Here is a 128642-nt window from a genome sequence, read left to right as displayed (position 1 = left end):
CACAGCTTCTCTCTGCCTGCTCACACAGGCGGCCATCTTGGCTCAAAGACCAGGCAGTTTCCCAGCTGACGTTTGTGTGTGAAAGCAGCCTTAAAGCAACATCATGTCACTGCTTTACCTTCAGATAACAGCTTCACAATCACTCTGCTGCTGCTCTGACTTATAGCAGGGTCATCGCCTGTTTCTGCACTAAGTAACTGGGCCGAGCACTGGAGGAGAAATAACACCTTGCCAGGGAAGCTTATAAGTTATACAGTTACAGAGAAAGACAGTTTTAACTGCCTTTCTGTTGTTGGAGCCAGAAATCAAATTAATATAATGTACAGCTTCATGGAGAAAAGGTGCAAAATTAGGTTTTTATCTGCTGGATTTACATTTATGAATGTGGAATTTTGCCAACAGAATGAATAAATGTATAATGAAGTACATATTTTCTTTACTTTGACTTCTATAAAAGCAAAATACCTCGTTCTCCCACAATAAGGCAAAGTCTTTATAAATATGCTGCAGTTTTGCCAAAATGTTCTGGTGTGTCAGCAAAACCAAAAGAGGTGCAAACCAGTTTCTGGGTGGTCTTCACAAACAGACAGTTTGTACTGATGTCTCTTTTAAATGTAACCATGTGATGATTAGCAGGGTGACATCTGCGAGTTATTCTGAACGGCACTTCTTTCACCTTGTTTGCTTTCAGGCATCTGTGAGGAATCACACAAACCTGTTTCCACTCAATGTTGTTTACAGGTCGGTCCCAATAACGCGCAGCATTCGGAGAAGATACAACTTCTTTCTGAAACACGAATGTTCTTATTATTTCCAGGAAGTTTAGAAAAACAGACTTTTCCAGCAGGTGACTGAGCCACAGCGGGAGGGAGACACAAGTGGGTGCAGGTCTGCCAGTATTTCTAAAGTAAAACAACTGCAAATTCTCGTGGCGTAACTGGAATATTACATGTTGATGGAAACTCTCTATGAGAGGAAAGTTGCCCCTCTCCGTTAAATCGCTGGCCCACCAGCACAATCTGATTCTGAACCCGACTCTCAACAAAGAGCGACTTGTTTTTATATAGAACATCTGTTATTCCAGATTAGACGCCTGTGAGGTGGGAAACTGTGCTTATAAATGAGAGACGGCGCTGAAAGGACCTGCTTATGGGAAGTGGACAGTTTCACAGGGAGTTTGTCCACATTGTAATTACGGTTCAAAATAAAGCTCAGACCACCAAAGCCAGAGAATATACAGTGGGGAATAAAACTCCACATTGAGACAGCAGGTTTTTTACAAAGTGCTCAGCCCAATGGATCTTAAAAGTATTGTTTAGTGTGTTAAAGTCCAAAAAGTTGAGCCCACGGATTCATAATTATTCATAACAACACTTTTTTTGATATAACGTGTACGATTTTTCCCGATGAAGTCAAAAAGCATCCTATCAGCATCTTTCCAGATGTGACTGTCCAGCTGTAAAGAGAGAGCTGCGTATGTGAGCCCAGATTTGCCCTCAGCCTTGGTCAGGAGCACTCTGCCTTTTAGAGACAAGTCCCTTTGCAGCCACTCATTCAAGTTGTTCTGAGTGTTTTTAACGATTGGAGAGAAGTTTAAAGGACATCTCGCCTTCCCATCTTTAGCAATAAGAATACCCGAGTATGTAACTTCTTCCTCGATCGTAATGTTGCAAATAGTTTGTATATTTCAATCTTTTAAAGGAACAGTTCACATTTATTTATATTCAGACACAGACCAGAGGCCTCTGAAAACTGCTTCATTACATGAATGGCGACAGGTATCTGACGGCATGTTTTAGAAAGATTGTGGTGTCGTCAGCGAGCTGACTGATGATCTCCCTTCCCGCAGCAGAGATTCCTTGTATACCACTGTTTACAACATGACATGTGAGAGTTTGTGTACAAAGTAGAAACAGATGAGGTGAAATGGGGCGTCCCTGACGAAGGCCCCGCTTCAGATTAAATCCAGGGGAAGTCCCATGTTTCAGTTTAACAGAGCTATTGCCATTAACATATAACGTTTTAATTGCTTTGCAGAAAAACATTTTCTGAGGAGAGAAAAATAAATTGGTGTTGTGTTGCATCAAAGGCCTTATAGAAATCTAAGAAGAGGATGAAGCCATCTTCAGATATCAGGTCAGAGTAGTCAACAATATCTCATACTAGTCTAATATTATTAGAGATGTGCCTGTTCCTCATAAAGCCTGACTGTGTCTCATCCATAACTGTGTCAAGAGTTTCTTTAATTCTCCTGGCAAATATTAACGCCATCATTTTATAATCATTATTTAGCAGACAAATGTCTCCAGTTATCAATAAAAAGCAGGTCTTTTCTAGGTTTGGGAATCAATGTGAGCAGACCTTGAGTGAGACGAGGAGGAAGGGCATCATCGTCTAAACTCTCCGTAAAAACCTGTAGTAAAAACGGGGCGAACTGATCTGAGAGCGCTTTATAAAACTCTGCAGTTAAACCGTCAGTGCCGGGAGATTTATTGTTTCTGAGCAGAGCGATCGAATCAGTCACCTCTGCCATTGTAAGAGGGCGTCACACTAATCTTTATCTGCCAGATCGACCTTCCTCACGTTATTTACTCAGTTCAGAAACCGAGTGGTAACTTCCTCATTATATGTTGAGCTGTATAAATTGATTTCTCGTCTTCAGTAACGACCCCATTAATATTTAAATTATGGATGGAATTGGTTTTGGATCGGTATTTTTGGAGACGAGAAAGTCGGCAGAACTTTGCTCCCCCTCCTCCAGCCATCTCTTCCTGGACCTTCAAGGCTCCTCTGCTTGTTGTCGATACAACTCGTCTCATTTGTTTTGGAGGTCTAATAGAAGCAGCTCATCCTCCTCTGAAACTTCATCGGGGGTCTCTGATAAAAAGAAGGAATTTTACTTTCTCGTCTTCTGCTCTTTTAGCTTCGGCAATAAATGTTCCTGTTTACTGTCTTAAGAACTTTCCCAACTCAAACTTCAGTAGTTCCCAGTCAGTGTTGTTGATTTTTCCCTTTCAGCCTTGTTGTAAAAACGAGTAATTAAATGAATAATTTCAGTCTGAACCTTTTCGTGCTTTACCAGGGAATTGTTTCATTTCCAGTAGCAAGATCTACGGATTGTATTAGATGCATTAAATTGGATGCTTATATGAATCGCTCTATGGTCAGTGAGGGCGCGGCAACGATGTGTACTGTACTTTTTTCTTTATCAATGTTATTGGACAGCAGACAGAAATCAATGCGAGACTGGCTGGATCCTGATCTGTTGCTCCAAGTGAAGGATCTTTCATCAGGGGATTTTTCTCTCCGTACATCCACAATGTTACATTTTCCCATAAGTGTTGTAAGGTTTGTGCTGAGGGGGGAGGGAGGCACCTGTCAACAGCATTATCCAGAGCAATATTACAGCCTCCACCAATTAACAGGAGAGAGTTTGGGGATTTGCTGCCCAAATATAATTCTGTCCTCTATCGAATCAAGTAACTTAAGTGGTCGTGACTTTCTCCCGTCATCTTGTCCTCGTCGTGTCGTCACGTTTCTGTCACAGACTCAACTTCCTGTTTGTGTTCTGACATGTTCTGTTCTGCTTCTTGTTTGGACCTCAGACGAGGCTTCCTCGTGTTCGTCTCCACTCTTCACTCTTTATTCTGTCATATCGTCGTCCTCACTTTCCTGCTTTTGCTTGATTGTCAGAGCACTTTGTGAACTGTGTTTAAAGCTGCTGTATAAATAAAGTGTGTTACAGTAAAACTCATATATTTGTGTGAAGCCTCAGCTTGAAGTATTTCTCAGTACTTTGAGTTTTCTCTGCTCTTTATTCAGCTTTATTCTGCTGGAGTTGGAGGACGTTGCCGCCCTCTGCTGGTGAAAACACAGCACAGCTGTTGTGTATCCAGTGAGCTCATATCACACTGTTCAGTCTGTATAAATCTCAGTCTGTCACATTTCACTGCACATGTTTCACTGTTTGTCGTCCTGGAGTCAAATGAGGGAAATGTTCAGTGTTGTTCTGAGGCGGCACAATCACTGACATCTTTTAAATCAGCAGGAAGTCTTTTATTAATGCTGCCACCAGGCTGCTTCATTTCAACATGTCTCGTCTGTTTGATTATCCTCCATATTGCTCTTTATTTATTGGATTATTTATACACGTCTGCTGTTATTGGCCTCAACTCTGACATGTTTTAATCTCGTTTCAACCTCGTAAAGCCCTTTTTAACTGTGAAAACTGCTGCATGAATAAAGTTGCGTTGCGTTGTGTCCTGTCTACTTATTAGTGTAGAACAACACGCCCCCGTCCGCATAAAAATCATTGGCAAATTCATGCCCTGTCTGCCGCGGTGGTCCGTGTCGCTAAATGACGACGCCTCAGCTCTTCTGCTGTAAATCTGGTTTTCGACATCATTTACCATCATTTATTTCGTCACCGCAGATTCCGTTTAAACCAGTGGAAGTTTACACGCTGGGCCCAGTATTGACAGCATGTAATGTTTTTATCACTTCTTTTGCAATAGGACTATTATACATGAACAAATAACACACTGTATTTGTGTTTTTTCCCCATGAATTGATACTGTAATCACCTGACAGCAAACAGATCTGATCCCTACATGTTTCACTCTCATGTGCAGAAGGACGAAGCCTCAAAAACAGCTGTGCCCACCTGCCAGGCCCCAAATCCCCTCGGGAGGAAGACTTGCATAGAGTGCGTGTGCCCTTTCCACATTAATGAGGAATTAAAAACAACAAGACAAGCTGAAGGACGATCGCTGGGCATCATCTGCAAAGAAACATATAAATTCCAGCAGGACCATCAAGTCGGCCCAGATATCTGTGAGTTTAATCACTCTGATGTAACGAGGGGTCGGCCTCTCACACAGCTACACAATCATCTTATTTGTCAGTCAGTCTTGCTTTTTAGTTCATGTGAAACCAACCTCAGGGCTGCAACAAACCATGATTTGTTATTACTGATCAACATGATTGTTACACTGTCACTTAACATGATGTATGAAATACATAAATATTATGACAATATGCACAAAGCTTAGCTGCTAAGAGCTGAGCAACAAAGGCACCTTAACATCTGTCAAAGCAGTGACGTTGCTGTTGAGTGGTTGCTGATCTGTAAACACAAACGGAATCTGCGGACTTTTTTCTGGTTTTCTGCGGTGATTCAGGAGGAAAATCTGCGGGATTCTGCGGAGTAGTTTCTTTTCCTTTTAAGGATTTAAACAATTATCTAGTACAATAATCCATGTGTTTAGAGCAAAAATAGCAACTTTTAACAGGCAAAATCCTGTATTAAAATTGCCTAATGGGGGTCAACCCAACCGGTCAAGGCAGATGGCCGCCCACCTTGAAGCCTAGTCTGCCTGAGGTTTCTACCCTGTTAAAGGCGAGTTTTTTCTTACCATCCTCACCAAGAGCTTGCTAATGTGGGGGATTGTTGGGTCTCGGTTAAGTATAGAGAGTCTGGTCTTAAACCTGCTCTACTTGTAAAGTGCCTTGAAAAAGGTGCAAAAAAGATCACAATGTTTCTACCAACGTGGTGACCTTTTTTGCACAAATAAATCGGTGGAGCATAAAAACTGTTTGTGCAGACTTCCCTCTTTTTAATCATTGGAAAAGTGTTTTGTCCTGCGCCAGCACTTAAACAGATGTGCATAGTGCTACTTTAAAGGGATAGTTTGGATTTTTTGACATGAAGTTGTATGACATCCTCACCATCAGTGTCGTGCATCAGGCACCATCTTTAGCTTGTAGATAGTTGTTCTTACCTGGGGTCGTGGCACAGCAGCGCTCTTCAAAACATGTTTCTTCCTCTTTCCTGGGCGTGTAGGAACATAATCGTCCTTGCTGAATGTGCACTACACACACGAAGCTTTTTCACCCTTGGCAGTCTCGCTTCAATGTTCAAGCCTATGGCAAGAAGCCAAAGTTGCCTAATAGCAATGTCCGTGACAGGAAAGCGGTGAAATATACACGGCTACTTGGTGTGATCTTTGTTGTTGCAACCCGGATAATCGCAAATCCGCACCATTTTTATATATCCTCTTGTCTAATAATCTCGCTAGTACGCTAGTAGTAGATTAAAGACAGAATTCTGAGAAAAATGTCAGAATTCTGAGAAAAATGTCAGAATTCTGAGAATAAAGTCAGAATTTTGACTTTAAAGTCAGAATTCTGACTTTACTCTCAGAATTCTGACTTTTTTCTCAGAATTCTGTCTTTAATCTCAGAATTCTGACTTTAATCTCAGAATTCTGACTTTAATCTCAGAACTAAAAAAAAAATTTCACATGTGGCCCTCATCCTCTTCCGTACAAATGTTTTACTCTTTTGAACGAATATTGTTTTTTGAAGCAAAACGCTTTATCTTCGTGACCCCGCAAACTAGCTGGAACTACTTTCTTCAGCAACAACAGCGGGACAGACCTCGGCTCACAGGACGCAGTGGGGGAAAAGTCACTGCTGATGCACGACACTGATGGTGAGGATGTCATACAACTTCATGTCAAAAAATCCGAACTATCCCTTTAAATAAAATCCATATATGTAGCTGCCACGCTGACGACATGGAACCCATATGTGAGATTCCAAATGTGGATATAGTGTATCTGACAAACTGTGACCTCACTGGAATGACAACAGCATTTTAGCTGACAATATAAAAGGTAACCACAGTCTCAGAGAACTCAGATTCAATCATTGCTCAATACTCCTGCAGATAGAAAGAAAGCTTTAAGGGCCAGAAAAGCTGCGGAGAACAGGAGAGACCAGGAAAGTGTCACTGAAGAAATGTGCGTGTGTCCCCTGGGTACCTCTGATATGCCTATAGGTGCAGGGGTTGGATTGACAGGGCAACAGCCTGAACTCTGGATGTGAGACTCTAGTTAACCTAAAAGTACCACTAAGTCAAAAAATATAGTCACCATACTGACACCATACAGTCAAAAATGAGATTTTGACATTTTTATTCAATAGAAAACAATTTACTCTCTTAAGAATATTCCATAGAACCTATTCAAATTCGGCTACATAAATGTGTAAAAAAAAATACAGAGATGTAACAGGGAATGGAATCTACAAAAAAAGAGCCTGCCAATAACTCTGAGCATATGTACAGATTAGGATATTTCAATAAATAATGTCATAAATACATAAATAAATAGGTAAATATAGTGCAAATTCTTATTCATATTCAATAGATATCTGAAACAAAAATAATTTTAAAAGGTTTTAAATAACCTAAATATATAATTAAGTTGAACCACAAAACCACAGGTTTGTTTTATGTACATTGGAAAAGAACATCTTAATTTAAGATTAGAACAAGGAAACCTGAATTAATTAATTTGTCCAACAAATAAATCAGGAACAACTGCTAACCCTAAATAAATATTGTGCAAACCATACATAACTTTAAATAATCATTGAACCCCCCTGCAATTCTACTAGTTTATAAAGAACTTACTTTAACAATCAATAAAAGAGAAAGTAACAATTGGCTTACTCATTTAAGCAAAAGTCTGAGTTAACGAGCAAGTAAGCTAGTCAGTCAGTCAGTCGGTCGTTCAGTCAGTCAGTCAGTTAAATGGTTAATCCTGCTGCCGAGTGTTGAATTTTGCAATGAGCATCATTTTAACATTGTTTTCTGTAAGGCTCCGTCTGTACTGTGTAAGCAGCATGGTGTAGTGGGAGAAAAGTCTCTCAACATCCACTGAGGTAGTGGGGAGATGGAGGTACAATGCTGCAAGTGGGGCAAGAGTGGGCATGCTGTCCTCTCTGGTGGCCCACCACTCCACAGGACTGACCTCCTCAGCGTCACTTTTGTCCATGTGGATGTAGCGGTGCCATTCCTCAGCTGACACGCACGTAAGGGCAGGGGCCACCTGGACATAGTCCTGGATGTTTTTTCTCACACCAGCCACCTTTGCTGGGTCAAACACTGGGAGGGCTTTGAAGAGCGCCATGCTGGGGTGTGACGCCATCACATTCTGCAACTTTGCAGAGCAGTCAGCCATGGTCTTCTGGAAGAGCTCAGTGCAGGCAGCACGATCATCCTCATCCAGCTCCCTTAGCTTTTCTGTGGTCCCGGGATGCCAATCCTCAGCTCCTACAGTGCGGCCATAGTCAAACAGCATGAGGAGGTTCTCCAGTTGACCATGAATAGTGGCAGCAGAGGGGTTGGAAGTCTCCTGCAGTTTGGTAATGGTGGTCTTGATCTCAGTGCTGTGCTCAACAATGAAGATTGCATGGGCCTTTAAAGTAGCTTCTTTCTCTTCTAGCAGCACTCTCAGGTCCCGAACAGCCCTAGAGGACAGTGGCAAGGAGGGAATGAATTCACACAATATGTCCAGGTTCTCCGCAAGGTACTGGACAGCCTCAATCCAGGAACCCCATCTGGTCATCACAGCAGACACAGGCATAACAGGAGCCAAGTCCAATGCCTGCATATAGGCCCGCAGCTCTTGTCGACGCTGAGGTGCCTTACAGAACACTCTCTTCACCAGTGTACACGCTCTGTTGAGGTCTTCAAAGGTGTCTGGGAAGACCTGCAGCACCAAATTTAGCAGATGTGCCAGACATGTTACATGTATGGAGTTGGGGAACAGGCCATGAAGCATGGTGTTAAAGGCTTTCTTCATGCAACTTGCCGAGTCGGTGACAAAGGCCCACACATCACTAAAATTGACGCTGTAGTTGTTGAGGCAAGAGATGACTGCCTGGGACACAGTGTTGAAGTTAACTCTGTCGATGAACACTATATCTGCTGCCAGAGGTGGCCTGCCAACAGGTTGCAGAAGAATTGCAAGGACACAGCGGCCACAGGCGTCTGTCGTCTCATCTAATAAAACGTAGATGGGCTTTCCTTCCACCGCACACTTAATGTCCTCCACATACTGAGGGAACAGCTCTGGTAGGTAGTCGGAGCGGAGGTGGGATGGAGCTGGAAGGGATCCGCCCTGCTTGCAGTATTTCTGCAGAAAAGCAGCCAGCTTGGGGGCCTTCTCAAGTGGAATATCGGCTTCAACAAGAGCCTTGGTAAAATCTAGCACAAACTCCTTCCTCTCAGCTGTTGATGGGGTCTCGGAGAGGCAGGCAGCCAGGGTTTGAGTCCTAGATCGTACTAGAAGACAAAGAAAAGAAAAGGAATAATTTAGATTTAGATGTAAGATAAAGTAAATATAAGCTTGTACATTTCTTTATTTAGACGGGACCACGCATATTAAGGAGCAGTATATCTGATGGAATATATACTAAATTTAGTAAAGATGCCAATTTTAGTCCATAGTAAAAAACAAAACAAAAAAACAACAACAAATAAAAGCAGCTTGTTTTAATGGAGAAAGTATGAGCCATACAAAAAAGAAGAGATCACAGCTTGAAGCAACACTGTTGCTGCAAATAACAGAGAAGGCTGCTTTCAATTTCTGACAGCTCTACACTGCATTACTTTTAAATATGAAGCTTTATCCATTTAAACTAAATAAAACAGAGCAACAGCAACTGACATCTTTAAATCACGTTTTATATTGTGTTCATATATTTTATTGAACGCAATTGTGCGTTGAGTGTGTTTTCCTAGAAAACAAGGATGTGCGTATAAAAAATATGCTACAGTTTATTAGTACAAATCTCATAGGCTATTCTCTCTGTACAAAGACAACAAAGACCTTTTTATTTGTGACATTTGATAGACATTTAATAATTTGCATTTGGGCAGTACTATAACAGGCGAAACACTGATCATAGTTTATTCATGGCCACATCAAAGTGAAATTATTAACTCTATCGATTATCCATCTGATTATCTGTCCTGCTGCTAGCGCACAACTTTTTTCAGTGTCTCCACAGACTATTTAAAAGTAAAATGTAAATATGCTCAACAGGTGAGGAGCGTATTCCCTCAGCTGAACATCTGTAGGCGGAGACGCTCAGAGAGAAAGTAAACAGCAGCGGCTCAGCGCTCTCTCCCTCCTGCAAACGCTCCGCTGGACTTTCAAAGTAAAGGTGACGCCAGCTGTAAATGAGTTAAATAGTGAAACAGCGGCGCTTTCATAGCCGATTTTAGGATGAACCTCTGAACAAAACCTGGTCGGGACGACGGTGATCTAGCCGGGTTAAAAGAGAGCCACCTTCATATTACAGTTAAACCCGGCTTTAGGCTCAACATAGCTCGCTAACGCAAAAAACTCGCTTCGAAGTAGCCCTCTGTTGTGACAACCGGAGGTCGTCTAAACACCGTGGCAACACATTTAAATTAATGTAACATGTTTATCAGCTAGTAAGTAGGCTACTTACCCAATCCACTCCTCTTCCTGTTGTTGTGCCTTTACGTTGTTTTCTTTTGTTGTTCCACCTGACACAATATTGATATATATATATGCGGCGGGGGGCGGGAAATGTAAATTTTCAGACAAAGGGGGAGGGCCGAGAGGCGTTCAATTAAACTGCTACACTGCTGTGTTCAAAACTCCGCGGAATTACCGGAGTTTTCGTCGGAGCACCGCGGCCGCAGATTCCGTGCGGGCCTGCTGATCAGTGTCACTCCTGTCATGCCGAGGTGTCACTGCATATATTTTTCTTCTCTGTAATTCTTGCAGGTTTTAAACTAAATGCCCTCGGCTACTGTCCGGTCCTGTTTCTGGGGCATCGGGGCGGCAATGGGCAGATTTCTGCGGACACGATGCATCACATCTCCCAAACTGACGGGGTTGTCCGAGAGATGATGAAGAAAATGGGGAAACTCTATGAGCAGCTACTGAAAAGTGACTTCATCCTTGTCCAGAGTGAACATGTCACACTTTCCTGTCCTATGGTGTCGACTTTCATAGGCTCTGTGTCACTAGATTCAACAGGTGTAAATATACAGGTTGCCCACTGCAACATTCAAACCTTATCCACCCTGAGGCTGTTTAGAAATGACCACTTCTGTTGCAGCCTGTTAATCAATGGCTCTTTCCATCCACCTGTCAATCAAATCATCACAATTTAGCCAGAAACATTTATGCAAATAAAGCCGGTAAAAATGTGTTTCAGTGGATTTTAAGTGAATTAAAACCTGTGCCGAATGATGTCACACGCTGTTTGGCCATTACATCTTTATATCCAATAAATCTGAGACTTTTTCAGGTGTATCCAGTCATTTTTCACACTGAATGGCAAAACAGATTTGTGTTAATGTGACGTTTCCAGCAGCATTTGTTGCGCAGCCTTTTAACCATTAACAGAGAATCTGATGAGGTTGAACACATAAACTTTGTGTTGATACTCATAAAATTAAATCACATTTTACATTTTTCATAAGGTATTTTTCATTTGGTGTTACTGACTTTGCATTAAAATGTTTGGATGGAAACAAAGTTATTGTGGAGACCAAAACAGTGTGATGAGCGTCCCACAGTAATGGCAGTGCCATCAATGATCCATCTCAACACGTTTTAAGTGACGGTAACTACATTTCCATTATGATGATGGTCTGTAATAAATAAACAAGTTGTTAAAGGAGCTTTATACAAAATCAATTCACTGCTAGTTGTCTAAGTTCTGCCCTGAAATCAAGCCAATATCAATATTCTGTTTAAAAAGTGTTTTATTTTATTTGCAATATTTGCAGAGTTGTTGGCTCCACAAGCAGCTTTGGCACCGACTCCTGGATCTCAAGCTGGTCCCTGTAATGGACGACTGTGCCCCCCTGTGGACAGTCAGCCTGGACCAGGACCAGAACCAGAATCTGTTCTTCACCTGAAACCTGTTGATTCACCATCGCTCCCATCTGAGCCTCCCCCATCCTCCCTCATCCTCCCTCTCCTCTCAGCCTCCTCCTCATTCCTCCCACAGAAGTGCCGCTACTCTACACCTAGCTAACAGAAATGCTACTCTACACCTAGCTAACAGTGCCTCTGATCTACACCTAGCTAACAGAAATGCTACTCTACACCTAGCTAACAGTGCCTCTGCTCTACACCTAGCTAACAGAAATGCTACTCTACACCTAGCTAACAGTGCCTCTGCTCTACACCTAGCTAACAGTGTCTCTACTAAACACCTAGCTAACAGTGCCTCTGATCTACACCTAGCTAACAGTGTCTCTACTAAACACCTAGCTAACAGTGCCTCTACTCTGCACCTAGCTAACATTGCCTCTGCTCTGCACCTAGCTAACAGTGCCTCTGTTCTACACCTAGCTAACAGTGTCTCTACTAAACACCTAGCTAACAGTGCCTCTGCTCTACACCTAGCTAACAGTGCATCTGCTCTACACCTAGCTAACAGAAATGCTACTCTACACCTAGCTAACAGTGCCTCTGCTCTACACCTAGCTAACAGTGTCTCTACTAAACACCTCGCTAACAGTGCCTCTGCTCTGCACCTAGCTAACAGTGCCTCTGTTCTACACCTAGCTAACAGTGTCTCTACTCTGCACCTAGCTAACAGTGCATCTGCTCTACACCTAGCTAACAGTGTCTCTACTAAACACCTAGCTAACAGTGCCTCTGATCTACACCTAGCTAACAGTGTCTCTACTAAACACCTAGCTAACAGTGCCTCTACTCTGCACCTAGCTAACAGTGTCTCTACTAAACACCTAGCTAACAGTGCCTCTGTTCTACACCTAGCTAACAGTGTCTCTACTCTGCACGTAGCTAACAGTGCTGGTACTCTACACCTAGCTAACAGTGCATCTGCTCTACACCTAGCTAACAGAAATGCTACTCTACACCTAGCTAACAGTGCCTCTGCTCTACACCTAGCTAACAGTGTCTCTACTAAACACCTCGCTAACAGTGCCTCTGCTCTGCACCTAGCTAACAGTGCCTCTGTTCTACACCTAGCTAACAGTGTCTCTACTCTGCACCTAGCTAACAGTGCATCTGCTCTACACCTAGCTAGCAGTGTCTCTACTTAACACCTAGCTAACAGTGCCTCTGATCTACACCTAGCTAACAGTGCCTCTGATCTACACCTAGCTAACAGTGTCTCTACTAAACACCTAGCTAATAGTGCCTCTACTCTGCACCTAGCTAACAGTGCATCTGCTCTACACCTAGCTAACAGAAATGCTACTCTACACCTAGCTAACAGTGCCTCTGATCTACACCTAGCTAACAGTGTCTCTACTAAACACCTAGCTAACAGTGCCTCTGCTCTACACCTAGCTAACAGAAATGCTACTCTACACCTAGCTAACAGTGCCTCTGCTCTGCACCTAGCTAACAGTGCCTCTGCTCTACACCTAGCTAACAGTGCCTCTGATCTACACCTAGCTAACAGTGTCTCTACTAAACACCTAGCTAACAGTGCCTCTGCTCTACACCTAGCTAACAGAAATGCTACTCTACACCTAGCTAAAAGTGCATCTGCTCTACACCTAGCTAGCAGTGTCTCTACTAAACACTTAGCTAACAGTGCCTCTGATCTACACCTAGCTAACAGTGTCTCTACTAAACACCTAGCTAACAGTGCCTCTACTCTGCACCTAGCTAACAGTGTCTCTACTAAATACCTAGCTAACAGTGCCTCTGTTCTACACCTAGCTAACAGTGCCTCTGTTCTACACCTAGCTAACAGTGTCTCTACTCTGCACCTAGCTAACAGTGCATCTGCTCTACACCTAGCTAACAGTGTCTCTACTAAACACCTAGCTAACAGTGCCTCTGATCTACACCTAGCTAACAGTGTCTCTACTAAACACCTAGCTAACAGTGCCTCTGTTCTACACCTAGCTAACAGTGTCTCTACTAAACACCTAGCTAACAGTGCCTCTACTCTGCACCTAGCTAACAGTACCTCTGCTCTGCACCTAGCTAACAGTGCCTCTGATCTACACCTAGCTAACAGTGTCTCTACTAAACACCTAGCTAACAGTGCCTCTACTCTGCACCTAGCTAACAGTGCCTCTGTTCTACACCTAGCTAACAGTGTCTCTACTAAACACCTAGCTAACAGTGCCTCTGCTCTACACCTAGCTAACAGTGCATCTGCTCTACACCTAGCTAACAGAAATGCTACTCTACACCTAGCTAACAGAGCGTCTGCTCTACACCTAGCTAACATTGCCTCTGCTCTGCACCTAGCTAACAGTGCCTCTGTTCTACACCTAGCTAACAGTGTCTCTACTAAACACCTAGCTAATAGTGCCTCTACTCTGCACCTAGCTAACAGTGCATCTGCTCTACACCTAGCTAACAGAAATGCTACTCTACACCTAGCTAACTGTGCCTCTGATCTACACCTAGCTAACAGTGCCTCTGTTCTACACCTAGCTAACAGTGTCTCTACTCAACACCTAGCTAACAGTGCCTCTGATCTACACCTAGCTAACAGTGCCTCTACTCAACACCTAGCTAACAGTGCCTCTATTCTGCACCTAGCTAACAGTGCATCTGCTCTACACCTAGCTAACAGAAATGCTACTCTACACCTAAATAACAGAAATGCTACTCTACAACTAGCTAACAGTGCCTCTGATCTACACCTAGCTAACAGTGTCTCTACTAAACACCTAGCTAACAGTGCCTCTGATCTACACCTAGCTAACAGTGTCTCTACTAAACACCTAGCTAACAGTGTCTCTACTAAACACCTAGCTAACAGCGCCTCTACTCTGCACCTAGCTAACAGTACCTCTGCTCTGCACCTAGCTAACAGTGCCTCTGATCTACACCTAGCTAACAGTGTCTCTACTAAACACGTAGCTAACAGTGCCTCTACTCTGCACCTAGCTAACAGTGCATCTGCTCTACACGTAGCTAACAGAAATGCTACTCTACACCTAGCTAACAGTGCCTCTGCTCTACACCTAGCTAACAGTGTCTCTACTAAACACCTAGCTAACAGTGCATCTGCTCTACACCTAGCTAACAGAAATGCTACTCTACACCTAGCTAACAGTGCCTCTGCTCTACACCTAGCTAACAGTGTCTCTACTAAACACCTAGCTAACAGTGCATCTGCTCTACACCTAGCTAACAGAAATGCTACTCTACACCTAGCTAACAGTGCCTCTGCTCTACACCTAGCTAACAGTGTCTCTACTAAACACCTAGCTAACAGTGCATCTGCTCTGCACCTAGCTAACAGTGCCTCTGCTCTGCACCTAGCTAACAGTGCCTTTACTCTGCACCTAGCTAACAGTGCATCTGCTCTGCATCTAGCTAACAGTGCATCTGCTCTACACCTAGCTAACAGAAATGCTACTCTACACCTAGCTAACAGAGCGTCTGCTCTACACCTAGCTAACAGTGCCTCTGCTCTACACCTAGCTAACAGTGCCTCTGCTCTACACCTAGCTAACAGTGCCTCTGATCTACACCTAGCTAACAGTGCCTCTACTCAACACCTAGCTAACAGTGCGTCTATTCTGCACCTAGCTAACAGTGCATCTGCTCTACACCTAGCTAACAGTGTCTCTACTAAACACCTAGCTAACAGTGCCTCTGATCTACACCTAGCTAACAGTGTCTCTACTAAACACCTAGCTAACAGTGCCTCTGTTCTACACCTAGCTAACAGTGTCTCTACTAAACACCTAGCTAACAGTGCCTCTACTCTGCACCTAGCTAACAGTACCTCTGCTCTGCACCTAGCTAACAGTGCCTCTGACCTACACCTAGCTAACAGTGTCTCTACTAAACACCTAGCTAACAGTGCCTCTGTTCTACACCTAGCTAACAGTGTCTCTACTAAACACCTAGCTAACAGTGCCTCTACTCTGCACCTAGCTAACAGTGCATCTGCTCTACACCTAGCTAACAGAAATGCTACTCTACACCTAGCTAACAGTGCCTCTGCTCTACACCTAGCTAACAGTGTCTCTACTAAACACCTAGCTAACAGTGCATCTGCTCTACACCTAGCTAACAGAAATGCTACTCTACACCTAGCTAACAGTGCCTCTGCTCTACACCTAGCTAACAGTGTCTCTACTAAACACCTAGCTAACAGTGCCTCTGCTCTGCACCTAGCTAACAGTGCCTTTACTCTGCACATAGCTAACAGTGCATCTGCTCTGCATCTAGCTAACAGTGCATCTGCTCTACACCTAGCTAACAGAAATGCTACTCTACACCTAGCTAACAGAGCGTCTGCTCTACACCTAGCTAACAGTGCCTCTGCTCTACACCTAGCTAACAGTGCCTCTGCTCTGCACCTAGCTAACAGTGCCTCTGTTCTACACCTAGCTAACAGTGTCTCTACTAAACACCTAGCTAATAGTGCCTCTACTCTGCACCTAGCTAACAGTGCATCTGCTCTACACCTAGCTAACATAAATGCTACTCTACACCTAGCTAACTGTGCCTCTACTCTACACCTAGCTAACAGAAATGCTACTCTACACCTAGCTAACAGAGCGTCTGCTCTACACCTAGCTAACATTGCCTCTGCTCTGCACCTAGCTAACAGTGCCTCTGTTCTACACCTAGCTAACATTGCCTCTACTCTGCACCTAGCTAACAGTGCATCTGCTCTACACCTAGCTAACAGAAATGCTACTCTACACCTAGCTAACTGTGCCTCTGATCTACACCTAGCTAACAGTGTCTCTACTAAACACCTAGCTAACAGTGCCTCTGATCTACACCTAGCTAACAGTGTCTCTACTAAACACCTAGCTAACAGTGCCTCTGTTCTACACCTAGCTAACAGTGTCTCTACTAAACACCTAGCTAACAGTGCCTCTACTCTGCACCTAGCTAACAGTGCCTCTGATCTACACCTAGCTAACAGTGTCTCTACTAAACACCTAGCTAACAGTGCCTCTGTTCTACACCTAGCTAACAGTGTCTCTACTAAACACCTAGCTAACAGTGCCTCTACTCTGCACCTAGCTAACAGTGCATCTGCTCTACACCTAGCTAACAGAAATGCTACTCTACACCTAGCTAACAGTGCCTCTGCTCTACACCTAGCTAACAGTGTCTCTACTAAACACCTAGCTAACAGTGTCTCTGCTCTACACCTAGCTAACAGAAATGCTACTCTACACCTAGCTAACAGAAATGCTACTCAACACCTAGCTAACAGTGCCTCTGATCTACACCTAGCTAACAGAAATGCTACTCTACACCTAGCTAACAACGCCTCTACTTTATACATAGTGTAGCTGACGACTGTCAAATACAACAAGTGCAGAACAAAGTGAAGTGATGTCTCAGTTTTAATGTGCAGAACAGAATCATTGATGACGAGGAAACCATCAATCTTTACAATCAGTTTGAATCATTTTGTACAAAGTTCACTGATGAATTTATTACAAGAAGCTGAAAGATTGATGTGACTGTGATCCTGTACAGACTCAACTGTTCAGCACTGACAATGTTTCTGTGACAGGAGGAGACTCTGCAGACTAAACACCACACAGACACACTGAGGAACCAGAACTGGACCCGAAGAACCCAAATCCAGGATAAAGAGGTTCAGTGAATGTGGTGCTGAAGGTGTGGAGGTGGATCAGTGAGTCAGAGGAGACTCTGTAGAAGGACAGAGTGCCAGCAGGACAGTCCACATACACTGCTGCTCTACCAGAGGAGGAGGAGGAGGAGGAGGAGGAGGAGGAGGAGGAGGAGGAGGAGGAGGAGGAGGAGGAGGAGGAGGAGGAAGAGGAGGAGGAGGAGATGTGTGTTCTTCTGTCATTGTGACAGACACAGTAACGACCATTAAAGCACCACAGACTCCAGGACTGATCATTATCTCCAAACCAACAGTCTTCACTGCCTCCTCTCCTGCTGATTCTTCTGTAACTCACTGATATAGAAACAACTCCTCTCCACTCGACCTCCCAGTAACAGCGACCAGTCAGACCAGTTCTACACAGCAGCTGAGGAGACTCAAACCTCTCTGGATGATCAGGATATGACTGATACTCTAACACATATCTCATCTTCCTGTTGTTGTCAGACAGTTTGATGTATCTGTTGACTGTGTTTGTGTCGACTGTGAGCTCACAGGAATCTGATGGAGAGAAAAAGACACAACACAGCTGCAGTTATTAATGTATCATCAGTGTGGTGATGACATCACAGATGTGACTGAGTGATGTCACAGTGTGAAGCTGAATCAAAGTAAAAACACACTCACACTTCCTCAGACCTGGTGTCAACCATCGGACTCCAGCAGGCTCCACCCTGAAAGGAGGAGGGGGGTCAGAGCAGCACATCCTCTTTCAGCATGCAAACATGGACATGACATGACTCATACACAGAAACACAACATGTCCATCAGGCTGCTTCTCCCTGTTTCCCTGAACCTCTTCACCTCTGCCACTCTCCTCACACACTGAGAGTGAGCCACAGGATGTTGGTGTGTGTGAAAGAGGACGACAACATGTGAGGACACACACAAACCTCTGTTTGGATTTATGACTTCATCTTTATGTTATTGGATGTTGCTGCTGTTTCCTGTGGGCTACCTGACGCTTGCTGTCTGATCCAATGTCAGCTTGTGCTTATGTTTGTATATTACAGGACTTTTGGATTTGGATGTCAGAACTTTTGAGGTCAGATTCCTGTTTGAAGCTTCCAGGGCTTTTCTGAATCTCACCTGCACAGTCTGCTTTTTGTTCTCGCTGTGTTTCTGCTGCTTTGTTTCACTGTGCAAAGAAACAAATACAGTTTATACGTAATAAATCATCAGGAAACGTACGAGAGGAGTTTTTACAATATTTCATGTCATAGTAAGAGATCGTCTGAAGTCAAGTCTTTATTTCTGCACAATAGAAACTTGAGCATATCTGTTCTGTTCAAATATATATTACATGTCCTTTTTATTCTCAGTGCACGGCTCAGGCTGCATTCACAATGTCCAGTTATTGTTTTATTTCATTTCCTAAATTCAAAACTGTCTTTATTGGCAGCATGTAACACAAACATGTGGCCAAAGCAAGCGCACCAACATTGAGAAGATAAAGAAGAAGAACATTCTGGTGTAAAGACTAGTACAGTAGATCAAAACACAACAGAGACAGAACTATAACCAAAGCTGACAATAACAGCACAACACTAAATAATAAGTGTCGTCACATATAACATGAACAACTCTCAGCTGACTGTCACTCACTGTCCCTCAGTTTGTGGCAGCAGAACATAGACTGCTGCTGGATCACAGCTCTTTGGGTTCTCCCCTAGTAGGACTGTTCATGTTTCTTCATCTACTGGCTCAACAAACCCTTTGTAATCTATTACATGTTGAACATGTGTTTCTCTAATATGTTGATACTTTTCACATGTTGTGAGGAAGTGCTGCTCTGTTGTTGTTGTGTTTTATTGTACAGGCCTGATCTGTATTTGCCCTTTACATCAGCACATATTACCTCAAACAACAAGGCAGTTACTGAGTTCACTGAGCTTCATGTGAATTGTGCTACTCTGCATACTGATATTATATAATATTGTGTCTCTCACTTCACAAAGAAACAAGTCAACATGGCGACTACGTTGTGAGGAAGGATGCCCCATGACACCACAGCCAGCAGCTGCTCTGACTGATGCTATCCTCAGTATGCTGCTAACACACATGAGGCCACTATCAATGGTGGAGGATGAAGGAGTGCTATGTGCACTTTAGAAAACAAACTGTATTTTACTTTTGCATTCTTCATGTAACAAACATTTTAGAGGTGTGAATCTTCACCGGCCTCACGATTCGATTACGATTCAGCTGTCGACGATTCTCGATGCATCTCAGTGTTCGTCATCCTCGATGATCTGTATCACTGCACACGGCTACTTTTCGTCATTTAAATCCCCCTTTTATTCTGAAAGTCCTTCCAATAATCAGACTACAGCAGGCTACAAAATAAAAGCTGCATCTTTTCAGTAATCAAACAAAACATGTCTCCATCTGCAGCGTCTTTCACGTGTGTCTACAATAATATAGTTTTCACATGGCAGCTTTAAGATGAAACATCTACTGACTCTGCTGCACACACCTCTCTCAGAGTTGGACAGCAGAGTTGACAGCACCTCCTCAGATCTCGGCTGATCAGCTGGGCTGCTGTAACAGTTATTATTTACGGCTGCAGACGTTAGCTTCAGCTGAAAATGGCCGACGTGATTAGTGATTGTTGTGAGGCAGAAGTCTCGTCCAGTTCCTGCGTCACAGCAAGTTCATAAAATCTGACGTGTGTCCCGAGATGTCCGTTTAAAACACACTCTTTTTAATCCCTCTCAGATGATCTCTGCCTCCCTCCAACATCCCTCCTACATCAGTAACGTTAGTCAGAAGTCCTCCCACAGTTCAAAACATGGGAGCAACGTCACAACGTAACTTTATTGTCCAGCTGAGGCCGAACAATCAACAATCAACATGAGCTGCAGACTCTGGATTCTGCTCTGTCTCTGCATCGTGATGCATCTTATAATGGAGACATTTCCACACCTCTAATACATTTATGTTGCTTTTACAGTCTGAAGTTGTTTGAAAGTGAACTGAACAAGACTCAAGAGGAAAATGTGACAGCAATGTTTTATTTTTTAATAAAAAATGAAGATGTGTTGCCTTATTCTCGCCACAGGATCTCCAACAGGATGTACTTGCTCCCAGAGAAATCCTTTGAGCTGGAACTCTAAAAAACCCAACTATAGTCTTCCACCCAAATTCTCTCCAGGACAGAGCAGATGTACTTTTCCACTGTTGTGAGATTATTTTTCCTCTTGTAACACCTTGTATATCTTTGATATGTTTCCACGTCCAGGGTCTGACCTGTAGCCGAGTAGAAATATCTTCACTATACCCAAATTAGTTTGTTGCAATTCTTCCTTTCTCATTATTTTCTCAAGGTAATGTCTAAGTTGCAGAAATCTATAAAAATCCTGATTGGTTAGATCGAATCGATTTTTAAGATCCTGGAATTGTCGCAGCGTGCCCCCTCGTAGAGATCACAGTGTTTTATTAACCCTTTATCGGCCCACTGTTTAAATCTTGCATCCATCCTGTTTGGTAAGAAATCTGAGTCATATCATCCAATCCCATCATACCTGCCCCCCTCCCCCCCCCCCCGTGCTGGTCTTTGGCTTGTTTTCGACCTGACTATCCTGACTATCCTGTGCCAAATCTTAATTGACATTTTTATAATGGGTTTATGTCTTTTAGACAGGCAACCAACCCACTGTCCCCTATGATTGCTTGTGATGGAATATCACTAGATATCTGACATTCTATGTCTTTCCACTCTGCTTTATAAGAAGGGTTGCAAATGTTAACTAAAGTTTTTATCTGCACCGCTTGGTAATAATTTTTAATATTCGGGAGAGAGAGGCCTCCTTTGTCTTTTGCTAGTTGAAGAGTCTTATAGCGAATTCTTGGCCTCTTCCCAGATGAATCGTGATATTAATTTGTCTAATTCTTGAAATTTCTCCTTTGGAAGTTCTGCTGGTGTGTTTTGGAACAGATATAATAATCTGGGTAACACGTTCATTTTTATTGCTTCCGCCCTCTGACCTAATCCTAAAAAGGGGACTAGATTCCATCTGGTCAGATCGGATTTAATTCTGGAAATTAGAGGGTCATGGTTCTCTGATATAATCGTGTTCAAATGTTTAGGAATATTCACACCTAGGTATTTAACTGACTTTGATTCCCAATTGACTTTGAATTCCTCTTTGATGGATTGGCTAGGAGAATAATTAAATGTCAAAATTTGAGATTTGTGGGCTTTTAGTTTATAACCTGATAATAAGCCATATTCCCTCAGGGTTATGAGCCATTCTGGAAGGGAAGCAGATGGATGCCCCAAGTATACTGTATCAAAATATCATCTGCGAACAGGGCAGTTTTGTGTTCTTCTTGAGACACCATGATCCCCTTTATCTTTTCATTCTGTCTTATCCACTGACTCAAGGGCTCTATAAAGATGGCGAATAAGAGCGGGGACACGGGACAACCTTGTCGACATCCCCTTTTTAATTCAAAAATGTTTGATAATCCTCCGTTTATCCGAATTTTAGCTGTTGGCTTACAGTATAAAGCTTGTATTGTCCTGACAAAATCATCGTGGAACTGGAATCTCTCTAGTATCTTATATAAGAAAGACCAATCAACAGAGTCGAAAGCCTTCTCTGCATCTAGCCCCAGCAGGACAGCCTCTAAATTATCTTTGTTTATATGGTTAATTACATGTAATGTCCTCCTAACGTTATCCTGTGTTTGCCTCTGCCTAATGAAACCTGTGTGATCCAACTGTATAATATCTGGAAGTATTATTTCTAAGCGTTTTGCTAGAATTGATGTGAAGAGTTTATAATCCTGGTTCAACAAACTAATTGGGCGGTAATTAGAGCAATCTGTCCCATCTTTCCCTTCTTTTGGTATCACAGTTATAATCGCTTCCCTCCAAGATGGGGGAATTTCTCCTTTCTTAAGGACCCAATTGAAAGTTCTGAGCAACAATGGTGATAAAGAGTCACTAAAAGTCTTATACCATTCCGCTGTAAACCCATCAGAGCCCGGAGACTTATTAGGTTTGAGTCTAGATATTTCCTTTTGGAGTTCTCCTATAGTCACATTGGCCAGTAAAACTGTATTCTGATCTTCTGTAATTGTTGGGAGATTAAGTGATGCAAGCAGGGATTCAGGTGACTTGTCCCCCTTACAGGCCATCCGGGCATATAGGTTTTTGTAATATTTTTCAAAACAACTGTGGATGTCTTGAAACTTATGTTTCATTTGTTTGGTGATTGGGTCTTTAATTTTATGTACTACCCTCTCTGCTTGTTGTTTTCTTAATTTGTATGCCAGAATTTTGGATGATTTACTACCTACTTCATAATACCTCTGTTTCAAAAAGGTTAGTTTTTTCTGAATGTCTGCCTCATAAATTTCTTTGATCTGATTTTTAATTTCCCCAATTTTCTGACTAATGTCCAATTGGATATCTTTTTTATGTCTTTTTTCCAAGTTTTCCAACTCTTTTTCTAGTTTATCCAATTTCTCCTGTCTGAGCCTCTTTTGTAGTGCCAATTTCGCAATGATTTTCCCTCAAAACAGCCTTACCTGCATCCCATACCATAAGGGGGGAAACCTCCCCATTATCATTTTCTGACAGGTATAACTTAATTTCCTCTTGGAGTTCTTCCTTCATTTTTCCCTTAAGTACATTTAGATTAAGTCTCCAGGAAAAAGTATTTTTGCTGTTTTTTAAAATTTAAATCTAGATACACCGCACTGTGGTCCGACAAGTCCATTATCCCAATTTTACATGACCTTACAAAACCTATATCTTTACTGTACATAAAAAAATAATCTATCCTTGAATAAGTTTTATGTGGTGAGGAGTAAAAGGTATAATCTCTAGCTGTGGAATTGAACTCCCTCCATACATCACAAATACCCATCTCTCTTATCATCTTTCTTACCTTTTTGCCTACAGTGTTATTCTGGGTTTGAGTTAATCTTGACACATCCCACTTTGGGTTCAGTCTCAGATTAAAGTCACCACCACAAATCACCATTCCCTGGGCTTTCGTAATCATTAGATCAAAGATTTGTTTATAGAGCCCCCACGTCGCACCTGGAGGTGCATAGACATTTAAGAGAGTGGTTTCTGACCCTTCTAATTTTCCTATAACCATATTATACCTTCCTTCCTTGTCCATGATTTCTGTTACCTTTTCAAAGATTACTCTTTTCGATATCAGTGTTGCCACCCCCCTTCTGTGTCCTGTTTTGTATGACGCTGAGTAAACCTGATTGAAGCCCTGCCTTTTAAGTTTTGCATGCTCCAAATCAGTTAAATGGGTCTCTTGCAGAAATATTATATCTACCATGTCTTTTTTCATTTTACCCAGAATTTTGCTTCTTTTTACCGGGTTAAGTACTCCCTTCACATTGTAAGAAGCCAACCTAAGTGGAACTTTTTGACTTTCCATTGTAAAACATCTTTAGTCTTACTACCCCCCCTCCACTCGAACTTTGTAAAAACATGAATACAAAAAAAACATGAATAGAACAGTTCCAGAAAAAACGAGAACTTTGTACATTTCACCAGCGTCTCAAGTTGAACTTCCTGTTTTGAGGTCTTGTTTGTGACCCTGAAAGAGCTGAGATGTTTTGCCGGCTTGGAGGGAAAGCCTCCATGCGTCTCCAGCTTTGGAGGGCCCTCCTTTAAGTTTTCAAAGTGGTCCATGCTTTTAGCTTAGTCAGATCTCCCCCGATCTTACATATTATATTATTAATGTCATTAAACTAACCCAAACGCCTCCCATGGCAGTTTTTTTTTTTTTTTTTAATTGTTTGTTCCACAGTCACTACTATTATGCCTCCTTACCGTGGAGAATCCGCGCCGAGACAAAACAAGTTCATCGGTCAGTCCGTCTGAAAGTGTCCAGTTTCTTTTTAAAACCATCCCGCGGAGCCTCTGGCTGCTGCTCTCCTCCACCCGGGGACCGGATTTTGCGCCACATCAGGTTCTTGACTCTATCAGCCCAGCTCGCCGGTGGTTTATATATTGACACAGACAGACCTCTCTTCACCATGTCCTTCGTAGCCTCCTCTGCCGAGTTGTATAGGCATGTCTCTCCCTCGTAAAACACCCTCATCCTGGCTGGAAAAGGAGTTTGGAACCAAATATTATTCTCCCTCAGCACCTTCTTCACCTCTGCGTATTCCCGGCGCTTCTTGAAGGTCTCCGGTGCATAGTCGTGATCCATAAACACTTTTTTCTCCTGATACAGAAACCCTTTTTTTTCGCCAAACCTGTTTCAGGATTTCTTCTTTAGTTTTGCTGCTGGAGAACTTGACAACTATGGATTTCGGGGGAGAATCAGCCCGTGGTTTTGGTCCCAGTGCGCGATGCGCACGCTCGATCTTTAGGTCATCGGTGTCCAGTTTTTCCCTCAGTAGATTTTCCACGAATGTTATCATCGATGTGGAGTTGCTCTCCGACCCTTCTTCTATGCCGTGAATTCTTATGTTCTCCCGTCTTGCTCTTCCCTCTTGATCCGTTAGCTTATCTTCCAACTTAGCCTGTAGCTTTAGCAGTTCCCTCGTAGCCTCCTCCAGCCCCTGCACTCTTTCCTCAGTCTCTGAAATTCGCATTTCGGCTTCGTCAACTCTGCTGTTAGTTGCCTTAATGTCCTCTCATATTTCACGGAGAGTCTCTGCATTTTCACGTCGTTTGCAGGTTAGCCATGTCCGCATCCACCTGTAGCTCCCCTGTGTCAGGGTTGCTAGCTGTATCGTCCTCGACGGACTCTTCCTCGGCTGTTTGCGCCCTTTCCTTTGTCGTATATTCTGTGGCGATGCTGATGAAGATGTTTGAAGAAAAGCTCCGCCGACACTGTCTTAGTTGTATAACAAATTTATTACAATAAGTTCAGTATCGTAAACAAGTAACACGTTACTTGGAGAGTCTCCAGCCGAATAATGAAAACTCTCCCGAAGACATGCAGACAGCTCCTTATATACCGAGCTTGTTTTGGTCAAAGACTTAATTACCACACATACTCCACATCAAAGAGGGTCAGATAAGAAGAGAGGCCTCTTCACCTCTGACCCAGGACTTCCATGACTCTGCTAAACTTTAACATTTTATACCTGTTACCTTGAATCATTAACCTCTTACCCCAGGCACTAAACTAGTCTGAAAAAAGAGGTGTAACTTTAGTGTTTGTGCAAAGACTCTCCTGGTCTTCTTCTCATCTTCCTCTCTTCACTTGTAACTCTTGGCTTCGTGCCGTGCTGCCTTTTCTCCTGAACTGAACTGAACAACTGGAGGTGGAGTAAATGAAGCAGACCTCCTGACACTGAACCATCTACACTCGAGATACAGACTCTCACACTGACTGTCTGTGGCTGCAGCAGGACTCTTCATACCTGAGAGTGTCCAGTCTCCAGCCTGGATCCTCCAGTCGAGCAGACAGCAGCTTCACTCCTGAGTCTCCTGGATGATTGTAGCTCAGGTCCAGCTCTCTCAGATGGGAGGGGTTGGAGTCCAGAGCTGAGGCCAGCGAAGTACAGCCTTCCTCTGTGATCAGACAGCCTGACAGCCTGCAGACACACAAAACACACACATCACAGATCAGCTGAGGGTCCTGATGATTCAGTGCACATCTGTGTTTAAGGGTTTAACGTTTATTATATTTATCATCTTAATTTCACTAATTTACTTATCAGCACTAAACCCAGAGTATAACTGAAGATGACGGAAATGCCATTAGTTTTGCAAATATTTGGTCATGAACCAACATATTGTACAGATTAAAATGATGACCTGATAATGGAGGATCACCAAAGTAATTACAGTTCATCCTAAGGGGAGCACGAATGTCAAAAACCTCATGGCAACCCATCCAATGGTTGTTAAGATCAGTAAGTCGGGACCAAAGTGCAGAATAGACTGATAGACCCACATTTTATATATATAAATAGATTAGTGGTTTCATTGGTTTTGTATTGTTACTTTGATGAGTGAAGGATCTGTTAAGTTGTCAGACTGTGAACACTATCAGAACATCACACTCCTGTCCACGCAGGTCGTCTCGCCTGTGTTTTGGCTGTGTTACTACCTCTGTTGGAGGATCAGAGGTGGAATGAAACTGTCCCCCCATTCCACCTTTGCAACTTTCACACCTACAGGAAGCTAAAGCACGCTCACCTCCCTCACCACCTGCTGACCAACTTCTATCGGTCAGCGATAGAAAGCCTCCTGACCTACTGCTGCACGGTGTGGTTCTCCAGCTGCACAACACAGGACAGGAAGGACCTGCAGCGGGTGGTGAGGGCAGCAGAGCGTGTCATCAGGACAACACTACCCCCTCTCAGAGACATTTACACTGGCAGACTCCAAAAGAAAGCCAGCTGTATTGTTAAGGACCCCACTCACCCCGGACATTACCTGTTCTCCCCCATGCCCTCTGGGAAGAGATATAGATCCATCAGATCTAGAACAAACAGACTGAAAAACAGTTTCTTCCCACAGGCAGGGAAATGCACAACCCCCCCTTCACCCCTCACTCTCTAAAGACTTCACACCAGTGCAATAACCCTCCACTACCACCCCCACACACATATTCACTTGTGTACATATTACCTACATACTTGAATCTTGTGTCTATTTATCTTGTTGTATATATTTTATTATTTTTATCTATTTTGTTATACTTGTTGATATTTGATATTTATTTGTCAAACTAAGAGCTGCTATCTATGTTTCGTTGTTTTTGAAACAATGACAATAAACATCTATTTTATTCTGCAGCGAGGTGGAATATCAGCACAAGATTCCCGCCTTGAAAAGGCAGTGTGAATGGGGCTTCAGTCTCTCTCTCTCAACCCAACCAGTTGAGACAGATGGCGGCCCACCACTAAGTCCGGTTCTGCTCGAGATTTCTGCCTGTTAAAAGGCATTTTTCTTTGTGCCACTGTGTCAAGTGATTGTTCATAGGAGAAATGTTGGGTCTTTTAAATAAATTGAATAATATTAAGAGTATGATCAAGACCGGCTCCAATTGTAAAGTTACATGAAATAATGAAATAAAGTAATGAATCCTGACCTGAGAGTTTCAAGGACACGGTGTGAACTCTTCAGTCCAACAGACAGCTGCTTCACTCCTGAATCCTGCAGGTTGTTGTTACTCAGGTCCAGCTCTCTCAGACTAGAGGACTGGGAGCTGAAAACTGAGGACAGAGCTTCACAGCTTCTCTCTGAGAGGTCACAGCTACTCAACCTGGAGCGTGAACAGTAAAAAAGACATTAGGTGATACAGTATTTATAATATCATTGTAGCACATGTGATCTTGCTTTCTGTTTTACTCCAATATGTTGGAGATATGAAAAATCAACAAGACTAAATCTGGACTAAACAGACATGAAACTATAATAAGTGGAATTGTTTCAAAACATAAGAATTGTGATATGAGAGAGAGAATTGAATTCAAACGTTAAAGAAATAAATAATTTGAGACAAATTGAACTATCTGACCTGAGAGTTTCAAGTCTACAGTGTGGACTCTCCAGTCGAACAGACAGCTGCTTCACTCCTGAATCCTGCAGGTTGTTGTTACTCAGGTCCAGCTCTCTCAGACTAGAGGACTGGGAGCTGAAAACTGAGGACAGAGCTTCACAGCTTCTCACTGAGAGGTCACAGCTACTCAACCTGGAGCGTGAACAGTAAAAAAGACATTAGGTGATACAGTATTTATAATATCATTGTAGAACATGTGAACTTGCTTTCTGTTTTACTCTAAACATGTTGGAGATATGAAAAATCAAAATGTCTAAATCTGGATTAAACAGACATGAAACAATAATAAGTGGAATTGTGTCAAAACATAAGAGTTCTGATATGAGAGAGAGAATTGAATACAAACGTTAAAGAAATAACAAATAATTTGAGACAAATTGAACTATCTGACCTGAGAGTTTCAAGTCTACATTGTAGACTCTCCAGTCCAGCTGACAGCTGCTTCACTCCTGAATCCTGCAGGTTGTTGTTAGTCAGGTCCAGCTCTCTCAGACTAGAGGACTGGGAGCTGAGAACTGAGGACAGAGCTTCACAGCTTCTCTCTGAGAGGTCACAGCTACTTATTCTGGGGAGAAAAAAAAGAAGACAGATAACATGGTAAATGTTGAGTTTTGGTGATACAGTATCAGGTTTTCCCAAACTTTTCTTCTGGGGTCCCATTTAAAAAAAAAGTATTTATAAGCCTTTTCATGTCTTTATATTAGGAGGATTATTTATATAGAACAGCTCACAGATATGACAGGAAATGGGGATGAGAGAGGGGGGATGACACGCAGCAAAGGACCAGAGGTCGAACTTGAAACCTGGGCCGCTGCAGTGAGGACAAAGCCTCTGTACATGGGACACATGCTCTACCAACTGAGCTACAGGAGCATCCCAGGGGGTCCCACTTTTAAAAAAATGATAACACTGCGACCCAATTCACAATAGGTCTAATAAACTTGAAAAGAGCAGATCTGTGCAAAAATTAACACTCCAGACTATTTATCCACATCCACTTATATTGTGCTGAATACACCAGCCATTTCAAAGAGATACTTCATTAAATAACTAATGTATTTACCAAAAACATATATGTTACAAATACATTATAAATGAGATCATCTCAATGCAGTTTTCAAAGAGAGACTGAGTGGTCAGGTTTCCTGAAGCTATGAGTTGTAATGTGACATAAACTATGCTGGAATGTGGTTCAATGCTTCTTAGTGTCTAAATATTTTGGCACATGATCACTAAGTCCTACAAGCAAGTGGGTGTTTTAGCTGTGAATCAGTGAAATGATGAACTCAATCAGGATGTGTGTCTAAGTGTGACGCTGTCCATCTCACTGAGATGGAGCAGAGATGGACTGATAGACAGACAGATGGAACATGTCACTTCATAGGGTTTCTTGGCCTGCTGCTTTCTGTGGTTGTAAATAAAACATTGGGCCTAAAGTCCATTTCTCCCCACCATTGTAGCAGTCCACAGGAAGGACCCACCAGAGAAGGACCGTCTCTGTGCTCGAGACCTCCTGATTCACAAATCAAGCACTGGATACCAACAGCTGCCCCCATGTGGCTCAAAGGTGTACTGCAGATAGAAATCTTAAATTAAAGGCTATGAACGAAAGTCTGCAAATATATTTGGCAACTCAAATAAAATCCTCTCTGGGAATGACTGGTATATATAATCTCATGCTCCAGTGCTGTTCAGTTCTAAACATGTTGTCAGCGTGACAATAAATCAAAATTCAATCAAGAATGAAGAGACATCCAGCTATCAAAGTCATATGATGTCAAACATAAATGAGGTTCTCCCTCCTCATTGTTCGTGCTGCGCAGGAGCTGAATTAATGAAAGGTACATTGAAAGAAAACAAGTTTGATGGCAAAAAAATCTACCAGAAATATATAAATGATTTCACAACAAACAGTAACATGATCTGACCTCAAACTTTCCAGATTGCAGTGTGGACTCTCCAGTCCAACAGAGAGCTGCTTCACTCCTGAATCCTGCAGGTTGTTGTTACTCAGGTCCAGCTCTCTCAGACTAGAGGACTGGGAGCTGAGAACTGAGGACAGAGCTTCACAGCTTCTCTCTGAGAGGTCACAGCCACTCAGTCTGGATAAAGAATGATGACCAAACAAGAACATTATTTCTATTTGGGTCAATAACAGCACATTTACTGCATTCTGAAAAAACTTCTTCACACTTACAGAACTTTGTTGGAGGCTTTGACCACTGGCAGCAGCCTCAGAAGAGCCTCCTCTGAAGCAGAGTATTTCTTCAGGTCAAACACGTCCAGATCTTCTTCTGATGACAGTAAGATGAAGACCAGAGCTGACCACTGAGCAGGAGACAGTTTATCTGTGGAGAGACTTCCTGATCTCAGGTACTGTTGGATCTCCTCCACGAGAGAACGGTCGTTCAGTTCATTCAGACAGTGGAACAGATTGATGCTTCTCTCTGCAGGCAGAGTCTCTTCAAACTTATTCTTGATGTAACCGACTGTTTCCTGATTGGTCTGTGAGCTACTTCCTGTCTGTGTCTGCAGACCTTGTAGGAGAGTCTGATTGGTCTGCAGTGAAAGACCCAGGAGGAAGCGGAGGAACAGGTCAAGGTGTCCATTTGGACTCTGTAAGGCCTGGTCCACAGCACTCTGGTAGAAACGTGTCTCTGGAGATTGATTGGCTGCTGTTTTTTCCTCTGACATCAGATTGACTCCAGAGTTGATGAATGTCAGATGGACGTGAAGAGCAGCCAGAAACTCCTGAACACTCAGATGGATGAAGCAGAACACCTTGTCCTGGTACAGTCCTTTCTCCTCTTTAAAGATCTGTGTGAACACTCCTGAGTACACTGAGGCTGCTGTGATATCAATGCCAAACTCTGTCAGGTCTGATTCATAGAAGATCAGGTTGCCGCTCTGCAGCTGCTCAAAAGCCAGTTTTCCCAGAGACTCAATCATCTTCCTGCTTTCTGGAGTCCAGTGTGGATCTGTCTCAGCTCCTCCATCATACTTGACCTTCTTCACTTTGGACTGAACCACCAGGAAGTAGATGTACATCTCAGTCAGGGTCTTGGGCAGCTCTCCTCCCTCTCTGGTCTTCAACACATCCTCCAGAACTGTAGCAGTGATCCAGCAGAAGACTGGGATGTGGCACATGATGTGGAGGCTTCGTGATGTCTTGATGTGGGAGATGATTCTGGTGGCCTGCTCCTCATCTCTGAATCTCTTCCTGAAGTACTCCTCCTTCTGTGGGTCAGTGAACCCTCTGACCTCTGTCACCATGTCAACACACCCAGGAGGGATCTGATTGGCTGCTGCAGGTCGTGTGGTTATCCAGAGGCGAGCAGAGGGAAGCAGGTTTCCCCTGATGAGGTTTGTCAGCAGCACATCCACTGAGGTGGATTTTGTGGCATCAGTCAGGATTTTAGTGTTGTGGAAGTTCAGAGGAAGTCGACACTCATCCAGACCGTCAAAGATGAACACAACCTGGAACTCTTCAAAGCTGCAGATTTCTTTGGTTTCAGTGAAGAAGTGATGAACAAGCTCCACCAAGCTGAACTTTTTCTCTTTCAGCACATTCAGCTCTCTGAAAGTGAATGGAAATGTGAACTGTATGTCCTGGTTGGCTTTGTCTTCAGCCCAGTCCAGAGTGACCTTGTGTGTTAAGACTGTTTTCCCGATGCCAGCCACTCCCTTTGTCATCACTGTTCTGATTGGTTCGTCTCTTCCAGGTGAGGCTTTGAAGATGTCTTCTTGTCTGACTGTTGTTTCTGGTCTGTCTGGTTTCCTGGATGCTGCTTCAATCTGTCTGACCTCATGTTCATCATTGACCTCTGCAGTCCCTCCCTCTGTGATGTAGAGCTCTGTGTAGATCTGATTCAGAAGGGTTGGGTTTCCTGCTTTAGCGATCCCCTCAAACACACACTGGAACTTCTCCTTCAGGTTAGATTTGAGTTTACGCTGACAAACTCCAGAATGACTTCCTGAATAAACACACAACAAACAAGATCATTAAGTTACTTATGAAGAAAATATGACAATTTCCTTCCCCTACAGTTGCACACATAAACACGTTTTCCTCCTTCTGTTGAGACATTATAAATTGACTCATTGATCCATCATGTTAAATCTTTAGAGAAATCCTCTTACTGCTCTGCAGACAGTCAGCCAGCTCCTCCTGCTTCATTCTCCTCAGGAAGTGAAGTGTGATCTTCAGAAATGCCTCTCTGCTGCTCCTCCTCCTCTGCTCTTCATCCTCACCATCCAACACCTCCTCATCCTCCCTCTGACTCTCTAAGCATTCTGGGGAATCTGAACTCAGAACCTTCTGGATCTTCTTCAGCTCGTTCTTCACAAAAGTCACAATGTTCTCCTCCAGCAGCTGGAACAGAATATTATGTGAATGAGAACATTTAACATCATGGAGCCAAACATCAGATCCATGTTGGACAGATTCACCACTGGTCTGTAAAGTGCAGCATGGAGATTGTTGTGAACAGACTGGATGTAAAAGTAGTTGTTGTTCATGTACAGACCATAAATATGGAGTCCAGGTGTGTTTGATGCTGCTGGGCAGACGGACCTCTGGGAACCTCTGAGCTCTCCTGGTCGACTCTGTGGAGGAATCATGAAGAATCAGCCACATTATGTCTGTCCACTCAGAGACAAACACAAGCTGAAGGTCCTTTGAGTTAAAGTGTTGATGACATCATTGAATCAGATGGTTTCCCCTGACATCAAAGTGTCGGTCGTACTGCTGATCCCACTGTGAACCAACAGTCAGTCAGTTCACTGGGTTGGTTCAGCAGCTTGTCTGGTTTAGTCCCTCCAGCTCTTGACCCCTATAATACTGTGGACAGCAACACACAGCTAACACAAGCTAGTTGGATGCTAACTGTCCAGTGCAAATTGGTGAAGAGTCACAATAAACTTGTATTCAGTTGAGATTCCAACATTGGAGAATGAAAAAATGATTCATTATTTATTTATTTGTTTATGAATCTGATAACAAAAAACAAACACAGGTTTCTTTTTTGTACTTCTGATTTAATGCTCACATCAAAAGCAGGTCATTAAACAACGGACCCGGGCCAAACTTGATTTTGATGTTTAATTTGTCTGATTTGTGTGACTCTAAAGTTATTCATCAACTTGTTCGTGTGTTGTTTTGGGTGATTATTGACACAATGGCTGAACTTGAACCTACCGATATGTACTGAATGAAATAATTCTGGCATGTTTTTCTGAAATACTGAGATACCCCAACACCCTGTGAGGAGAAACTAGAAGACAGAAAAATGGCGAAGAATTTTTGGGCCCCAGTGCATCACGTGACGATCTAGTCACACGGCTTTGCCACTACTAAAAATGGCTTCAAGGCCTGGCGCTCTTCCTGGGGCTTGATCTCGATGATGGTCAGCTGTCTTCTTTGCAGAGGAAGTTCCGGTCAAGCCAACAGTGTTAAATACTCCACTTCTTCTTTGGTTTTTACCAGTGGACTATAAAACCACACCGCCAAAGCTGAAGTAAATTGCTGATGCCAGAGCTGATGCATGCTGCATGATGCGTGACGCGTGATGGTTGATGCATAATGCATGATCTATTTCTGATTTATCTTCCTGGGCGGGTCTCAATTTACCTGGGCGGGCCGCCCAAGTAGAGCCCAAGTGTGGGAAACACTGAATAGCCTGTGCTTAAAGTCCATGAAGCCTGTGATGGCTCAGTTCAGTCTTTCAAAAATTTTGCAGTACTCCTTCAGCTCTTCCAAAGAGTTTGTGTCTGCTGGGTCCATTGTTGGTTGGTTCATACTGTCACAATGGCATGACTTTCCACTTCCAGCACCAAAACAGAGTGGCAGCCCGACACACCAGCTCCCCTCTCCCCTTTCTTACCGTCATTTTTTTTGTTTTTTCCCTATTTTACTATTATTAACTTTAGTACCACAGTTTAGGGAGATTGGTTTAAGTACTTTAACCAGTTTTAAGTCAGTGGACAGTACCGGGAGTTCAGTGTGTCCCGCCTGACAAAGACATGGCCGAACAGGAAAATACCAGACTGTTCAATGCAATTAGCTTCACAGAGACAAACAGAGCAGCAAGGTGTGTCTGGTGGAAGGCTTGCTGTCTTTGTTAACTCCAAATGGTGTAACGCAGTAGATGTTACTACGAAGGCGAAAATCTGCATTCCTGATGGTGAACTGTCAGCTGTTGGCCTGAGACCATGCGATGTTGCCACTGTGTTTGGCAGGTGTTTGAATGGAAAGTCTGTGAACTTCACATCAACTACAGCAGCTGATTTAACAGTTGAGGGCACTTTAAGAAAAGACAGGAGGAGTCGGCTGCTAACACAAACTGTCAGAGACTGAGACTGAGCTCAGATCAACTGAATCAAAGTGAGAATAAACCTACAAATTGTTTTTACACTGAAGTTGTGGCTCACAGAGCTGATGGACACACTCCACCTTGAGATGATCCGGTTCTTCATTCAGGACAAACTAAAGGAAAACTGAGAAAACTTGGCATCTTGCAAACCTGCAACATCTTGCAGTCCTGGGTGGGTTGTTGTAAGTCGGGATGTGGGTCTCTGTTTTTCCTTGTATTTATTTATATTTGTATTTTTTGTTCATGTCCTTTTTGATATGTTGTTTACATAAAAAAGAAGCACTGTAATAACAGTTTTGTGTCTTGATATTTTGAAGTGAAGCTTCATAATAAAACTATTTGAAACACAAAGTGTTTTAACTGCATGTTTCACAAACAAACACTTTATGAAGTAAAAATTGGAGGTCCGACAGATTAATCAGGTGATTATAGCCGATCTGAAAATAATCATTATTGGGCAGAAGTTGACCTTTAGATGCCTTTAACACTAAATATTGTAAAACAGTAAAATGTTCTGCCTTCAGTTCATATCTTTGTCTCAAGTGTTGAACTATATTTAACAGATCAAAAAAGAAATTACTTGTTTTTATTTATTCTTTGAATAATTAAAAACTTTTAATCAGCTGATATATCAGTTATCAGAGTTTTCTACTCCTTAATATGGGTTTCAGTACCGGCCCCTTGAAGCCCGGATGAGTCGGGCCCTTGTAACGTTAGATATAACACACAGCCTCTCCTCTCCTCAGCAGCAGGGGTCAGATCTCAGCAGGAGGTGAGTCACTGCTGTTTGTACACAGGAGGAACACTGTCGTCAGAGTTGTTGAGGGACAGACATGAAAAACTGTGAACCTGTCCTTTAATACTGATCCTGCTCTGACCTCCATCATCACTCTGAGGACATGAAGACCATCAGGACAACTGGTCAGACTGGATTTAATGAGGACAAACATCAACAGAGAGCAACATGAGGACAACTTACTGTCTGTCTGATGAACGTTGTTGTTTAAAATTAGTAACAATATCCAGTGACCAGTCACTCTTGAATGAAACACAGCTGGGCTCAGGTCCAGGTCCAGGCTCAGGTCCAGGTCCAGTAGAGGCTGGTCTCCTGTTGGACAGAGAAGACGACCACCAGAGATGTTAATTGACTTTCTAGTCTTCAGACACAGAAGCTTGTGTCCATAAAATAGTGGAAAACATGAGGAATAAACCTCGTGACTCAGGTGTGAGACGTGACTCAGGTGTGAGACGTGACTCAGGTGTGAGACGTGACTCAGGTCTGAGATGTGACTCAGGTCTAAGATGTGACTAAAATAATCACGTACAATCTCAATGGGTCAGGAAATCCAATCAAGAGGAGCAAGGTGATGACAAAATTGAAGAGGGAGGGGGTGGACGTAGCTCTCCTACAAGAGACCCATTTAACAGAATCAGAACACGAAAAACTTAAGCAATGGAGATTTAACCGATGTTCATCCTCCTGCAGCCAGGGTTCAAGAGAGGGGTAACAATTTTAAGTGCACATATGAAAAGAAAGACAGAGACGGGAGATTTGTATTGGTCTGGGGATATCTGCAAGATGTTCTGCTTACTTTATTAAATGTTTATGCTCCTCCAGGATCTGAATGGAAATTTTACAAACACATGTTTGAGTTGGTTCGCTGTGAGGCTCAGGGTATCGTAATCTGTGGTGGACACTTTAATGTTAGACTTCACCAGACTCTGGACACCTCGAAACCTTTTTGTTCAGGGGAGAAGAAAACTACCAAAAATATAAAATGAATGATGGAGGAGCTGGGACTCTCTGATGACCTGAACGATCTGAACCCAACAAAAAGGGACTATACTTTTCTCTGATACCAAAAGAGGGAAAGACAAAACTGAGTGTGGAAGTTATCGTCCAGTTAGTGTTCTCAATCAGGATTACAAAATCTTCACACACATCTTGACAAAAAGACTCAAAAATCCTCCCCCAGATAATAAGTCTAGACCAGACAGGCTTTATCCAGCAAAGACAGACACAAGATAACATTCGCCGAACGTTACATGTAATAGAACATATAAAATATAAACTCCAGGCAGTACAGCTGAGCCTCTTTTGATCGAGTCAGCTGGGAGTTCTTATATAGTGTATTAGGAACATTTGAATTTCATCAGACCTTTAGTAAAACTATTAAAGCCTTATATAATAACCCAAAGGCAAGAGTCAAAATAAACGGAGCAGTATCAGACTCATCGTGCCTGGAGAGAGGGACCAGACAGGTCCGTCCACTGCGTCTGTTACTGTTTGCAGTTTTTATCGAAGCACTAAGTCAGGGATCACTCAAGATAATAATATTACAGACATTACAATGCTTGGCCAAGAACACAAAATCTCCTTATTTGCGGACGATGTTTTAGTCTCCTTGTCTCACCCAGAGTGTTCGATCTTGAAACTGTTGTCATCTTTAGACGCCTTCAGCTCTGTATCAGGATACAAACTGAATATTTATGTTTCAACTATAGACCGAGACAGATCATCAGCTCCAAGATCAAATTAAATTGGGATCTGGATCATATTAAATATCTGGGAGTCAACATCCTGAAAGAGCTGACCAATTTACATTTTAACTTGTTAAGCCAAAAGATAAAGGAAGACGTAAGGAGGTGGACTTTAATCCCAGTATTAAGTTTTGAGTCACGGATGGAGTCGGTAAAAATGAATATACTGCCTCGGGTGCTATATTTGTTTCAGACTGTCCCAATTGAAATAACAGATAAACAATTCAATGAAGGGGATAAATTATTATCTCGATACATCTGGCAGGGAAACAAACAAGGATAAGATTTCAAACTCTTCAGTTGACGAAACACGAGGGAGGACTTGCACTCCCCTGAAAGACTATTATATATCGGCCCAACTGAAGATTTTGTTTTGTTGGTGCGATCACGATTACCAGGCGAGATGGAAAGACGTGGGCGAGAAGATGTCCGGAGCTGATCCAATTCAGGCTCGCTGAGGGGATAAAAGACTTATTAAGGATTTAATGGAAACAGGTAATAAATTAATTAATTTATCTCTGAAAACTTGGCTAAATGTTATTAACAGAAACGGTCTGTTTGAAGAGATTAAGGTTCTGAATTGGTCCCATGACCTTGATTTTATCCCAATTTATCTTTTCAAACTCGAGACACCCCCATGTTCTGTTGTTCTGTTGTTCTGTTTGTTTTGTTTGTTTTGTTTTGTGGAAAAATGGTTCACTATGTCAGGTCATATCTACAGATGAATGTTGAATGGTTGTGAAGATGTGAAACCAAATAGAGGAGAAAATGTCTAATAAAAGAAAAACTGTGAACCTGTCCTTTAATACTGATCCTGCTCTGACCTCCATCATCACTCTGAGGACATGAAGACCATCAGGACAACTGGTCAGACTGGATTTAATGAGGACAAACATCAACAGAGAGCAACATGAGGACAACTTACTGTCTGTCTGATGAACGCTGTTGTTTAAAATCAATAATATTGTCCTTTGACTGGTCACTCCTGAAGGACACACAGCTGGGCTCAGGTCCAGGTTCAGGTCCAGGTCCAGGTCCAGGTCCAGGTCCAGTAGAGGCTGGTCTCCTGTTGGACAGAGAAGACGACCACCAGAGATGTTAATTCACTTTTTATTCTTTAGACACAGAAGCTGCTGGAGAAACTAGCAGCGATCAACAAGAAAAGGATCAACACACCAGAGTTCAGTAAACATGAAGCTGAATGATTTCAGTCTGTGGATCCTGAATTCATTCTGACAGACAACAAACTTTACTGTCGGTACATCAGACTAACAAGTCTTTGGAGGATCTTCACTTGTTCTGTGTAGCTCAGACTTCTGAAGCTTCATATTATCCTCAGCTGAACTTTATAAAGTATTTTTACACAGAACAAGGACTGAAGTTTGTCCTCCATCATCACTCTGAGGACATGAAGACCATCAGGACAACTGGTCAGACTGGATTTAATGAGGACAAACATCAACAGAGAGCAACATGAGGACAACTTACTGTCTGTCTGATGAACGCTGTTGTTGGAATTCAATGAAATACTCCTTTGAATGGTCACTCCTGAAGGACACACAGCTGGGTCCAGGTCCAGCTTCAGCTCCAGCTTCAGGTCCAGGCTCAGGTCCAGGTCCAGCTTCAGGTCCAGGTCCAGGTCCAGGTCCAGGTTCGGGTCCAGGTCCAGGTCCAGGTCCAGTGGTTTTAGAGGGAGGGCCTCCCTCCTCTCTGTCCTCACACTGATTCATGCTGCTCAGCTCACACACACTTTCATCTGGAGAGGAAACACAAATCATTCATCTGCACATCAACTGAAATCAGCCTTTCCATCATGTCTCCTGTCAGAACATCAGCTGCTCCTCCACTGATTGGCTGCTTCATATCAGTGTCACATGACTGGAAGTGAGTCGTCTGCTCTGAACACCAGTTTAACCAGCGACACACGACTGGACTCACTGTTCTAGAAACACCAGTAACAGTGGAGGAAAGTACATTTACTCAAGTACTACACGTAACTACAATCCTGAGGTACTTCAGTCACGTGTTTCCACTTCATGCAGCTGGTGCTGAGGGCTCAGTCTATATGACGACGTCATAGTAAATGGTGGGCCACACTCATGTGTTTGGACTCATCTGAATCTCCAGGATAACATGTATCTGATCATTATGAACAAGAACCTGAACACCAACATATTATAAGTCACATCAGCTGCAGTCAGCAGCAGCAGGGAGAGGAGGAGGGACAGGAAGTCCCCAGACTCCCTTGAAAAATCGCTCCATTTTGTGAGTTGTTGAGTTAAGAGGACCTTTATAAACTGTGTGAAACGCTGTCGATGACAAATTCTGAGTTCGGGCCTTCTCGTAAGTTCGGCCCATGTTACAGCCTCGTTTTAGGGGGTGCTGCAGCCCCCTCAGCACCTCCAGCTCCCGCATCCAGGCGAACAGCTGCTCTCCAGCCGCCTTTAGTGCGTCAGACAGCGGGAAAGCGGCAGCTCGTCTCGGCCTCCTCCACAGGCTGATTCAGGCAGGAAAAGCTGCCTTCAGTCATCAGTAAGTGGAGCTACACAGTGACAACCACTCTGTGCTCAGATACTGACCAACTAACTCCACTTCTGCTCTGATTTCACCGCGTCATTAAAGTGTAAAACATTAGAAATGACCGTTAAATTACCTTTAAACGGAGAGAAGAAGCTGCTGCGTCACGAGGAGCAGTGAAAGTGACAGTTAACTTCTGTCTGTTATATGACTGTATCACTGTGTCACTGATCTGGAGTCAGCTGAAGTGTTTCTTCACTCTGAGCTCCTTTAATGTTCAACACTCACATTTCATTTATTTCATTTTTCATCTCAAAAGTAACTAAATGGAGTAAAAAGTCCAATATCTCCTCTGAGATGTAGCGCAGGAAAAGTACAACTGAGCAGAAATACTTCAAGTACTTCAACTACAGTACTGGAGTAAATATACTTAGTTACTTTCCACCTGTGGAACAAATCCTTCAAAATAAAAGTTGTCAGTTGATGTAGAACAGACTGATGTAAAGTAAATGTGTCTGATTTGATTATTGATCACATTTCAGTGGACAGTGACAGAAAGAGGCGACACTTCCTGTTGGAGGAGTGTTCACAGCTCTGACAGCTCATTTAGTGACACACTTACATTTTTATTCTTTCATTACAAAATAAAAGCTTTCATCTGCTCACCGTCCTCTGAATGCTGCTTCCTGTCTCCACACCAACTACTGACGACCAACTAACTCCACCTCTGCTCTTCCTGCACCGTTCTCCTCTCAACATGGAGGATGATGTTTGTAATGGCGGCTGTTTGAACTCACAGCTGAGAGTTTGTAGAAATGAACAATGGAGCGGCAGATTGTTGCTGTTTCTAGTGTCGCTAAGCTAACGACAGCTTGTTGCTGTTTCTAGTATCGCTAAGCTAACGACAGCTTGTTGCTGTTTCTAGTGTCGCTAAGCTAACGACAGCTTGTTGCTGTTTCTAGTGTCGCTAAGCTAACGACAGCTTGTCGCTGTTTCTAGTGTCGCTAAGCTAACGACAGATTGTTGCTGTTTCTAGTGTCGCTAAGCTAACGACAGCTTGTTGCTGTTTCTAGTGTCGCTAAGCTAACGACAGCTTGTTGCTGTTTCTAGTGTTGCTAAGCTAACGACAGCTTGTGTTAACGAGTCAAACATTTTAAATGTGTTACATTACCTTCAGCTGGAGGTTCACACGGACACAACTGTCTGCGCCACAATGTTCAGAGGAACTGAAACCAAACTTTCAACAGGAAGTTACAGTCAGGAAGTCAGATGACTGTTAAACATGAATCATGTGTGAAATCTGATGACTTGTGTTTTTAATGAGTGTAAAAGTCTAGAATAAAGAATATTTCCTTCCTTCACATTTAGTGAGTTTATTTTGTTGACTTGTTAGACTCAGTAGTGAACTGGCTGCTTTTACATCTCCAGCTGAAACTACAGGCTGTCAGACTGTCACCTCTGAGCTACAGAGTGCTGTTAGGAAACAGGACGACAGAGACAGAGACGTCTTTGACAGGACGTCAACACTGTTGTTTCTTCACTCTGGTCAGAATGTTAGCTCGTTAGCTGGATGTTAGCTCATTAGCTGAATGTTATTGTAAAGTTAAATCATATCTTACCTTTAAAGGACTGAAAACAGCAGGTGAGAGCAAACACAGTCCGTCCTCAGCTGCTGACGGTCTCTCAGGTGTGCTTCATCACAGGAGGAGGAGCCCAGGTGAGCACTCACACTCTGTCTACACGCCCTGATGCCTGCTGGGTCCTAGTGCTCAACCCTGTGCTGCCTTCCCCTCCACATCAATACAAGTCCTGACTGTTGTGAAACACATCAGACCTCAGATCAGACAAATTATTTTTTAAAAACATATATATATATACATATATATATACATATATATATACATATATATATATATATATATATATATATATATATATATATATGTGTGTGTGTGTGTGTGTGTGTGTGTGTATGTATATATTTAAAAAAAAACTCAAATGTGTTAAAAGTCTGATAAACATGTTAAATTGCTTGTTTTAAATGCAGGACAAAGTTGATGTGAAACATGATGAGGAGCTAAAAAGGAGAAAATGTGTAAATGCAGTAAACATGAGAGCGACGCTGAGCAGTTGCCGTGGTTACAGATACATGTGATGTTCTGGCGCTGTCACGTTCGGTTGCACTGATCTGAACTCACAAACAAAAAGGACTCTTCCTTCTGCTGTCTTTGTGTCAGCTGTTCGAACTTCACATGTCATCACATGTCAGTCATCCAGTAAAATAAGCAACATGTAGAAGGATCAATACATTCATCAATACATTTGTTAGAGCCATTTTTTGGTTTATGTGTGCATTTGTGTTTATTTTTTTGTATAATACTGGAAGCCACAGTAGGTGGTGCTCTGTACTGTGGGGTGCAGGCAATTGTTAAATAGAACAGCAGGTAATTACTCAGCAGGTGTGCTGCTGAAGGTGGAAGCACACAGTTTTTGACCGTCATCATCGTCGTCATCCTTTTATTGCGTTGTGGCAAACACGTTAGCCTTTGTTTTGATTTGCATTCAAGTTACAGAGTTAATGTAAGTGTCTGCACAGTTTGGCTGAGATCGCGTATTTGTTAAGAGCGCAAGACCGTGAATAAATGTTTGGTGACTGCATACGACCCTCACGTGTTTCATTCATTCATTGGACCCGGAAGACGACGCGCCAACTACTACAAGTACTGGTACAGCAGCCCCGCAGTGGCTTAGGTTCGTTTTGTTGTTTTATTTTGATAAGAACAAGTCACAACAACATTCATCAATACTTTATAGAAGCAGAGTGGAAACAATAAGTGGAGCTTCTGCAGCAGCTTCTTTACTCACTGTGATAAAAAATACTCTCAAGTTTAAAGATCGGAGCCGATTCTCCACATGATCAGTAGATGGCAGTTGTAGTGTCTGAGTGTTTCTTATACCTTCTGAGCTCTGAGTGACAGGACAGGATCAAATGCTTTCATTTAAGTATATTTGGGAAGGAGACAATGTAGAGATCTCATGTTCAGGATAACAACACATTAGTTCTGTAGTGTGCGTCAGAGAATAGCTAAAGGAAGAGGCCCACACCAAGGACTGAGGGATTCAGAGGTTCAATGTATACATTTCCATCTAAGGATAGGAAAAGGACTCAGGGTTGACTTAATATACACATTTCCATTTAAGTATATAGAGACTAACATCAACATAGTAACGCACACACCTTCATGTACACGTTTTCCCTTGAGAGAGAGATGTTATGCAGACCCATCCTTTTCTAATAGGATAGAAGGGCTCTTAGTTCCCCAAAAAGGAAATAATTAGAGAAACAGGCGGGCCTGAGCAAATAGACTCTAAAAAGACACACACACCAGGAAACGGGGGTGATTTTGGTTGATCTCCTAAGACTGAGGGTTTGAGAGGAGTTCGGATAGAGCAGAAGGCAAAGTATTTTGGGCATCACTTTGCCAAGATTTGAGAATACCAGGGAGTGCACACTCTGGTTCGGACGCTGGCTTGAAATCTGTTTCAATAAAGATTGTTCTATCCAATCAACCCCGCCTTGCCTCCGAAGAATCTGTCATCAACATACTACACGCCGACACCTTTCGAGGACGACAGCCCATACACCTCACAGTGTTGTTACATGTTAGAGACAAACAGCAACAGTGAACAGCTCCGTCACAGTTAGCAAATAACAAGTGTACAATTATCCCACAATTCTTTGTCACTGTGTTAATATGTGTGTGTTTAAGTTGAAGCTAATCTTTGATGTGTTTTTGTCTCTAACTGGCTCAAACGTTCTTCCTCAACATGGCCGTCTTCTGAAGGTTGAGCTGCTCAGTTCTGCTTCTTTCAGCTTCTTTGTGTCATGAACACAAATAAAAGTCAGGACATTAAAGATGCATTATTAGTGATGACAGTAAAGCTTGTTGCTGATGTCTTCATGGATTATTTGACTGCCTTCATGGAGCTCAGCTCCCTCTGGCTCCCACATAACTCCAGACCTGGTGATCCTCAGCTGAGGGGTATTCCAGAAAAGCGGGTTTTGTGAAAACTCTGAGTTTGTTAACCCTGAGATGAGAGAAACTCTGAGTTTTCAGTTCCAGAAAGAGAGCTAACTTAAACTCTGGGTCTGTTACTGTGGTAACATACTCTGTGAACTCACCTGCTCACTGGCAGGTTTACCTGAAGAAACCCTGGGTCTAACGGAGCTGTCTGACAGCGGCTGTCCTTTCCTTCTCAGTCCGATCATGTTGAAGCAGAAATAATTCACATAGTTTTACACCAGGAGGAGAATTTAGATTCATTCAGATGAGCTCTCACTCCCTGACGAGGACTGAACCGAACAGTACCGCTTCTCATCAGTCCGTCATTTATATTCTCTGGCCGCACTGCGAATATCAGGCCACATGTCATCGCTGACGTGCTCTCAGATCTGAACAATCCTCTTTGTTTTTTTGTTTTTTTTTAATCACTTCGCAGGTTAATCAATCACCTTCCAGCAGCCAGAAAAAGAGAAATAACTCACATTTCATTTGGCTTTCTTTATTTCCCACAGATAGCTACAAAAGTAACCATCAGTATAGCCTATTTTTTTCCACTTTTCCAACAACGTAATTTCAAAGTCCGTGTTTCTAGTTTGCCGCCGCATTGAGTATAAGATTAAATGACTTCTAGTTCAGTCTGTAGACAGTAAGTGTGTGTCTGCCTCTAATGTTGGGTCCTGGGGGTGAGTGACGCCCTCAGCCTCTGGTCACCCAGCGACCTGACTCAGGACCAGCTCCTCTGCCTCTGGCAGACGTGGTGGAGGTGGAGGGGAGCACCACTTCATGTTCATCTACTCAGCAGGATGTTAGGACACAGATGTGTGTTAAACAGCATCTGTTGGTGGTAAAAGCTACTACAAGTTAAAATATCCACTGAATAAACTTTTACTTTGTTTAATATGTGAAATAAAACCAAAGTGAGGAGCCATCGTGAAACTGTTTTTAGACTGCTCAGTCCGAGCTCATGTCACCACACTGATTGTGCTCAGGTTCAACTCCTCAAGGTAATCAGCTGTGCTGCCAGATCTGGAGACCTAAACAAGCAGCTGGTCTGTGGAAACAAGCTGAAAAGAAACCTGCAGTTTAGTTTTTTGTCTTTTAGGCCAGAAACTGGTGACTTTACTGAATATATGAGAGGCTGTGATTGGTCAGTTTACACTGTATATACAGTGTATGTATGAATTAGGGCAACATGGCCTCAAAATAACATCATAATATTCTGAGGTTATATCCTGATATACAGTATTTTAAAATCTCCCAAAGTGAAGATGATATTTTTGACCCAGTAACTTGATATCAATGACGGTATTGTGAGGATGAGTGTTGTACTTTGACTACAAATTAATACAATCAGATGAATGAGATGAAATAATTATCATTCATATCAGATTCAGATTCAGATTTTTGTGTCTGATTGCTGATGAAATTAATTGATTTAAAGATTCAGTCCTTTGGCTCTGATGCAGCGTCTCTCTCCGTCTGTATTTGGCTAAACCAAATGCTGAACTGAAATTCTTACAATTTCTACAGAGCACTTTCAACTTGAATCGATAGCAGCAGTAGCAAATGGCTCAAAGTGGCAGTTAATAACCTCAAAGATTTTGGTTAATCAAATTTGGTTATAAATTTGATTGATAAATCAATTCTCACCACAATGCAACTGTTTGGAAGTACAAATCAATGTCTACTCCTGTAATAGACTAGTGAGGTTCAATGTAAAGACTTTTGGCTAAAGGGTTCAAGATGTGAATCTCAAATTTCAGCACTGTCCAAATTATGCTGAAATTAATATTGCACAGTTATGAATGATTGCCAACAGTACACTGCCTCACACGGGGCACCATGTGTAGTGCGTCGAGCAACATTATTAGGGAGTTTGGGGTTAAATGTGTCCATCAATAATAATTAATGATTATCAGGGATAATCATTAATTATCAGGGATAATCATTAATTATGATGAACAATAAGATTCAATTTTCATTAGATCACCAGTGTGAAGACAGAGTCCATTTTGAAATCCACAATGAACGACTTCATCTGTGGGTCCCAACACTGCTCTGAATGTTTTAATCTGCTCTTACTTCCTGTGAAGTGACATCGTCTTCTTGTCCTCCTTTATTTTATCTATCTCTTTATTTGCATTACTTTTTCTTTCTTTCTTTGTTTTTCTGTGATGTTTCCTGTTTTATCTTTTATTGCTTTTGCTTGTGACGACTCACACTGTGTTTGCTTTGACTGTTTATTCTGTAATGTTCTTGATTTTGCTTGATTGTCAGAGCACTTTGTAAACTGTTTAAAGCTGCTGTATAAATAAAGTGTATTACAGTAAAACTCATATATTTGTGTGAAGCCTCAGCTTGAAGTATTTCTCAGTACTTTCTGAGTTTTCTCTGCTCTTTATTTATTGTATTATTTATACATGTCTGCTGTTATTAGCCTCAACTCTGACATGTTTTAATCCCGTTTCAACCTCGTAAAGCCCTTTTTAACTTTGAAAACTGCTGTATGAATAAAGTGTATTATTATTATTATGACACATACAGAACTCAGCACCAGTGCTTCAACTAATAATGCAATGAACCGTCTCAAAAAAATGGACGTCAGTGATGATTCATATTTACAGATTCAAATCCAACAAACATCCTCAAAATACAGACGGACTTCAACAGCCACAAAACACTGAGAGAAACACAATGATTGTCATTAAAATGTGTTTTCTTCTCATATAATAATCACACAGAAATGAACAGATGTTGACAGTTTATGACGTCACTACGGACATAATTACATGTGTTAACCAACATGATCAAACTTTTTGTTTCATCATTAGAAACACATGAAACAAGTCAGAGTGTTTCAGGTGGAGTGTCGAGTACATTTGATCATATTTTACTGTCCATTTACAACTTTGTTCACAATGATTATTTACAATTAAAGCTACAGACGAGTTAATGTTTTCTGTTTCTTACATTTCACTAATATTTCTGGATTTTATTGGAACAAGAGCCAGAATTCAAAACAACACATGACAGAAAGTACAAGTCAACACAATTTCCACAATTTAATGGAAGTGGAAGAAGTTTAAAATGTAAATGAAGAATCTTTTCAATCACTTTGAATCATTTTTCAGTGTGTAGCTAGCCAACATTCAGTGTGTAGCTAGCTAACATTAACTGCAGTCTGTAGCTAAGGAGACACACACATGAGCAGAGAGTTTCCTCCTCTCCTCCAACAGGTTGGTTTGTCAGCCTCCATAGTTTCGGTGCTGGGGTTGTGTTATTTTAGTTCACTGTGTTAGTTTGGGCCGGAGGTCACCGCTGGTTCAGTTGTTCCTTTTCTTTGTTTTAGGATCAGTCTTCATCGAGGGGGTTCAGGGGGAGACGCGGGGAACGACGGCCCACTGCCTGGTTGGTCCAGCGTCTTCCCATCTTTTGTTCCTTTCAGCCCCTTTTTGTTTGTTCCTGGGTTTCTTTTGGGAATAATTTGAATGATGTAATAAAAGCTATGAGTTAACTATGAACCTTGTGTCTGGTGTCCTTCATATGTTGCATCCTCCAGCCCCTTCTGAGCCTCAGCTCTGACTTTTATGAACGGAGGCCATAACACTCGCACAGAAACATTATGAAAGCAGCTAATTCAACATCCTGCTGCACGACTGCTGACTCAGACCAGAAGGAGACGCACGTTATGCCGGTTTTAAAGTCTTTACAGCGGCTGCCTGTTAAAGTCCTTCTGTGAGTCACCAGCTTCATGCTGACGACTGTCAAATACAACAAGTGCAGAACAAAGTGAAGTGATGTCTCAGTTTTAATGTGCAGAACAGAATCATTGATGACGAGGAAACCATCAATCTTTACAATCACTTTGAATCATTTTGTACAAAGTTCACTGATGAATTTATTACAAGAAGCTGAAAGATTGATGTGACTGTGATCCTGTACAGACTCAACTGTTCAGCACTGACAATGTTTCTGTGACAGGAGGAGACTCTGCAGACTAAACACCACACAGACGCACTGAGGAGGAACCAGAACTGGACCTGTAGAATCCAAATCCAGGATAAAGAGGTTCAGTGAATGTGGTGCTGAAGGTGTGGAGGTGGATCAGTGAGTCAGAGGAGACTCTGTAGAAGGACAGAGTGCCAGCAGGACAGTCCACATACACTGCTACTCTACCAGAGGAGGAGGAGGAGGAGGAGGAGGAGGAGGAGGAGGAGGAGGAGGAGGAGGAGAAGGAGGAGGAGATGTCTGTGTCTCTGTTATTGTGACAGACAGAGTAACGACCATCATCAAAGCACTCCAGACTCCAGGACTGATCATTCCATCCAAACACACAGTCATGAATGTCTCCTCTCCTGCTGATTCTTCTGTAACTCACTGATATAGAAACATCTCCGCTCCACTCGACCTCCCAGTAACAGCGACCAGTCAGACCAGTTCTACACAGCAGCTGAGACCACTCAAACCTCTCTGGATGATCAGGATGTGACTGATCCTCTCTCACATGTGTCATCTTCCTGTTGTTGTCAGACAGTTTGATGTCTCTGCTGACTGTGTTTGTGTCGACTGTGAGCTCACAGGAATCTGATGGAGAGAAAAAGACACAACACAGCTGCAGTTATTAATGTATCATCAGTGTGGTGATGACATCACAGATGTGACTGAGTGATGTCACAGTGTGAAGCTGAATCAAAGTAAAAACACACTCACACTTCCTCAGACCTGGTGTCAACCATCGGACTCCAGCAGGCTCCACCCTGAAAGGAGGAGGGGGGTCAGAGCAGCACATCCTCTTTCAGCATGCAAACATGGACATGACATGACTCATACACAGAAACACAACATGTCCATCAGGCTGCTTCTCCCTGTTTCCCTGAACCTCTTCACCTCTGCCACTCTCCTCACACACTGAGAGTGAGCCACAGGATGTTGGTGTGTGTGAAAGAGGACGACAACATGTGAGGACACACACAAACCTCTGTTTGGATTTATGACTTCATCTTTATGTTACTGGATGTTGCTGCTGTTTCCTGTGGGCTACCTGACGCTTGCTGTCTGATCCAATGTCAGCTTGTGCTTATGTTTGTATATTACAGGACTTTTGGATTTGGATGTCAGAACTTTTGAGGTCAGATTCCTGTTTGAAGCTTCCAGGGCTTTTCTGAATCTCACCTACACAGTCTGCTTTTTGTTCTCGCTGTGTTTCTGCTGCTTTGTTTCACTGTGCAAAGAAACAAATACAGTTTATACGTAATAAATCATCAGGAAACGTTGGACGTTGGTTCCCGACCTCTGCCACAAAACCAAGAGACAGAGACTCCCAGACTGTTTCCCTCCAGAAGCTCACAAGTGTCACTGAAGCTGTTTGTGGTAGAAACAGCATCATTTCATGTGTTCATGTTCATGTTACTATAGTTTGGTGCTGGATTGATATCTGATGGATGTTACAGCAGTAATAGTTACTGTGAGGAGACATGTCATGTTTGATGCCATTAAAAGCACAACAAATGACAGAACATGTCTCTTAGTGTGAAATCTGCTGTGGTAAACATGATGTGTCCAGATGTGACAGAGGAACATCTGACTATGAAGCCATGAATCTGTCTTTCTGTCTGTCTGTCTGTGGTCCACATGTCTCCAGAACCGTTCATCCAGTCTACTTTATACTTGGCAGGTTTGTTGCTGAGGACTCACAGAAGTGCAGCGTTGACTTTGAATTCAATGTTAGAAGTTTTTAGGGCCGCGACAACTGACCCATTAAATCCATTATAAAAACAGCTGCTGACCAGTTTCAGGGTGGATTAGCTGGTTGACGTTACGATGCAGGCGCTGTGGCACGGAGCGAGCTGTTTCACTTCATAGTCAAAGACGGTCGAGCCGAAGATACGTCAGGAAAACACATTCAGTGCAGCAGTTCTGGTCTCCTGCGGTGGGGAGCAGTAAGCCAGCCAATGGCGCCTGGTGTAGCTCAGGTGATGAAACAGGAAGCTACTCGGAGTTGCGCCGTCTCCTTTCTGAATGGGCTCCGTTAGCATTTGCAATATAGCGGAGGCCACGGAGGCAACAGGAACTACAAACGTTACAGAAGAGAAAAGTGTACGAGCCAAGTCATCAAAAGTGTGGCAGCACTTTATATTAAAGTGTTCAAAGAAAACAGCTACAAGATGTGCAGAGCTGCTCTCACATGGCGCGGTAGCACCACATCACTGAGCAGCTGAAGAGAAAGCAGGTCGGAGCCACTACGGGTGAAGGAGACTCGGCACGGTAACTTAGTAAACCTTTCAAACCCAGAACCTGTCTACACTGATCCGTAGTGTCTGTCCCTTTAGCCACTGATTGTTCAGTGTTTTAATGAGCAGCAGTGTTTGTTTGTTGGACAGGCTGACTGACAAAAGTTTGGACAGGATGAACTTTTGGAGCTGATGAACTTCATCCATTAGTAAACCTGTTGTTCCTGCAAACACAACATTAGGGCCCGGCTACATCACAGCTTTCAATTTAAAAAGCAGCGTTTAAGACAGAAACACCTTCCACCTGTGCTCTCAGGTTTGTGATGGATCAGTGTCGCCCCCTGCTGGGTAATTAGCTGAAGTACGCTCAGAGACACTGGAGGACATAAGAGGAGTTTTTACAATATTTCATGTCATAGTAAGAGATCGTCTGAAGTCAAGTCTTTATTTCTGCACAATAGAAACTTGAGCATATCTGTTCTGTTCAAATATATATTACATGTCCTTTTTATTCTCAGTGCACGGCTCAGGCTGCATTCACAATGTCCAGTTATTGTTTTATTTCATTTTCTAAATTCAAAAATGTCTTTATTGGCACCATGTAACACAAACATGTGGCCAAAGCAAGCGCACAAACATTGAGAAGATAAAGAAGAAGAACATTCTGGTGTAAAGACTAGTACAGTAGATCAAAACACAACAGAGACAGAACTATAACCAAAGCTGACAATAACAGCACAACACTAAATAATAAGTGTCGTCACATATAACATGAACAACTCTCAGCTGACTGTCGCTCACTGTCCCTCAGTTTGTGGCAGCAGAACATAGACTGCTGCTGGATCACAGCTCTTTGGGTTCTCCCCTAGTAGGACTGTTCATGTTTCTTCATCTACTGGCTCAACAAACCCTTTGTAATCTATTACATGTTGAACATGTGTTTCTCTAATGTGTTGATACTTTTCACATGTTGTGAGGAAGTGCTGCTCTGTTGTTGTTGTGTTTTATTGTACAGGCCTGATCTGTATTTGCCCTTTACATCAGCACATATTACCTCAAACAACAAGGCAGTTACTGAGTTCACTGAGCCTCATGTGAATTGTGCTACTCTGCATACTGATATTATATAATATTGTGTCTCTCACTTCACAAAGAAACAAGTCAACATGGCGACTACGTTGTGAGGAAGGAGGCCCCATGACACCACAGCCAGCAGCTGCTCTGACTGATGCTATCCTCAGTATGCTGCTAACACACATGAGGCCACTATCAATGGTGGAGGATGAAGGAGTGCTATGTGCACTTTAGAAAACAAACTGTATTTTACTTTTGCATTCTTCATGTAACAAACATTTTAGAGGTGTGAATCTTCACCGGCCTCACGATTCGATTACGATTCAGCTGTCGACGATTCTCGATGCATCTCAGTGTTCGTCATCCTCGATGATCTGTATCACTGCACACGGCTACTTTTCATCATTTAAATCCCCCTTTTATTCTGAAAGTCCTTCCAATAATCAGACTACAGCAGGCTACAAAATAAAAGCTGCATCTTTTCAGTAATCAAACAAAACATGTCTCCATCTGCAGCGTCTTTCACGTGTGTCTACAATAATATAGTTTTCACATGGCAGCTTTAAGATGAAACATTTACTGACTCTGCTGCACACACCTCTCTCAGAGTTGGACAGCAGAGTTGACAGCACCTCCTCAGATCTCGGCTGATCAGCTGGGCTGCTCTAACAGTTATTATTTATGGCTGCAGACGTTAGCTTCAGCTGAAAATGGCCGACGTGATTAGTGATTGTTGTGAGGCAGAAGTCTCGTCCAGTTCCTGCTTCACAGCAAGTTCATAAAATCTGACGTGTCCCGAGATGTCCGTTTAAAACACACTCTTTTTAATCCCTCTCAGATGATCTCTGCCTCCCTCCAACATCCCTCCTACATCAGTAACCCAGAATCAGAATCAGAATCAGAAATCCTTTATTTGTCCCGCAAATGGGGAAATTCCTTAGTCACAGCAGCCAAAGGACAGTATCACACTTAAACAATAATAAAAAGTAAAAAATAAACAATATAATAGAGATAAGAAATAGAATTAACTCGTATATACATAGTATTTACAATATGAACTTGGTATTTACAATATGACATAGTATTTATAATATGAACAGTGTAAGTATAAGCAGTTTTGTATTTTATTTACAAACATTAAATAATAAATATGGGTATTAAAAAATTGTCCAATTAGTGCAAACCAGAGAGTGTGTGGATATGTGTAGAGTTTAGTATTGCACAGTGCACATGTGAGGTCTACTGGGAGCAGTGCTGGTTGTATAGTCTGACAGCAGCAGGAAGGAAGGACCTGCGATACCTCTCTGTCACACACTTGGGATGTATCAACCTGTCGCTGAAGGAGCTGACCAGTGCAGTGATAGTGACCTGCAGGGGGTGGGACTCCTTCACCAGCAGCGATGACAGCTTGTCCATCATCCTGCTCTCTCCCACCACCTGCACTGGGTCAAGAGGGCATCCCAGGATGGAGCTGGCCTTCTTGATAAGTTTATCAAGTCTCTTCCTATCTGCTGCCGAGATGCTGCTGCTCCAGCAGACTACTCCATAGAAAATGGCTGATGCCACCACAGAGTCATAGAAAGTTGTCAGGAGTGCCCCCTGCACCCCAAAGGACCTGAGCTTCCTCAGCAGATGGAGTCTGCTCTGACCTTTCTTGTATGTTGCTGCAGTGTGATCAGTCCAGTCCAGTTTATTGTTCAGGTGAACTCCCAGGTACTTGTAAGACGTCACCATCTCAATGTCTGTTCCCAGGATGTCCACTTGTGTGCAGGGTTGTTTGCGCCTGCGGAAATCCACCACCAGCTCTTTGGTCTTCCCGGCGTTGAGCTGGAGGTGGTTCCGCTGGCACCAGTCCACAAAGTCCTGAATAAGTTCTCTGTAGGCTCTGTCGTCCCCGTCCCTGATGAGGCCGACGATAGCAGAGTCGTCAGAGAACTTTTGTAGATGGCTGTGGGGTGTTTGGTGGGAGAAATCAGCAGTGTAAAGGGTGAACAGGAAAGGGGCCAGGACTGTTCCCTGTGGGGCCCCTGTACTGCAGACGACTGTGTCCGACACGTTAGTCAGAAGTCCTCCCACAGTTCAAAACATGGGAGCAACGTCACAACGTAACTTTATTGTTCAGCTGAGGCCGAACAATCAACAATCAACATGAGCTGCAGACTCTGGATTCTGCTCTGTCTCTGCATCGTGATGCATCTTATAATGGAGACATTTCCACACCTCTAATACATTTATGTTGCTTTTACAGTCTGAAGTTGTTTGAAAGTGAACTGAACAAGACTAAAGAGGAAAATGTGACAGCAATGTTTTTTTTTTTTTTGTTATTAAACTTTTTATTTGCAGAAAAGACAAGTTATACATGTTGCTCTTAAGTTTGTATACACAAGTCTTATAGTCGTGATCCATAAACACTTTTTTCTCCTGATACAGAAACCCTTTTTTTTTCGCCAAACCTGTTTCAGGATTTCTTCTTTAGTTTTGCTGCTGGAGAACTTGACAACTATGGATCTCGGGGGAGAATCAGCCGGTGGTTTTGGTCCCAGTGCGCGATGCGCACGCTCGATCTTTAGGTCGTCGGTGTGGGGCAACTCCAGTTTTTCCCTCAGTAGATTTTCCACAAATGTTATCATCGATGTGGAGTTGCTCTCCGACCCTTCTTCTATGCCGTGAATTCTTATGTTCTCCCGTCTTGCTCTTCCCTCTTGATCCGTTAGCTTATCTTCCAACTTAGCCTGTAGCTTTAGCAGTTCCCTCGTAGCCTCCTCCAGCCCCTGCACTCTTTCCTCAGTCTCTGAAATCCGCATTTCGGCTTCGTCAACTCTGCTGTTAGTTGCCTTAATGTCCTCTCGTATTTCACGGAGAGTCTCTGCATTTTCACGTCGTTTGCAGGTTAGCCATGTCCGCATCCACCTGTAGCTCCCCTGTGTCAGGGTTGCTAGCTGTATCGTCCTCGACGGACTCTTCCTCGGCTGTTTGCGCCCTTTCCTTCGTCTGTGAAACGTTTTTTTGTTTTGGTTTGGGCATATTTTAAAACGCCTCTTTAACTTCTTCTGTTAATGTGTACCAATCTTTTGAAAAAATATGGCGTTTATCTTGATGATCAGGGAGCTCTGTTATTGTGCTGCCTACCACATGGCTGCTCAACCGGAAGTCCTCAGCAATGTTTTATTTTTTAATAAAAATATAAATAAATCAGCTTTTGTCTTTTCATGTGATTAATGGGTTATGAAAATAGTTGTTAGTTGCAGCCCTATAATTAGTGCCAACAAACACTACTCTGTGTTGTGTTGGTAGGAGTGAGTCTCTCCGGTATGTGACAGAGCTACGAGCACGTTGCTGCAGTCACAGTAAAGTGCACGCTGTTATTACTGTAGTCGGCCATAAAGTGTGTGGATAGACTCAGTTAGTAACTGAAACCATGTGTGTTGTTTGCTGCCACACAAGAGAAATTAAAAGTCCATTCATGCAACGTTGTCACGTCATCTTCCTGCGTTTAACACTTCCTATAAATCCTTAACAATAAAGGTCCTGCATTATGTAGTTATTTGAAAGCTTTTATTGTGAAGCATCAAAATCAGGAAACATTGGATTTCCACCAGCAGAACCTGAACACGACTCCAGAACAGCTGAAGTGAAGCTGAGTCAGCAGCTACGAGCCAGGCTGAAGTACATTACAACAGCATTAAACCAGAGGTCCACCAGCTACTGTAGAGAGCTGCAGCTCTGCACAGGTCACATATCATGTTAATCAATGGAGCAGATGATTGATCACTGAATGTTTTCTTTTCTTTTGTCATTTGATTTTGCTGACGGTGCAAAACACTGAAGCTTTCCTGCCCCTGCAGGCTGTTATAATGAGAACTACCCAAAACAGCCCAAACTCAGCTGGAGCAGCAGTTTCCTCATGACAGGAGCCAAGACGGCACCACTGACCCATCTTAAATTAACCTATGCACTGCTGCTGTTATGGTGATGTGACGGGAATGTTCCACCTCGTGTCATCTAACGTTGTTATTGGACTGTTTTATATCTTCTGTTCACTTTAAACTGATGCCACAGGCAGTTGTTACAGTCTGTAAATGGTTTCACACTGAGGCACAGATACACTTGTCAGTGATGATCTTGAATGCAGTTACTCCAGTGTTGATAAAGATCCATGTCAGAACCATTTTAAGTTCAAAGTCAAGCACTTTGGCAGAAACACTGATTCTCCAGTTCAGGGAAAGAGTTTCTATGACATTCAGTGATTAAATTCATTTATGTGTCACAGAAATCTTTTGAATTTGAGGTTCAGTATTTTCTGATCAGACATCTGACACAGAGGGTCTATTGTTATTATTAATATCATAACACAGCAGTGACGTGGTGGAAATTAGATTTAATGTTAATGTTTTGATAACCCTCTGCAATCAGTGTGGAGTGTGAAGTAGTTTGGATGACGGTTCATCAAGCAGCAAAACCAGAGGCCAACAAATCAAACAGGCACATTTTGAACAGGCACTAAACTAGTCTGAAAAAAGAGGTGTAACTTTAGTGTTTGTACCAAGACTCTCCTGGTCGCTGATCTTCATCTCTTCTTCTCATCTTCCTCTCTACACTTGTAACTCTTGGCTTCGTGCCGTGCTGCCTTTTCTCCTGAACTGAACTGAACAACTGGAGGTGGAGTAAATGAAGCAGACCTCCCGACACTGAACCATCTACAGTCGAGATACAGAGTCTCACACTGACTGTCTGTGGCTGCAGCAGGACTCTTCATACCTGAGAGTGTCCAGTCTCCAGCCTGGATCCTCCAGTCGAGCAGACAGCAGCTTCACTCCTGAGTCTCCTGGATGATTGTAGCTCAGGTCCAGCTCTCTCAGTTGGGAGGGGTTGGAGTCCAGAGCTGAGGCCAGAGAAGTACAGCCTTCCTCTGTGATCAGACAGCCTGACAGCCTGCAGACACACAAAACAACACACATCACAGATCAGCTGAGGGTCCTGATGATTCAGTGCACATCTGTGTTTAAGGGTTTAACGTTTATTATATTCATCATCTTAGTTTTCACTAATTTACTATTCAGCACTAAACACAGAGTATAACTGAAGCTGATGGAAATGCCATTAGTTTTGCAAATATTCATGAACCAACATATTGTACAGATTAAAATGATGACCTGATGATGGAGGATCAACAGAGTAATTACAGTTCATCCTGAGGGGAGCATGAATGTCAAAAACCTCATGGCACCCACATTTTAATTATATCTAAATAGATTAGAGGTGTCATTGGTTTTATATTGTTACTTTGATGAATGAAGGATCTGTTAAGTTGTCAGACTGTGAACACTATCAGAACATCACACTACTGTTAACGCAGAGGTCGTCTCACCTGTGTTTTGGCTGTGTTACTACCTCTGTTGGAGGATGAGAGGCAGAATGAAAATGTCCCCCCATTCCACCTTTGTAACTTTCACACCTACAGCGAGGCAGAATATCGGCACAAGATTCTTGAAAAGGCGGGAATCTTGTGTAATTGTATCTTGCCGATACAACCCAGATGGCGGCCCACCACTAAGTCAGGTTCTTCTTGAGGTTTCTGCCTGTTAAATGGCTTTTTTTTCTCAACACTGTTTCAAGTGCTTGTTCATAGGGGAAATGTTGGGTCTCTTCAATGAATTGAATAATATTAAGAGTATGATCAAGACCTGCTCCAATTGTAAAGTTACATGAAATAATGAAATAATGTAATGAATCCTGACCTGAGAGTTTCCATGACACAGTGTGAACTCTTCAGTTCAGCAGAAAGTAGCTTCACTCCTGAATCCTGCAGGTTGTTGTTACTCAGGTCCAGCTCTCTCAGACTAGAGGACTGGGAGCTGAGAACTGAGGACAGAGCTGCACAGCTTCTCTCTGAGAGGTCACAGCTACTTAGTCTGGAGAGAAAAAAAAGAAGACAGATAACACGGTAAATGTTGAGTTTTGGTGATACAGTATCAGGGTTTCCCCAACTTTTCTTCTGGGGACGCATTAAAAAAGAGAAAAGTATTTATCAGCCTTTTCATGGCTTTATATTAGGAGGATTATTTATATAGGACAGCTCACAGAGATGACAGGAAATGGGGATGAGAGAGGGGGATGACATGCAGCAAAGGACCAGAGGTCGAACTTGAAACCTGGGCCGCTGCAGTGAGGACAAAGCCTCTGTACATGGGACACATGCTCTACCGACTGAGCTACAGGAGCACCGCAGGGGGTCCCACTTTTTAAAAATGATAACACTGCGACCCAATTCGCAATAGGCCTAATAAACTTGAAAAGAGCAGATCTGTGCATAAATTAACACTCCAAACTATTTATCCACATCCACTTATATTCTGCTGAATACACCAGCCATTTCAAAGAGATACTTTATTAAATAACTACTGTGTTTACCAAAAACATATATGTTACAAATACATTATAAATGAGATCATCTCAATGCAGTTTTCTAAGAGAGACAGAGTGGTCAGGTTTCCTGAAGCTATGAGTTGTAATGTCACATAAACTATGCTGGAATGTGGTTCAATGCTTCTTAGTGTCTAAATATTTTGGCACATGATCACTATAAGTCCTACAAGCAAGTGGGTGTTCTGCTGTGAATCAGTGAAATGATGAACTCAGTCAGGATGTGTGTCTAAGTGTGACGCTGTCCATCTCACTGAGATGGAGCAGAGATGGACTGATAGACAGACAGATGGAACATGTCACTTCATAGGGTTTCTTGACCTGCTGCTTTATGTGGTTGTAAATAAAACATTGGGCCTAAAGTCCATTTCTCCCCACCATTGTAGCAGTCCACAGGATGGACCCACCAGAGAAGGACCGTCTCTGTGCTCGAGACCTCCTGATTTACAAATCAAGCACTGGATACCAACAAGCTCCCCATGTGGCTCAAAGGTGTACTGCAGATAGAAATCTTGAATTAAAGACTATGAACGAAAGTCTGCAAATATATTTGGCAACTCAAATGAAATCCTAAACAAACAGACTGTTGTATATAATCTCTTGCTCCAGTGCTGTTCAGTTCTAAACATGTTGTCAGCGTGACAATAAATAAAAATTCAATCAAGAATGAAGAGACATCCAGCTATCAAAGTCATATGATGTCAAACATAAATGAGGTTCTCCCTCCTCATTGTTCATGCTGCGCAGGAGCTGAATTAATGAAAGGTACATTGAAAGAAAACAAGTTTGATGGCAAAAAAATCTACCAGAAATATATAAATGATTTCAAAACAAACAGTAACATGATCTGACCTCAAACTTTCCAGATTGCAGTGTGGACTCTCCAGTCCAGCCGACAGCTGCTTCATTCCTGAACCCTGCAGGTTGTTGTTACTCAGGTCCAGCTCTCTCAGACTAGAGGACTGGGAGCTGAGAACTGAGGACAGAGCTTTACAGCTTCTCTTTGAGAGGTGACAGCCACTCAGTCTGGATAAAGAATAATGAGCAGAAGAAGAAAATTACTTCTATTTGGGTCAATAACAGCACATTTACTGCATCCTGAAAAAACTTCTCCACACTTACAGAGCTTTGTTGGAGGCTTTGACCACTGGAAGCAGCCTCAGAAGAGCCTCCTCTGAAGCAGAGTATTTCTTCAGGTCAAACACGTCCAGATCTTCTTCTGATGACAGTAAGATGAAGACCAGAGCTGACCATTGAGCAGGAGACAGTTCATCTGTGGAGAGACTTCCTGATGTCAGGTACCGTTGGATCTCCTCCACGAGAGAACGGTCGTTCAGTTCATTCAGACAGTGGAACAGATTGATGCTTCTCTCTGCAGGCAGAGTCTCTTCAAACTTATTCTTGATGTAACTGACTGTTTCCTGATTGGTCTGTGAGCTACTTCCTGTCTGTGTCTGCAGACCTCGCAGGAAAGTCTGATTGGTCTGCAGTGAAAGACCCAGGAGGAAGCGGAGGAACAAGTCCAGGTGTCCATTTGGACTCTGTAAGGCCTCGTCCACAGCACTCTGGTAGAAACGTGTCTCTGCAGATTGATTGTCTGCTGTTTTTTCCTCTGACATCAGATTGACACCAGAGTTGATGAACGTCAGATGGACATGAAGAGCAGCCAGAAACTCCTGAACACTCAGATGGACGAAGCAGAACACCTTGTCCTGGTACAGTCCTCTCTCCTCTTTAAAGATCTGTGTGAACACTCCTGAGTACACTGAGGCTGCTCTGATATCGATGCCACACTCTGTCAGGTCTGATTCATAGAAGATCAGGTTGCCGCTCTGCAGCTGCTCAAAAGCCAGTTTTCCCAGAGACTCAATCATCTTCCTGCTCTCTGGAGTCCAGTGTGGATCTGTCTCAGCTCCTCCATCATACTTGACCTTCTTCACTTTGGACTGAACCACCAGGAAGTGGATGTACATCTCAGTCAGGGTCTTGGGCAGCTCTCCTCCCTCTCTGGTCTTCAACACATCCTCCAGAACTGTAGCAGTGATCCAGCAGAAGACTGGGATGTGGCACATGATGTGGAGGCTTCGTGATGTCTTGATGTGGGAGATGATTCTGCTGGCCTGCTCCTCATCTCTGAATCTCTTCCTGAAGTACTCCTCCTTCTGTGGGTCAGTGAACCCTCTGACCTCTGTCACCATGTCAACACACCCAGGAGGGATCTGATTGGCTGCTGCAGGTCGTGTGGTTATCCAGAGGCGAGCAGAGGGAAGCAGTTTCCCCCTGATGAGGTTTGTCAGCAGCACATCCACTGAGGTGGATTTTGTAACATCAGTCAGGATCTCAGTTTTGTGGAAGTCCAGAGGAAGTCGACACTCATCCAGACCGTCAAAGATGAACACAACCTGGAACTCTTCAAAGCTGCAGATTTCTTTGGTTTCAGTGAAGAAGTGATGAACAAGCTCCACCAAGCTGAACTTTTTCTCTTTCAGCACATTCAGCTCTCTGAAAGTGAATGGAAATGTGAACTGTATGTCCTGGTTGGCTTTGTCTTCAGCCCAGTCCAGAGTGAACTTCTGTGTTAAGACTGTTTTCCCGATGCCAGCCACTCCCTTTGTCATCACTGTTCTGATTGGTTCATCTCTTCCAGGTGAGGGTTTAAAGATGTCTTCTTGTCTGACTGTTGTTTCTGGTGTGTCTGGTTTCCTGGATGCTGCTTCAATCTGTCTGACCTCATGTTCATCATTGACCTCTGCAGTCCCTCCCTCTGTGATGTAGAGCTCTGTGTAGATCTGATTCAGAAGGGTTGGGTTTCCTGCTTTAGCGATCCCCTCAAACACACACTGGAACTTCTTCTGAAGGTGAGATTTAAGTTCACGCTGACAAACTGCAGCAAGATGTTCTAAATGAACACACAACAAAATAGTTCATTAAGTTATTTATAAAGAAAATATGACAATTTCCTTCCCTTAAAGATTGAATATATAAACAGATTTTCCATCATCATCATCATCATCATCATCAGACTTCAGTAAACGTCTCATTGATCCATCATGTTAAATCTTTAGAGAAATCCTCTTACTGCTCTGCAGACAGTCAGCCAGCTCCTCCTGCTTCATTCTCCTCAGGAAGTGAAGTGTGATCTTCAGAAATGCCTCTCTGCTGCTCCTCCTCTGCTCTTCACCCTCACCATCCAACACCTCCTCATCCTCCTGACTCTCAAGGCATTCTGGGTAATCTGAAGTCAGAACCTTCTGGACCTTCTTCAGCTCGTTCTTCACAAAAGTCACAATGTTCTCCTCCAGCAGCTGGAACAGAATATTATGTGAATGAGAACATTTAACATCATGGAGCCAAACATCAGATCCATGTTGGACAGATTCACCACTGGTCTGTAAAGTGCAGCATGGAGATTATTGTGAACAGACTGGATGTAAAAGTAGTTGTTGTTCATGTACAGACCATAAATATGGAGTCCAGGTGTGTTTGATGCTGCTGGGCAGACGGACCTCTGGGAACCTCTGAGCTCTCCTGGTCGACTCTGTGGAGGAATCATGAAGAATCAGCCACATTATGTCTGTCCACTCAGAGACAAACACAAGCTGAAGGTCCTTTGAGTTAAAATGTTGATGACATCATTGAATCAGATGGTTTCCCCTGACATCAAAGTGTCGGTCGTACTGCTGATCCCACTGTGAACCAACAGTCAGTCAGTTTACTGGGTTGGTTCAGCAGCTTGTCTGGTTTAGTCCCTCCAGCTCTTGACCCCTAAAATACTGTGGACAGCAACACACAGCTAACACAAGCTAGTTGGATGCTAACTGTCCAGTGCAAATTGGTGAAAAGTCACAATAAACTTGTATTCAGTTGAGATTCAACATTGGAGAATAAAAAAATTATTTGTTATTTAATTGTTTATGAATCTGATACCAAAAAAACAAATTCCGGTTTGTTTTTCGTACCTTTGATTTTATTCTCAGATCAAAAACAGGACATGAAAATAAAAAAGGGCCTCAGGTTTAATTTGTCTGATTTGTGTGACCCAAAAGTTATTTATTGACTTTTCATGTGTTGCTTTGACTGATTATCGACACAACCGCCACACTGGAATCTACAGAAGCATAGGTTGCATTCACTTGAGAAAACAAATCGATAGAAACCCCAACACCCTGTGAAGAGAAACTAGAAGACAAAAACTGCCAACTGGGGATTTTTGGGTGAAAGGCACCGGGGGTGGGCATTGAGCGACCAGGAGGCAGAGCCAAAGGGCAATTGTTCACTGTGTGCACCGTCTTACTGCTGTGATGAACTCATGAGACACAGGTGTACACTAGGGATGGTAAGATTCACCGATTCGTATCGGTACATCGGTATGAACATTTAAGATGCGGTTGCATCGATGACAAAAGTGTGCATCGGTTAAAAATCCGGATGAACTCGAGATGTATCATGTATAAAATCTCTGCATCGATAAAAACCGACTTGTATCTATACTTAAAATAAACTAATTCAGAAGTAGGACCAAGTGCTTGTTTGTGTTCTCATCACCACGGCCGTCATCAGCCAATTCAGCCAGAGTCATGTCTCGCGCGAGTTGGAGGCGGGTGAGCAGCGCACCAAACAGCAGGCTTGAAATCAGAGGCGGTCAGAGAGAAAGTAAGCACGGATGAAGAAGAGATACACTCGCCGTCACTTACAAGTCTGGTGTTTGGGGACACTTCAGCTTTTATAAAAGAGATGGTCAGCTTGAGAAAACTAATGCCATCTGTAAAATGTGCCGTGCTGCGATTAAACACACAGGGAGCACAACCAATCTAAGCTCCCACCTGAAGCGGCGACATGGCGTTAATGTGACAGAGAGGTCCCCTTCGGCTCCAGCGGTCAGCACCAGCGGAGCAGCTGCTGCTAACACAATGACTGGTGAGCAAAGTAGCCTCATCCCAACTTTTTTTAACGCCCCACTGGCTAGCAATTCGGTTGGTTCGACCAAAATAACAGACGCCATCTCATTCTTTATTTGCAAAGACATCCAGCCCTACAGTGTAACTGAGAACGAGGGTTCGAAGTCTTGGAGCCGAGGTATCACATACCCAACAGGACAGTGTTCACAGACAACAAAGTCCCGGTCATGTACGACAAAGTAAGACGAGAAGTGGCCGAGTCTCTGAGCAAAGCACAGAGAGTTGCGATTACATCTGATGGTTGGACATCTCGCGCCACTGACTCCTACATCACTGTAACAGTACACTACATGAGTGGGACTTGCAAAGTCACGTTTTACAAACGAGAGTTTTCAACCAGTCTCACACAGGAATTAATCTAGCAGCTTTACTGCAGGATGTTTATGGAACATCAGATATAAGAATAGAGATAAGAGTGTCTGAGCTTTTAGTGAAAGTGAGGAAGGTGATTAATTTTTTTCACAAAAGCCCACAAGCAACTGAAATTTTGCGTGAGATACAAGCCCAGTTACACCTGCCCAACCACAAGCTGATCCATGATGTTTCCACAAGATGGAAAAGCTCTTGGACATGTTGGAGCGTTTCTGGGAACAACAACCTGCCTTGTTGAACGCCTTGCTGTCTAGGAGGATAAAGAGGGGAGAAGGCCTGGCTGCAGCCAGCTGGACTGAGGAGGACATGACACTGATCCAAGAACTAATCAAACTTCTGTCCCCTCTTAAAGTGGCCACCACACTCCTCAGTGAGGAAAAAAAACCAACCATCTCAATGAATGCACCTCAAAGACCTCCTCCACAGTGCGGCGGCCCTCCACCCCCACTTTAAAGACCTGATGTTCTTCGATGATGGTGACACCAGACACCTCATCTTCGTGAAAATAACAACAGAGGTGGTGAAGATGAATGAAAAGGTGATATACTGATGATAACAATTTGAAATTTATAGAATGTAGGTCAGCTCCCAATCTGTCTCTGTCTCTTTCCTATTTGTTACTTGAATTTCCATGTCATATTTAAAATGTGTCTTAATTCTTAATTTTCAGTTTAATGACATCTAATTAGTCTCTGGTTCTGCGGATTATCAGACAGGGGACAGTGGCGTACTGGATGAGGGAGAGGCAGCTGAAGGAGGAGGTGACAGGCATCCCGACATAGAGGAAGAGAGGTTTGTTTTGATAGGAACTGTGCCAGGAGTTATAAAATGTTGTTTTAAAGATACATGTGTCATCATTGTTAAGCACTGTGTGTGAGTGTTGTGTTGACAGCTCTTATTTTTCAACACAACTGATAATCCCCTCATCTTATTTCTTCCACTTAATAGATGATGCCTCTCCCAAAAAGAAGTCTGCCTTGGGCCAGCTGTTTGGGGATTTCCTCACCACGAGAGCACAGTGAAGACCATAAGGGAGAAAGCTGAGGACGAAATGTTAAAATACAGAGAGAGGGATTCTTTAGATCTAGATGGTGATGTGTTGCAATGGTGGAAAAAGCAGGTTGATCTACCACTGCTTTCAGCCTTGGCTAGGATCATCTGAGCGTGTCTTTAGCACAGCGGGTGATATTGTTACTGCCCAACGCAGTCTCCTTCACCCTGATCATGTTGATCAATTGATATTCCTTAAAAAAAACCTTAAAAAGAAACATCTGCGTTAAATGTTTGAATTAAGTAGCCTACACTGCGAGATGGGGACTGTTACTGCCAATATGCCCTTAGTTCATCATTTTCCATCCTTTTGCTTTTGGAGGAAGTTGTAATGTGAACCTGTGTGAAAATGTTTTGTAATTTATCGTAATTTGCGTATAGGAAGAGCAGCACTGTTTCTGTTTAGGGCTGAGTTGTCCCTCCTGTAGTGTGAAGCAAACTGTAGAAATGGAGAGTAATCTGTTTAACTGTACAGCAATCTGTACAACTTTTGCATTCAGTCAGCAGCTTGTAACGGCCAAAAGGCACCACTGCTTTGAGTTTAGGGAATTGTCCCATTGTCCCTGTTAAAAGTGTGAAGCACACTGTAGAAATGAAGAACGAGCATGAACTATCTGTACCGCTTTGTATTTCATTGTACAATATTCTTCTGCATCGCATCGCATCATATCCCATCGTATCGTATCGCACTGTATCGCATTGTGTTAAATCAAATCGTACTGTATCGCAGTAGGTGGGAGAATCGTATCGTATCTTATCAGTGGTTGTTTCATATTAATCTTTAATGTATCGTATCGCCTCAGTGTTGAAGATGCACATCCCTGGTGTGCACAGAAAAAAAGCGGGAAAAGAAACAAAGGGAGGAAGTGGAAAGTGAGGATAGAGCTACAAAATAAAACAGGAAATCAACAAACAAAAACTCAAACCATGACATCCAGTGAAACAGTTTTTGAAATGGGAGCAAAAACATTCTGTCCTCTAAAATAATGGTGTTTGTTTTTGTTGAATAACTGCATTTATATTGTGAGTTAAACATGAACCATCCTTGTGACATGTCTTGATGAACTTGATGCCCTCAGACTCCTGGCTGGCTTCTTCTCCCCACTGGCTGGCTGCTCCACGTCCTCGTCAAAGAGCTACTTGTTTGTTGTTAGTTCATATTTGTGCTGATAACAAGCTTCACTTTTTGTTTGATTATTCTACATGTTAAGTTTATTTAGAGTTTGACAGCATTTATTTTGCTACTTATCTGTTTAGTTTAATTATTTCCTTCTTTATCAGGTTCAGTTTTGTCTACTTAGTGTTTTGTTTTGTTTTGTTTTGTTTTGGGTAACACTGTGGGCACCCTGGGTTTTATAGGTAGCAGGGTAGGTGCAGGACCATGATGCACCTGGGCGGGCCTGTAGTTTCTTACCAGAGCAGGAGAGGCTGCAGGATTTGCAACAGGAAGAGGAACTTTGTTTGGACATTGAACTTGTGTTGCCTGCGTACAATACGAGAGCACGGTGCAGCAGCAGCTCTTTGTTAGCAGCTAGCATCTGTTAGCCTGAGTAAAATCACTGTGTTACACTCAACCAGTCATCAGACAAATGTTGAACTGGACTCAAGAGATGAAGACTGGTTCTACTGGGCAGCTTCACATGTGACAATATAAATGTACGTAAAGAAGAACGATGCTGAAAAAACAAGTTTAAACAAATTTCTCTGAATAAACAACATAAAACATGAATCAGTCATATTTTCATGTTATTAACAGCTCACCTCTTTACAGCAGGAGGTCGTTGTCCTTTAAAATCAATGGAACGAGGATTTGACCGGTCACTCTTGAAGGACATACAGCTGGGCTCAGGTCTAGGTCCAGGTCCAGTAGAGGCTGGTCTCCTGTTGGACAGAGAAGATGACCACCAGAGATGTTAATTAACTTTCTAGTCTTCAGACACAGAAGCTTGTGTCCATAAAATAGTGGAAAACATGAGGAATAAACCTCAGAGAATATTGGACCAAACTAATTCAATAAAGTGAAATGAAGAGTTGAAGACTGGTTCTGTTGGGCCGCTTTCTAAAGTGACAATAGAAATTTAAGTGAAGAAGAACGAAGCTGAAAATAAACATCAGGTTTCAAAAAACATCTTTCTCCACAGTTAAAGCACTAATCAGTCACATATTAATGTTATTAACAGCTCACCTCTTTACAGCAGGAGGCTGTTGTCCTTTGAAATCAATGGAACGAGGATTTGACCGGTCACTCCTGAAGGACATACAGCTGAGCTCAGGTCTAGGTCCAGGTCCAGGTCCAGGTCCAGGTCCAGGTCCAGTGGTTTTAGAGGGAGGGCCTCCCTCCTCTCTGTCCTCACACTGATTCATGCTGCTCAGCTCACACACACTTTCATCTGGAGAGGAAACACAAATCATTCATCTGCACATCAACTGAAATCAGCCTTTCCATCATGTCTCCTGTCAGAACATCAGCTGCTCCTCCACTGATTGGCTGCTTCATATCAGCGTCACATGAACGCTGCACTTCTACTGTCAGTCCACTAGATGGTGTCATGGAGCCATCAGACTGGAAGTGAGTCGTCTGCTCTGAACACCAGTTTAACCAGCGAGACACGACTGGACTCACTGTTCTAGAAACACCAGTAACAGTGGAGGAAAGTACATTTACTCGAGTACTACACGTAACTACAATCCTGAGGTACTTCAGTCACGTGTTTCCACTTCATGCAGCTGCTGCTGAGGGCTCAGTCTGTGTGATGACGTCATAGTAAATGGTGGGCCACACTCATGTGTTTGGACTCATCTGAATCTCCAGGACAACACGTATCTGATCATTATGAACAAGAACCTGAACACCAACATATTATAAGTCACATCAGCTGCAGTCAGCAGCAGCAGGGAGAGGAGGGACAGGAAGTCCCCAGACTCCCTTGAAAAATCGCTCCATTTTGTGAGTTGTTGAGTTAAGAGGACCTTTATAAACTGTGTGAAACGCTGTCGATGACAAATTCTGAATGATTCGGGCCTTCTTGTAAGTTCGGCCCATGTTACAGCCTCGTTTTAGGGGGTGCTGCAGCCCCCTCAGCACCTCCAGCTCCCGCATCCAGGCGAACAGCTGCTCTCCAGCCGCGTTTAGTGCGTCAGACAGCGGGAGAGCGGCGGCTCGTCTCGGCCTCCTCCACAGGCTGATTCAGGCAGGAAAAGCTGCCTTCAGTCATCAGTAAGTGGAGCTACACAGTGACAACCACTCTGTGCTCAGATACTGACCAACTAACTCCACTTCTGCTCTGATTTCACCGCGTCATTAAAGTGTGAAACATTAGAAATGACCGTTAAATTACCTTCAAACGGAGAGAAGAAGCTGCTGCGTCACGACGAGGATCAGTGAAAGTGAAAGTTAACTCTAAACCGGAAACAGCTGGGGGGGGGGGGGGGTCATTTTTATTAAAAACATTTTTTATTACAATAAACAAACAAACAAATCAAATATATATATACATATATACATAGAGGAGTTTTAGCAAATCATATAATTGTTTGTAATAATTTATAATATTTCAAGGTTCTTACAGCTTTTCTGTCTTTCATGTTTTTTAGTAGCTGCATGTAAAATCTGGTTTCTATTTTAGATTCATAAACATGTGTTTTTTTGGTGACCATTTACATTTATGGACGTAATATTTTCCTTGTAAAATAAAAAGATTCAACAAAAACAATTCCTTTCCCTTAAGTTTTTTTCATCATCAGTGAGAATTATGTCTTGTTTTTAAGTTTAAGCTCGATGCCTGTCAAAGGTTCAAACATGTTTCCCAGTTCCATCCAAAACAAATAAGTGTAACGACATTCAAAACAAAGATGACGCATATTTTCCTCCTGTTCACAAAAAGTGCAGTTGACATTAACACAGATGTGGAGATGATTGACAGGATAAATTGAATGTATGATCTTAAAAGAAACGTCCTTTATCTTGTCTGTGACACAGTATCTGCAACATGTCAGGTCACTTGAGGGGAGTCGCTGCGAGCTTTAACGTGCACGATCCTGCAGCTGTATTTGTGCACTGTTTGCCACGCTGCCTAAACTTATGCCTCCAAGACGCTGGGAAAAAATGCAAAGTGATGCCAGATGCATTGGATATTGTGCACGATGTGACACCTGATTAAGCAAATCCCCCAAACGAAACCATTTCAGTCACTGCAACACGAAATTTCTTTTTTTTAAGGTAATACTGTCTGTCCCTGACTCCACTGACTCAGGAGCGGATCTGTGTCATGTAGATTTATCGCTCAGATTGAATGAAGTTAAAAAGAAAAGCTAATATCTTTGCATGTAATAACGCAGCTGCTCAGGGACTGAAGCCGTTATTGTTCTCACTTTGACAATCTCACATGTGGCAGCACATTATTATACAGTTATTATTACATCAGCCCAGAGTTAAAGGGCTGTGACTGTTGGGAGCTGCGGCTGATTCTGTTCTGATATTATGGATTATTATTGTTCAGATGATTTAGCTACGCTGGCTAACAGATGCTAATGTCAGCAGTCTCTCGTTGCCATAGCAACAGTGAACATTCACGTGGCCTGATGAGCTGCAAACAGAGATGCAAAACACGAGTAAACCTGTAGGAAATAATAAGTTTGATTATGATTATTTCCTTGTTGAAGATTTTCATATTGATGATTTTAATTTTCCAACATCTGCATATCTTTTAAGTTCAAGTTAAATTTGTTCACCAGGTGTCACCACGTCACAAAAAGGCTACTTGGCTTCATATACTTGTCAGTACACAGATGCTGAGTACACGTCCTGTTTGCTGTTTCTTGCAGCTCATGAATCTGGTGGAGTGGAGCTGGCTGGCTGCGGACGAGGAAGTAGGGCAATGCATGTGCACATACACGTGTATGAGGATGCATTTCTGTTCAGACCTGTAATTCTTAGTCTTTTTCACACAGCTGTAGATTTATATATATTTCACTTCTCTATTTATGGTTTCATAATGACTGAGTCACCGTTAATACAAATGAGTTCCAGCTCTAATGCTGCTACTGTCTGTAATATGTTTCTATTTAGATTATTTGTCAGGATATTTTGTTATTATTGTCCCTGTTTGTCCTTTTCTCCCTGTCTCTGTCTCTTTGTCTCTCGCTCTTTCTCCCCCCTCCACCCAACTGGTAGAGTTGGCGCCCACCCCGAGTCTGGTTTTGGGTTCTTCCTGTTAGTCTCGTCCCGCCCCTTGTCATGACATCACTTCTGTTGTGATTTGACACTATAATGAACAAAGATTGATTGGTTGATTGCTGTAGCTGTCAGTTTTAGTCCTTGAGTTCATAGCTACGTGCTTTATTTGTTAACTGCTATCAAGGAATATGACTCTGCTTTGTAGTATGTGTGAGAGAAGACGCCCAGAGATTTGTGGACTTCTACGTGGTGTCGCTGATAATGTAGCGGGCAGAATATTGCCAGGGCTGAATTTTTGTCCCAGTCCACCCCTGGAAGTGGACAGTTTCACAGGGAGTTTGTCCACATTGTAATTACGGTTCAAAGTAAAGCTCAGACCACCGCTTTATAAAACTCTGCAGTTAAACCGTCAGTGCCGGGAGATTTATTGTTTCTGAGCAGAGCGATCGAATCAGTCACCTCTGCCATTGTAAGAGGGCGTCACACTAATCTTTATCTGCCAGATCGACCTTCCTCACGTTATTTACTCAGTTTAGAAACCGAGTGGTAACTTCCTCATTATATGTTGAGCTGTAGAAATTGATTTCTCGTCTTCAGTAACGACCCCATTAATATTTAAATTATGGATGGAATTGGTTTTGGATCGGTATTTTTGGAGACGAGAAAGTCGGCAGAACTTTGCTCCCCCTCCTCCAGCCGTCTCTTCCTGGACCTTCAAGGCTCCTCTGCTTGTTGTCGATACAACTCGTCTCATTTGTTCTGGAGGTCTAATCGAAGCAGCTCATCCTCCTCTGAAACTTCATCGGGGGTCTCTGATGAAAAGAAGGAATTTTACTTTCTCGTCTTCTGCTCTTTTAGCTTCGGCAATAAATGTTCCTGTTTACTGTCTTAAGAATTTTCCCAACTCAAACTTCAGTAGTTCCCAGTCAGTGTTGTAGGATTTTTCCCTTTCAGCCTTGTTGTAAAAACGAGTAATTAAATGAATAATTTCAGTCTGAACCTTTTCGTGCTTTACCAGGGAATTGTTTCATTTCCAGTAGCAAGATCTCCGGATTGTATTAGATGCATTAAATTGGATGCTTATATGAATCGCTCTATGGTCAGTGAGGGCGCGGCAACGATGTGTACTGTACTTTTTTCTTTATCAATGTTATTGGACAGCAGACAGAAATCAATGCGAGACTGGCTGGATCCTGATCTGTTGCTCCAAGTGAAGGATCTTTCATCAGGGGATTTTTCTCTCCGTACATCCACAATGTTACATTTTCCCATAAGTGTTGTAAGGTTTGTGCTGAGGGGGGAGGGAGGCACCTGTCAACAGCATTATCCAGAGCAATATTACAGTCTCCACCAATTAACAGGAGAGAGTTTGGGGATTTGCTGAGCCCAAATATAATTCTTTCCTCTATTGAATCAAGTAACTTAAGTGGTCGTGACTTTCTCCCGTCATCTTGTCCTCGTCGTGTCGTCACGTTTCTGTCACAGACTCAACTTCCTGTTTGTGTTCTGACATGTTCTGTTCTGCTTCTTGTTTGGACCTCAGACGAGGCTTCCTCGTGTTCGTCTCCACTCTTCACTCTTTATTCTGTCTTATCGTCGTCCTGACTTTTCTGATTTTGCTTGATTGTCAGAGCACTTTGTAAACTGTGTTTAAAGCTGCTGTATAAATAAAGTGTGTTACAGTAAAACTCATATATTTGTGTGAAGCCTCAGCTTGAAGTATTTCTCAGTACTTTCTGAGTTTTCTCTGCTCTTTGTTCAGCATTATTCTGAATTCTTATTATTAATTATTCAACCTGAACCAGAACAACACACCGGTCCGGGCTCAGTCCGAGCTCATGCCACCACACTGATTGTGCTCAGGTTCAACTCCTCAAGGTAATTAGCTGTGTTGCCAGATCTGAAGACCTAAACAAGCAACAGGTCTGTGGAAACAAGCTGAAAAGAAACCTGGAGTTTAGTTTTTTTGTCTTTTAGGCCCGAAACTGGCGATTTTAGTGAATATATGAGAGGCTGTGATTGGTCAGTTTACACTGTATATACAGTGTATGTATGAAATTAGGGCAACATGGCCTCAAAATAACATCATAATATTCTGAGGTTATATCCTGATATACAGTATTTTAAAATCGCCCAAAGTGAAGATGATATTTTTGACCCAGTAACTTGATATCAATGTTGAGACGGTATTGTGAGTAGTGTTGGTACTTTGACTACAAATTAACACAATCAGATGAATGAGATGAAATAATTATCATTTTTCAGATTCAGATTCAGATTTTTGTGTCTGATTGCTGATGAAATTAATTCATTTAAAGATTCAGTCCTTTGGCTCTGATGCAGCGTCTCTCTCCGTCTGTATTTGGCTAAACCAAATGCTGTACTGAAATTCTTACAATTTCTACAGAGCACTTTCAACTTGAATCGATAGCAGCAATAGCGAATGTCTCAAAGTGGCAGTTAACAACCTCAAAGATTTTGGTTAATCCATTTGGTTATAAATTTGATTGATAAATCAATTCTCACCATAATACAACTGTTTGTAAGTACACATCAATGTCTACTCCTGTAATAGACTAGTGGAGTTAAATGTAAAGACTTTTGGCTGCAGAGTTCAAGATGTGAAACTCAAATTTCAGCACTGTCCAAATTATGCTGAAATTAATATTGCACAGTTATGAATGACTGCCAACAGTACACTGCCTCACACGGGGCACCATATGTAGTGTGTCGAGCAACATTATCAGGGAGTTTGGGGTTAAATGTGTCCATCAATAATAATTAATGATTATCAGGGATAATTATTAATTATGATGAACAATAAGATTCAATTTTCATTAGATCACCAGTGTGAAGACAGAGTCCATTTTGAAATCAACAATGAACGACTTCGTCTGTGGGTCCCAACACTGCTCTGAATCTTTTAATCTGCTCTTAATTTCTGTGATGTGATGTTTCCTTTTGCTTGTATTGATTCATACTGACTGTGTTTGCTTTGACTGTTCAGTGTTTATTCTGTAATGTTCTTGATTTTGCTTGATTGTCAGAGCACTTTGTAAACTGTGTTTAAAGCTGCTGTATAAATAAAGTGTGTTACAGTAAAACTCATATATTTGTGTGAAGCCTCAGTTTGAAGTATTTCTCAGTACTTCTCTGCTCTTTATTCAGCATTATTCTGCTGGAGTTGGAGGACGTTGCCGCCCTCTGCTGGTGAAAACAAAGCACAGCTGTTGTGTATCCAGTGAGCTCATATCACACTGTTCAGTCTGTATATATCTCAGTCTGTCACATTTCACTGCACATGTTTCACTGTTTGTCGTCCTGGAGTCAAATGAGGGAAATGTTCAGTGGTGTTCTGAGGCGGCACAATCACTGACATCTTTTAAATCAGCAGGAAGTCTTTTATTAATGCTGCCACCACGCTGTTTCATTTCAACATGTCTCGTCTGTTTGATTATCCTCCATATTGCTCTTTATTTATTGTATTATTTATACATGTCTGCTGTTATTGGCCTCAACTCTGACATGTTTTAATCCCGTTTCAACCTCGTAAAGCCCTTTTTGTATGAATAAAGTTTATTATTATTATTATGACACATACAGAACTCAGCACCAGTGCTTCAACTAATAATGCAACGAACCGTCTCAAACAAATGGACGTCAGTGATGATTCATATTTACAGATTCAAATCCAACAAACATCCTCAAAATACAGACGGACTTCAACAGCCACAAAACACTGAGAGAAACACAATGATTGTCATTAAAATGTGTTTTCTTCTCATTTAATAATCACACAGAAATGAACAGATGTTGACAGTTTATGACGTCACTACGGACATAATTACATGTGTGAACCAACATGATCAAACTTTTTGTTTCATCATTAGAAACACATGAAACAAGTCAGAGTGTTTAAGGTGGAGAGTCGAGTACATTTGATCATATTTTACTGTCCATTTACAACTTTGTTCACAATGACTCTGTAGCACTACTAGACATCTCTGCAGCAGTCTATCGTAAGACAGTCACCAAAGTGGTTGTTATTCACGGGAGAAATGGACAGACAACCATGCTTCTTTCTGGTCTGGAAGAACTCACTCACTGACCGTTTATTGCGCATGCTCACAACAACGTAATCTCGCAGGTACACCTGTTCTCGTATGACGTCACTGCGTGACTTATTTAACATGGCTTTGTCACTCATATTATTAAATATGCTTAACACTCCCACTCAAATACATGTTTATAACTCTCTAGCAATAAACAAATGCAAATATATATATATATACATACAGTATATAACCCCAACATAAAACATTTTGCATACTGGCAGTGTTCTGAAAACTTCAAAAACATTCACATTTTCCAGTTCACATTACTCTCCAAACAAATACTCCTTGAACCTCTCAAGTTTAGCCTTTGTCACTGGCTTTGTAAATACATCAGCTACCATGTCTGTAGTAGGGCAATACTCTATTGATATTTTCCCTTCCTTGTGTGCAGACCGTACAAAGTGATACTTTATATCTACGTGTTTGCTTCTCTGCCTGCATACTGGGTTCTTAGATAAAGCTATCGCTCCCTGATTATCCTCATATATCTTGACTGGTATATGCTGGTTACTACCATCTATCCCTTTAAGTAGTTGTACAAGGTACATACTTTCTTGAGTAGTGGCTGCTAGTGCCATATACTCAGCTTCGCAGGTAGATAGTGCCACAGTTGGCTGTTTCCTACTCTTCCAAGATATAACTGGACCATTCTTAGTTAAGCTGAAACTATATCCAGTTGTGCTTCTCCTATCATTTTTATCAGCTGCCCAATCAGCATCGCTGTATCCCTCAAGCTGTAGGTTTTCCTCACATTTTTGGTAGTGTAGTTCTTGATCTATAGTACCCTTTAAGTACCTCAGTAGGTGTTTTGCTGCAGTCCAATGCTGTTGCCTGGGTTCTGCTAGGTGTTGTGATAGTTTACTGACAACCCAGCTCAGGTCAGGTCTAGTACATGTCATAATGTATATCAAACTACCTACTATCTCTCTGTATCCTGTTGAGTCAATAATTTCACCCTCATTGTCAAAGTTTAACTTTTGTTCACACGGAGTGAATCTTGGTTTGCATTCAGACATTCCAAACTTTGCTAACATTTTCTCTATGTGTCTCTTTTGAGTCATTTTGATCTCTCCCTCACTCTGTTCAAAGTTGATACCAAGGAAGTGTTTAAGTGGACCCATATCTTTCATCTTAAACCTTCTTTTCAACATTTCTTTAACATCACTGAGTAGGGTGTTGTTACTCGCTGCTATGATTAAGTCGTCTACCCACACTAACAGAATCACTTTCTCATTTTCAGATTTCTTGCTGTAGACACAATGATCAGCATCATTTTGTACAAAACCATTTTCTGTAAGGTGCTCATGCAGTAACATGTTCCAGTTACGCCCGGACTGTTTTAAACCGTACAGTGATTTGTTGAGTTTACACACTAAGTGTTCTCCTGTTTTTGACTTGATCTCAAAACCTTCAGGTTGCTCCATATATACCTCACAGTCCATCGGAGCATGGAGGTAAGCAGTCTTTACGTCCATTTGGTGTAGGGTAAGATCCTCTTGTACAGCCACCTGCATTAATGTTCGGACAGAGGTCATGTTGGCTGTTGGTGAAAAAGTCTCTTTATAGTCAATTCCTTCCACTTGACCATATCCTTTCGCAACATATCTGGCTTTACAAGTCTCAGATCCATCTGGGCTCTCTTTCACTGCGTAAACCCAGCGACCTCCCACTGCTTGTTTGCCTCTTGGTAGTGGGGTCAAAGTGAAAGTGTCATTCTCTGTCAAAGAGTTCATCTCTTCTTTCATTGCCTCAGTCCACATTTTTGACTTTTTAGAGTCCATTGCCTCTTTAAATGTTTTAGGTACACCATAAGTCACTCTGTAGAAATAATCTATATTTTCACTTTTGTCATCATTACACTCAGCTTTACACTGGTATTCTCTTAAGTAATCTGGAGCCTTTCTTTGTCTTGTAGGATATCTTTGTTCCTGTTCTCTCAGAATACTATCTGTCTGGGTTGGACCTGCCTCAGTAGTTTCTTCAACACTGGACTCTTCACTCTCTTTAGGCTGTCCCTGACCCTGGTTGATTATTCCCTGTGGTGCATCTCTGTAACTCTCAATGTCGTCTCCTATGTCACAAACTGTCTGAGTCTGGCTATCTGTGCTACCTTTGGTTAAGAACTTCACCAGCCTATGTTTCAGGACTTTTCCTGTCTCAGGATAATACACGTTATATGCTGGACTGTATTTATCATAGCCTACAAAGATTCCCTTTTCACATCTGGAGTCCAACTTCTTCTTATCCTGCTTATATATGTAGCATTCAGAGCCAAATATCCTCATGTTAGATAGGTTAGGTGTTTTTCCTGTGAAAACACGGTAAGGTGTCTGCTCTAGCCGCTTACTGTAACACCTGTTGCGAGTTTGAGCTGCTGTCTGTACAGCGTATGTCCATAATTGCTTTGGGAGGTTACTCTCCAATAGCATGCATCGTGACATTTCAAATAAGGTTCTCCAACCCCTTTCGGCAGTCCCATTTTGATGGGGTGAGTAGGGTGCACTTGTCTCGTGCCTTATCCCATTACTCCTAAGCAAGGACTGAAACTCCTGCCCGGTAAATTCTGTGCCGTTATCACTCCTTATGCACTTTATCTTTCCGTATGGGGCTACATCTGCTATAAATTTTTCTGTAGCTTTTGTTGTGTCACTTTTTGCTTTGATAAAGTATGGAAAAATCATCCCACTGTAATCATCTGTAAATGCTATTGCATACTTGTATCCATCTTTATCTGTTGGCTCTATAGGGCCGCATAGGTCTGTGTGGACTAACTCTAGTACTGTTGTAGCTTTAGCATCTGCTTGTCTGTTTCTGCTCTGTGTAAACTTGCCCTGTGTGCATATTTCACAGTTCTGATTGGGCTTGTCACGTTTACCTCTTATTGACATCCCTTCAACCACTTTTTCTAATTTTGCAACATCATCAAAATTGCAATGACCTAATATTTTATGCCATGTTTGGATATCGTGACAACCATACACTTCATCGACATATTCATCTTCTACTGTGCTAAGATAATACATCCTACCATACACATCCATTTTGAACTTGGTGCCATCCTTGTGGACCAGCCAGTCATCACCGTCCTTGAAGCGGATCTCGGCTCCATTGGCTGTTGCAGCTTTGACTGAAAAGATGTTTTGTGGAAACGATGGGATGTAGAGTGCCTGCTTGAGCCTCGTTTTCACCTGTCGTCCCTCGCTGTCCAGCAAGTAGACTTCGGCGTCTCCTCTCATCTTTGCCATCCCGCTCACCTTAGTCCCATCTGCAAGCTCAATCTTGTGGTCCTCAGGTCTGAAGCTTTTATCAACTGTCTTGAACTTTGTGGCGTCGTTGATCATGTGTGCTGTGGCGCCGCTATCGACCATGAAACCCTTCTTGTATGCTCTTTGTGTATGACAGTCACTTAGCTTGAAACAGAAAAATGTAGGCTCTGTCTCCGTCTCTCCATCAGCTTTCTTCACATGGTCACGGCCGCGTCCGCGCCCCCTTCTCCGCTGTGGCGTGTCCCATTTTCGTTCCTCTCTCCTCGCCTGGTAATCGTCAGGGCATGTCCTGGCCATGTGTCCCTTTTTACCACACGTGTAACACTCGACATCAGCCAGGTCCATTTTTCTTTCTCGCCCTCTTCCACGTGTCCGCGTTGTCCCGCTTTTCATCACGTTGTCTCCCTCTGCATTCACGTCACTCCTCCCGTATTTCTCAGTACTTTCATAACTTCGCAGTTTCGTTTTAAACTCGCCGAAAGTTATTTCATCATTTGTCTGGGTGATATGCACGACGAATGGCTTGTAGGAGTCAGGTAGCCCCTTTACCACCATGGCTATCTGAAGTCCATCACTAATATGCTCGTCTGCTCTTCTCAATGACGTGAATATAGTCTCTGCTCGAATAATATAGTCCGTGACTGTTTCATTGCTCGCTTTGTGGAGCGAGGAAAGTTCACAATACAAACTCACCACTCGTGGTTTGTCTTTTCCTGCATAATGCTCGCGGAGAATCTCCAGTGCTTTTCTCCCGTCACGTTTTGCGTCTCTCATTATCAATGACAAGCTTTTATTGTCCAGGCATTGCACCAGCTCCGCAAATGCCTCTCCGTTCTTTGTCTCATCTTCCGCGAGAGCTTCTTCGTCTTCCTCGTCTATCACCGGCTCCTCCAGGATAACTTGTCTGAGGCCGCGCAACTCCATGTGCGCGAGGAACCTTGTTTCCCAGAGCTCGTAACTTTTCTCATCACCGTCGAATAAAAGTCTGAACCACCTTTGGCCTGTATGACTGGGCCCATAACCTGTAGCACTACTAGACATCTCTGCAGCAGTCTATCGTAAGACAGTCACCAAAGTGGTTGTTATTCACGGGAGAAATGGACAGACAACCATGCTTCTTTCTGGTCTGGAAGAACTCACTCACTGACCGTTTATTGCGCATGCTCACAACAACGTAATCTCGCAGGTACACCTGTTCTCGTATGACGTCACTGCGTGACTTATTTAACATGGCTTTGTCACTCATATTATTAAATATGCTTAACAGACTCTTTACAATTAAAGCTACAGACGAGTCAATGTTTCCTGTTTCTGACATTTCACTAATATTTCTGGATTTTATTGGAACAAGAGCCAGAATTCAATTCTAGCTAACAGCGCCTCTGCTCTACACCTAGCTAACAGTGCCTCTGCTCTACACCTAGCTAACAGCGCCTCTGCTCTACACCTAGCTAACAGTGCCTCTGCTCTACACCTAGCTAAAAATGTCTCTACTTATACATAGCTTACAGTGTGTAGCTAGCTAACATTCAGTGTGTAGCTAGCTAACATTAACTGCAGTCTGTAGCTAGCTAAGGAGACACACATGAGCAGAGAGTTTCCTCCTCTCCTCCAACAGGTTGGTTTGTCAGCCTCCATAGTTTCGGTGCTGGGGTTGTGTTATTTTAGTTCACTGTGTTAGTTTGGGCCGGAGGTCACCGCTGGTTCAGTTGTTCCTTTTCTTTGTTTTAGGATCAGTCTTCATCGAGGTGGTTCAGGGGGAGACGCGGGGAACGACGGCCCACTGCCTGGTTGGTCCAGCGTCGTCCCATCTTTTGTTCCTTTCAGCCCCTTTTTGTTTGTTCCTGGGTTTCTTTTGGGAATAATTTGAATGATGTAATAAAAGCTGTGAGTTAACTATGAACCTTGTGTCTGGTGTCCTTCATATGTTGCATCCTCCAGCCCCTTCTGAGCCTCAGCTCTGACTTTTATGAACGGAGGCCGTAACACTCACACAGAAACATTATGAAAGCAGCTAATTCAACATCCTGCTGCACGACTGCTGACTCAGACCAGAAGGAGACGCACGTTGCGCCTGTTTTAAAGTCTTTACAGCGGCTGCCTGTTAAAGTCCTTCTGTGAGTCACCAGCTTCATGCTGACGACTGTCAAATACAACAAGTGCAGAACAAAGTGAAGTGATGTCTCAGTTTTAATGTGCAGAACAGAATCATTGATGACGAGGAAACCATCAATCTTTACAATCAGTTTGAATCATTTTGTACAAAGTTCACTGATGAATTTATTACAAGAAGCTGAAAGATTGATGTGACTGTGATCCTGTACAGACTCAACTGTTCAGCACTGACAATGTTTCTGTGACAGGAGGAGACTCTGCAGACTAAACACCACACAGACACACTGAGGAACCAGAACTGAGCCACAAGAGCCCAAATCCAGGATAAAGAGGTTCAGTGAATGTGGTGCTGAAGGTGTGGAGGTGGATCAGTGAGTCAGAGGAGACTCTGTAGAAGGACAGAGTGCCAGCAGGACAGTCCACATACACTGCTACTCTGTTAGAGACAGAGGAGGAGGAGGAGGAGGAGGAGGAGGAGGAGGAGGAGGAGGAGGAGGAGGAGATGAGTGTTCTACTGTCATTGTGCCAGACAGAGTAACGACCATCATCAAAGCAGTCCAGACTCCAGGAGTGATCATTCTGTCCAAACAAACAGTCTCTGTCTCCTCTCCTTCTGATTCTTCTGTAACTCACTGACATATTAACTCCTCCGCTCCACTCGACCTCCCAGTAACAGCGACCAGTCAGACCAGTTCTACACAGCAGCTGAGGAGACTCAAACCTCTCTGGATGATCAGGATATGACTGATCCTCTCTCACACGTGTCATCTTCCTGTTGTTGTCAGACAGTTTGATCTCTCTGTTGACTGTGTTTGTGTCGACTGTGAGCTCACAGGAATCTGATGGAGAGAAAAAGACACAACACAGCTGCAGTTATTAATGTATCATCAGTGTGGTGATGACATCACAGATGTGACTGAGTGATGTCACAGTGTGAAGCTGAATCAAAGTAAAAACACACTCACACTTCCTCAGACCTGGTGTCAACCATCGGACTCCAGCAGGCTCCACCCTGAAAGGAGGAGGGGGGTCAGAGCAGCACATCCTCTTTCAGCATGCAAACATGGACATGACATGACTCATACACAGAAACACAACATGTCCATCAGGCTGCTTCTCCCTGTTTCCCTGAACCTCTTCACCTCTGCCACTCTCCTCACACACTGAGAGTGAGCCACAGGATGTTGGTGTGTGTGAAAGAGGACGACAACATGTGAGGACACACACAAACCTCTGTTTGGATTTATGACTTCATCTTTATGTTATTGGATGTTGCTGCTGTTTCCTGTGGGCTACCTGACGCTTGCTGTCTGATCCAATGTCAGCTTGTGCTTATGTTTGTATATTACAGGACTTTTGGATTTGGATGTCAGAACTTTTGAGGTCAGATTCCTGTTTGAAGCTTCCAGGGCTTTTCTGAATCTCAGCTGCACAGTCTGCTTTTTGTTCTCGCTGTGTTTCTGCTGCTTTGTTTCACTGTGCAAAGAAACAAATACAGTTTATACGTAATAAATCATCAGAAAACGTTGGACGTTGGTTCCCGACCTCTGCCACAAAACCAAGAGACAGAGACTCCCAGACTGTTTCCCTCCAGAAGCTCACAAGTGTCACTGAAGCTGTTTGTGGTAGAAACAGCATCATTTCATGTGTTCATGTTCATGTTACTATAGTTTGGTGCTGGATTGATATCTGATGGATGTTACAGCAGTAATAGTTACTGTGAGGAGAACTTCATGTCATGTTTGATGCCATTAAAACACAACAAATGACAGAACATGTCTCTTAGTTTGAAATCTGCTGTGGTAAACATGATGTGTCCATATGTGACAGAGGAACATCTGACTATGAAGCCAGGAATCTGTCTTTCTGTCTGTCTGTCTGTGGTCCACATGTCTCCAGAACCGTTCATCCAGTCTACTTTATACTTGGCAGGTTTGTTGCTGAGGACTCGCAGAAGTGCAGCGTTGACTTTGAATTCAATGTTAGAAGTTTTTAGGGCTGCGACAACTGACCCATTAAATCCATTATAAAAACAGCTGTCGACCAGTTTCACGGTGGATTAGCTGGTTGACGTTACGATGCAGGCGCTGTGGCACGGAGCGAGCTGTTTCACTTCATAGTCAAAGACGGTCGAGCCGAAGATACGTCAGGAAAACACATTCAGTGCAGCAGTTCTGGTCTCCTGCGGTGGGGAGCAGTAAGCCAGCCAATGGCGCCTCGCGTAGCTCAGGTGATGAAACAGGAAGCTACTCGGAGTCGCGCCGTCTCCTTTCTGAATGGGCTCCGTTAGCGTTTGCAATATAGCGGCAACGGGAACTACAAACGTTACAGAAGAGAAAAGTGTACGAGCCAAGTCATCAAAAGTGTGGCAGCACTTTATAATAAAGTGTTCAAAGAAAACAGCTACAAGATGTGCAGAGCTGCTCTCACATGGCCCGGTAGCACCACATCACTGAGCAGCTGAAGAGAAAGCACGTCGGAGCCACTATGGGTGAAGGAGACTCGGCACGGTAACTTAGTGAACCTTTCAAACCCAGAACCTGTCTACACTGATCCGTAGTGTCTGTCCCTTTAGCCACTGATTGTTCAGTGTTTTAATGAGCAGCAGTGTTTGTTTGTTGGACAGGCTGACTGACAAAAGTTTGGACAGGATGAACTTTTGGAGCTGATGAACTTCATCCATTAGTAAACCTGTTGTTCCTGCAAACACAGGATTAGGGCCCGGCTACATCACAGCTTTCAATTTAAAAAGCAGCGTTTAAGACAGAAACACCTTCTACCTGTGCTCTCAGGTTTGTGATGGATCAGTGTCGCCCCCTGCTGGGTAATTAGCTGAAGTACGCTCAGAGACACTGGAGTACATAAGAGGAGTTTTTACAATATTTCATGTCATAGTAAGAGATCGTCTGAAGTCAAGTCTTTATTTCTGCACAATAGAAACTTGAGCATATCTGTTCTGTTCAAATATATATTACATGTCCTTTTTATTCTCAGTGCATGGCTCAGGCTGCATTCACAATGTCCAGTTATTGTTTTATTTCATTTTCTAAATTCAAAAATGTCTTTATTGGCACCATGTAACACAAACATGTGGCCAAAGCAAGCGCACAAACATTGAGAAGATAAAGAAGAAGAACATTCTGGTGTAAAGACAAGTACAGTAGATCAAAACACAACAGAGACAGAACTGTAACCAAAGCTGACAATAACAGCACAACACTAAATAATAAGTGTCGTCACATATAACATGAACAACTCTCAGCTGACTGTCACTCACTGTCCCTCAGTTTGTGGCAGCAGAACATAGACTGCTGCTGGATCACAGCTCTTTGGGTTCTCCCCTAGTAGGACTGTTCATGTTTCTTCATCTACTGGCTCAACAAACCCTTTGTAATCTATTACATGTTGAACATGTGTTTCTCTAATGTGTTGATACTTTTCACATGTTGTGAGGAAGTGCTGCTCTGTTGTTGTTGTGTTTTATTGTACAGGCCTGATCTGTATTTGCCCTTTACATCAGCACATATTACCTCAAACAACAAGGCAGTTACTGAGTTCACTGAGCTTCATGTGAATTGTGCTACTCTGCACACTGATATTATATAATATTGTGTCTCTCACTTCACAAAGAAACAAGTCAACATGGCGACTACGTTGTGAGGAAGGATGCCCCATGACACCACAGCCAGCAGCTTCTGACTGATGCTATCCTCAGTATGCTGCTAACACACATGAGGCCACTATCAATGGTGGAGGATGAAGGAGTGCTATGTGCACTTTAGAAAACAAACTGTATTTTACTTTTGCATTCTTCATGTAACAAACATTTTAGAGGTGTGAATCTTCACCGGCCTCACGATTCGATTACGATTCAGCTGTCGACGATTCTCGATGCATCTCAGTGTTCGTCATCCTCGATGATCTGTATCACTGCACACGGCTACTTTTCATCATTTAAATCCCCCTTTTATTCTGAAAGTCCTTCCAATAATCAGACTACAGCAGGCTACAAAATAAAAGCTGCATCTTTTCACTAATCAAACAAAACATGGTCCATCTGCAGCATCTTTCACGTGTGTCTACAATAATATAGTTTTCACATGGCAGCTTTAAGATGAAACATTTACTGACTCTGCTGCACACACCTCTCTCAGAGTTGGACAGCAGAGTTGACAGCACCTCCTCAGATCTCGGCTGATCAGCTGGGCTGCTGTACAGTGATTATTTATGGCTGCAGACGTTAGCTTCAGCTGAAAATGGCCGACGTGATTAGTGATTGTTGTGAGGCAGAAGTCTCGTCCAGTTCCTGCTTCACAGCAAGTTCATAAAATCTGACGTGTCCTGAGATGTCAGTTTAAAAAACACTCTTTTTAATCCCTCTCAGATGATCTCTGCCTCCCTCCAACATCCCTCCTACATCAGTAACGTTAGTCAGAAGTCCTCCCACAGTTCAAAACATGGGAGCAACGTCACAACGTAACTTTATTGTCCAGCTGAGGCCGAACAATCAACAATCAACATGAGCTGCAGACTCTGGATTCTGCTCTGTCTCTGCATCGTGATGCATCTTATAATGGAGACATTTCCACACCTCTAATACATTTATGTTGCTTTTACACTTTGAAGTTGTTTGAAAGTGAACTGAACAAGACTAAAGAGGAAAATGTGACAGCAATGTTTTATTTTTTAATAAAATGCTGGAAATATAAAATAAATCAGCTTTTGTCTTTTCATGTGATTAATGGGTTATGAAAATAGTTGTTAGTTGCAGCCCTATAATTAGTGACATCAAACACTACTCTGTGTTGTGTTGGTAGGAGTGAGTCACAGTAAAGTGCACGCTGTTATTACTGTAGTCGGCCATAAAGTGTGTGGATGGACTCAGTTAGTAACTGAAACCATGTGTGTTGTTTGCTGCCACACAAGAGAAATTAAAAGTCCATTCATGCAACGTTGTCACGCCATCTTCCTGCATTTAACACTTCCTATAAATCCTCCACAATAAAGGTCCTGCATTACATAGTTATTTGAAAGCTTTTATTGTGAAGCATCAAAGTCAGGAAACATTGGATTTCCACCAGCAGAACCTGAACACGACTCCAGAACAGCTGAAGTGAAGCTGAGTCAGCAGCTACGAGCCAGGCTGAAGTACATTACAACAGCATTAAACCAGAGGTCCACCAGCTACTGTAGAGAGCTGCAGCTCTGCACAGGTCACATATCATGTTAATCAATGGAGCAGATGATTGATCACTGAATGTTTTCTTTTCTTTTGTCATTTGATTTTGCTGACGGTGCAAAACACTGAAGCTTTCCTGCCCCTGCAGGCTGTTATAATGAGAACTACCCAAAACAGCCCAAACTCAGCTGGAGCAGCAGTTTCCTCATGACAGGAGCCAAGACGGCACCACTGACCCATCTTAAATTAACCTATGCACTGCTGCTGTTCTGGTGATGTGACGGGAATGTTCCACCTTGTGTCATCTAACGTTGTTATTGGACTGTTTTATATCTTCTGTTCACTTTAAACTGATGCCACAGACAGTTGTTACAGTCTGTAAATGGTTTCACACTGAGGCACAGATACACTTGTCAGTGATGATCTAGAATGCAGTTACTCCAGTGTTGATAAAGATCCATGTCAGAACCATTTTAAGTTCAAAGTCAAGCACTTTGGCAGAAACACTGATTCTCCAGTTCAGGGAAAGAGTTTCTATGACATTCAGTGATTAAATTAATTTATGTGTCACAGAAATCTTTTGAATTTGAGGTTCAGTATTTTCTGATCACACATCTGACACAGAGGGTCTATTGTTATTATTAATATCATAACACAGCAGTGACGTGGTGGAAATTAGATTTAATGTTAATGTTTTGATAACCCTCTGCAATCTGTGTGGAGTGTGAACAGGGCTGGACTGGCCATCTGGCATACCGGGCAATGCCCGGTGGGCCGATGCACATATTTGGGCCGGCCCAGTACTGTCATAATTAAAAAAAAAAAAAAAAAAAAGGATATAGTTTTTTATCGACCGCAACGGTATCTGAGACACTAAACGTGGCCCATTGGTTGATTTTCTTGAAGGACATTGGGCTAGTCCAATGAAATCTCTCAGCTCTCGTTGGCCCGCCCCTCCCCTCCCTCTTGATCATTTGTCCTGACTGGAGGTGGAGGGAGTGTGGTGGATGTCGAGATGGACGGAAAAAAACAAAAACGAAAGAGGGGAGCAGAAAAGCTAAGGGAAAAAAAAAAAAAAATACTGAAAGAGGACGCAGCAAAATGTGCGAAAATTACAAACATGTTTGCTACCACAAGCTCGGCGGTTGTCGTCGGGTCGGCCCGGTCGGGTCCAGCAGTCCCAGACCCGGCGCCGGGGGCGAGCGCACAGGTGGTTGACGGAGAGGTAGCGGAGGAGGAGAAGGAGGGAGAGGAGGAGGATGATGATGACGAGAGAGACGTGACCCAGCAGCACCAGGGACAGATTGAGGTCAGAGAGGCCACTGAAATGTTAGGAGAATCAACGTGGCATCAACAATGAAAATGTTATTGGATGTGTACACTAAACAGTATCTGGGGAATTTGTAGGCTTATATGCAAATGGTCAACCTAGGAAATTATATACATATATAATAATATATAATATATTAATTTTATTAAGTCAGTCTTAAAACATACGTGTGTGTGTGTGTGTTTGTGTGTGTGTGTGTGTGTTTAGGTGTGTGTGTGTGTGTGTGTGTGTGTGTGTGTGTTTATGTATACTGCCTTTATAGCCTTTGTTGTCAAATAATGCTTTGAGTAGATTTGGTGTCCAACTTACAGTGTTATTTATTTTAGCTTGCCATAAAGTTATAGTTTGCAGGTGTTGCAGGTTACAATTAGGCCTATTATTATCACATAATATTAGTGAAACATTTCTTTGCTGAAATGGATGATTAATCATTGGTAAACAGAGAAGAAACACTAGTGACACATCTCTGCCTCTCTCTCTTTCTCTGTGTTTAGTCAAGCCATGCTGTTGAAATGGGAGTGGAGGAGACAGTTGTAGACTATTTTAGTCGCCCTTCTTCCACACAGAGGGATGATTTTTTTAAGTTTCATCCTCAACAGGAGTCCACAAACCCTGTCGTCCAGAGGCTCTTTGTTAGAACAGACGGCATGGCATGGAAATGGCTGACTTATTGTGATCAACGTCATGCTTTATTTTGTTTTGTTTGCCTTGCTTTTAGCAAGCCCAATGATCCAAGTGTTTTCATTAGAGGCATGACAGACTGGAGGCATGTGCACCAAAGAGTAGAGGAGCATGAGAGAGGCATGACACATAGACAGTGTGCTGAGGCATATTTTTTAAACTGCTCCAGAGCAAGCATTGGTCACCTTCTTGAGGGAAGACAGCTGACAGGACACCGTGAGCAGGTTAAGAAGAGACGTCAGGTGTTGGAACGTGTAGTGGAGGTTGTCAAAGTCATAGGAAAGAGAGGCTTGAGCTACAGGCACGAGCACAATGAAGCTGCGTACACCTTGGACGTCGACAGTCTCGACCATGGCAATTTCTTAGAGCTAATTATATTGTTGGGGAAATATGATGTGTGCTTAAAAGAGCACCTCAGCAGTGTAATTGAAAAAAGCAAGCAGAGCCATGCTTCAGGCACACAAGGCAGAGGTTCGCTGGTAACTCTCCTGTCAAAGACAACTGTAAATGCTGTAATTGATGCTATCAAGCATTTAATTAAAGAGAACATCTCTGCAGAAATTAAGAAAGCAGGATTTTTTTCCGTGCAACTTGACACAACCCAAGACATTACTGGAAAAGACCAGTGTTCAGTAATTCTGAGGTACGTCACTGATGCAGTACATGAAAGGCTGGTTGCAGTCGTACCATGCAGCACAACTACCGGACAGTCGTTTGTGACTCTGTTAACTGAAGTCCTTGAGCATCTGAAATTGGACATAGGCCAGTGCATCAGCAACTCCACAGATGGAGCCTCTAATATGCAGGGTCAGTACAGAGGTTTCTCTGCATTAATGGCATCCAAAAACCCCACCCATCAGCATGTGTGGTGCTATGCACATGTCCTGAACCTTGTGTTGTCTGATACCACCCATTGTGTCATTGAAAGTGGATCACTTTTTGGCCTGCTGAACGACATTGCTGTTTTCATCAGGGAATCATACACAAGAGTGAATGTGTGGGAGACCGAGAGCCAGGGCAAGAGGCACAAACGCATTTCACCGATTGGAGAGACGAGATGGTGGGCCAAACATGATGCCTTGAGGAAGGTTTTCGGAAACTATGGCAGACCTGATGACGGCCTTTTTGTTGAAGTGGTGTCCACACTCTCTGCCATAATGAATCTGAAGACACTTGCATCAAATGCACGAAACAAAGCCAGAGGATACCGAGACGGTTTACTCCGATATGAAACTGTGCTAACAGCTCAGTTATTCCTCCGCATTTTTGAGCTCACCTCACCGCTATCAAAATACCTACAGACCGAAGGATTGGACATCCTCTCAGCACACAGAATGGTGACCACAACACAAGATTCACTGAAAAAGATAACAAGAGATTTCTCTGCTGTCAAAGATGCAGCCGACTGTTTTGTCCATTGGGCAAATGAAAAGTTAGAGGAGCAGGAAGAACTAGATTTGGAAGTGGAGGCTGCTCTGCCTCAGAAAAGGGTGAGGAAGAAGAAAGTCTCGCCAGGAGAGATGGCCCAGGATGAAAGCCTCAGTGATTCAGAAAAAGCCTATGAGGTCAATGTTCACCACCAGATTCTTGATACAGCTGCCGAGGCCCTTCACAAAAGATTCCTCACCCATGGCACGCTGTACTCAGATTTATCCCTCCTACATCCTAAAAACTTCCACCTCATCCACACCAGTGCTCTCCCCGAATCTGCACTTGCGGAACTCAGCAAATGCCTAGTTGTGTATGACAGCAGGGCAACTGTTGCCAATCTACAAATTGAACTGAAAAACTTGGCACAGCAATGGGACAGGCTGGTACAATCACCCTTGGATGACTACTCAACTAGAGCAGTTGAAGAGGTCAGATCAGATGATCAAGAAGAGGTGGACATAACAAGCAAAACCTGTGTGTCTTGCAAAGCATGCCCCGTGTGCTGCTACAAAATCCTTCTCAGATTTAACATGCTGACTCACGCATACCCCCTACTTGGGTTGGCATACAAGTTTTTGCTGACCCTTTCAATAACTCAGGTAGCCTGTGAGCGGTCATTTTCAACCCTCCGCTACATCAAAAACAGACTGAGGAGTTGCCTGTCTGCCAGCAAACTGGAAGCCTTCATGTTGATGGCCACAGAAAAGGATGTCCTTGTGTCCCTTGATACTGACACAGTCATTGACAGAGTTGCAGACAACAGTGAATTACTGAGGAGACTGCTTTTGTACGGTGAGATTTATGTTAAATAAATACATTTGTGTTAAATTTGTGGATTTAATTACACTTTTTGTCAGAGTAATCTGTTTATTGCTTTGCTCTCTGTTCGCTCCTCTCCTCCTCTCTCAGAGTGCCCTTGCTGCTTTCAGTTGCTCCAGTTCATAATCTTCCAATTTCATTGCCTTGTATTCGTTCTTGAGGATTATCGGAGGGCCATTCAACATTTTCTTAACCAGTATGTATATCAGACTGTTGTCTAACTATTTCTTTATTTTAGTCATCAGTCCTGTTATAATGCAATTGGTGTGTATGACTCACTTTTTTGTCTGTCCAACTCTTTCTCTTTGAGGCTGCCCTGTCTCCCTGAGATGTTCCAGGGATGTGTCTTTCATTGGTGTGGACTTCACGGGCATTCATCACATTTGTAAGTTTACTATACTGTATAATGTTGTTATGTTATTGTGTTCTTGCTGACATGCACTGGGATGGTCATAAAGCCTATTAGTTTTACAGAGTGACTGTAATAAATGCAACGATCAATTATTGCATTATTTTAAAGACACCAATACTGTCAATGTATTTCTTTTGAAACAGTCTCATTCTCACTGTTATCTTGACCCACCTGGCCTCTCTTTTTCTCCCAAAAGGGCATATTGGAGTGAAGATAATCCTTTCCCTGATGTGGAGTTCCCATTTGTTTTTGTTTTTTCATTGTGAGTTTACTTACAGTAATATCTTTTTTTTAATTCTAGAAGAGACAGTATCAGATCAATCTAGCATATCTGACCTCACCTCTGCTTTCTGTCTCTCTCAGCACCAAGGTCCATGGAGCCTTTTGTCTCTCAGCATATGTAAGTTAAAATAAGATATTATTTCTTTGTTCAGCTAAAGATTATAATACCAACTGATCCCTGCTCTCTTTCTTTCCTATGTCTGCCTGTCTCTGCATTTCCCTCTCTCTCTTTCTTACTGTAGGCCTAATTGTCTTGTGTAAATTGTATGTTTAATTAAACACTGAAAAGACATCTCTAGCAGTGTTTCTTTGACAACCACTTTGACTTCAAGATGGGAATTGTGGCACTGTGGCCATCTCCCCCAAGAAAAAGGTCTCTGTGAGTAGTGAAAGAGCGTATCAATTTTTTTTAACATGGTTACTCTCTTCCATGTAGGCTACTGCACTTTATTTTCATTTTTGAAACTTCACAATGTGCACATACATCCTCTGGTATGGCGTGTGCTTACATATGTAAGCACACGCCAGCACACGCCATCCATATATCATGTAAATAACCATGGTGGGCCGCCAGGGACCAAAATGCCCGGGCCATTTTTTGGTCCCAGTCCAGCCCTGGTGGTGGCAGCATCACGCTGTGGGGATGTTTCTCAGCAGCAGGTCCTGAAGGCTTGTAGAGGGTTCAACTGATTAACCCTGATCCTGGAGGACAACCTGATTCAGTCTGCAAGAGAACTACGACTTGGGAGAAGATTTATTTTCCAGAAAGACAATGACCCGAAGCAAACAGAGAAAGCTACACAGCAATGGTTTAAAGACAACTAGGTGAATGTTCTGGAGTGGCCCCGTCAAAGCCCAGACCTCAGTCCAATAGAGAACATGTGGCTGGACTTGAAAAGTACTGTTCACACCTGACCCCCTCAACCTGACAGAGCTGGAGCAGTTTTACAAAGAAGAATGAGTAAAATTGCAGCATCCAGATGTTGAAGCCTGATTGAGACTCCACACAGACTCAGCGCTGTGATCGAGCCAAAGACTTGAAGGGGCTCAATTCTTATACAATCACTTATTTTATATTATATATGTTTAATTAATTGACATCACTGTGTAGAAATCTGTTTTCACTTTGACAGTAAAGAGGTTTTGTTTTGTATATTTTTGTCTTTTGATCATGACTCCATTTATAAAAGCAATAAAAGTGGGAAACATCCAAGAGGGTGAAAACTTGTTATAGGCTGTGTAGATCAAGGTGTTCATGATGTTCATTAAGAGCTGATGTTTAACTTTTTATTTAAAGCTATTAGAAATATACAAGAATTAATTAATGTACGTCGTAATAATATTTGTACATTTGAATCTTTACATTTGGTCTGACACAGTGTTTCTTCTCACTTTAGCAGTGATTTGATTGGTTGTATCCTGTCTCTGTTTTCAACATGTTAGTCATTCAAGGCCTCTGATTGTCTGATCACCATCACGTGTCATCAGCCTGAATACATCAGTGCCTGTATGAACTCTGTTGTTCATCAGATGCTGAAACATGTGAAACACGTCAGATTAGATTGTACAGTGACAACTTGTTTTACAGGTTTTCAAAGAGCACCTGAATGCGTCATCAGGCAGGAGAATGAATCAGATCAAGACAAAACAAACCTCGTTACCTTGGTTTGTTGGCACGACTTCACTTCTGACTTCAGTTGTCTTCACAGTGACGGTCGAGGAAACAAACATTCAAAATGGCGTCAGTGCTGCTCAGCTCCTCTGAAGAGAAAACAGAAGAAATGAGTCAGACAGTTAATTTGAATGTTTGATTCGTAGAAAACATGTAAAAAATCCTGTTGAACTTCACTATTTGAACGGCTGCTGTCTGTTAAATTAATCACCTTATGTTCCACTTTACTCCTCGATACCTCAGCATTTTATTTCATTTTATTTTATTTCATAACTACTTAAGCATTTCATTGTATATAGTACTTTATTGTTTCTCATTGTTTCTGTATTTGCCCTTGTATTTTGATTGTATTTGTACTTGAATGTACCAGCTGCTATGGTAACTTAATGTCCCCTCAGGGATTAATAAAGTTAACTATTTATCTAAATTAAACTTTAATTAGTCCAACATCTGTGTGTCAGAGTGCAGATTTACCTTCACTTGACCCTTTAAACCACATTAACAACACGTCAGCTCGTCTGTCATTTTACATGCAGTCCTATAAAGTCACAGTGTTTAATATGTAACCAGTGTTCATCAGCTAACAACACATGGAGCTGTGCTGCTGATCCACATGATCTCCTTCAAACACACAGTAAAGTTACATGTTAGTGTTTGTGACTGTGGTTCAGTTCAGGTCCAGTTTGAATGAAGTGTGTTTGATGATGAGTTAACGAGGCGATTAAACTCGTCTCAGTTCAGTCACAGAGAAAAACTTGAGTTCAGAAAGTGGACAGTTGGATTTCTCTGTTCACAAGGAAAATAGGTGTCAGAATATTTCCTTTCTTGACATTTAGTGAGTTTACCTTGTTGACTTGTTAGACTCAGTAGTGAACTGGCTGCTTTTACATCTCCAGCTGAAACTACAGGCTGTCAGACTGTCACCTCTGAGCTACAGAGTGCTGTCAGGAGACAGGACGACAGAGACAGAGACGTCTTTGACAGGACGTCAACACTGTTGTTTCTTCACTCTGGTCAGAATGTTAGCTCGTTAGCTGGATGTTAGCTCGTTAGCTGGATGTTAGCTCGTTAGCTGAATGTTATTGTAAAGTTAAACCATATCTTACCTTTAAAGGACTGAAAGCAGCAGGTGAGAGCAAACACAGTCCGTCCTCAGCTGCTGACAGTCTCTCAGGTGTGCTTCATCACAGGGGGAGGAGCCCAGGTGAGCTCTCACACTGTCTACACGCCCTGATGCCTGCTGGGTCCTAGTGCTCAACCCAGTGCTCCTTCCCCTCCACATCAATACAAGTCCTGACTGTTGTGAAACACATCAGACCTCAGATCAGACTGAACTCACCTTCTTATCACAGCGTCATCATTCAAAGCACCAGGACAAACCACAGCTTCTCTCTGCCTGCTCACACAGGCGGCCATCTTGGCTCAAAGACCAGGCAGTTTCCCAGCTGACGTTTGTGTGTGAAAGCAGCCTTAGAGCAACATCATGTCACTGCTTTACCTTCAGATAACAGCTTCACAATCACTCTGCTGCTGCTCTGACTTATAGCAGGGTCATCGCCTGTTTCTGCACTAAGTAACTGGGCCGAGCACTGGAGGAGAAATAACACTTTGCCAGGGAAGCTTATAAGTTATACAGTTACAGAGAAAGACAGTTTTAACTGCCTTTCTGTTGTTGGAGCCAGAAATCAAATTAATATAATGTACAACTTCATGGAGAAAAGGTACAAAATTAGGTTTTTATCTGCTGAATTTACATTTATGAATGTGGAATTTTGCCAACAGAATGAATAAACGTATAATGAAGTACATATTTTCTTTTTCAATAAGGCAAAGTCTTAGTATTTTCTTTACTTTGACTTCTATAAAAGCAAAATACCTCGTTCTCCCACAATAAGTATTTATAAATATGGTCAATGACAAATCTGCTGCAGTTTTGCCAAAATGTTCTGGTGTGTCAGCAAAACCAAAAGAGGTGCAAACCAGTTTCTGGGTGGTCTTCACAAACAGACAGTTTGTACTGATGTCTCTTTTAAATGTAACCATGTGATGATTAGCAGGGTGACATCTGCGAGTTATTCTGAACGGCACTTCTTTCACCTTGTTTGCTTTCAGGCATCTGTGAGGAATCACACAAACCTGTTTCCACTCAATGTTGTTTACAGGTCGGTCCCAATAACGCGCAGCATTCGGAAAAGATACAACTTCTTTCTGAAACACGAATGTTATTATTTCCAGGAAGTTTAGAAAAACAGACTTTTCCAGCAGGTGACTGAGCCACAGCGGGAGGGAAACACAAGTGGGTGGAGGTCTGCCAGTATTTCTAAAGTAAAACAACTGCAAATTCTCGTGGCAACTGGAATATTACATGTTGATGGAAACTCTCTATGAGAGGAAAGTTGCCCCTCTCCGTTAAATCGCTGGCCCACCAGCACAATCTGATCCTGAACCCGACTCTCAACAAAGAGCGACTTGTTTTATATAGAACATCTGTTATTCCAGATTAGACGCCTGTGAGGTGGGAAACTGTGCTTATAAATGAGAGACCGCGCTGAAAGGACCTGCTTATGGGAAGTGGACAGTTTCACAGGGAGTTTGTCCACATTGTAATTACGGTTCAAAATAAAGCTCAGACCACCAAAGCCAGAGAATATACAGTGGGGAATAAAACTCCACATTGAGACAGCAGGTTTTTTACAAAGTGCTCAGCCCAATGGATCTTAAAAGTATTGTTTAGTGTGTTAAAGTCCAAAAAGTTGAGCCCACGGATTCATAATTATTCATAACAACACTTTTTTTGATATAACGTGTACGATTTTTCCAGATGAAGTGAAAAAGCATCCTATCAGCATCTTTCCAGATGTGACTGTCCAGCTGTAAAGAGAGAGCTGCGTATGTGAGCCCAGATTTCCCCTCAGCCTTGGTCAGGAGCACTCTGCCTTTTAGAGACAAGTCCCTTTGCAGCCACTCATTCAAGTTGTTCTGAGTGTTTTTAACGATTGGAGAGAAGTTTAAAGGACATCTCGCCTTCCCATCTTTAGCAATAAGAATACCCGAGTATGTAACTTCTTCCTCGATCGTAATGTTGCAAATAGTTTGTATATTTCAATCTTTTAAAGGGACAGTTCACATTTATTTATATTCAGACACAGACCAGAGGCCTCTGAAAACTGCTTCATCACATGAATGGCGACAGGTATCTGACGGCATGTTTTAGAAAGACTGTGGTGTCGTCAGCGAGCTGACTGATGATCTCCCTTCCCGCAGCAGAGATTCCTTGTATACCACTGTTTACAACATGACATGTGAGAGTTTGTGTACAAAGTAGAAACAGATGAGGTGAAATGGGGCGTCCCTGACGAAGGCCCCGCTTCAGATTAAATCCAGGGGAAGTCCCATGTTTCAGTTTAACAGAGCTATTGCCATTAACATATAACGTTTTAATTGCTTTGCAGAAAAACATTTTCTGAGGAGAGAAAAATAAATTGGTGTTGTGTTGCATCAAAGGCCTTATAGAAATCTAAGAAGAGGATGAAGCCATCTTCAGATATCAGGTCAGAGTAGTCAACAATATCTCATACTAGTCTAATATTATTAGAGATGTGCCTGTTCCTCATAAAGCCTGACTGTGTCTCATCCATAACTGTGTCAAGAGTTTCTTTAATTCTCCTGGCAAATATTAACGCCATCATTTTATAATCATTATTTAGCAGACAAATGTCTCCAGTTATCAATAAAAAGCACGTCTTTTCTAGGTTTGGGAATCAATGTGAGCAGACCTTGAGTGAGACGAGGAGGAAGGGCATCGTCGTCTAAACTCTCCGTAAAAACCTGTAGTAAAAACGGGGCTAACTGATCTGAGAGCGCCTTATAAAACTCTGCAGTTAAACCGTCAGTGCCGGGAGATTTATTGTTTCTGAGCAGAGCGATCGAATCAGTCACCTCTGCCATTGTAAGAGGGTGTCACACTAATCTTTATCTGCCAGATCGACCTTCCTCACGTTATTTACTCAGTTTAGAAACCGAGTGGTAACTTCCTCATTATATGTTGAGCTGTATAAATTGATTTCTCGTCTTCAGTAACGACCCCATTAATATTTAAATTATGGATGGAATTGGTTTTGGATCGGTATTTTTGGAGACGAGAAAGTCGGCAGAACTTTGCTCCCCCTCCTCCAGCCATCTCTTCCTGGACCTTCAAGGCTCCTCTGCTTGTTGTCGATACAACTCGTCTCATTTGTTTTGGAGGTCTAATAGAAGCAGCTCATCCTCCTCTGAAACTTCATCGGGGGTCTCTGATAAAAAGAAGGAATTTTACTTTCTCGTCTTCTGCTCTTTTAGCTTCGGCAATAAATGTTCCTGTTTACTGACTTAAGAATTTTCCCAACTCAAACTTCAGTAGTTCCCAGTCAGTGTTGTAGGATTTTTCCCTTTCAGCCTTGTTGTAAAAACGAGTAATTAAATGAATAATTTCAGTCTGAACCTTTTCGTGCTTTACCAGGGAATTGTTTCATTTCCAGTAGCAAGATCTACGGATTGTATTAGATGCATTAAATTGGATGCTTATATGAATCGCTCTATGGTCAGTGAGGGCGCGGCAACGATGTGTACTGTACTTTTTTCTTTATCAATGTTATTGGACAGCAGACAGAAATCAATGCGAGACTGGCTGGATCCTGATCTGTTGCTCCAAGTGAAGGATCTTTCATCAGGGGATTTTTCTCTCCGTACATCCACAATGTTACATTTTCCCATAAGTGTTGTAAGGTTTGTGCTGAGGGGGGAGGGAGGCCACCTGTCAACAGCATTATCCAGAGCAATATTACAGCCTCCACCAATTAACAGGAGAGAGTTTGGGGATTTGCTGAGCCCAAATATAATTCTTTCCTCTATTGAATCAAGTAACTTAAGTGGTCGTGACTTTCTCCCGTCATCTTGTCCTCGTCGTGTCGTCACGTTTCTGTCACAGACTCAACTTCCTGTTTGTGTTCTGACATGTTCTGTTCTGCTTCTTGTTTGGACCTCAGACGAGGCTTCCTCGTGTTCGTCTCCACTCTTCACTCTTTATTCTGTCATATCGTCGTCCTCACTTTCCTGCTTTTGCTTGATTGTCAGAGCACTTTGTAAACTGTGTTTAAAGCTGCTGTATAAATAAAGTGTGTTACAGTAAAACTCATACATTTGTGTGAAGCCTCAGCTTGAAGTATTTCTCAGTACTTTCTGAGTTTTCTCTGCTCTTTATTCAGCTTTATTCTGCTGGAGTTGGAGGACGTTGAAGCCCTCTGCTGGTGAAAACACAGCACAGCTGTTAAGATGATATTTTTGACCCAATACCTCAATATCAATGTTGAGACGGTATTGTGAGGATGAGTGTTGGTACTTTGACTACAAATTAACACAATCAGATGAATAAGATGAAATAATTATCATTTTTCAGATTCTGTTTCTGTGATTTTTGTGTCTGATTGCTGATAAAATTAATTGATTTAAAGATTCAGTCCTTTGGCTCTGATGCAGCGTCCTCTCTCCGTCTGTATTTGGCTAAACCAAATGCTGAACTGAAATTCTTACAATTTCTACAGAGCACTTTCAACCTGAATCGATAGCAGCAGTAGCAAATGTCTCAAAGTGGCAGTTAATAACCTCAAAGATTTTGGTTAATCAAATTTGGTTATAAATTTGATTGATAAATCAATTCTCACCACAATACAACTGTTTGTAAGTACACATCAATGTCTACTCCTGTAATAGACTAGTGGGGTTGAATGTAAAGACTTTTGGCTACAGAGTTCAAGATGTGAAACTCAAATTTCAGCACTGTCCAAATTATGCTGAAATTAATATTGCACAGTTATGAATGACTGCCAACAGTACACTGCCTCACACGGGGCACCATATGTAGTGCGTCAAGCAACATTATCAGGGAGTTTGGGGTTAAATGTGTCCATCAATAATAATTAATGATTATCAGGGATAATTATTAATTATGATACTAATGATAAATAATAAGATTAAACTTTCATTAGATCACCGGTGTGAAGACAGAGTCCATTTTGAAATCCACAATGAAAGACTTCGTCTGTGGGTCCCAACACTGCTCTGAATCTTTTAATCTGCTCTTAATTTCTGTGATGTAATGTTCCTTTTACTTGTAATGACTCACACTGACTGTGTTTGCTTTGACTGTTCAGTGTTTATTCTGTAATGTTCTTGATTTTGCTTGATTGTCAGAGCACTTTGTAAACTGTGTTTAAAGCTGCTGTATAAATAAAGTGTAGTACAGTAAAAATCATATATTTGTGTGAAGCCTCAGCTTGAAGTATTTCTCAGTACTTTCTGAGTTTTCTCTGCTCTTTATTCAGCATTATTCTGCTGGAGTTGGAGGACGTTGACGCCCTCTGCTGGTGAAAACAAAGCACAGCTGTTGTGTATCCAGTGAGCTCATATCACACTGTTCAGTCTGTATATATCTCAGTCTGTCACATTTCACTGCACATGTTTCACTGTTTGTCGTCCTGGAGTCAAATGAGGGAAATGTTCAGTGTTGTTCTGAGGCGGCACAATCACTGACATCTTTTAAATCAGCAGGAAGTCTTTTATTAATGCTGCCACCAGGCTGCTTCATTTCAACATGTCTCGTCTGTTTGATTATCCTCCATATTGCTCTTTATTTATTGTATTATTTATACACGTCTGCTGTTATTGGCCTCAACTCTGACATGTTTTAATCCCGTTTCAACCTCGTAAAGCCCTTTTTAACTGTGAAAACTGCTGTATGAACAAAGTTTATTTTTATTATTATTATTACACATACAGACCTCAGCACCAGGGCTTCAACTAATAATGCAACGAACCGTCTCAAACAAATGGACGTCAGTGATGATTCATATTTACACACATTAATATATTACTGTAATGTTTTTATTGGATTGTCTATTGATTCATTAGTTTTTCTGTTTATTGTGTGTTTTTGTTGTTATTTGTGGTTTGTTGCATTTTCCCAAATGATGTTATATGAATAGTTTGAGTGTGTTTGTGTCATGGATGTCTGTGGTTCTTCACCTCTCCTGACACATCCGTTATGTTTCAATCATCTCATTTGATCTGATCTCATGTGTGTGCTGATCCAATCCAAAATAAATACATTCATACGTATTGAAGAAACAGGTTTGCTGAAGTTGTGCTGTTGTACTGGCTACTTTAACTTTGTAGCAGCTCTTTATTTACTGCAGCAAAGGATTGTGGGTAATTCTACCACTGTTTATCCTTAAAGCAACACTAGGTAGTTTTTCAACCTTAAAATAATGTTTCTAAACTCAGTTAAGTGGTAGAAAAACGGTTAATAGGATGAATGGTGACGTCTCTGCAGCCTGAGGGGGGTTGCGCCAGCAGAAACCGCATTGTGTAACTTCCAAGAGCGGGTAGGAACCTATCTGACGTAAAGGCGCGTAGTGCAACCTGCTTTACGGCAAACGTCACACGTTTATTCATCGGTAGCCAGCAGCTACTTGGATTTTTTGTAAACCAACGCCATAGCCGAGCCAGCTAAAAAAGCCAAGAAGGTATTGTCTGAGGAGGCGAAGAAAAGAAAAACAGAAAGTGAGAGAACAGAGCCCAGACATGGATAAATATTGGACTAGCTGACACTCGGTGGCGCAAGCTGAAAGAAGAAATGGGTTTCAAGACTGATGGCGACTTAGCCTTGATGCTACTGGGTTTGTAAGTCATATATTACATACATACATATTTATTATCTTACCGACTTTTACTTTGAGTTGATTTGTTGTTATGTGGTGTTCATTGGGGCACTATTTTTCCACAGTTCATAACCGTAATAAAGCCGGGAGATAATCTAAAGCTGTCCGTTTCGATAGTTTGCACGTTTTCATGTAGTGACTGTAAACGATGACTAACTTACTAAAACACTATGAACGTCTTGTCTTGAAAAGTTGCAGATTCCTTCATTCCTAGTTCATGCAGATAATCAACGTAATTGTTGAACAGTGTGGTCGGGAGGTAACGATAGGCTATTGTTGTTATCGGTAACGTTAGCATGCTACTTAATGTTGTCATACCGAATTAGTTGTAGTTATTACACCAAACACAATGTCAACTTGCGATTGTATTTAGTAACTCCCGAAAACATTCGTGATTTCGTGCTTCGTGATTCGCTGGCTCCGTCAACAAATTCACATGTATTCATTTTCCCCAGGGATGCTCATACAGCGACAGTATTTACAACACTGGTAACAGATAATTGCGCTTCTCAACAGCTGGGGGTAGTAATGAGTCCAAACTACCTAGTGTTGCTTTAACAAAAAGATGTGGGCCTGAATAAGTTTGTCCCTTTTTTAATTTTGTGGACATCAGGTTTAAAAATCACCTGAACTACCCAGGGATTGAACCCACAACCTCCAGACTTCACAGCGTCACTTCAGCATCCTGAGCTAATGAATCAGTCTTAAATTAAATCACATTCTTTGAGCATTTCACTTCTTTTGAGGACAAAATAAAGGTAAATGACCTCGAGGATTTGAACTCAGAACTTTAACAGTGCAAGCGACGTCATCAGATACTTGTCCTTCCTTTCTTACTGGTTCTGACTCCAGGCTCGAACCCACGACCTCAGAACTTCACAAAACTTCTTCAGCTCACTGAGCTCGTTGGTTCCGTGTGGACTATTTGGTCTCCGGCTTTCCATTCCGTCGCCTGCTGTTGTACTTTAAAACTGGTCTGTAACAAGTGGAGCCACCAGGTCAGACAGAGAAAGACTTTTCTCACAGTTAGTTCTTAGTTTCACGGACGAGATTCAAATCCAACAAACATCCTCAAAATACAGCCAGACAGGGGCGCTGTTTAGCTCAGTTGGTAGAGCAGGCGTCCCATGTACAGAGGCTTTGCCCTCGCTGCAGCAGCTCTGGGTTCGAGTCCCGGCCTGGGGCTCTTTGCTGCATGTCACTCCCCCTCTCTCTCTCATCCTGATTCCTGTCTATCTTCAGCTGTTCTATCAATAAAGCCATGACAAGGCCAAAAAAAATAATTTAAAAAAAAATACAGCCGGACTTCAACAGCCACAAAACACTGAGAGAAACACAATGATTGTCATTAAAATGTGTTTTCTTCTCATATAATAATCACACAGAAATGAACAGATGTTTTGCAGTTTATGACGTCACCACGGACATAATTACATGTGTGAACCAACATGATCAAACTTTTTGTTTCATCATTAGAAACAGATGAAACAAGTCAGAGTGTTTCAGGTGGAGTGTCGAGTACATTTGATCATATTTTACTGTCCATTTACAACTTTGTTCACAATGACTCTTTACAATTAAAGCTACAGACGAGTCGATGTTTCCTGTTTCTGACATTTCACTGATATTTCTGGATTTTATTGGAACAAGAGCCAGAATTCAAAACAACATGACAGAAAGTACAAGTCAACGCAATTTCCACAATTTAATGGAAGAAGTTTAAAATGTAAATGAAGAATCTTTTCAATCAGTTTGAATCATTTTGTACAAAGTTCACTGATGAATTTATTACAAGAAGCTGAAAGATTGATGTGACTGTGATCCTGTACAGACTCAACTGTTCAGCACTGACAATGTTTCTGTGACAGGAGGAGACTCTGCAGACTCAACACCACACAGACACACTGAGGAGGAACCAGAACTGGACCACAAGAGCCCAAATCCAGGATAAAGAGGTTCAGTGAATGTGGTGCTGAAGGTGTGGAGGTGGATCAGTGAGTCAGAGGAGACTCTGTAGAAGGACAGAGTGCCAGCAGGCCAGTCCACATACACTGCTACTCTACCAGAGGAGGAGGAGGAGGAGGAGGAGGAGGAGGAGGAGGAGGAGATGACTGTTCGTCTGTCATTGTGTCTGACAGAGTAACGACCATCAACACACCACAGACTCCAGGACTGATCATTCTGTCCAAACCAACAGTCTTCTCTGTTTCCTCTCCTGCTGATTCTTCTGTAACTCACTGAAATAGAAACATCTCCTCTCCACTCGACCTCCCAGTAACAGCGACCAGTCAGACCAGTTCTACACAGCAGCTGAGGCCACTCAAACCTCTCTGGATGATCAGGATACGACTGATCATCGTCCACACGTGTCATCTTCCTGTTGTTGTCAGACAGTTTGATCTTTCTGCCGACTGTGTTTGTGTCGACTGTGAGCTCACAGGAATCTGATGGAGAGAAAAAGACACAACACAGCTGCAGTTATTAATGTATCATCAGTGTGGTGATGACATCACAGATGTGACTGAGTGATGTCACAGTGTGAAGCTGAATCAAAGTAAAAACACACTCACACTTCCTCAGACCTGGTGTCAACCATCGGACTCCAGCAGGCTCCACCCTGAAAGGAGGAGGGGGGTCAGAGCAGCACATCCTCTTTCAGCATGCAAACATGGACATGACATGACTCATACACAGAAACACAACATGTCCATCAGGCTGCTTCTCCCTGTTTCCCTGAACCTCTTCACCTCTGCCACTCTCCTCACACACTGAGAGTGAGCCACAGGATGTTGGTGTGTGTGAAAGAGGACGACAACATGTGAGGACACACACAAACCTCTGTTTGGATTTATGACTTCATCTTTATGTTACTGGATGTTGCTGCTGTTTCCTGTGGGCTACCTGACGCTTGCTGTCTGATCCAATGTCAGCTTGTGCTTATGTTTGTATATTACAGGACTTTTGGATTTGGATGTCAGAACTTTTGAGGTCAGATTCCTGTTTGAAGCTTCCAGGGCTTTTCTGAATCTCACCTGCACAGTCTGCTTTTTGTTCTCGCTGTGTTTCTGCTGCTTTGTTTCACTGTGCAAAGAAACAAATACAGTTTATACGTAATAAATCATCAGAAAACGTTGGACGTTGGTTCCCGACCTCTGCCACAAAACCAAGAGACAGAGACTCCCAGACTGTTTCCCTCCAGAAGCTCACAAGTGTCACTGAAGCTGTTTGTGGTAGAAACAGCATCATTTCATGTGTTCATGTTCATGTTACTATAGTTTGGTGCTGGATTGATATCTGATGGATGTTACAGCAGTAATAGTTACTGTGAGGAGAACTTCATGTCATGTTTGATGCCATTAAAAGCACAACAAATGACAGAAAATGTCTCTTAGTCTGAAATCTGCTGTGGTAAACATGATGTGTCCAGATGTGACAGAGGAACATCTGACTATGAAGCCAGGAATCTGTCTTTCTGTCTGTCTGTCTGTGGTCCACATGTCTCCAGAACCGTTCATCCAGTCTACTTTATACTTGGCAGGTTTGTTGCTGAGGACTCACAGAAGTGCAGTGTTGACTTTGAATTCAATGTTAGAAGTTTTTAGGGCCGTGACAACTGACCCATTAAATCCATTATAAAAACAGCTGCCGACCAGTTTCACGGTGGATTAGTCGGTTGACGTTACGATGCAGGCGCTGTGGCACGGAGCGAGCTGTTTCACTTCATAGTCAAAGACGGTCGAGCCGAAGATACGTCAGGAAAACACATTCAGTGCAGCAGTTCTGGTCTCCTGCGGTGGGGAGCAGTAAGCCAGCCAATGGCGCCTGGCGTAGCTCAGGTGATGAAACAGGAAGCTACTCGGAGTCGCGCCGTCTCCTTTCTGAATGGGCTCCGTTAGCGTTTGCAATATAGCGGAGGCCACGGAGGCAACGGGAACTACAAACGTTACAGAAGAGAAAAGTGTACGAGCCAAGTCATCAAAAGTGGCAGCACTTTATATTAAAGTGTTCAAAGAAAACAGCTACAAGATGTGCAGAGCTGCTCTCACATGGCCCGGTAGCACCACATCACTGAGCAGCTGAAGAGAAAGCACGTCGGAGCCACTACGGGTGAAGGAGACTCGGCACGGTAACTTAGGAAACCTTTCAAACCCAGAACCTGTCTACACTGATCCGTAGTGTCTGTCCCTTTAGCCACTGACTGTTCAGTGTTTTAATGAGCAGCAGTGTTTGTTTGTTGGACAGGCTGACTGACAAAAGTTTGGACAGGATGAACTTTTGGAGCTGATGAACTTCATCCATTAGTAAACCTGTTGTTCCTGCAAACACAAGATTAGGGCCCGGCTACATCACAGCTTTCAATTTAAAAAGCAGCGTTTAAGACAGAAACACCTTCCACCTGTGCTCTCAGGTTTGTGATGGATCAGTGTCGCCCCCTGCTGGGTAATTAGCTGAAGTACGCTCAGAGACACTGGAGGACATAAGAGGAGTTTTTACAATATTTCATGTCATAGTAAGAGATCGTCTGAAGTCAAGTCTTTATTTCTGCACAATAGAAACTTGAGCATATCTGTTCTGTTCAAATATATATTACATGTCCTTTTTATTCTCAGTGCATGGCTCAGGCTGCATTCACAATGTCCAGTTATTGTTTTATTTCATTTCCTAAATTCAAAAATGTCTTTATTGGCACCATGTAACACAAACATGTGGCCAAAGCAAGCGCACAAACATTGAGAAGATAAAGAAGAAGAACATTCTGGTGTAAAGACGAGTACAGTAGATCAAAACACAACAGAGACAGAACTATAACCAAAGCTGACAATAACAGCACAACACTAAATAATAAGTGTCGTCACATATAACATGAACAACTCTCAGCTGACTGTCACTCACTGTCCCTCAGTTTGTGGCAGCAGAACATAGACTGCTGCTGGATCACAGCTCTTTGGGTTCTCCCCTAGTAGGACTGTTCATGTTTCTTCATCTACTGGCTCAACAAACCCTTTGTAATCTATTACATGTTGAACATGTGTTTCTCTAATGTGTTGATACTTTTCACATGTTGTGAGGAAGTGCTGCTCTGTTGTTGTTGTGTTTTATTGTACAGGCCTGATCTGTATTTGCCCTTTACATCAGCACATATTACCTCAAACAACAAGGCAGTTACTGAGTTCACTGAGCTTCATGTGAATTGTGCTCCTCTGCATACTGATATTATATAATATTGTGTCTCTCACTTCACAAAGAAACAAGTCAACATGGCGACTACGTTGTGAGGAAGGATGCCCCATGACACCACAGCCAGCAGCTGCTCTGACTGATGCTATCCTCAGCATGCTGCTAACACACATGAGGCCACTATCAATGGTGGAGGATGAAGGAGTGCTATGTGCACTTTAGAAAACAAACTGTATTTTACTTTTGCATTCTTCATGTAACAAACATTTTAGAGGTGTGAATCTTCACCGGCCTCACGATTCGATTTTCAGCTGTTGACGATTCTCGATGCATCTCAGTGTTCGTCATCCTCGATGATCTGTATCACTGCACACGGCTACTTTTCATCATTTAAATCCCCCTTTTATTCTGAAAGTCCTTCCAATAATCAGACTACAGCAGGCTACAAAATAAAAGCTGTGTGGATGGACTCCAGTGCCCCACCGCCAATGTGCGCTCCACCGTTGCCCACCCACCAGTGAGATACCTAACACCAGAATACATAATATACAATATAACGAACCTTTTTTTGAGGCAGTTCAATACAGTTTTGTCTGTAGCAGTAATGGATTCAGGGAAATGTTACGGTTAACCTACTATTTGCAACAAACAGACAACACCGATGAACGGTAACTTTGGCGAGTGGTTAACAACACCGTCTTAATTTTACCTTTTCAATGCTGCTTGCATTGGCTGAGAACTATAGGGATGCAGTGACAGCAAGCGGGCAAAGAGGGATCGTTAGCTTGAGGCACTGAATTGAATTGAACGCGCGAAGCATTTGGAGGGTCAGGTGGGCGAGGGTGTTAAAATGTAGCGCTCTGATTGGCCAAAAGCTTTTCACTCCACTTATATGCAGATTGTTGTGGCTCAGCGGCAGAATCAACTTCATAGATTGAACTTGCATAGAAACTGAAACCGGCAAACTGCGAGATGCAACAAAATGTGTACCTGGAGAGCAGCAATTCGTACTTAAGGGTCAAAATGCATGCCGAGTACGAAAAATGCGTACATATTGGCAGGTCTGCAGTGTTGATAAAGATCCATGTCAGAACCATTTTAAGTTCAAAGTCAAGCACTTTGGCAGAAACACTGATTCTCCAGTTCAGGGAAATAGTTTCTATGACATTCAGTGATTAAATTCATTTATGTGTCACAGAAATCTTTTGAATTTGAGGTTCAGTATTTTCTGATCAGACATCTGACACAGAGGGTCTATTGTTATTATTAATATCATAACACAGCGGTGACGTGGTGGAAATTAGATTTAATGTTAATGTTTTGATAACCCTCTGCAATCAGTGTGGAGTGTGAAGTAGTTTGGATGACGGTTCATCAAGCAGCAAAACCAGAGGCCAACAAATCAAACAGGCACGTTTTGAACAGGCACTAAACTAGTCTGAAAAAAGAGGTGTAACTTTAGTGTTTGTGCCAAGACTCTCCTGGTCGCTGATCTTCATCTCTTCTTCTCATCTTCCTCTCTTCACTTGTAACTCTTGGCTTCGTGCCGTGCTGCCTTTTCTCCTGAACTGAACTGAACTAAACTGAACAACTGGAGGTGGAGTAAACGAAGCAGACCTCCCAAAACTGAACCATCTACAGTCGAGATACAGAGTCTCACACTGACTGTCTGTGGCTGCAGCAGGACTCTTCATACCTGAGAGTGTCCAGTCTGCAGCCTGGATCCTCCAATCGAGCAGACAGCAGCTTCACTCCTGAGTCTCCTGGATGATTGTAGCTCAGGTCCAGCTCTCTCAGATGGGAGGGGTTGGAGTCCAGAGCTGAGGCCAGCGAAGTACAGCCTTCCTCTGTGATCAGACAGCCTGACAGCCTGCAGACACACAAAACAACACACATCACAGATCAGCTGAGGGTCCTGATGATTCAGTGCACATCTGTGTTTAAGGGTTTAACGTTTATTATATTCATCATCTTAGTTTTCACTAATTTACTAATCAGCACTGAACACAGAGTATAACTGAAGATGATGGAAATGCCATTAGTTTTGCAAATATTTGGTCATGAACTAACATATTGTACAGATTAAAATGATGACCTGATGATGGAGGATCACCAAAGTAATTACAGTTCATCCCGAGGGGAGCATGAATGTCTGAACCAAACCTCATGACAACCCATCGAATGGTTGTTGAGATACGTAAGTCGGGACCAAAGTGAAGAATAGACTGATAGACCCACATTTTATATAAAATGCATTCATGCTTCGATCAGGATGAAATGCTTGGGTGATCCTCTGACTTTTCCTCTTTTCCTCTTCCATATATATAGCGGGCCCTGTCTGGCTGAGTATGATCAAGACCTGCTCCAATTGTAAAGTTACATGAAATAATGAAATAAAATAATGAATCCTGACCTGAGAGTTTCAAGGACACAGTGTGAACTCTTCAGTTCAGCAGAAAGTAGCTTCACTCCTGAATCCTGCAGGTTGTTGTTACTCAGGTCCAGCTCTCTCAGACTAGAGGACTGGGAGCTGAGAACTGAGGACAGAGCTTCACAGCTTCTCTCTGAGAGGTCACAGCCACTCAGTCTGGATAAAGAATAATGATCAGAACAAGACAATTATTTCTATTTGGGTCAATAACAGCACATTTACTGCATTCTGAAGAAACTTCTCCACACTTACAGAACTTTCTTGGAGGCTTTAACCACTGGCAGCAGCCTCAGAAGAGCCTCCTCTGAAGCAGAGTATTTCTTCAGGTCAAACACGTCCAGATCTTCTTCTGATGACAGTAAGATGAAGCCCAGAGCTGACCACTGAGCAGGAGACACTTTATCTGTGGAGAGACTTCCTGATCTCAGGGACTGTTGGATCTCCTCCACTAGAGAACCATCATTCAGTTCATTCAGACAGTGGAACAGATTGATGCTTCTCTCTGGAGACAGATTCTCACTGATCTTCTTCTTGATGTAGCCGACTGTTTTCTGATTGGTCTGTGAGCTAATTCCTGTCTGTGTCTGCAGACCTCCGAGGAGAGTCTGATTGGTCTGCAGTGAAAGACCCAGGAGGAAGCGGAGGAACAAATCCAGGTGTCCATTTGGACTCTGTAATGCCTCGTCCACAGCACTCTGGTAGAAACGTGTTGATTTGCCTCTGACCACTTTAGACAACCAGGATGCTGGTTGCTCTTCTTTTGCCAGCAGATTGACACCAGAGTTGATGAACGTCAGATGGCCATGAAGAGCAGCCAGAAACTCCTGAACACTCAGATGGACGAAGCAGAACACCATGTCCTGGTACAGTCCACTCTCCTCTTTAAAGATCTGTGTGAACACTCCTGAGTACACTGAGGCTGCTCTGATATCGATGCCACACTCTGTCAGGTCTGATTCATAGAAGATCAGGTTGCCGCTCTGCAGCTGCTCAAAAGCCAGTTTTCCCAGAGACTCAATCATCTCCCTGCTCTCTGGAGTCCAGTGTGGATCTGTCTCAGCTCCTCCATCATACTTGACCTTCTTCACTTTGGACTGAACCACCAGGAAGTGGATGTACATCTCAGTCAGGGTCTTGGGCAGCTCTCCTCGCTCTCTGGTCTTCAACACATCCTCCAGAACTGTAGCAGTGATCCAGCAGAAGACTGGGATGTGGCACATGATGTGGAGGCTTCGTGATGTCTTGATGTGGGAGATGATTCTGCTGGCCTGCTCCTCATCTCTGAACCTCTTCTTGAAGTACTCCTCCTTCTGGGGGTCAGTGAACCCTCTGACCTCTGTCACCATGTCAACACACCCAGGAGGGATCTGATTGGCTGCTGCAGGTCGTGTGGTTATCCAGAGGCGAGCAGAGGGAAGCAGGTTTCCCCTGATGAGGTTTGTCAGCAGCACATCCACTGAGGTGGATTTTGTGGCATCAGTCAGGATCTCAGTGTTGTGGAAGTCCAGAGGAAGTCGACACTCATCCAGACCGTCAAAGATGAACACAACCTGGAACTCTTCAAAGCTGCAGATTTCTTTGGTTTCAGTGAAGAAGTGATGAACAATCTCCACCAAGCTGAACTTTTTCTCTTTCAGCACATTCAGCTCTCTGAAAGTGAATGGAAATGTGAACTGTATGTCCTGGTTGGCTTTGTCTTCAGCCCAGTCCAGAGTGAACTTCTGTGTTAAGACCGTTTTCCCGATGCCAGCCACTCCCTTTGTCATCACTCTTCTGATTGGTTCATCTCTTCCAGGTGAGGCTTTAAAGATGTCTTCTTGTCTGACTGTTGTTTCTGGTCTGCCTGGTTTCCTGGATGCTGCTTCAATCTGTCTGACCTCATGTTCATCATTGACCTCTGCAGTCCCTCCCTCTGTGATGTAGAGCTCTGTGTAGATCTGATTCAGAAGGGTTGGGTTTCCTGCTTTAGCGATCCCCTCAAACACACACTGGAACTTCTTCTGAAGGTTAGATTTAAGTTTACGCTGACAAACTGCAGAATGACTTTCTAAATAAACACACAACAAACAAGATCATTAAGTTATTTATAAAGACAATAAGACAAGTTCCTTCTCCTAAAGATTGCATATATAAACAGATTTCCCATCATCATCATCATCAGACTTCAGTAAACGTCTCATTGATCCATCATGTTACATCTTTAGAGAAATCCTCTTACTGCTCTGCAGACAGTCAGCCAGCTCCTCCTGCTTCATTCTCCTCAGGAAGTGAAGTGTGATCTTCAGAAATGCCTCTCTGCTGCTCCTCCTCTGCTCTTCATCCTCACCATCCAACACCTCCTCATCCTCCCTCTGACTCTCAAGGCATTCTGGGTAATCTGAAGTCAGAACCTTCTGGATCTTCTTCAGCTCGTTCTTCACAAAAGTGACAATGTTCTCCTCCAGCAGCTGGAACAGAATATTATGTGAATGAGAACATTTAACATCATGGAGCCAAACATCAGATCCATGTTGGACAGATTCACCACTGGTCTGTAAAGTGCAGCATGGAGATTATTGTGAACAGACTGGATGTAAAAGTAGTTGTTGTTCATGTACAGACCATAAATATGGAGTCCAGGTGTGTTTGATGCTGCTGGGCAGACTGACCTCTGGGAACCTCTGAGCTCTCCTGGTCGACTCTGTGGAGGAATCATGAAGAATCAGCCACATTATGTCTGTCCACTCAGAGACAAACACAAGCTGAAGGTCCTTTGAGTTAAAGTGTTGATGACATCATTGAATCAGATAGTTTCCCCTGACATCAAAGTGTTGGTCGTACTGCTGATCCCATTGTGAACCAACAGTCAGTCAGTTTACTGGGTTGGTTCAGCAGCTTGTCTGGTTTAGTCCCTCCAGCTCTTGACCCGTATAATACTGTGGACAGGAACACACAGCTGACACAAGCTAGTTGGATGCTAACTGTCCAGTGCAAATTGGTGAAGAGTCTCAATAAACTTGTATTCAATTGAGATTCCAACATTGAAGAATGAAGAAATGATTCATTATTTAATTGTTTGCTCATGAATCTGATACCAAAAAAACAAATACTGGTTCGTTTTTCATACCTTTAATTTTATGCTCAGATGAAAAACAGGACATGAAAACAAAACAGGCCCCAGGCCAAACTTGACTTCGATATTTCATTTGTCTGATTTGTGTGAGTCTAAAGTTAATTATTTACGTCTTCTTTTGTTGCTTTTGGGTGATCATCGACACAACAGCCACACTGGAACCTACAGACGCGTACTGCAGTACTGCAGTGGGGCGGCTGTAGCTCAGGAGGTAGAGCGGGTCGTCTAGTAATCGGAAGGTCACTGGTTCGAATCCCGGCTCCCCTCAGCTACATGTCGAAGTGTCCTTGAGCAAGATACTGAACCCCAAATTGCTCCTGATGAGCAGTTGGCGCCTTGCATGGCAGCCTCCGCCATCAGTGTATGAATGTGTGTGTGAATGGGTGAATGTGCCAAGTATTGTAAAGCGCTTTGAGCTGTCACTAGACTGGAAAAGCGCTATAGAAATGCAAGACCATTTACCAAGACCATGCAGTCACTGGAGAAAACAATCTGCTGTATTTCTGAAATACTGAGATACCCAACACCCTGTGAAGAGAAACTAGAATAGAGAAAACCGGCAACTGGGGATTTTTGGGCGTAAGGCCCGGGGGTTGGACATTGGCTTAAAAGGAAGCCGAGGCAAAGGGTGAAGCCGGTCAGGAGAGCGACCAGATGGATCAGGCAAAGGGCTGTAGCCCTCGGATGGCCAGGTTGGAGGTCGGTGGAGAAGGTGGAAGCCCTTAGGAGGCTGGGCAGGGGAGCGCACCAGAGACCAGTGGCTGCAGAACGGAGCAAGGGACTGAAGACAGTTCACCAGGGCTGAGGCTTGATGCCTGTGAAGCAGCAGGACTGGAGGTGAACAGCTGGAGGTCTGATTGTGGATCGGCTAAGGCTGCTAACTGGACGAACAGTGAGGAGAAAACACTGGCTTCATGGTGCGTTCCTTTGCAAGCCGGAGGTCGGTATTCCCGACTTCCAACCAACCTTCCCAGTGGATCTGATCAGAAAAACATGGACGCTCGCTGCAAACTGGTGTTTCAATGGAAAGTCTGAACTTCACATCAACTACAGCAGCTGATTTAACAGTTGAGGACACTTTAAGAAAAGACAGGAGGAGTCGGCTGCTAACACAAACTGTCAAAGACTGAGACTGAGCTCAGATCAACTACAAACTGTTTTACTGCACGTTTCACAAACAAACACGAGATGAAGTCAAACATGATGAAGAGGTTAAGAGTAATTATTCACTGTGTGTACTGCTGTGATGAACTCATGAGACACAGGTGTATACAGAAAAAGAGCGGGAAAAGAAACAAAGGGAGGAAGTGGAAAGTGAGGATAGAGCTACAAAATAAAACAGGAAATCAACAAACAAAAACTCAAACCATGACATCCAGTGAAACAGTTTGAAATGGGAGCAAAAACATTCTGTCCTTTAAAATAATGGTGTTTGTTTTTGTAGAATAACTGCATTTATATTGTGAGTTAAACATGAACCATCCATGTGACATGTCTTGATAAACTTGATGCCCTCAGACTCCTGGCTGGCTTCTTCTCCCCACTGGCTGGCTGCTCCACGTCCTCGTCAAAGAGCTACTTGTTTGTTGTTAGTTCATATTTTTGCTGATAACAAGCTTCACTTTTTGTTTGATTATTCTACATGTTTAGTTTATTTAGAGTTTGACAGCATTTTATTTTGCTACTTATCTGTTTAGTTTAATTATTTCCTTCTTTATCAGGTTCAGTTTTGTCTATTTAGTGTTTTGTTTTGTTTTGTTTTGGGTAACACTGTGGGCACCCTGGGTTTTATAGGTAGCAGGGTAGGTGCAGGACCATGATGCACCTGGTCGGGCCTGTAGTTTCTTACCAGAGCAGGAGAGGCTGCAGGATTTGCAACAGGAAGAGGAACTTTGTTTGGACATTGAACTTGTGTTGCCTGCGTACAATACGAGCCCACGGTGCAGCAGCAGCTCTTTGTTAGCAGCTAGCATCTGTTAGCCTGAGTAAAATCACTGTGTTACACTCAACCAGTCATCAGACAAATGTTGAACTGGACTCAAGAGATGAAGACTGGTTCTACTGGGCAGCTTCACATGTGACAATATAAATGTACGTAAAGAAGAACGATGCTGAAAAAAACAAGTTTAAACAAATTTCTCTGAATAAACAACATAAAACATGAATCAGTCATATTTACATGTTATTAACAGCTCACCTCTTTACAGCAGGAGGTTGTTGTCCTTTAAAAAAGTTAATGAGACGACCTTTAAAATCAATATAAAATTCCTTTGACTGATCACTCTTGAAGGACACACAGCTGGGCTCAGGTCCAGGTCCAGGTCCAGCTCCAGTGGTTTTAGAGGGAGGGCCTCCCTCCTCTCTGTCCTCACACTGATTCATGCTGCTCAGCTCACACACACTTTCATCTGGAGAGGAAACACAAATCATTCATCTGCACATCAACTGAAATCAGCCTTTCCATCATGTCTCCTGTCAGAACATCAGCTGCTCCTCCACTGATTGGCTGCTTCATATCAGCGTCACATGAACGCTGCACTTCTACTGTCAGTCCACTAGATGGTGTCATGGAGCCATCAGACTGGAAGTGAGTCGTCTGCTCTGAACACCAGTTTAACCAGCGAGACACGACTGGTGTTGTAGCCAATTTGGATTTGTTTGTGTGTGTATGAATGAATGTGGGTGTGTCAGTGGTGAGGCACTATGGTTGCTATGGGTTACCTGCACACCTGTGGGCAGGGGTGGTTGATCAGGCACACAAAGGTTAGATAAGGGAGACACAGGAGAGGAGTGGCAGGGAATCAGGATCAGGGAAGCCACACAGTTTTTCAACCGTGTCTGTGTGTGTGTGAGATGGCTGAATGAGCTTTGTATTACAATTTTAGTATTTTTGTATGGGCTTGTTAAAGTCTGTTGGCACCCGGCTTTTTGTAGGTGTTTTTTAAAGATCTATGGTTAATAAAGTGTCAAACTCATTCCCATGGAGGACTTCATTTTTTACACACCACCATGAGTTGGAAATGACTTCAGATTCCCTCATGTGGCCTTTTTGTAGTTAGATTGCCAATACATTTTGTTGAAAAACTATGCTTCTAGCTGCACTCCACCCTATTCCATGCCAGCTGATTCCAATCAAGTGGATGCATGCAGACAAAGAAAGCCTGGGCAAAGCAACGCTGAAGAATCACGGTAGGACTGATTGAGAATTGTTAAGCCGTGTGGAAGAGATTGGCCTTCTCACACAGGGGATACAGGTAAATCCTGCTACAATTCAAAATAAAGCCTTCGGCCTTTAAATCAGTCAAAATGGGTGACGTGGCAGCAGCTGTCAATCAAGGTGAAATGGAAAGTGGATGTGATAAAAGACCAGTCAAACTCACAGTTAAAGCACTGGAAGCAAAAATAATATCACAACAAAAGGAAAGGAATCTCAGAATTAAGAAACTCCATAAATTAACTAAGGAAGTTCAGCAATTAATGACTTCAAAGGAAAATGTGTCTGAGGTGCAAACAATGCATGAAGTCTATTTAAAGCTGTGTGTGGAAACCAAAGAGTTGCAACAATCGCTGAAATCAATATTACCTGAGGATGAAATGTTAAAGCAAGATGAATGGTACGAAACCCGAATGCAACATAATAAAGAAATAATGCAAAAAGCCGAAGAGTGGTTGCTTGATAAAAGGGAGCATGATGATGATGATGATGATGATGATGATGATGATGATGATGATGATAACGTTGAAAGTTACAATGAAGCTGCTGCTGGAATTACAAATGTGCTTAATGACGATGCTGCTGCAAATGCGCTTGATGATGATGATGCTGCTGCAAATACAAACTTGCTTGACAATGCTGCTGTTTCTGTGGTTAATGATGATATTGCTCCTGGTGACAGCATTTCTAATGCTGGTCGTAAAACATGTTCATCAGCTGGCCGTTCCAGCCACAGGTCTTCAACATCCTCTGCATGTCTAAAGGCAGAGGCCGAAAGGGCAGCTCTCCTTGCAATGGCAGCAGGCCTCAAAGAAAAACATGAACTGGAAGCTCAGGAGGAGCAAATCAGAAAGAAAAAGGAGCTTCTTGAATTGCAAAGTAAAATTGCTGCTCACACTGCAAAGGTTACTGTGCTCAAGTACAGAGAATTTGATGGTCAGAGCTCCAGAGCCCATTCAAACGGAATGAATTCGTATCTGGAAAGATCAAAACGCAAATCATCTCTCAGACCCTCTGCCACAGAATTTGTTCCACAAGGTTTAAAGCATCAGTTCAATCTTCCACCATCAGGAGGCAGCAAGGCTGCAACGCCAATGGAGGCACAGCCCAAAAAACCAGACCATCAGTTCCATCAGCTACCTACAGGCAGCAGCAAAGCTGCAATACCAATGGAGGCACAGTTCAAACATTCAAACCACCAGTTCCATCATCCACCACTAGGAGGTAGCAAAGCTGCCATATCAATGGGTGCACGACCCAAGGAAAATTTTGCACATGACAGACCAAGGCCTTATGTTCTGAATCCAAATGCAAGCATGCCTCAAGGATTTCAGGAAACATTTCATGTGCATCACACACAGAAACCCACCATGCATTTTACACAGGAATCTATTCAACGCACTGACCTAATGCAAACCGATGTGGATCAAGGCAATCTGTTAACTATCATGCAACGGCAAAATGACATTACAGCCCTTCTGATACAGCAACAGTCCTCATTGTCACTCCCTCCAAGAGATATACCAACTTTTGATGGAGACCCACTTGAGTATAGTGCATTCATAAAAGCATTTCAGCATGGAGTAGAAGGAAAGGCTGCTAGCAGTATAGACTGCTTGTATTTCCTAGAGCAATATACAAAAGGACAACCAAGAGAACTGGTTAAGAGCTGTCAACACATGCCACCCGACAGGGGATACCAAAGAGCAAAAGAACTTTTATTAGAACGATTTGGAAATGAGCAAAAAATAGCCAGTGCATACATGGAGAAAGCTCTGGGATGGCCACCAGTAAAGTCAGAGGACATCAAGGCTTTGCAAGCTTTTTCATTGTTTCTCCGTGTTTGCTGTAATGCTATGGAGGATGTCAGTTATATGTCAGAGATGAACATGCCATCCAACATGCGTGCCATTATCCTGAAGCTACCTTATAAATTGAGGGAAAAATGGAGAAACACTGCCTATGAGCTGCAGGAGAAGCACCACCGTCAAGCAGGCTTCAGTGACATTGTCAAATTCATAGAGAGACAAGTGTCTATTGTTTCTAATCCACTTTTTGGAAACATTCAGGACACAGCCATTTCATCACAAGATCATAAAAGTGGAAACAAAGTCTCACAGGCTCGAATCAAGGGAAAAGGAAGTAGTTTTGCAACTTCTGTGGCAGCTGTCAATTCTAAAACTGTGACCCAAATGCAAAAGGAGAAAAACTTACCTGATAAATCAATAAAGATGTCTTGTCTGCTGTGTGAAGAGGGTCACATATTGGAGTCGTGTCCCAAAATGGAAAAGAAGTTGCATCGAGAGAAAATCGACTTCTTAAAGGAGAAAGGTGCTTGTTTCGGTTGTTTAACTGTTGGACACATGAGCAAAGACTGTCATAGGCGTCTGTCTTGCAAAGTGTGTAACCTGAAGCATCCTACCATCCTCCACATTTATTCAAAGAAAGAGATCAAATCAGAGGACACACAGCAGGAGACAACAGAGAACAGTCATGTAGTTCCTCCTAAGACATGCGGCCATATAGGGGCCGGACCACAGGATTGTGTCTTGGCAATCGTACCTGTACAGATCAAGGCCAACAAAGGCAGCAAGATACTAACCACGTATGCGTTCTTGGATCCCGGCAGCACTGCCACTTTCTGCTCTGAGCGACTCATGAGGGAGCTAAAGGTCAGAGGAAAAAGTGCCAAATTTCTCTTGAAAACAATGAACCAAGAACGGTTTGTTGACAGTCACATTATCTCAGGACTGGAGATAGCAGCACTCAATAGTAACACCTACTTTAAATTACCTGATGTGTACACACAGTGCAAGATGCCTGTGACCCGTGATAACATTCCACGGCAGGAAGAGTTAAGTGTCTGGTCTCACCTCAATTCGGTTGAAATTCCTGTCATTGATGCTGATGTGGAACTGCTAATCGGAACCAATGTTCCTAAGGTAATGGAACCCTGGGAGGTGGTAAACAGCAGTGGCGAAGGACCATATGCCATCAAAACCCTACTGGGCTGGGTTATCAATGGACCATTGAGAGGAGGCAGTGATATTGACAGCAGTTGTCATACCATTACTGCTAACCGAATATCCATTGCTCACATAGAAGAACTGCTGGTGAAGCAATACAACCACGATTTCAATGAAAAATCAACAGATGAAAAGCCAGAAATGTCCAGAGAAGATCTTAAATTCATGGATATTATGAACAGCTCGGCTGAACTTAATAATGGACATTATTGCTTGAGATTACCTTTCAGAAATGATAATGTTGTCATGCCCAATAATCGCCACATTGCTGAGCAGAGGGTCCGCTGTCTGAAAAGGAAAATGGAGAAAGATGTTACATTCAAAGAAGAATACACTCAGTTTCTCAGTGATGTCATAAGTAAAGGTTATGCAGAAAGAGTGCCAGAACACCAGCTGGAAGGAAAAGCAGGCAAGGTCTGGTACATCCCACATCATGGCGTGCACCATCCAAAAAAGGGAACCCTGAGAGTGGTGTTTGATTGCGGTGCAAGTTTTAAAGGCACCTCTCTCAACAGTCAGTTACTGCAGGGGCCGGACTTGACAAATTCTCTGTTTGGAGTCCTCACAAGGTTTCGTCAAGAACCTATTGCAGTGATGGCGGATGTACAGGCAATGTATCACCAAGTCAACGTTGCAAAACAGGACGTAGACTTTCTCCGCTTCCTCTGGTGGCCGAATGGAGATCTGGCACAACGTCTCACTGAGCACAGAATGACAGTTCATCTGTTTGGTGCAATATCATCACCTAGCTGTGCTAGCTTTGCTTTAAGAAAGGTCGCCGAGGACAACAAGGCAGCATTTCCAGCATATGTCATTGACACCATCAAGCACAATTTTTATGTGGACGACTGCTTGAAGTCCTTGTCTTCAGAAGTTGAAGCCACAGCATTGGTGAGAGACCTGACAGCTGTATGTTGTTTGGGAGGCTTTCAGCTGGTAAAATGGATCAGCAATAATAGATCAGTGCTTGAATCCATTGACGTGGAAAAACGGGCCAAAGAACTAAAAGAATTGGACTTCGACAGAGACAGTCTCCCTGTAGAGAGAACACTAGGGTTGCAGTGGTGCGCAGAAACCGACACCTTCAGGTTCAAGATGACAGTCCAAGAAAGACCTTGCACAAGACGAGGTATCTTGTCTATTGTAAGTTCTGTGTATGACCCTATTGGATTTTTGGCCCCCTTTACCTTACCTGCCAGGTTGATGTTGCAAAACCTTTGCAGGCTGAGCTACAGTTGGGACGAGCACATCCCTCAAAGCTACCAGCAGCAGTGGGTCAGGTGGCTAGAAGATCTAAAAAGGCTCAGCACATTCAGCGTGCCACGATGCATCAAGCCCAAAGATTTCGGACAACTCATAAGTGCCCAATTGCACCATTTCTCCGACGCCAGCGAGGATGGGTACGGCACGGTTTCCTACATTCGTCTGCAGAATGAACAGAACCAGGTTCACCTGGCTTTCATCCTGGGAAAGGCACGAGTTGCTCCAGTAAAGAAAGTGACAATTCCTAGGATGGAACTAACAGCCGCTGTGCTTGCAGTGAGGGTCGACAGGATGTTGAAAGCGGAGCTGCAGTTAAACCTGGAAAGTTCTATCTTCTGGACAGATAGTACAACTGTGTTAAAGTACATCGGGAATGAAACAAAGCGCTTTCACACCTTCGTGGCTAACAGGATTTCTGCTATAAGAGAAGCTACTGTCGTCTCACAATGGAGGTACGTGGACACCAAGCAGAACCCAGCTGATGAGGCCTCTCGTGGGGTCAAGGTTGAGTATCTTCTTACAACCAGTAGATGGATCCATGGCCCAGACTTTCTTTTCAAGAATAAAAGGGAATGGCCCACTAACATTGTGGAGTCCACTTCCATCAGCAGTGACGACCCAGAGGTTAAAGGGGAGGCCATAGTAAACACTGTGATCATCAAAGATGCACCAAAAGCAACAACTCAGCTAATAACCTACTCTTCTTCATGGAAAAGGTTAAAGACCTCAGTAGCTTGGTTTCTCCAGCTGAGAAAGGTGTTGCAGTTGTTGAGTCAGAAGAGGAAGGAAATAGAAGCTTCTGTGTCGAGCTATGGGCTTGACACAACTCAGCAAAAGAATAAAGTTGAAAGAGCCATGAGAGCATTCAGAGCCACACTGGGTGGTCAAACCTTGTCTCTCGAAGATACTTCTGCAGCTGAGAGTGCTATCATTCAGTATTGCCAACTAGAAAGGTTTAGTGGTGAAATGGCTGCACTGAAAATTGGAACATCTGGAGTGAAGAAAGGCAGCCACATTTACAAACTCGACCCAGTGCTGGAAAATGGGCTTTTGAGAGTGGGAGGACGACTCAGCAAAGCAGCTATGCCAGATGACATGAAACATCCAGTCATTCTTGCTAAAGATCAGCACATCTCCACTCTCATCATACGCCACATTCATGAACAGCTGGGACATTGTGGAAGAAATCACCTGCTTTCCAGACTTCGCCAACGTTATTGGATCACTAACGCAAATTCTGCTGTCAGAAGGCTCCTTTCTTCTTGTGTCATGTGCAGACGCTACAGGGGAAAGCTGGGTGAACAAAAGATGGCAGATTTGCCAAAAGAGAGACTTCAACCTGACCTCCCTCCATTCACAAATGTGGGTGTTGATTATTTTGGCCCTTTTGAGGTGAAGGCAGGCCGCAGCCTCATCAAACGCTACGGCGTCATATTCACTTGTATGGCCAGTAGGGCTGTGCATTTGGAAATGGCATATTCTTTGGACACCAGTTCTTGCATCAATGCACTGCGCAGATTCATTTCCAGAAGAGGCCAAGTCTTACATCTCAGGTCAGATAATGGAACCAACTTTGTGGGGGCAGAACGTGAACTGAGAGAAGCTCTGTCTGTACTGAACCACAAGAAAATTCAAGGTGCATTACTTCAGTCTGGAGTGAAATGGAGTTTCAACACCCCTGCTGCATCCCATCATGGAGGAGCATGGGAAAGAATCATTCGGATGGTCCGAAAGGTACTGAACTCTGTACTTCAGCAGCAACACACAGACGATGAAGGATTGCAAACTCTTCTGTGTGAGGTGGAAGCCATATTGAATGATCGTCCCCTCACAAAAATCTCAGATGATCCTAATGACTTGGAACCCTTGACTCCAAATCACATCCTTTTGTTGAAAGGCAAACCCGCTCTACCACCTGGCCTTTTTGAGAAAAGCGACCTTTACTCCAGACGACGCTGGAGGCAAGTTCAATTCCTTGCAGATCTCTTCTGGCACAGATGGATTCGGGAGTACCTACCTCTGTTACAGGAGCGACAACAGTGGATAAAGGACAAGAGAAGCTTTGTTGCAGGAGATATCGTTCTTGTGGCGGATTCGACTGCTCCTCGCGGATCCTGGCTGTTAGGGAGGATACTGCAAACCTTTCCTGGCACAGGAGGGCTCGTACGGTCTGTCAAAGTTCAGACCAAGTACAGCATATTGGAGCGACCGATTACGAAGATCTGTCTTCTGCTGGAAGCTGATTAAATACTCTTGTAGAGACTCAAGTCGTACCTTGGCATCAAGTTTGACTCTATGGACATGTGAACATTACCAAAAAAAAAGGGTGTTATTGTAATTGGCTTCAGTTGTTCTATTGCGTTGAATTGTTATGTTTTTATACAGTAACAATTAGGGGCCGGTGTGTTGTAGCCAATTTGGATTTGTTTGTGTGTGTATGAATGAATGTGGGTGTGTCAGTGGTGAGGCACTATGGTTGCTATGGGTTACCTGCACACCTGTGGGCAGGGGTGGTTGATCAGGCACACAAAGGTTAGATAAGGGAGACACAGGAGAGGAGTGGCAGGGAATCAGGATCAGGGAAGCCACACAGTTTTTCAACCGTGTCTGTGTGTGTGTGAGATGGCTGAATGAGCTTTGTATTACAATTTTAGTATTTTTGTATGGGCTTGTTAAAGTCTGTTGGCACCCGGCTTTTTGTAGGTGTTTTTTAAAGATCTATGGTTAATAAAGTGTCAAACTCATTCCCATGGAGGACTTCATTTTTTACACACCACCATGAGTTGGAAATGACTTCAGATTCCCTCATGTGGCCTTTTTGTAGTTAGATTGCCACTACAACTGGACTCACTGTTCTAGAAACACCAGTAACAGTGGAGGAAAGTACATTTACTCGAGTACTACACGTAACTACAATCCTGAGGTACTTCAGTCACGTGTTTCCACTTCATGCAGCTGCTGCTGAGGGCTCAGTCTGTGTGATGACGTCATAGTAAATGGTGGGCCACACTCATGTGTTTGGACTCATCTGAATCTCCAGGACAACACGTATCTGATCATTATGAACAAGAACCTGAACACCAACATATTATAAGTCACATCAGCTGCAGTCAGCAGCAGCAGGGAGAGGAGGAGGGACAGGAAGTCCCCAGACTCCCTTGAAAAATCGCTCCATTTTGTGAGTTGTTGAGTTAAGAGGACCTTTATAAACTGTGTGAAACGCTGTCGATGACAAATTCTGAATGGTTCGGGCCTTCTTGTAAGTTCGGCCCATGTTACAGCCTCGTTTTAGGGGGTGCTGCAGCCCCCTCAGCACCTCCAGCTCCCGCATCCAGGCGAACAGCTGCTCTCCAGCCGCGTTTAGTGCGTCAGACAACATTAGAAATGACCGTTAAATTACCTTCAAACGGAGAGAAGAAGCTGCTGCGTCACGACGAGGATCAGTGAAAGTGAAAGTTAACTTTAAACCGGAAACAGCTGGGGGGGGGGGGGGGGGGGGGGGGGTCATTTTTACATTTTTTATTACATAAACAGACAACAAACAAACAAATCAAATATATATATACATATATACATAGATAGGAGTTTTAGCAAATCATATAATTGTAATAATTTATAATATTTCAAGGTTCTTGCAGCTTTTCTGTCTTTCATGTTTTTTAGTAGCTGCATGTAAAATCTGTTTTCTATTTTAGATTCATAAACATGTGTTTTTTTGGTGACCATTTACATTTATGGACGTAATATTTTCCTTGTAAAATAAAAAGATTCAACAAAAACAATTCCTTTCCCTTAAGTTTTTTTCATCATAAGTGAGAATTATATCTTGTTTTTAAGTTTAAGCTCGATGCCTGTCAAAGGTTCAAACATGTTTCCCAGTTCCATCCAAAACAAATAAGTGTAACGACATTCAAAACAAAGATGACGCATATTTTCCTCCTGTTCACAAAAAGTACAGTTGACATTAACACAGATGTGGAGATGATTGACAGGATAAACTGAATGTATGATCTTAAAAGAAACGTCCTTTATCTTGTCTGTGACACAGTATCTGCAACATGTCAGGTCACTTGAGGGGAGTCGCTGCGAGCTTTAACGTGCACGATCCTGCAGCTGTATTTGTGCACTGTTTGCCACGCTGCCTAAACTTATGCCTCCAAGACGCTGGGAAAAAATGCAAAGTGATGCCAGATGCATTGGATATTGTGCACGATGTGACACCTGATTAAGCAAATCCCCCAAACGAAACCATTTCAGTCACTGCAACACGAAATTTGGGTTTTTTTAAACTGAAAAGTTAAAGGAGCTCATCCAGCAAATGAGCGACGCAGACTGGTCTTCAGGAAGTTCAAGGACCAGTCAGTCAGTGTGTGTGTGTGTGTGTGTGTGTGTGTGTGTGTGTGTGTGTGTGTGTGTGTGTGTGTGTGTGTGTGCGTGCGGCTCTGCACATCAGTCTGATATGAGTGTTGACTTGTGATGATCATGACTATGATGCTGATTCAGATTCAAGGCAGCCAGATGAGTTGTGGTTGTGGTTGTGGGCTGGATGCACTTTGTTGCTTGCTGTAGTTTCATGTGTGCGTGTGTGTGCACACAGGCTTGTCCTGTTGTGTGTGAGTGTCAGAGTGGGATCAGAGGGGTGAGTCTGAGCGAGCATGTGTGCGTGTTCATCATGCGTGTGCTGTAGATGTGACTGTGTGGTGTCGGAATAACAGAAAGTGCCCGCAGCGTTATTTAATACATCAGTAACACTGTCTGTCCCTGACTCCACTGACTCAGGAGCGGATCTGTGTCATGTAGATTTATCGCTCAGATTGAATGAAGTTAAAAAGAAAAGCTCATATCTTTGCATGTAATAACGCAGCTGCTCAGGGACTGAAGCCGTTATTGTTCTCACTTTGACAATCTCACATGTGGCAGCACATTATTATACAGTTATTATTACATCAGCCCAGAGTTAAAGGGCTGTGACTGTTGGGAGCTGCGGCTGATTCTGTTCTGATATTATGGATTATTATTGTTCAGATGATTTAGCTACGCTGGCTAACAGATGCTAATGTCAGCGGTCTCTTGTTGCCATAGCAACAGTGAACATTCACGTGGCCTGATGAGCTGCAAACAGAGATGCAAAACACGAGTAAACCTGTAGGAAATAATACGTTTGATTATGATTATTTCCTTGTTGAAGATTTTCACATTGATGATTTTAATTTTCCAACATCTGCATATCTTTTAAGTTCAAGTTAAATGTGTTCACCAGGTGTCACCACGTCACAAAAAGGCTGCTTGGCTTCATATACTTGTCAGTACACAGATGCTGAGTACACGTCCTGTTTGCTGTTTCTTGCAGCTCATGAATCTGGTGGAGTGGAGCTGGCTGGCTGCGGACGAGGAAGTAGGGCAATGCATGTGCACATACACGTATATGAGGATGCATTTCTGTTCAGACCTGTAATTCTTAGACTTTTTCACACAGCTGTAGATTTATATATATTTTTCACTTCTCTATTTATGGTTTCATAATGACTGAGTCACCGTTAATACAAATGAGTTCCAGCTCTAATGCTGCTACTGTCTGTAATATGTTTCTATTTAGATTATTTGTCAGGATATTTTGTTATTATTGTCCCTGTTTGTCCTTTTCTCCCTGTCTCTGTCTCTTTGTCTCTCGCTCTTTCTCCCCCCTCCACCCAACTGGTAGAGGTGGCGCCCACCCCGAGTCTGGTTTTGGGTTCTTCCCGTTAGTCTCGTCCCGCCCCTCGTCATGACATCACTTCTGTTGTGATTTGACACTATAATGAACACAGATTGATTGGTTGATTGCTGTAGCTGTCAGTTTTAGTCCTTGAGTTCATAGCTACGTGCTTTATTTGTTAACTGCTATCAAGGAATATGACTCTGCTTTGTAGTATGTGTGAGAGAAGACGCCGCGAGATTTGTGGACTTCTACGTGGTGTCGCTGATAATGTAGCGGGCAGAATATTGCCAGGGCTGAATTTTTGTCCCAGTCCACCCCTGGAAGTGGACAGTTTCACAGGGAGTTTGTCCACATTGTAATTACGGTTCAAAGTAAAGCTCAGACCACCAAAGCCAGAGAATATACAGTGGGGAATAAAACTCCACATTGAGACAGCAGGTTTTTTACAAAGTGCTCAGCCCAATGGATCTTAAAAGTATTGTTTAGTGTGTTAAAGTCCAAAAAGTTGAGCCCACGGATTCATAATTATTCATAACAACACTTTTTTTGATATAACGTGCACGATTTTTCCAGATGAAGTGAAAAAGCATCCTATCAGCATCTTTCCAGATGTTACTGTCCAGCTGTAAAGAGAGAGCTGCGTATGTGAGCCCAGATTTCCCCTCAGCCTTGGTCAGGAGCACTCTGCCTTTTAGAGACAAGTCCCTTTGCAGCCACTCATTCAAGTTGTTCTGAGTGTTTTTAACGATTGGAGAGAAGTTTAAAACACATGAAACAAGTCAGAGTGTTTCAGGTGGAGTGTCGAGTACATTTGATCATATTTTACTGTCCATTTACAACTTTGTTCACAATGACTCTTTACAATTAAAGCTACAGACGAGTCCTGGGTTTCTTTTGGGAATAATTTGAACGATGTAATAAAAGCTGTGAGTGAACTATGAACCTTGTGTCTGGTGTCCTTCATATGTTGCATCCTCCAGCCCCTTCTGAGCCTCAGCTCTGACTTTTATGAACGGAGGCTGTAACACTCGCACAGAAACATTATGAAAGCAGCTAATTCAACATCCTGCTGCACGACTGCTGACTCAGACCAGAAGGAGACGCACGTTACGCCGGTTTTAAAGTCTTTACAGCGGCTGCCTGTTAAAGTCCTTCTGTGAGTCACCAGCTTCATGCTGACGACTGTCAAATACAACAAGTGCAGAACAAAGTGAAGTGATGTCTCAGTTTTAATGTGCAGAACAGAATCATTGATGACGAGGAAACCATCAATCTTTACAATCAGTTTGAATCATTTTGTACAAAGTTCACTGATGAATTTATTACAAGAAGCTGAAAGATTGATGTGACTGTGATCCTGTACAAACTCAACTGTTCAGCACTGACAATGTTTCTGTGACAGGAGGAGACTCTGCAGACTAAACACCACACAGACACACTGAGGAGGAACCAGGACTGGACCAGAACCCAAATCCAGGATAAAGAGGTTCAGTGAATGTGGTGCTGAAGGTGTGGAGGTGGATCAGTGAGTCAGAGGAGACTCTGTAGAAGGACAGAGTGCCAGCAGGACAGTCCACATACACTGCTACTCTACCAGAGGAGGAGGAGGAGGAGGAGGAGGAGGAGGAGGAGGAGGAGGAGATGTCTGTTCTTCTGTTATTGTGCCAGACACAGTAACCATCATCATCATCATCATCATCACACCACAGACTCCAGGACTGATCATTATATCCAAACACACAGTCTTTAATGTCTCCTCTCCTTCTGATTCTTCTGTAACTCACTGATATAGAAACTTCTCCTCTCCACTCGACCTCCCAGTAACAGCGACCAGTCAGACCAGTTCTACACAGCAGCTGAGACCAGGAGTCAAACCTCTCTGGATGACGAGGATATGACTGATCCTCTCTCACATGTCTCATCTTCCTGTTGTTGTCAGACAGTTTGATCTTTCTGCCGACTGTGTTTGTGTCGACTGTGATTTCACAGGAATCTGATGGAGAGAAAAAGACACAACACAGCTGCAGTTATTAATGTATCATCAGTGTGGTGATGACATCACAGATGTGACTGAGTGATGTCACAGTGTGAAGCTGAATCAAAGTAAAAACACACTCACACTTCCTCAGACCTGGTGTCAACCATCGGACTCCAGCAGGCTCCACCCTGAAAGGAGGAGGGGGGTCAGAGCAGCACATCCTCTTTCAGCATGCAAACATGGACATGACATGACTCATACACAGAAACACAACATGTCCATCAGGCTGCTTCTCCCTGTTTCCCTGAACCTCTTCACCTCTGCCACTCTCCTCACACACTGAGACTGAGCCACAGGATGTTGGTGTGTGTGAAAGAGGACGACAACATGTGAGGACACACACAAACCTCTTTTTGGATTTATGACTTCATCTTTATGTTATTGGATGTTGCTGCTGTTTCCTGTGGGCTACCTGACGCTTGCTGTCTGATCCAATGTCAGCTTGTGCTTATGTTTGTATATTACAGGACTTTTGGATTTGGATGTCAGAACTTTTGAGGTCAGATTCCTGTTTGAAGCTTCCAGGGCTTTTCTGAATCTCAGCTGCACAGTCTGCTTTTTGTTCTCGCTGTGTTTCTGCTGCTTTGTTTCACTGTGCAAAGAAACAAATACAGTTTATACGTAATAAATCATCAGAAAACGTTGGACGTTGGTTCCCGACCTCTGCCACAAAACCAAGTGACAGAGACTCCCAGACTGTTTCCCTCCAGAAGCTCACAAGTGTCACTGAAGCTGTTTGTGGTAGAAACAGCATCATTTCATGTGTTCATGTTCATGTTACTATAGTTTGGTGCTGGATTGATATCTGATGGATGTTACAGCAGTAATAGTTACTGTGAGGAGAACTTCATGTCATGTTTGATGCCATTAAAACACAACAAATGACAGAAAATGTCTCTTAGTGTGAAATCTGCTGTGGTAAACATGATGTGTCCAGATGTGACAGAGGAACATCTGACTATGAAGCCAGGAATCTGTCTTTCTTTCTGTCTGTCTTGTGGTCCACATGTCTCCAGAACCGTTCATCCAGTCTACTTTATACTTGGCAGGTTTGTTGCTGAGGACTCACAGAAGTGCAGCGTTGACTTTGAATTCAATGTTAGAAGTTTTTAGGGCTGCGACAACCAAGGGCGTAGGTTTGGTCTCAGCTTTGGTAGTGACATTACCAGGGGTGGACTGGGACAAAAATTCAGCTCTGGCATTTTCTGTCCAGACCAGCCCACTATATTATCAGCGGACACCACGAAGAAGTCCACAAATCTCGTGGCGTCCTTTCTCACACATACTACAAAGGAGAGTCATATTCCTTGATAGCAGTTAACAAATAAAGCACGTAGCTATGAACTCAAGGACTAAAACTGACAGCTATAGCAATCAACCAATCAATCTTTGTTCATTATAGTGTCAAATCACAACAGAAGTTATGTTATGACCAGGGGTGGGACGAGACTAACGGGAAGAACCCAAAACCAGAGACGGGGTGGAGTTTTTCTCACATCATTACTTACATTTGCACAACAGTTGGTGCATTTCTCAAAACAATTAGTACAAACTGCAAAACCTTGTTGATAACCTGCAAAAGCATGTCACATGCTCAAAATAGAGGTCATTCCTCAAAACCAAGTATTCCTATCAATGAAAGTGTGTGTGTCATAAAAAAAAGTCCTGACACCATCATTTATGAACAAGGTAGTCAAATGGCTTTGTCGTGTTTTCATTAGGACACTTTACTAGTGTTTCCCAATGCAAAAAAGCCAGATCTTTGTGACCTGAAAATGCTCAAGACTATACACTAACACTATACACAGCCATTTGAAAACTACAGTAAAAGTAACACATTTACACACAAATTATACCTATTAGATAGTTATCACCTCAGTAAACAATAAATGAATTGAAAGATTACAATAAATTCAATGGTAAATATTGCAAATTAAATTTATTATTTGCTATAGGTTTACTTGTGTTTTGTATCTGTTTACAGCTCATCAGGCCACGTGAATGTTTACTGTTGCTATGGCAACAAGAGACCGCTGACGTTAGCATCTGTTAGCTAGCTTAGCTAAATCATCTGAACAATAATAACCCATAATATCACAATTCGGCGTATTTGAACAAAATCAACCACAACTACCAACAGTCACAGCCCTTTAACTCTGGGCTGATGTGCTGCCACATGTTAGATTGTCAAAGTTAGAAAATAACGACTTCAGTCCCTGAGGAGCTACGTTAGCATTAGCGGCAGCTACGTTAGCATTAGCGGCAGCTGCGTTCATCAGTATGCAGTTAGTGAGGTCGCATCACATTCAATGTAAAAACGTTTTTTTACTTTGTTTTGGACGTGTCTCAAACATTTAGCCGAGCCAGCCCCAGGCTGACGGTACTGACCCTGTCAGCCTCCACTCGCTCATCATCGTCAGGTCCTCCTCCCTCGTCTCCCGGCGCAGCAGCACCTGTGGCTGCTGGCGGGTCGGTGTCACTGGTCCCGGCACCAAAAAGCTCCGTCAACTTCGCACATTTAGCAGCCTCCACCTCCAGAGACTTCAACTTTTTAATCGCTGTTTCTCAGCTGTTTCTTCCTCTTATCCATTTCAAGTAGCGGACACAGTTTGGAAGATGCTCACTACTACCACTCACTAACGTTACTACTGGCTCAGCAGCAGACAAATATTGGTAGTGACTATTTTGCAATCCTCGAACATTGGTTGTGACATGTCACGACCATCTATATAGAAACCTACGCCCATGGCGACAACTGACCCATTAAATCCATTATAAAAACAGCTGCCGACCAGTTTCACGGTGGATTAGTCGGTTGACGTTACGATGCAGGCGCTGTGGCACGGAGCGAGCTGCCTCACTTCATAGTCAAAGACGGTCGAGCCGAAGATACGTCAGGAAAACACATCCAGTGCAGCAGTTCTGGTCTCCTGCGGTGGGGAGCAGTAAGCCAGCCAATGGCGCCTCGCGTAGCTCAGGTGATGAAACAGGAAGCTACTCGGAGTCGCGCCGTCTCCTTTCTGAATGGGCTCCGTTAGCATTTGCAATATAGCGGAGGCCACGGAGGCAACGGGACCTACAAACGTTACAGAAGAGAAAAGTGTACGAGCCAAGTCATCAAAAGTGTGGCAGCACTTTATATTAAAGTGTTCAAAGAAAACAGCTACAAGATGTGCAGAGCTGCTCTCACATGGCGCGGTAGCACCACATCACTGAGCAGCTGAAGAGAAAGCACGTCGGAGCCACTACGGGTGAAGGAGACTCGGCACGGTAACTTAGTGAACCTTTCAAACCCAGAACCTGTCTACACTGATCCGTAGTGTCTGTCCCTTTAATCACTGATTGTTCAGTGTTTTAATGAGCAGCAGTGTTTGTTTGTTGGACAGGCTGACTGACAAAAGTTTGGACAGGATGAACTTTTGGAGCTGATGAACTTCATCCATTAGTAAACCTGTTGTTCCTGCAAACACAAGATTAGGGCCCGGCTACATCACAGCTTTCAATTTAAAAAGCAGCGTTTAAGACAGAAACACCTTCCACCTGTGCTCTCAGGTTTGTGATGGATCACTGTCGCCCCCTGCTGGGTAATTAGCTGAAGTACGCTCAGAGACACTGGAGTACATAAGAGGAGTTTTTACAATATTTCATGTCATAGTAAGAGATCGTCTGAAGTCAAGTCTTTATTTCTGCACAATAGAAACGTGAGCATATCTGTTCTGTTCAAATATATATTACATGTCCTTTTTATTCTCAGTGCATGGCTCAGGCTGCATTCACAATGTCCAGTTATTGTTTTATTTCATTTCCTAAATTCAAAACTGTCTTTATTGGCACCATGTAACACAAACATGTGGCCAAAGCAAGCGCACAAACATTGAGAAGATAAAGAAGAAGAACATTCTGGTGTAAAGACTAGTACAGTAGATCAAAACACAACAGAGACAGAACTATAACCAAAGCTGACAATAACAGCACAACACTAAATAATAAGTGTCGTCACATATAACATGAACAACTCTCAGCTGACTGTCACTCACTGTCGCTCAGTTTGTGGCAGCAGAACATAGACTGCTGCTGGATCACAGCTCTTTGGGTTCTCCCCTAGTAGGACTGTTCGTGTTTCTTCATCCACTGGCTCAACAAACCCTTTGTAATCTATTACATGTTGAACATGTGTTTCTCTAATGTGTTGATACTTTTCACATGTTGTGAGGAAGTGCTGCTCTGTTGTTGTTGTGTTTTATTGTACAGGCCTGATCTGTATTTGCCCTTTACATCAGCACATATTACCTCAAACAACAAGGCAGTTACTGAGTTCACTGAGCTTCATGTGAATTGTGCTACTCTGCATACTGATATTATATAATATTGTGTCTCTCACTTCACAAAGAAACAAGTCAACATGGCGACTACGTTGTGAGGAAGGATGCCCCATGACACCACAGCCAGCAGCTGCTCTGACTGATGCTATCCTCAGTATGCTGCTAACACACATGAGGCCACTATCAATGGTGGAGGATGAAGGAGTGCTATGTGCACTTTAGAAAACAAACTATATTTTACTTTTGCATTCTTCATGTAACAAACATTTTAGAGGTGTGAATCTTCACCGGCCTCACGATTCGATTACGATTCAGCTGTCGACGATTCTCGATGCATCTCAGTGTTCGTCATCCTCGATGATCTATATCACTGCACACGGCTACTTTTCATCATTTAAATCCCCCTTTTATTCTGAAAGTCCTTCCAATGATCAGACTACAGCAGGCTACAAAATAAAAGCTGCATCTTTTCAGTAATCAAACAAAACATGTCTCCATCTGCAGCGTCTTTCACTTGTGTCTACAATAATATAGTTTTCACATGGCAGCTTTAAGATGAA

At 42.8% G+C, this 128642-nt stretch overlaps 6 protein-coding genes across 6 annotated transcripts in view; all 6 read right to left on the bottom strand.

Annotated features, from left to right (window-relative positions):
* Positions 1-17149: 17149 nt before the first annotated feature.
* Positions 17150-17956, bottom strand: LOC141020481 (neoverrucotoxin subunit alpha-like; the record flags this gene model as incomplete). The annotated part of the gene is made up of 1 exon (XM_073495569.1): positions 17150-17956. A coding segment is annotated over one exon (600 nt), but the record flags the coding sequence as incomplete, so codon positions are not given.
* A 6887-nt stretch (positions 17957-24843) lies between these two features.
* Positions 24844-40596, bottom strand: LOC141020399 (protein NLRC3-like). The gene is made up of 11 exons (XM_073495456.1): positions 40569-40596; positions 38369-38636; positions 32495-32573; positions 32109-32340; positions 30166-31942; positions 29897-30070; positions 28360-28533; positions 27927-28100; positions 27498-27671; positions 25819-25992; positions 24844-25286 (listed from the first exon to the last, which is right to left on the bottom strand). The coding sequence occupies exons 2-11, from the start codon at positions 38608-38610 to the stop codon at positions 25112-25114; spliced, it is 3375 nt and encodes a 1124-aa protein (XP_073351557.1). The 5' UTR covers positions 38611-38636; positions 40569-40596; the 3' UTR covers positions 24844-25111.
* A 6655-nt stretch (positions 40597-47251) lies between these two features.
* Positions 47252-65429, bottom strand: LOC141020407 (protein NLRC3-like). Its single transcript, XM_073495464.1, has 9 exons — positions 65330-65429; positions 60648-60726; positions 60268-60493; positions 58311-60087; positions 58041-58214; positions 56504-56677; positions 55524-55697; positions 48172-48218; positions 47252-48045 (listed from the first exon to the last, which is right to left on the bottom strand). The coding sequence occupies exons 1-9, from the start codon at positions 65401-65403 to the stop codon at positions 47459-47461; spliced, it is 3312 nt and encodes a 1103-aa protein (XP_073351565.1). The 5' UTR covers positions 65404-65429; the 3' UTR covers positions 47252-47458.
* Positions 65430-99190: 33761 nt separating this feature from the next.
* On the bottom strand, positions 99191-100257 carry LOC141020480 (neoverrucotoxin subunit alpha-like; the record flags this gene model as incomplete). The annotated part of the gene is made up of 1 exon (XM_073495568.1): positions 99191-100257. A coding segment is annotated over one exon (624 nt), but the record flags the coding sequence as incomplete, so codon positions are not given.
* On the bottom strand, positions 100196-108208 carry LOC141020404 (NLR family CARD domain-containing protein 3-like). The gene is made up of 6 exons (XM_073495461.1): positions 108011-108208; positions 107628-107856; positions 105662-107456; positions 105392-105565; positions 104675-104848; positions 100196-100417 (listed from the first exon to the last, which is right to left on the bottom strand). The coding sequence occupies exons 1-6, from the start codon at positions 108011-108013 to the stop codon at positions 100282-100284; spliced, it is 2511 nt and encodes an 836-aa protein (XP_073351562.1). The 5' UTR covers positions 108014-108208; the 3' UTR covers positions 100196-100281.
* A 14725-nt stretch (positions 108209-122933) lies between these two features.
* Positions 122934-128642, bottom strand: part of LOC141020479 (uncharacterized) — an 18016-nt gene continuing 12307 nt past the window's right edge. Inside the window, exons 11-12 of the mRNA XM_073495567.1 lie at positions 123842-123888; positions 122934-123715 (exon numbers count right to left, since the gene is read on the bottom strand). Coding sequence (XP_073351668.1) covers positions 123141-123715; positions 123842-123888 — 622 coding nt within the window. The 3' untranslated portion in view covers positions 122934-123140. The remainder of the gene's footprint in view (positions 123716-123841; positions 123889-128642) is intronic.

The sequence above is a fragment of the Pagrus major genome, chromosome 24 (assembly GCF_040436345.1).
Source record: "Pagrus major chromosome 24, Pma_NU_1.0".
Lineage (NCBI taxonomy): Eukaryota > Metazoa > Chordata > Actinopteri > Spariformes > Sparidae > Pagrus > Pagrus major.
Note: the sequence above shows the minus strand (reverse complement) of the source record. Positions and strands in the feature narration are given on the sequence as shown.

Coding starts and splice junctions, on each gene's coding strand:
- LOC141020399 (XM_073495456.1), bottom strand. CDS start 38,610: ATGAATCAGTGTGAGGACAGAGAGGAGGGAGGCCCTCCCTCTAAAACC. Junction 32,574..38,368: donor CAGCGTTCATCAGACAGACA/GTAAGTTGTCCT, acceptor ATTCCTCCACAG/AGTCGACCAGGAGAGCTCAG. Junction 31,943..32,108: donor GGCTGACTGTCTGCAGAGCA/GTAAGAGGATTT, acceptor GTGTTTATTCAG/GAAGTCATTCTGGAGTTTGT.
- LOC141020407 (XM_073495464.1), bottom strand. CDS start 65,403: ATGTCCTTCAAGAGTGACCGGTCAAATCCTCGTTCCATTGATTTTAAA. Junction 56,678..58,040: donor TGCAATCTGGAAAGTTTGAG/GTCAGATCATGT, acceptor TTTTCTCTCCAG/ACTAAGTAGCTGTGACCTCT. Junction 48,219..55,523: donor TGGAGACTGGACACTCTCAG/GTATGAAGAGTC, acceptor TCCTCCTTTCAG/GGTGGAGCCTGCTGGAGTCC.
- LOC141020404 (XM_073495461.1), bottom strand. Junction 105,566..105,661: donor AAAGCCTCCAAGAAAGTTCT/GTAAGTGTGGAG, acceptor TTCTTTATCCAG/ACTGAGTGGCTGTGACCTCT. Junction 104,849..105,391: donor TGTGTCCTTGAAACTCTCAG/GTCAGGATTCAT, acceptor GTGTGTCTGCAG/GCTGTCAGGCTGTCTGATCA.